The 144,179-nt window shown below is 37.3% G+C and overlaps 1 protein-coding gene across 4 annotated transcripts; it reads left to right on the top strand.

Moving 5' to 3' along the window:
- Positions 1-59,380: 59,380 nt before the first annotated feature.
- Positions 59,381-116,458, top strand: ERCC6L2 (ERCC excision repair 6 like 2). 4 transcript variants are annotated; one of them, XM_086868352.1, is made up of 20 exons: positions 59,444-59,749; positions 62,296-62,438; positions 62,612-62,720; positions 67,047-67,166; positions 68,677-68,870; positions 71,448-71,609; positions 72,778-72,985; positions 74,399-74,539; positions 76,058-76,171; positions 77,606-77,725; positions 83,697-83,768; positions 84,886-85,031; positions 89,815-89,910; positions 91,306-91,405; positions 94,070-94,222; positions 94,885-94,965; positions 95,899-97,084; positions 97,766-97,920; positions 112,124-112,311; positions 113,889-116,458. In XM_086868352.1, exons 2-20 carry the CDS (start codon positions 62,389-62,391, stop codon positions 114,820-114,822), a joined length of 4,329 nt encoding a protein of 1,442 aa, XP_086724478.1. In that variant the 5' UTR covers positions 59,444-59,749; positions 62,296-62,388; the 3' UTR covers positions 114,823-116,458. The 4 variants fall into 4 exon arrangements, with proteins under 4 accessions (XP_086724477.1, XP_023800771.2, XP_086724478.1 ...); XM_086868351.1 differs by having other exon boundaries at positions 59,381-59,749; positions 62,296-62,720; positions 71,448-71,594; XM_023945003.2 differs by having other exon boundaries at positions 59,381-59,749; positions 62,296-62,720.
- Positions 116,459-144,179: the final 27,721 nt, after the last annotated feature.

Here is a 144,179-nt window from a genome sequence, read left to right as displayed (position 1 = left end):
TGCCTTTCCCTGCACTTTGTAAGTGTACAGAGACACAGTAACTCTGTAATTCCTCTCCCTGGCACCTTTTTCCCTTTCCTCTGCATGAAGAAAGCAAAACACTGCAGTGTGAAGCCTGTGAGTTACTTTGGTCCTGAAGTGTTCTCAGGTTCTTATGGACACATAAGGCTGTTTTTACTCCATTTTTATGGGGGAATTTACTGTTCCATATTAGAAGGACCTCCTCCTTTGAAATGGTTAGTTTGTGGGCTTTTAGCAATTAAATAAAAATAATTCTTGAAGGAAAAAAAGAGTTTTAAGCAGCCACAATGTGGACTGTGAACTTGAATGCCAGTTGAACCCAACCCTCAGCAGTATTCGTGTTGCAGTAATAACAGAGAGTAACTAGAAATGTCTCCAAAGGAGAAGGCCCCTAACCCACTTAAAAAAGATGGAAATAGAAACACAACCTTTAATCTCTTTTGGTTTGGTTCAAGAAATTAAGAGCCAATGTTAAAACTTTACAAAACTAGTTCATGAACTGTCCATTCATTGCACCATCTACTAGGAAACCACTTTGACATTTAAAGTTCAAATTCAGACTCAGCTGAGCATTTTCAAGTGGAAAAGGAGAAAATAGGAAAATACGCAAAATGTCTTAAAGCATTTTTTGCCAATTCTTTCTCAGTTATTTCCATATTAAACTTAGATCACAAATTAAGCTGTTTATCCTTACTTGAAACATTGAAAAACAACTTCACAGTGGAAGTGAATGCCACTTGTGCTGTCATTAGTAATAATGCACTCTGAACCTAGACCTTAAGTAACACGTTATTGTTGCATAGGGAAAAAAGGGCTATTTATCCACTTACATACATTGTATACAACTGTAGAGCCAGACTGGTAAAATTCTTGAGAATTTCTGAAAATCCTTTCAAATTTACCACCTATTTTATATGCAATGCAAACACTTCAGCTTGCTTGCGGTTTTGCAGAGGAAATTCAGGTTTCTTTGTTTTTCCATAAACAAGAATTTCTCAAGGGGAAGTGTGTATGATAGCTTTATGAACAGAAGAATACTGATTTTATCCACATAATAATTATTTCTTCTTTCTATCTAGTCCCAATAGAAAACAAAATTAATTTTATTCTTTAAAGAATACAAAAATATTTTTCTGCTGCTCTTCTATTTAAAGAACCTTTACAAAATGCCTGAAAAGGAAAAAGCAAGTGTTTTCTATATGCTTGCTAAGCGTGACATGCTGAGCATTTTTGTTTTTATTAAGTAATATTCATCACTTTTAAAGATGTCAAACACATCATCTATTTTAAACACATAGTTGTGAGTTTACTGCAGCAGGCCATTTATAGCTGTCTTTGTTTAGGTCAGATAGTTTACTAGAAAGTATTACTAGTTACCTATCACAATTGCATTGCTATAGGTTCATCACAGCCTAAGACTACACATGTTTCAATTTTTTATTGATTTGCATTAAAAATACGAAGCGGGGCGCACATTATGTTTGTAGACACAAAATTAGAGAATTGAAACAGTCTTCGAGGCCTCAGAAATCATTGTTCCAGGTCCTTGATTTTACTTTTTCTATTCTAGCATATTCTCCTTTTGGAAAGTCAAATGTTTTTCTTTTATTTTCTTCCCCCCCACCCCCCGCCCTTTTTTTTTTTTGAGGGCCCTTCTCTCTGTATTTTGTGCTTCTTTCTTCAACTAAACTGTTTAAATTAGGAGATATGAGCAGAATAAAATATCTGGGACTTAAATAATCTTTTATAAAGTGTTTTATCTATCTGTATTTTCTGTAGTGTTATAGACTTTTTTGCTTATCATAACAGCATAAAGAATTGCGTCAAATGCAAAGAGGGAAATTTTAAAGACCTTGAGTCTGGATTACATTGCGTCCCTTCAATTTTAATGATGATGCTAGAATAAAAATTGTATTTTCATAGTACCTTAGAGTCATTGTTCAAAGATTCAAAGAATGAAAGAGCCAGGTTGATCTCAGTGTTACACACAGAATTAGTAACAGTGACATGGAAAACATACTGGTTAAACAATTGCTAATAAAGTTACTTGCGCTACTGATACTTCAGTGGAGTTAAGTACAGCTGCAGAGAGTATTCTTGCAGCATAGAAAAAAAAATTGAACTGTTGCTTTTATTTTCATGTTGAATGCAGCAAATAGCTGAAATTCAAGTATTCTTATGAGCTGTTCCTTGCATGTATTAAATGACTGCTCATTTTTGGGCTTTTAAAAAACTCTGTGTTCAAATGAACAAAAGCATCTACCAATTCCTTGTAAATCATGGCAATTTAGCCACTAATGTAATTTCAAAGATTAAGGTAAATTTTACATAAAGAATCTTTACTCTATAGATTATTTGTATGATGGTGGTGTAGGGTAAATATATAATAATTAAATATAACATTTTTGTCTTTATTGTCAGTTATATGAGCCACATAATTATAATAAAAATCCCGATATTCAACTCCTGCCTTCCTTTTATTAATTCAAAAGTTGTTGCAAAGAATAAGGACCTTGTTTTGAAGACATCAAGAAGAATGGATCATGCAAAATCCCTTAAATTATTTCCTATAAAATTCTGTCACCCTTGGCTACTCTGAACAGCCAGACTCATAATATTTTTTTCCCTCAATGAACATATAAAAAAATTGCTTTCTTCTATGGTTAGTACTTTAGAGAGCATGTTATAATTCCCCACGGCAAAGTTTTCATAGTAGGATTACAGCATAAGAAAATTAATGATGAGCAGCAAAGTGTTCCAGGGATGTAGTGCAATTATTTTCATGATAACTCACACCCTCTATTTGCTTTACTTCCTCTGCCTCTCATGTAAATTTTATTTTAACAAAGAACTGCCCAGTCTATCAGTAAAACACGAAGGTTTACAGAAGGACTTTCAAAAGGCTTTCATTTAATTGATGTCCAAACCCTCTCAGTCTGCAAATCAGTAACAAAAGATGTTTTGCCTTCTTTCTGCAAACAGAGCAGATGTCTAAGTAAAATATCACCTCTGGAACAGAAGCAACTGACTTTTATGTTCTCATCACAAAAATGGAAGCTCTACACTGGTGGCCTTTCTTATTTACACCACACACATGGCAATCTTTGACATTCACTTCCTTGAATATAAACAGAAGATACAGCCTCCCTCTCCAGAAGTTAATGAATTGAATGATAAGACCCCTTAATTCAAATGCCTAATGAGCCTATAATACTTCCACAGTTCTGAAAAGTGTGTTAAAACTGATTTTAGCATAAAATAGAAGATTGGTGAAACAGTACCTTTGTGCTTAATATGAGAGGACTTGTTCACATACAGCCTTAAGCCAAATTAGATGCAGCAATTTTAATGCTGACTAAAACTATATTTTCAATTTGATTAAAAGCCAGTTGAAATGACTGGAAAAAAGGGGTAAAAGTTTAGGAACTTATCTACAGGATCCTTTAACACAAACAGGATACCTAGTGAAAGAACATTCACAATATTGAGATTACTTGACATAAACCAGTAGATTGAAAACTTCAGAGAAAAATGCATTCATTAGAACCAGTCAGATGTTTTCAGGTGGGCTGTTTAGTCTTAAGAAAAACCTACAGAACGTGAAATTTTTAAATGTGTGCCAGTCATGGGAAAAAAAAAAAAAAAAGAAAAAAGAATTTCAAGTCATACAGAGCAATACATTGCATTACTAGAGAAAAATGTTCAGGACATTCATCTACAATGCAGAAAACCTGCCTGATTCAGATGGTGGACTTAAACCTTGTCTCCATATGTCTTCTGGGCTAAGCAAATGTTGTGTAAAAATCTCTGCTTTGATTCACTCAATTTTTATGAAAAACACCTAAAATTCCTGTGAAAATGTACGTAATCTTTTTGTCTGACAGTGATGGGAGCATTTTTCTTTTTTTAAATTTTGAAAAAGGGAGAATACAGCTTCTCATTCAATTTGGATATTATCCCCTGCTGAACTATTGGTCCTGAGACTTGCTTAATGTGTAGGAATGACTTAGCATTCAGTTTCCCATAAAATCTAGAGTCCCAAAACATAAAAAAAGGAAGAAAAGAACCTTCTTTAATTTAAGCAAGATTTTAGTTGCTCCTTGTTTTGTTTTGATTTGTTGGGGTTTTTATGTTTATTTGTTTTGTTAATGCAAATTCTGTAAGGTACTTACAGCTTTTAATTTCTTTTCCATTTAATTTTTATGTAAATTTGATCCTTATAGTGTAAGAAACTGCGTATCTTACATGATGATATCTTGATTACCTCCAGAGCAAACAAAAAGTCAAGTTAAACTGTCCAGCCAAAACTGTCAAACCACATTTTGACTCAGATCCTATAAAAACTGGGGACATATGTTGTCAGACACCTGAAAGTTGGTTGACTAAAACTTGGGGAAGTTGCTACTTGGACTTTTTTGTAACTTCTTGAGCCGAGATGGAATCTGCCAAATCTCTGCTTACACAGTCGGTGGTAAAAATCTTCAGCCATTCTTCATGCAGTCAGAATTCAATTATGGATACTTTTGCACCTTATTATTATTATTCTCCAATGGAAACATTTTAGTCTTTGTACCTTTGCATGGTGCCTGCTCTTGAAATTAAAGTTTGATGTAGAATATCAAATTTACTGTTGACAGCGCCTCAGTTTTAGCAAAAGTTAATTTCCAATAAAATCTATAGAATTCCCACAAGATTTTCAGTTTGCTTAACTCCTGTTACAAAGAGAAGAAGTGAATCTGGGTCGTGATAAAATGTGGAAAATATGCTCTGTCCTGTAATAGCTGCAAGAGGGGACTAAGGGAGCAAAATAGTAATTTCTCACTTTGAAATTCATCAGTACTGTATGATGAATTTCGTACTGTTTACTGAACTGCAAAACTGATCATTGGGTAAGATACATTCCCATCATTAGGGAATAAACATCCATCTGTAGAGCCTCTTTGTTCAAAATTCCCAACAATTCCATTCTCTTTTGATAAAGTTGTAAACTACACATTTGTAACTATCTCTAAACAAAAAATGAACCTTATACAGGTGTGAAGCACACTGGATTGGTAAAAAACCAGAAAAATCTGTCTGTATATGTAATCTTTTAGCATGACCAAGAATTAAAAGAGAACTTCATAACACTATCCATTAGCAGGCTAAACATAAAACTTCTGTAAATTCACGCAAATAAAAATGTCATTCATTGGTAACAAAAACTGCCTCACTTGCATTTCTGGCCAGGAAGGCAGGACTGAAATAAGGCAGAGAATGTGGATGAGCATACAGGTATTATTTCATAAGATTGCAGAAATTATCATATTATTATAACTTAAACTCTTCTTGAACTGTGATACCTTCCATGGTGGCATTCCATTTGTAGTAATCAGTTATACCAGCAAAGGATAATAATTTGAGAAAAGCAGCCTTATGCAAAAAAGATGCCAAATTAGAAGGTAAGTATTTAACCTGTGTCACCTGTGCAGTGAGAGGTATTTAGCTGAAGAGTAGAACTATGCATGTTGCAAATCACTTACCATTGTCTCTGATTTGTGAAAAAAATAATCTTAAATAAAGGCTTAAAAATCTATAAGAATTCAATTTAAATTTATCCATCTGTTAGAGTAGTATGTTATGAACAGAAGACCCTAGTAAGGCTGAAGGAATCCATTGCAAAACTGGTCATAAAATATTAATTTTATGGTGGAAATATACTCACAAACTGAATTCCGTTGCTGATTTTTGTTCTTTAATGACGTGGGGGATAAGGAGGTATTGCAGCCTTGATCCTTTAGTGTATGCCTGTCCTCTTGTAAGATCTGACAGAATCCCAAGCTGCTATACAAAAGCAAATTCCATATTTTGAGGCTGATAAAGTGTAAATTCCCTTGCATCTTGTTGAATGATTTCTATTTTTTTTCTTAGATGATTGACACTAAATCATTTTACTGGACAGAAATAGAAATACCATGGCCATACTGGCAAATTCTGTTCCACTGTAAAGAAGTAGCAGAACAGACAAGACTGCCAACTAGCTGAACACATTGATTTTTCTCTGATTTTATGAAGTAGCATACATTACACCTTACAGTCCTTAGAAAACAGTGGGCTGTGCTGGAGAGAAACCCCATGAAACAATGAAAAAGCACTTTATATGTGTAATTTTTCATAGTAGAATATGATTTTAAACTACAAATGAATAATCAAGAATGCAAACATTCTCCAGTCATTGCTTGCTGTCAGTGTACAAGCAGTTCAAATTTCAGAAGGACTGCTGTCTTTTTTCCTGCAATGTTAATAGAATAGAAAATGAAGTTTAACAAACTTGATTATCAGTGATAAGGCAAAAGAAGTTAAACACTTAAATATTTCTGGGTAATTTAGTGCATTGCATTTGATTTTCATAACTGGTAAAGCTTTGCATTTCCCACTAAGCTCATGTGAAGTAGTGTTAGGTGAGCAGTTCTACAAACCAAATTTGTTCTATTGCCAGTTTACAGCTTAAATGTAAAAGGATTTCAAACAGTGGCCACTTAAGAAATTTTTGCTTTTACATGCAAACTACCAAGCAGCCCTTAGCCCATCTGCTTGGGAGCCTCATATTTTATAAACATTTATATTTCAACTCAGTTGGTGTTTCAGAGGACTTATGCTCATTGATTTACTGTACTTAAAAGGCAATGTTTGAGAAATTGAGTTTTTATGTATTTTTATCCATTGCTGTCAATGTTGTGTGAACGGTTCTACAGCTGGCATTATTTATAGAGCTATGTAAACTATGGCTAGACTTTGTTTCCCAAGCAAGTTCTGAAGCAGACATAAGAATTAACTCAAAAAGAAAAAAAAAGAAAAGATGATAAAAACCCCCTCACACACCCAACAACCTCCTCCTTCCTCTTACAGATCACTGTTCTTTTCTGAGTGCCATACATAATTTTTATACTAGTCCTCTGATGCAAGCAGGAATCTCCATAGGAACCAGTTCCACACTACCATTTCCTACAGCCAATACAGATTTTAGGACAAATCTGACCAATTATTCACTATGATATATCAATCACCCTACTACTCATCCAATGACTGAGGCCCTTTAGATGGAAAAGGAAACCAGAGTTCAGTTTCTTTACTGCAGGAAGGGGTTGTGATTTTTCAGTTCATTGGTTTAGTCTTGTTTCTCTCACAAAAGAAGCCCCTTTTTTACGAAAATTGAAACTATAATGCCCTCACTAGTCACCCTAATAAAATATAGATATTCTTATATAGAACCCTGTTCTATATCAAACATATCTCAAATTGTTTTCCATGTGAATAGTTGTTAGTTCCTAAACACATGCACACTCATGGAGATTTTGAAGCAATTTTTACAACCACACAGCTACAATGTGAGAAGTAACAGCTGAGTTTAAAGAACATTTGCACTACACTGCAAGGATGGCTTTCTTTTTGTCACAAATCCCTTACAAATATGTAATGATCCTCTGCTTCGTTTATAAATTATACTGCCCATAATTTCAAAAAAATCCTGAAAACTTAGCCTAAATGAAGACCAATGCCTGAAAAGTAAAAAGCAAAATATCAAAAAATGGAAAAAGTAAAAAACAAAATATCTCAATAACAAGTTTCTTCCCATGTTAATGCTGCAACTTTGCTAAAAGTAATGTCTCTTGTCTTTTTAAATTTGTATTTAGGGACCATCTTACTTGGCTAGGCTTCAGTATTAGCTAAGATGTCAGCAGAAATTTTATGTTTAATCAGAGGTTAATAATTAATTTATGCCATTGGCTTCACAAGTTCTTTGGAACAACAGTAGTGAAAATTTTAAAAATGAAATCATAGTGTATAAGAGTATATGTCAATACAAACACTGTTGGTTTATATTTCAACTTCTCCTGAACTGGGTATCAAAGCAAACAGGAAAGTCATGAGGAATGTTACTGGGAGGAGCAGTGATAGTGTTTCAGTCCTACTGCTGGGATCCCTTGGGTGGGCACATTCATTTAACATTCAAGCCTTAGAAGATCTGTTTTCCCTTCCCTGTTTTCTGCAAGTATCTGGAGCCTACAGCACACATAATCCCTGGCAGCAGGGAGGAAAAGGGACTTGAGTTAGACCACATTTGTCTCTACCTTTTTCCTCTACTTTCCTGAACAGGTACAAGTTCTCAGTGTCAATTGTCATGGGGATAATCCACAAGTAAAACCTGCACCGCAAAGTCACCATAGTCCATTGTGTCAGTTACCTTAAATTGTATTAATGAATTTGATCCTTTAAAAACACACTATTCCTGCTGTGATAACAGCACAATCAGTAGAAGCAGCCTAACTTCTGTTATAATTCTCTATATTCAGTCATCTCCTGACACTGATAAACTAATCACATGAACTGAGTTTTCTCATTCTGGTGTTCACTGCAGACCGCAATTTCTTAACAAAATCTTCAATTAAAAAAACCCAAAACAACAACACTTTTCCAGCATGCAAACAGGGGAAAATAGAAATGAAAAGTACACATCTGAAACCACTAGGTGTTGTATTCCCTGAATAATTGCTCTTGTGCACACTGCCAGGGTTGAGGATCTAGTGGAAAAATAAATGAACGTTTTCTTAAAAACTTTTCAGAAGAGTCCCAAAGTGAATAAACTTGACAGACTACTTTAATTCCACCGCTTACTAATTTCTAGACATGTGATTTTACAGTTTCAAAATATTTCTGATAGTTTTCTTTGTGGCCTATTAAAAAAAATAAAAACATTTTTATGTTAGTAACACTAAAAGAAGGAAAGAATTCTCTCTTTTCAATTTATTTTGAAAGGGCAAGCTAGAACTCTAATTTAAGCTCATATTGAAAGTGTCAGAACAGTATAAATTGTAAAATTTTTTGTGCACTACACAACCATAGTTCATTTAAAACTTGTCTCTTTATTTGGACACATGTTTTTGTAAACCCAGAAAAATAGAAGAACGTGGTAAGTTAATGCTGCCATACAGACATTACAAAAATTTATTTTACAGAAAGAGTTAGATTGTCAAAAATGATTTCATGGCTAAACAGCAAGAAACTGATATTGGCAGTAATTCTATAATATTTAAGTGTGAGCAGCAGCCATCATTTCTTGCCTGGAATTTTAGAAATTATTACCAGGAGCACAAAACTGTATTTATTGTCCTACACTGACTAACTTTCAGGACTATTTGAAACAAAAATTGCAAGAAAGAGAAATGCCAAAAGGAAAACTGGTCCTTAGGAATTTGAGTACAATGACCTCAAGGTATGTTGTATTTTACTCAAGCACAAAGGAATCCTGTGAAGGCTGTATAGCTTTCTGATACATGCCTCTTTTAAAATTATCATGGTTCATGCACCTTTTCTGTACAGATTCACTATTCTTTGCCCAGCTCAGTCAATAATACTGAAAATATTTTGATAAAATAAAATCCATAGATCTGTTGTTGAATCCCTCTTGGAAATACATGCGTTGTAGATGGAAGACAGCACATGGTACTTAAAACCTTGTACTACAGTGCACACTCTTTTTCTGGAGGTTATGGCTGAGCAGTAAATGAGAAGGGGACCTGGATAAATACAGCTGTGTTGAGAGGGAGTGTAGTGATGGAAGGGGTAATACAAGACTGCACCATCTGTGGAGTATCCTCTCTATTACTTTGCTCCTTTAAATTCCACAAAGGTTATTTTAATGGCTGCTGAAATCCAAGATGTGCATTCCTATTGTAGCTCTAGGGCAAATATTTGAAGTTATTTTTATTTCTGCATAGCAGCGAATGGCACCTGTCACATCCAAATGCAGGGAAATAGTGGAGAGCACTCTGACCTGGGTTGTATTCACTGGAGAGAAAGAGTCTCACAGCACTTACCACTGTTCAAGGCAGACAAGTCCTTATCAACAACAGCATTGAACTCTGAAATTATTTCAAATTAGAAAACCCCTTTACTTTGACTAAAAAGCTCTATACATGTCAGAAATAATTAGCAAGGTTTTACCATTAGTTTAATTCTTTCTTGATTGGATTACTAATCCACACTTTAATCTTGTTTTTCTAAAATAAAAATCTGAATCCAGAGTCAGAGAGTACTATGCCTCTAAAGGCGGACATTTTTAACTGAGTAATAGGAACTTGCAAAGAATCTTCTAGAGAATATTTCTGCAATTAAACCACACAAAGTTTTTTATCCCTCCTTGCAAAGAAAATCAAACAACTCATGCTAATAAATCTCTGAAAAGCCAACTTATTCCAGCAGGATTTGCTGCAAAACCTCTAAAGGTACAATGACAACATGCAATTCCTGCCTAGGCCAACCCACCACTTTCTGAGCCTTGATAAGAAAACAGCTTTGCACTGTATCACTGGACAGTTACTCACCACATCGGTTACACATGTGAGGTTTAAAACTATTTTGTGAGTTGCTTTGAATGAAATTTGGGTAGATTTTGATAATTCTGAACTTTTAACCCTTCAGCAAAGCTATTTACAGCCCAGGAAGACCTCAGCTGCAAAAAGAGTCTGTCTAGGGCAGTACTCCACTACAGAGGCTGATAATGTAACTTTGGGACTTTTACAATGCCTTCGTATGTGGTCAGTGGCTTGCAAGAGACCACACACACACAAACAGAGGCTCTCATAATTGTTGAACATTTTCACCACCTGTTCTCAAACCATGTTATCAGATGTGAAGAAACCAGTAAAAAACAGTTTATAAGCTATAAATGGAAGCAGCTACGTCAGAGAGCTGATAAACATTTCACTGCAAGTTATTTGTGTAGCAGACAATAATTTAAATGGCACTAAACTGCTTTAAAGTATCGGTTTCAAGTTACAGGATGTCGCAGTTGCTGTTTTGGGGTAGGAGATATGTGTCTTGGGACGATCAAAGAGGTGATATTTCTTGTTTAACAGAGCATGTCAAAGATAAGGTTATTTTTCCCTTGCCTTCCTGCTGCATCTTTACCCCTGTCTGCTGTTCCAAGTGTGAAAGCTTGGTTTCATTTAGAAAAACAACAGAAGAGTGCCCACCATGTTCAGTCATTTCACAGCCTTCCGAGGTGGTGAGTTAGAATGGAAATGCTGATATCTCAAAATTAATCTTAAAAAAAAAAAAGGTAACCTTAGCCACACTCTTAGTTTAAATAGACTAAATCTGAGTGGAAAACATATTTTATATATGACCCAAGTGATTATAAAGAGGAAACTATATCCAGATCTAAGTACAGCTATGCATTTCCTACATTGTTCTTCAAAGACACTTGCTTTAGAAATTATTAGCAGGTCCTCTGACACTGCTGACTTGTATGAAAATTGCCTTCTATAACTAGATACTTGGTATATGATGTAAATGAAGCATTCATTAGGAATATGTTGAATATGTCGTGAATTTCAGCCTTATTTCCCCTGACTTAAATCCACTCCTATTTGTTGTTTAAGCCCAAAGGCCAGAACTGACTGATTTCCAAGGGAGAAGAGAAATGAAATATTTTCATACCCAGTTTTAAGCTGACCCAGTTAGTTTTGTATGTCTCATTCAAGAAAAATTTGACAGAATTTTAGTTTGTTCTCAGTGACCTTATTCTTGAAATTGTATTCATATGTGCTGGCTACTTTTAGGTTTGGGCATAAATTATCAGGGCTATGAATCCTTGTCTGTAATGGACTTTTATTACTATTATTAAGTATATATTTTAAAAAATAGAGGAAGTCTAGTATGATATATATATGTGTGTGTGTAGGTGTGTTTGTGTGTTATCTCCAAAGCCTTAAATTCACAACTGGTAAAAAGAATGTTGAAAAATTTTTCATAAATTACCTACCTGCTGCATTGATTTTGGAATTTTAGCCCCTCCAAAGTCATATTCCTATATGAGATAAAACTATTCTTACACTGAAATCTTGTAAAATAATTAATTTGTAGATCCACAGCTCTGCAGACATTCCAAGTCAGCTTAAGTTAGCACAGAAAGTATTCCTTACTGTTCTGGATTATCAGTTATAATAATTTATTTTTCATTCACTAAGTAGAACATGAGTATTGGTATTAATTTTTACCAAAGAGTCACTCACTGGTAAAACACTGCAGTCTTTGAACAGTGTACTTATTTAGGATGATTGCTTGGAAATTTAATCAAAAATTAAATTACCAAGTTTTACTCTCAGATCATTATCCTCATGATATAAGAAGTGTTGTGCTATGAAATATTCTGAATCCAGATTTGACAATTTTGGTCAGTTTTGGTGACTACTCTCTTTAAAACAACTGTTGCAGAAAGAGGGGGAAAAAAAAGCGGAGAAGGGTAGCAAAGGAAGAGCACTATAAAAGAATCAGGAAATAAAGGTCATACTGGAAGAGATGAGTAAAAAGGATTCTTCAGTTGGCAAAGTGAGGAATGGGGCAGGATGAAGGTAGGGGAAAAGAATCACAGATGTTGATGACATTGTTACCATAGTGAAGAGATGTGAAGAAGGATTTAATGATACCAGTAAAGGGGACATGCCGCAAAATTATCATACACAGATAAGTAAGAAGAAGTACTGACTTCCTCCACATCTCCAAGTTCTGGAACTTAGAGGCTTGAGCTATAAATGTCTAGAACACTGGGTACTGGAGGCTGGGAAATGCATGGTAGGAGGTGATGCTATTCTCACCATAAATATACCAGATGCTTTTCTAGACTGTCTGTGAGGCTAGGTAGACTTGGATCAAATCCATTGCAGCAATTCTGTACGTTAGATTGTTTTGCAAGGGTGGTAACTGCTTTTCAGTATGGAAAGTTTTTTCGTGCTAATTAGCTGAGGAATGAAAGTTTGAGACTTTGTGCCTGCAGAGATTACAGGAGGCTCTAACTAATTCTCCCAGCTAAAGCTCTTGTGCTATGCTAACCTTTCTAATTTCAGCAGTACTTTCTGTTCAGATGAACTACAGTTTTCCTGGAAAGGATGTATTTTTCCATTAGCAAAACCCCTTTTTAAAACACTGACAAAATAAAACAATGTTTTTGGCAAGATAGGCTCATTTACAAACTTGAAATGAAGTGTGAAAATTGCTGAAAACTGTTACTTTTATTGCAAATATTTCCTGTTTCTAAAAGAACACATTCAGTTGCACCAGACAATGCATTTTGGGGAAACAACCTGAAAATTTCAGAACCTTAAAGGGAGAACTTCAAAAATAATGGTTTGTCAAGTTTTTGTTTTTACTCTAAGGTGGCTCCTACCTGAACTTGAAGTGTTATTCTGTCTTTTTGTATCCACTGTCTCTCCCCTCTTTCTGCTTCTTCCCTTACTGTCATGGTTTAGGAATAGTACTTCCCAATACAGTGTCCCTAGTCTCCTTCTACCAAATGAGACACCCTTGCTCAATCCCTAGATCTCTTCGTGCTCCCCTTCCTTTGGAGGCACAAAGGTGAAAATTACAGGCTGAGATAAGAACAATTTACTGGAAGCAGCAATAGATAAGAACAGCAACAGTAGCAGCAACAATGTTAGTCACAATAACAAAAGGTACAAGACAAAAAAATTATTTACATGCAAAGTGGAACAATACCATAAATCCCTTACTCCCACTGAGATCTCCTTTTTCCCACAGGAGCTAACAGTAGGGTCTGGTCATGCATCCTCTGAGCTACTGTAAAAAATTAACTCTGCCCTGGCTGAAACTAGGGAACTTACTTAGAAGGATATTTTATAGTTTCTCTAATGGATGACTGTGGTCTGAACTGTTTATGTAATTTCATCATGAATTCTATGATTTCCAGAATGCAATGCATCATTATGTTGTTTCTAAGAATCAACAGATTTGGTATTTATTATATCTTTTATTAAACAAGAGGCTTTTTCCATCATACTACCCTAGTCATCTACTTCTCTGTCAAATGCTACGAAGGCAGTTTCTCCTGCTTCCTATTTCCCCTGACTTATTGCAATAACTTTGGATATTCACTATCAAATATTTAAAGTGAATTTATCCTCTGAGGCTTTTGTGAAGCTTGAGAATTCTGCTCCAAGAGCACTCAAGCAAGCAAGAGCTGAACCCACAGATTTCAGTATAACCTGACAAGAATCACAGAGATGGGATCTTGGAAACAGAATGAAGTTTCTGAAGTGTAAGCAAAGTTTTGCGCTTTTTTGTTAAGCAGTCAGGCAGAGTCTTATTTCTCAAACAACTTCGTTTCTCATTAGAATATGCAGTAACAGCTAAAGCAAAGAGAGAAAGCCAAACCCAAGTCCAAACCAGGACAAACATATCTTGGATGCCCAGATTTTTTTATACACAAACCTGGATGCAAATCTGTGTTCTTGAGCATGGAGCTGCAAAAAGAATGGATAACAAACTGAACCTTTATTGATACAATTTGGAAATAGATGGATATCATCAGCTCAAATCCAGGCCAGGTTAGCCACCACTGAAGCTCATTACGTCATGGGAACAACTGTGTATTTAGTTAAAGAGGGTTAATGAGTACAGAAAGTACATTTGCATTAAGCAAAACTACGTGGACATTATTGTGGAGGATGAATACTACGACACAATTCCTCTTTCAGTCCTTCCTAGGATGCAGCTCAGCAAAGTGAAAGCTGGGTGGAAAGACTAGCTTTGCCATCACCTGCAGTGTATCACTTACTAAAAAAGGGAACATCAAGCCCTACTAATTTAAAGAAAGATATAGTTTGGAGATGTACTGGCAGTGTATCCAATCCCTACTCATATCCCACTACTTCCATGCAGATTCCATTCAAGGGGGTACTCCTCTGGGCTCAGTCATAAAGGATACCAATTAATTGAGCAGTGCCTTGTGTATTCCCAGGTACTAATTCTGTTTGGAAAGAATACAGACACCAGGAGCTTCAAATAAAACTAATTATTTTTATGTTTTTCTTTAGATGGCTGGGAACCACCTACAGTCCATCATTGTCAAGACTGAAGTTCTCTGGTCATCTAACGAGGCAGAACCCTGGGTATTACTGCTAATTCATTACTCAGCATGGCTCTCTATGGGCCTTTCAGAAAGGGCATTGCAAACCACTGCTGTAAAAGTACGTGACTGGCTCCACAGGAGGAGTAATGACATTTGCTACATCCTGCCATCTTCTTGCATGGTCTAATCTTGTCTCTAATGTTAATTCTATGTTGGTAATAATTTTAAAAGGCTTGTCTCTCTCTACCATGAGGCAAAAAAAAGTTCCATACACACATCACATGCACACTGAGTACATACCTTTCTATTACCAAAGTCAGGAATTTCAATTTGAGTGATTTTTCTCTTCCTTTTCTAAATTGTTGTGGTGTGTTTTTATTTCAGTAAGTTTGAAGTTTTTTATATACATGGTTTGTTCTGTTCCCCCCTATGTTGTTCACTGCTCCTAAAGTTGCATCCTCCCCAAAGTTGCCCATCAATGTATTCCTGCCCCTTATTCCAGTGTTGTCATTGTAACACTGTCCCTTTATCCAGATCCTTCTCTGTCAGTTTTAATCTGGTACCCACCCTTTAATCTGGAATCTTCCCTGTCAATCATCTGATATTTGATGTTCCATTGGATTATGTAAATTGTTCCATCCCCCCAGGCTTCCCCATTGGTCCTTGCACTATGAACCCCACCTTGAACTCCTCCCCCAAGTCTTCCCTATTGGTTTATGATTTGTATCAGCCCCTTGATCCTCTCCTGTATAAAAGTTGCTGTACACGGTGTTTGGTTGTCTTTTGTCTCTGGATCTTCCAAAAGTAAGCCTTTCTTTGGAAACCACACAGGAGATCCTTCCCCAGTTCCTGCCCCTACCATCGGTGCACAATAGAATTTGTGCCATAGAGCAAGAGCTCTACAGCTGCACCCCAGACTGCACACCTTTCTGGGGTCAGCCCACACCTTGGCATGGTGCTGGGAGCTGGCTGGGTGAAATCCAGCACTGTGTCACTAAATGTGTGTTATTCCAGCAATGGCACACCTACTTACACTGAAATTACATGATGAATACTTTTTTGTAAGACTGGTTATTCCTTTACCTGCAGCAGAGGGCAGAGATGGAGAAAATACATCTTGCCTTTGATAGCCAGAATATAGGTGTGAACAGTTTTTGACATCCACATTGTTCAGCTTATTTTTTCTTCATCTTGAACAGAAGTAGTATCCTATCCACTTACTGCAACCAATTCACCAGAACTACTAAACTTCCCCATTGTTTGTGTGTTTTTTTCTTCTGTCAGGAGACACTCAGACTTGGAGATTAACTCTGAATTCAACCGTTTCCCCAAGTAGGTACTTGCTCTCTGCTCTCCTAGGCTCTGTTTTAAACTTCTGATCACTTTCCAATCATCAGAAGGCTCCATAACCTCTTAAGGCAGGAAACATCATTAATCCCCAGCTCTTCAAGAGCCTGGAAGCTGGGCATGAACCCTAACTTGGAGAGAACCTTGCCATAAGGTTTTCAATTCATTCTGCAGCATCACCACCAAAATATCACTGAAATGAAATGGTAGCATTCTGAAATTTCTCACGTCTGAAAAAACAGTAAAATTTTTGTCTAAAGTGTGATATGGATTTGGTCTAAATTAAATAATGATAAGGGGTAAAATAGTGCAAGACCTCATCCTCAAGAAGTTGTGGCACTGAACTGAGATATGGGAACAAGATTAAAACCCTGATGTTAGAAATAACCCCTGCTTATTAGTAGCAACAAACCCATCTTGAATAAGCAATAGTGCTTTTCCACCTTTGGGAGGTAGGATACTCAGGCTGATGTCACTGGGCCAAGAGTTCTGACACATGGCATCCAGTGATGCTGTGGGCTGCTGAGCTCAGGAAGGGTTCTCTGCTTCAGGCATGGAATCCCTCACATGCTGGAGTTGTATGTGGTCTCTTCAGAAGAGCATTCTGGAAAATAAAAATGATTAATTTTTTGAGAAATTCCTTATTGTTTTCTCTTAGTGCTGACTTTGGTGCATGCAGTCAAAGTCTCAAAACTGCGAGAGAGCAAAGAGGTGGTAGACAGAGAGGTACACGCAGAAAACACAATGAACCTGTTCTCGTCTGTCCACTGGTACTGATTTAAGATTGAATGAGAAGAGGAATACAGGCTACTGCTTTCTTGTGCCTCTCATTTCAGGTAACTCTGGTAAAGCATTTGATCACAAGAGCCAAAAGAAAAATACAATTTTATGAATAAATGTGATTGGGCTCTCACACAAAAGTCCTTGAAATGCTGTGTGACTTTCCCTCTTGCAGTTGATTTTACTTGCCTCATACACTACTGACACAACTGTAGGCTGCTCTCTTTACTTCATTTATCTAGTTAGAGCACACACACACAGAGACACATACATACACATACACACACACACACACACACACAGACAAAGGCATGCTGAGCCTAAGGCCTACAAGGCAGAGTTAATGATGACACGCATCATTATTACATTTGCGTGGTAAAACTGAAATACGCAGAAATATATCCTCCTTGTCTTGAGCCTGGAAATCCACATGTCCTTGGAATATTCTGCAAATTCAGCAAATATATTGTATGTTTATTTCTGATATAAAGCTTGTGCTTTCCATTTCGTTCCATCTCTTTCTTAGTTTTCCATGACATGTTTTCTGATGTCTGCAGAGCTGACTGAACAACAATCATAAAGGTCCTAATCCTAAAGGTTTTTCTGGTTCTGTGGGTGAAGTGCAGATTTTTAGGATGTTTGCCAAGAAAGCCTGTGCAAAGGATTTGTTTTTGCAAGTGTTTGTGTGCATATGCGTGCATGATCCATGTGTGTGGCCTGTGTGAATACCAAGTGCCATTTACCCTTAAGGCTCCCTAAACCACCCTCTGCCTGTGTAGAAAACATCTCCCTGCTGCAACTAAGTAGAATTAAAATAATTTTTTTGCCCATTTTTTCCTTTATGTACACCCAGTCTGTCCCCCTCTTCCATGAACCCCTTTTGCAGTTTTCCTGCATGTTCTGAGTAACAGCTCATGTTATCATATCCCCTCATGTTATCATGCAGATAAGGCAGAGCTTCGAAGGGAGGCTTCTATCTATCACAAGCAAGGCACTGGAATCACATTCATTACTGCTCCTTGTCTTGTAGAGCAACTGCTTTAAACCCCCTCCCTGCTGCACCAAAACTCAAAGAAAGCTGCTTTTCCATGCATGTTCCTACTTCCTGCACTCTTGTTGCTATTCCATCTACATCATCTCCCTCACTTGTGCTATGCTTTTCCAGCACTGAAATGGATTTAAGCCTCTCACTCCTCAGAGGCTTCATGCTTGAACTTCTTGGAGAATGACATAAGAGCTCTGCCTCAAGGGTCATGGAAACACTGTATTTTTCTATCCTATGAAACTGTTGAGTTTCATAGGATAAACGACTGAGAAAGACATGGAATAAACCATACCAAACCAACAGGCACTCTCTTGACATGATTGCTGTAACACTTTGGAAGTGATTTGTTTAGTTACTTTCTTTCTCATGCATGCTTGTTCCTAGGAATCTACTGAGTTCATTTAACTCTCAGTGCAAGCAGTTTTATACCTCACTCTAAAGCCTTAGGTAAATACTCTAATTTTTTCCAATTTAATAAGAATGTTTCTTGCAAACTAAGTTCATTGGCAAAGTAATGATTCCACTTCACTGCTAGTGTACTGAAAATTAGATTTTTCTGTCTTGAAATCTGAGATAATTGCTATTCACTTTATTGTGAGTAGTGAAAAAATCCAAGTCCTGTTTGCAGCATAGCACAGTACTTCATAGTCAAATACTTCCTTTTAGTTTCATTATTTTTTAAAAAAAATGCTGAGTGCTTTATCCCTATTTTTCTGTTCAAGAAACTGTGGCAGAGGGAAGATAAATGACTTTCACAAGGATTTGAGAATCTTGCCCGTCTAATGGCTTTCCACTAGCCTACATTGTTTCCATTTTAGGAAGGCAGATTGCTCAGATTCTTTTATGTTCCCCACCTCAAAGCTGCTTTGAAATGATTAAGCACATGGCCAGGAACCGCAAGTTCTTCCTCCTTCCACAGCTGGGTTCTCGTCACATTATATGACTACATCAAGCTCTGCACACAGCACTTAACATCTGTGAGTGAGGAAAAAAGGATTTGAAAGGGTGTGGATGCACAACTGTCCAGGAAACTGATAGCAGTACTTTCACCTGCAGATACAATATAGAGACCACAGTAAATGATGATGGAATTGCATTAGCACTTTAGGTAGAAACCTAGGTCCTTCCACAGTATGCCTCAATGGATCCCAAATTTCCCTTTTCTCTTTGTTTTTTAACTTAATCATCTACATTTAGATTGGTCTGTGCCTGTCATACTTTCAGACTCATGACACTTAGCACCTTTATTTCCAACAATTGTTTTCCACTTACAAAGATCAAGAAAATTTTATCACAGAGAATCAGTGAAGCATGCCTGTGAGAGGAATGCTTCTTACAAGCATATGAAGAAGCAGGCTGGGACTGAAAGTATTTTTACCTTGCCTTTGGCAAGTCCAATACTGTTTACTGTTTGGGAAATTGTGATTGAAATGCACCCAGGCAATAACTTCCCAGTCATTGATGTAAACAATGTAATAATGAAAATCTAGCCGACGTAGTGGTGCTGTCATCTGAAATTTTATCGCACTTAGCTTCAATTCTACATCTTTTTTTTGTCTGAAAAACTAACAAAAAAACTAACTCAGTATTTTTAAAAGACAAGGTAAACACATCTCTCAGAACCACATTTGTGTATTTGAGCAGAAAAATGTAACCTTGTGCAAAGAAAATGAAAGTATAGAATAATCTCTCAGATTAACCTATAGTCTTTATAATGGGTAGAAGTGGTGCTGATGATTGAGCAGATAAAACTCATCTGTATTTATACTACAGGTTTATAATCATAATGAAAGCTGACCTTTGCTATTTAGCCAAGCAACATGCTACAACTGACAGTGTAGTGTGGGCAGCAGATTTCCCCCTACAGCACACTCTATATTTGTATTATCACCAAACAAACTGAAATGGAAGGGAATACACTGATCCTTGATGGCAACCACTGAATAAGTACTGAGCTATTACCTCAAGGTTATACTGCTCAGCTCTTTGCTCAAAAGACAAAAACAAATAATAGAATGCTTTAGTTAAGCATGCATACTACTTTGTGCAAGAGGTGGGGCACCAGACCAATTTTACTGCTTTCAGTGAGTAATTATAGTCTGTTTCTCTGCTTTCAAATTGTTACTGCATTCCTCCCACCCTTAGCACAAGGCTGTGAAGGATTTAATGTAGTTAAACAGCACCTTCGCTCCACCCTATGGACACCTGATTTCACTGTTGGTGATCCACCCTCTGGTGATATTGATCCAACCAGTGATCCAACCTGTCCATTTCCCCTCCTTGCTGTACTCCTTAGATTTTTTTTACAGCATCAAGCGTACAGAAGGGCTGCATCATGTAGGTAAGGACTGCCACTGAATCACATCTATCAACATTCTTGTATTTAAGCTTTTCTACTTCTGTCATCTTGCCATGCTCCTTTAGTATGTCTGTGTATTCATATGATTTCAGCTGAAAGAGGAAAGTGTCACTCTCTGAGCCAGCACTATGGCACAAGGAGCTTGGTACCTAGCAGGCACACCAGATGCTCTGAATTCCATAGCTAGGAATGAGTCATAGGCATCTGACTTTGGCTTATTCTTATTAAAACTAATTTAAATAAATTCTCAAATTATTTAGCTTTTTTTTTTCTTTTTCCCTCGTAGATGTAAAAAGCCCATACAGGCAGCAAAAGTAGAGAGTAACTACATATGAGCTACATATGAACTATGAATCCATCCTTGATCTAGTTTATTTTCAGATAATACAGATAGAAGTACAGATAGTACAGATAGAAGAAGTTTCCTGTGCTAGAAGTCTTAATTGATTGCTTTTCTAATAGTAGTTAGATGGCACAAGCAAGGAAGAAGAAATCAGCATGATTTCTCAATTGAAAATGACAGGTTACCAAAAAACCAGGAGCATAATTGTCATCCACTATTTTTTTCTGACAGGCAAGATTCTGCTGCCTGGATGTTATAACTGCATAAGCTTTTGCTTCAAGAAGTAGTGAGAAAGTCATTGACTTCCAAATATGTGTGATGGGACTGTCAGCAACTCCGAAGTAGCTCAGGAATTCACGTTGAATTATACACTGTTTCAAACTGCAGGGAGCATAGGATATTTTGTTTTTAAAATGTGGCCAAGGAACTTCAACTGAATTTTTGAAAAGGGACTGTATGGGAAGTTTAGCAACACCCAAATTTAGCCACTTGGTGAAAGGACTGAGTTTCCTAGGGGAACTAAGGGAAAGAGGGTCAGGGGTTCAAAAAAGCACATAGGAAAATGAAATACAAATTTCTTCCGATGCTATCACCTTCTCTACCTACTATTATTTCTACTGCACCTATTCAGAACAGGGAAACTTCTGTGGTTAGGAACATATACCAGTTCTGGCCAGGGTAAAGTTAACTTCATAGGTGCCATTTCTGGGATTTGTGGCTAAAATGTCTGATAAATCACCAGCATTTTGGTTGTTGTGAGCAGTGTTGGAACATTTTTCCCTCTCTGTCCTTCCTCCCAGCAGTCGGTCAAGGGTGGTCAGGGAGTGGGCAGAATCTGGAGAGCTGACCAAAACTAACTAAACCTTAGGTTAGTTCATCTTAGTTTATCTTAGTTTAGTTTACCTTAGCTGCTGACTGGGTTCAAATGACGACAGAATGCACTTTTGTAAATGAAAAATTTAAATCTTACAGCTAGAAGAGGCATTTTATAGGAAGTGCTGGTTTTGGTGTATCTGGAATTGGTCATTGATAAAAGCACTGCTGCACCTACATCACAGAAAAAAATGTATTTATTCTAGTAGACAGCAGCAACATACTTCAGAGAACACTGAATAACCAGAGTTCATGTCATGATTAATTTGTCTTGAATCAGCAGATAACACATTTAATTTGTGTTCTCCTCTAAACTTTTCAGAGAATGATTACTATTCCAAGGGATCTTTACTCCAAGTGTTACTAGCACATCTGATTTGTTGAGGAAAGAACTATCACACCTGGACTCTTACAGTTCACTGCTATTGCTACTAATATTTCAGACTTCTCTTGCTTCTTCTCTATTTTCAACTGAAGAGCTCAGAAACATTGTCAGAACTGGGTTTTTTTCTTCTCCATATGCACTTTCCCACAGGCATGAGCACAAGCACAGCTCATCTGTCGTGTGTTCTTCAAAGCAACCACATCTTAGATATCAGAAAATGGCAGAAGATCTGTAGTTTTTCTAGGTAATTAAAATACTCACCAAAACTTCAAAATAATTCTTAATAATTTTCAAGAAGAATTAATCTCTTCTTCCATACTTTTAATGCTTTATAAATTTTTGCTTGGCTTAACTTTATTTGAAAACAAAAATGGTGACAGATTTTAATACTATAAAACTAGCATTTAGGAAAATATTTTAAAGACATATTGTAACTTCAAAAATAGCAAGCCATTTTTCGCATAAGGTCTAACACAAGTAACTGTTTGGTAGTGTGGTAATTTAGAACAAGCCAACTAATACTTGTAGCTGAATTATTAATGCGAGTTTCAAAACCTGGGAAAAAACAAGTTTAGAATTCTGTTGTCTCTAGTTCTCCAACTGAGAGTCTGTAAAGACAGAGATGCAGAAAGAGACAGATCTGAAAAGAGAACTTACTTCCTCTGTTTGCTTATAAAAATCTTAATATTTTGATTTCCCAGAGTAAAAAGGAACTGCCACTACCAAGAGCAGTATCTTCAGAAAGAAAAGCTTTGTGTTTCTTTGTACCCTTCTTTCCTTTCTCTGAGAACAGACAGATACTCATGGCACAGGAATCTGCTCTCCTTTCTTCATGAATCTTATTCCCATATACCATGTTTGTTAGAGCCCAAGAGGAATTCTCATGGACTATGCCTGGAACAGCACCAGCATCAAAGAAGGTAAAGTAATTGTCTCATTTATTAACATCATACAACATTTAATTTCAAAGAAATCAGGAGGAAATTCATCAAAAGTTTGTATTTCTTACTGCAATTTCTACTTAAGTGACTTAGGAAATTGGCTTATTTTATTTAAATGGATGTCAGATATTGCTAAAAGACAAGAAAAGTCAGCTGTGGGAAAAGTTCCCTCATCCAGCAGGGTACTTGGAAGGCTTATTGTAACTGCTGGCTAACCATGTAGGTAGAGAAAAAGTGAACTGAAAAATGTTTCACCTTCCAGCTTTTCTGAAGACCCTTTCTGGAGGCGCATCTTGCACCTTTAGGTGATTTGTGACATTTCTGCACAGTGGAGGCAAATGCCAAGGTTCTAATGACTAAAAGGACTAGCATCCCTTAGCAGTCAGGACAGTAGTACCCCTAAGAAAAAAAAATCATCATTTAGCACTAGGTTTATATACACGTTATACTTCTGTTGCAAATAAATCTATTAAAACGTTCTAAAACTCGATTAATTCTTGATATTACTAATTACTAACATGGAACATGTTTCTTAGGAAAAGGTTGGTAATATATCTATGCCAGATATGCCTGATTTTCAGTAACAAAGCACACAATTTTTTTTCAATTTTAGAGACAGCAAATTCAGTTATGAAAATTAAAAGAAGCAGAACCTATGAAGAATGTAAAAATTAGCACAGGTGAGCTAAATTCAGTAAACCAGTAGGAAATCTAATTGAAGTGAGAATTCTGGTTCAGCTTTTAGGGGAGCCAGTGGGAGAAGCCTTTGCAAACTAGCAAGCAGACATAGTTGTTTGCATTTAGAACCATCCAGCTTAACTAGCATTAGCTTATACTTAGTCCAAGCCACATTAACTCAGTATTTATTTCTTAATAAGAAAAGCATTCTTTGCAATGTACAAAAGCTGGTAGATGTAAATAACCCAGTTTAATGGATTCATGGAAGAGGACATTTTTTATTTTCCTGGTATATCAGGAATTAAGTTATGTATGATTAACAGAAGAACTGTAAGATGTGGGAAACACTAACTAAATGGGAAAACAGTGAGCTATGCTTAAAGGGAAGGTCCTTGAGTAAAATAAAGCTATTCAGTGGAAAGTAATTCTTCCAGGAGATCAATTCTGAGCATAAACTTCATTATTTGTTTTAGTTGATAAAAACGTCATTAATATGTGTACAGATAAAAGCATTTGCTGTTGCCCTAGAGAGTGGAGGAAGCTGACACTCTCAGAGGAGAACCCACACATGACACAGGAATTAGACAAGTTTGAGGTTGGGAGCCATGGCATGAACTCAAAAATGTAAAGTCATGCATTTAACATCTGTTAATAAGAATTTCCTCTCTCCCAAGAGGTCATCTTCTGGAAGAACAGAAGACCTAGTATCTGTTCCCCAGTAAGGTTTGAAAAGTACTGGCTTTTTTATGAGATGTTCCTGAGTTTATTAATACAAATCAGGTATCACAGTCATTGCAGTTCCCATGAGCCAATGACAAAAAATTGGGATAAGAGAATGGAACAGAGGGGAGAGAACAAGGTGGAAGGAGAGTTTTGAAATAAACGTTTCATGAGCATTTTTGTATCAGTGTGACTTCAGGAAGAAATTGAGCATAGCATGCCTGAGCCTAGCAGACTCTTGTGTGGTATTCCACACGACTTCACGTGTGACTGTATCTCAGCTGTAGCCAGAGGAGACTCAATAGTCTTTCATACACAGACAGACGCAGGCAGTTACACTCCCTGGCTGGCATGCTCACTTTGATGCTAAACAAAAGGTCTCTGTATGAGGTCACCATATAATGAGTCATAGTTCAGTTTTAAATGCATCTTCAATGTTTCCATCCCAGTGCAGAAGAATGCCCCAATTCAGGCCAACACTTTCCAACATCATCACTTGAGGAGAAAAATTATTTTTGTCATCAGTTGTCTCAGCATCACTGTTTCATGGGAAGCAGGCTTCCTGATACATTTGATACTGGCTGTGATGTCAAATGCCTGTCATTGCCCTTGTTAATCTTAATTGGTGATCTCTTCTTTGAGCTTTGTTACATTTCTGCACACTCAGTATTATATGAACGAATCCTATTTTGATTGTCCTTCAAAATTATACTGTTTTGTTTATCAAATGTTTGCTTACTTTGCTTGCAAGTATGTAGAAACTAGGGTGCAAAACAAAAAGCCAGCAAAAGACATGCTGGTTGGTTTCTGCATATATAGGAAGGTGATTTTTCAAGTTGCTCTACATAATTTCAGTCCTTTTGCAGAATGCCAGGTCAACTTTCAGTTCTTCAGACTCATAACATAGTGTGTTTTCACTTATAGATTCTATGTAAACTTGATATCTTGATTTTGAAACTTTCTCAAAACACTGAATTTCTTCTAGTTTTTGGGTTGGAATTTAGGATTTGAACTGCTACATGCCCATCTTAGGTGTGCTAATGTACCATTTTCAAACAGTACAATTAAATGTGAGGGTACATACAGAGTGTTTTAGGATTCCAAAATTATATTTGCTTTAATAAACACCACAGAATACAGATTTTTTTTCCTGAAGATTATAGGAGACTTCCTATGAATCATCCAATTAATGCTGTGAATAAACTGTAATAAACAGAATAAACAGTTTTGTTTTCAGCTGAATATGGTTACATCTATCTCACTGAAATTTACAGGCAAAGCAAAATGGAGGGCTATTTTAAAAGTATTTATCTTTATTTCAACAATTCTTCATCACAATGGGGCTTCAAAAAGTCTTACATTAGAAAACCTCTTTTTCTTGAATAATCCCAGCTCTCTGGTACATCTCAGTTCTGCTTCTGCTCTTTTGTGTGCTTGACTCTGTATATACCTTGTTCAGCAAGTGTACAGGTAGATGCACAGAAACAAGTGATTAAATGTTGTAGTAAGTATTCTACACACTCAAGTACTGTCAGAGTTTTTTTTCTCCTGGAAGTGCTTACTGAATATTTTACATGATGTTGTCTAAACTTGCAGTAGAAGCAAAAGATATTTTCAGGTGTCACAATCCTAGTATCAAATAGATCTTTACAACGACGTTGCTGAAATAATGGACTTGGAAAATACACTCTATTGGGTTCCCAAGTAATGAAACATACAGACAGATTTTCTTGGCAAATTCTAACACTAACATACCAGCACATTAACAAGGTACTTTATAGCAATATATGGACAGCCAGGTTACTGTACAAAATATTTCATTATAGAAACACCAGTAACTTTCAGTATAACCCTCAAGCTCCCTCAGTTCTGAGTGTTTTGCATGCTTTCATTTATTCTCTTCCTTGACTTCCAGAACACGTCTGCATCTTCCCATGGCTTTGATTATCCAAACCCCTTTCTGTGTCTTGTGGGAAGCTCCTGCTGTCTGATGACTGCAGTCTCTTTAGAACTAGATTTTTCTTCTCACAGACCTGCATTTGTACTACAGCTTAGGCCCAGGCACAATGGTAGGGTTTCAAGCCACTCATAAGAGACTACCTCAGAAATGTGTCACCAAATGAGGCAGAATGTGAAATATTCCTTGAGTAAATAACTGGCTAATCTTCAGCCCTGCTCACTCCTCACAAATCAATCAGATCTAGGTGTTCCTCATCTCTGTTTTTTCTGAATTGACAGTTTCTAGCCCGACAGAGCTTTTTCTAATTATGTAATGTTTTATCAACTGGCATCACATCAGAGAAACAAACGTGCCATGGAAAAGGCTGCAATCAGGCTCTTCTGTGGCTGGGATTTTATTAGAAAATGGAGGTAGGGAGCTTTGGAGAATGAATGTCTTTTCCTCCCTTCCCTCCTCTGGCTGGTCAAAGCAGGGAGGCTTCTGACTTCTGTTTTCAATTGAGATTTTATTTTCTTTGACTATTGTTAAAAACAAAAAGATTCTGTGAGGAGAAAACAGCTTTTAAAAGAACGTGTGTGTGGCTTTTACTCCTCTCTAGCTGGTGACACAGCCTACATGATTGTACTTTGAAAATGCTTTTCCTGGGGGGGGAATGGGGAGTCTGAATGTCTCCTGCAGTATAAAAGATTCTCTCCCCATAATCACGGCATCAAAGACAAGGTAACATTTAAGGATTTCAGAGATTTGTAGGGGCAGTTCCTCCTGATGCACTGAAGAATTTAACAAGCATGTTAGATGTACGGCTGATTTCTCTGATCCCACAGTTCTGCAGAGAAAACTCCATTAAGTGTTTCTTTTCCATTTATGAATCTACACCCCTTCATTATCCCTGCCAAGGAAAGCCCAAGAGTTTTAACATTAAGCATAACTGAAAAAAAGTTCAAGGAAAATGTCAGTCAAAAGGTCTATTTAGAAGGGTCTCAGGAACTTCAGTCTTTTCGTTTGGTGATTTAAATATATCTTTATAGAACAAGATGTAGAATTAGACCTCTCTTCAGGACACAGTAACGCCACAGTTGTGGAAACCCCTACACTTTTTCTATTCCTTTTGAGTGTTGTTTTTTTCATAATAGGGGACTTCAGAATCTTTAAACACTGCTGGGATAGAGGAAACAGAGCAACTGGAGCAAAAAAGCCCTGAACTTCCGTGTTTTTGTGTTTATTTCAAGCATGACATGAAACTACAAATAGATCAGATTAATGTCTGTCTGATAGCTGGTTTTCACAGACAGTATTTATTAGTAAACTTCATCCAAAGCCTCTTTTCAAGATATTTCTTATTTTACAAACACAACCAAACAAGCAAGAAATATAGATCAGGCAAAACTGAGTATTTGAAGCACAATTGAAAAATTATGCCAGTGCCAAAACAAATAAAGAAATACAATACCAAAAGCTTTGGTTTTGTTCTGCTAAATTATAACCTTATTTTGAAAGTTAGTGTTTTGTAATTTTTTTGTTTTCTTATTGTAACAAAGCAGAGCATTCACTGGAGATTTAATGCACTTCATAATACTCTCTGGGGATTTTTTTTGAAAGTGGATAGTGAGAGAACAGCTTCTGCTTTTTAAAATAATTTATATTTTTCTTTTAATTCTAAGTATTTTTATAGTATTTTATTTAGCAGACTTTGGTTTTAAAAAAAGTTAAAAGGATTATACACAAGCTTCTATGGCTTCTAACACAGATAGAATTAATTTTTAATTTGAAAAATACATTGAGCCAAAGCCTATATTTACATATGTAAGATATAGTACCAAAAAACTTCAGTGAAGTCAGTGAACTTTCTCTGGTTTTGCAGGTATAACAAGCTAAGCTATACCCATGTATGATATGTTTACAAGGAGTAAACCTCTGAAGTATTAATGTATGTAAGTCCTATAAAGCTTTATCTGGGTATAATGAGTAAATATTAATTTATGGCTAGTGAAGAATTACAAATAGAAATACTCTTCAAAGAAGCTGTTTGTTTTTCCTCTGACATTTGTCCTGATTTATATTTGAGTCTTTATTTTGTAATTCTTGTGTTGAAATCATTATGACAAGTAACATTTTATTTTGACAAAAGTATTTAGAAGGCCTTTCATACATTTTCAAATTCATCTAGGCTGTCTATCATTCAATAAGGTACTGCTTTCCTCAATAAAAATCTCACTTCTAAAAACTGTCATATATCTAATACTACTCCAGTTTTTTGATTACTAATTGATTTCTGCCTAATATTGTGTAAAATCAGCAGCAAAGCATTAATTTCTTAACTGAGGCCATAACACATAAAATTTTTTTCTATATTATGCTATACTTCTATTTAGAAACATAGAGTCACAGAAGGGTTGAGTTGGAAGGGACCTTCAAAGAACATGTAGTTCCAACACCCCTACCATGGGCAGGGACACATTCCACTAGGCCAGGCTGCTCAGAGTCCCATCCAAACTGATGCTGAACATTGACAGGGGTGGAGCACCCACAGGTTCTCTGACCAACCTGTCTCCCCACCCTTACTGTACAGAATTCCTTTCTTATGTCCAATCTAAATATATCCTCTTCAAGTATAAAGCCATTGTCCCTTGTTCTATCACTACAAGTCCTTCATCTTTCCTATAAATGCCCTTTATGTATTGAAAAGCTACAGTAAGGTCTCCCTGGAGCCTTCTTTTCTCCAGGTTGAACAACCCCAAATTCTCTCAGCCTGCTTGCATAGCAGGCATGCTCCATCCCTCTGATAATTTTCCTCTGGACCCACTCCAACCTGTCTATGTCGTCCTTCACCTGGAGACTCTATGGTTGGGGACCTGAATACTGACTGCAGTGCTCCAGGTGGGGTGTGACCAGAGCAGAGCGGAGCAGAGCAGAGCAGGGCAGAGCAGAGCAGAGCAGAACAGAGCAGAGCAGAGCAGAAGAGCAGAATCCCCTCCCTGGCCCTGCTGCCCATGCTGCTTTGGATGTAGCCCAGGATACAATGGGCTTTCTGGACTTCAAGCGCCCATTGCTGGGTCATACGTGATTTTTCATCAACCAATGTCCTCCTAAATTCCTCCCCACAGGGCTGCTGTCAATCCACTCATCCCTCAATCTTTATCAATAGCAGGGCTTGCCTTGGCTCAGGTGCAAGACCTTGCACTTTGCCTTGTGGAACTTCATGAGGTTTACTTTAACACAACCTTCAAGCCTGTCAATGCCCCTCTGCACAGCATCCCTTCACTCACATGCAGCACTGCACCACACAGCTTGCTGTCATTTGTAAACTCGCAGAGAGTGCACTTAATTCCACTGCCTATGTCATAAATAAAGATATTGAGGAGCCAAATAATCACCTCTGAGGGATACCACGTGTTACTGATGTCTATTTGGACGTTATGCCACTGATTGCAACTCTTCAGATGTGACCAGACAGCTCCTTAGCTATCAAGCAGTCCCTTCATCAAACTCAGATCTCTCCAACTAAGTGACAGTGTTGTGTAGCTTTTACAGAGAAGTCAAAATAAAACCCGTGACTTTTCTCTTATCCACCAGTGTACATATTCCATCCTAAAAGGCCACTGGATCAGTCAGGCATGATTTTCCCTATGTGAACCCATGTTGCTTCCCTCTTTCATCCCTTCACCTGTCATCCATATGCCTTGACAAAACTTCCAGGAGGATCTGCTTCATTTTCTGTACCACTGGGTACTGAGGCAAGGATGACTGGCCAGTAGCTCCCAGGGAGGACCTTTCTTCCCTTTTTTTAAATAAATAAGGTGTTTTTCCCAATGTTTTTAAAAAAAGTTTTCCAGTCACTGGGGACTTTGCTTGACTGCCATGACTTTTGACTTTTTACAGGCTGTAAGTATGGCGTGGTTGATAAGACAGTCTTCTAGAGTTACTCTGCTACCTACAATTTACACAGAATTTTAAGGAAATATTGTGGTTCTCTTCTATTTATCAGAAAAACATAAATCCAGAGTTGTCAATGTCAGACTAGAATAATATTTATTCTCCATTTCCATTTAGTATAAACACTTTTATTTATACTTAAAATATTGCATTTCCTTATTTAAATAACTTTGTCTCTTACTAAGTAGATTTTTATCTTTGAACAAAAACCAGTATTTTTGCAACAGTTGGTATCAGAGCTTCACCATCTGTAGTTATTTTCCCTAATCTCTTTCACTTAGGCTTTTTTATTTAAAGGTTAAATGCAGTAGGCAAGATTACATTCTCCTTGTGAGACAGACTCCTGCTGCTATAAAAGCCAAACTTATTTATCACACCTTTCAGGAGAAATTCAGGGAATGAATGATCTGCATCCCATGGTCCTAAAAATCAGTGTGCTTAGAATACCTTTGGGAACAAGGTATAATGCATCATCAAGTTACGACATTACAAAAAAGGAACAAGGATATTTTCAGAAACTAATGCTAGAAACCAGTGTTAGAATTTCTAATCTTCATACTGTAAACTTAATGTGAATATGAACACTTATGTCTACAGCATTATTCCTGTGGGCTTCTAAGTAGCTTGCATGTCAAGGAAATAGTTCTATATTTTGAGGTCACTGTATTTTTAAATGAATGGCATCATTTATTCCTAATTAAAAAAACCTGTATAAATCCATACAGGAGATGTGAGGACCAGGGGCTTCTATCAGAGAAAAATAATGAACCACCAAAAGGATTATCGAGATTTTGATCATTAAGTCCATGCCAGGGATCTTTTGGCCACAGATGTTTCAATTTAGTTAATGAAAGTATTATGACATACTTCCTCCCATATAATGGGATTAGATATTAATTTACGAACACTAAATACGCTAAATTATCAGAAGATGTCCACTTTATAAACAGGAAATCTGTGTGCAGGACAGATCTGCAACAGGGTGAAAAGTTACAGAAAACTCAGTATTAAACAAATTGCTAGAGACATACATGCAATTGCCAGCCACTTCTGTCAGAAATTTACCATGAGTAATGTTGAAGATGGATCAACAGTTCACAGCAATGGTGATGAGAAATATTTTGATGATTGGATTGGAATATATTTGATGTGATTGGAAATATTTTTTTCTAAAAATAGCTTTTTGGATATCCTCACAAAATCCTCATTTGAGGGAGAAGTACAGGCTCACAGGAAGAACTGCTATGCTTGTTTTAATCTGGAAAGACAGAAGAAACTAGTTCACAGTAACTGGACCCACTCAATTTAACTTAGCAGACAGATTAGTGTGAACAGGAAGGCTGAGGACACACAGTTATTCTGAAACAAAGATCAAGAATCACTGAGGTGTCACAAGAATGAAGCAAGGCACTTAGTAGTAAAGCAATTTCTGATTGTTTGTGGTAGACCATGGGCTGAATGGAGAAAAAAATATTACTAAAATTAATGTTTGTCACAGGAGAGTGAGAAAGGAAAGCATTTGTAGCACTGGCAACAGAAATTTTGGCAGGTAAGACAAGCACTGGAGACAAATACATTATAAGATAAAAGCAGGGGCTCAATTCTCCACACTCTTGATACAAGGCAGGATAGCAGATGAAACGCCAAGGGTGATAGGGTCTTGGTCTTTTCTCTAGATTACTCATCTCTATTCCTTGTGTCCCTTGTCTGCATAATGCATTATAATCTGAACCCTGCAACCATACAATAATACATATAAGAATAAAAGCAAATTTAATGGCTCACCTAGATGAAATAATTTTACTGTATTCTTACAGTTGCACTTTAGTAATTATATTTCCTATAGAAATTAAAAAAAAATAATTTCAGAAACTCTATGTATGCAATAAACAAACAACTAGTTCAAAAGAAGTAATTTTTCTAAGTATTATATATGACTTCTTGAGGAAATCAGGTGGATCATTATTGATATTTCCACTTTTTTGATGCATTGTATATATGCACTTCTAAAGTTAAATTCAGACCGCAGGTCTTAGCTAAACATGTAATGTTGTGGGTTAACAGGCCATTAACAGGTTAATGCATAAAGACCATTTCTACAGTTTTTATTATCAAAAACTTACATTGCTCTTCCTAGTTTATTCTTTAGGTTAACACTTAAAATGTCTTATATTTCATTCTGAATTTCTTTAGAATATCAAGATCAAAACATCTCTCTAGTGGTTTCCCATGAAATTCTAGCAAGATTTCCATACACGGATATAATAAATTTTGTTTTAAACCAGTTCACATCTTAGAATACTACTTAAAATTTAATTGAGAAATTTAAAATGTGAGTTCAAATAGTCTGAACAGTTCTCTTGTTAACTGCAGTTTAATGGTGAATGAATAAAACTACAAAACAAAGATCTGAAAATGGGTTTTGGACTAGTTCAACATAGATGGGCGAATTATTGGAAAAAAAAATCAGGTAAGAGACCTTTACCTCTTCTCTGATATTGTAATTCAGATCCTTACCCAAACCTCCCACTACATTCATCCTCACATTCTACCTTTCCCCACAAAGTCAGTGATATAAATTGTTACTGGTCTTAAACTGACTTGTCATATTTGGCATCAGTTTAATTAGTTTTGGCAGATGATTTTTAGTGACTCATGGGAGAGTACTTTTGGTCTCTATACTAACAGATGTAACATTTCCTGTGCTAAAAGCAATGACAACAATGTCACATGGCTATAAAATTGTAGGAATTTGCTACTCCTAGTCCAATAAAAACAACTTGCTTAAAAAAATGGAGTAGATAAGATGGAAAATACACATCAGAAGAAATGTCTGGTTGTAAAAGAATTGATCCTTTGTCACTTGCCTAAACTTTGGGTGGTGAACTAGAACTCTGTATTATACAAGACATTAACTTGGTAGCAACAATTACTTTTTGTGACAAAGATCCCCACTTCATTGCAGAAAGCTGCCTCTTCACATTACACATGTGGAATAAAATGGACATATATATATATATATATATATATATATATATATATATAAGCAACTATCATTTTATTTATCAGCTCTGGTATAATTTGCTAGATGTTCTCTTGTTAATCCTATCATGTAAAAGTGTTCTCTGTGTTAAAGAAAGCCTCTGTAGAGTAATACTAGTAAACCAGAGGATGCTCTGCAACAATTTGTAAATAATGATTTATCCACTTGCATGTCCTTAGTCTCCTGCTCTACTTAGTTTATGCAGCAGAGAAGTCCTCAAAAGATATAATGAGACTAGAAATTAAAACATGGCAGTTTCCTTTAATGATCCTCAACAAGCAAATGGAAGCAGCATGCCATATTCTTGTTCCAGAGAGGGGCCTGGAGGAGGCCACTAGCTTTTTGTTAGACTTTTCTCAAGCTTTCAGGGGAATGTAACTTAATATACCAGTGGCTGTAGAAAGGATTTTTCTGCCACACCACTCACAACGACTGGTTCAAGTAAAGCCCTACCAACAAGGGCATATATTAAGGAAATTTCCTGACCATGCAGGAGGCACTCCGGCAGTCACAGTCCCACCACCACAGACTGTCATTGCTGAGATTGCAGCCCCTCCAGAGCAGGCAGCTCCAGTGACACAACGGGAGCCCCACACGACTCCCTGCACACCCCACTGTCCCACAATCAGACCAGGCTTCCTTACGTGTTTGAGCCCAGGTTTCCCATGGCAAAGTCTCAGATGTCTCATCCCATAAAGCAGTGCACAGTGCAGTAACACAGAAACAGCTCACACTGGTGCCTCCAAGGACAGCCCACAGAAAAGGATCCCCTGGGCCTTTATATTCTCACAGTCCAAGCATGGAAAGTCTCAGCTCTTCCGCGGTATCGGCTCCTGTCCCTCCCTCTATTCCCCCCGCTGGCTGGCGTCACCGGGCTTTAGCTCCACTGTGATGCTGAAGGTCGGCAATGCCAGGCTCCTGCTGTGTGTTTCAGTGTCCATTCACCTGGCTGCTGTCACTCGTCTTCGTGCCCTTTGTTATCCCAAATGTTGGCAGCTCGCCCCGGCCTCTTGTCTGGGCTTCTACCCAGAGGTCAAACTGCATTTACATCTGCATCTTCAGTGGCTTGCAAGCCCGGTTACCTGTATCCTCAACAATACTCATTAGTCATTTAAATTTGCTTTTGTAAACAATCTGAGATTTTTATCTCCCTTTTTAAGACCAGGAAAATCCTGTGAATCTTCCAGAGATTTTCATGTGAACATCTACTGACTGTTCTGAAATGCTTGTCCTACGGAGAACAGACAAAAACCATGTGGCTTGTGTCCAGCTGTATCACACAAATAGCCAGCCCTTCAAGATGTGGCACAGATAGCTGAATGAAGGTAGAAGGGAAAGACTCTTCTGCTGTTATTAAACTGTGCCCTCTAGAGCTAGCTGAAACACCTTTTAGATAAAACATTGATAAAAAATTGTTCAAGGCCAGGTTGGATGGCACTCAGAGCAGTCTGGTTCAGTGGAAGGAATCGCCGCCTGCGGCAGGGGGGATTGGAACCAGGTGATTATTAGGGTCCCTTCCAACCCAAACTGTTCGATGATTTTTTGATCTTCAGTGACTTAATTCCCCAGTGAAATTAACCTGCCACTTTTATCAGAGCTGAACTCAGCAAAACAAAACAGAAGTAAAGGGAATGTATTCATCATTTAGTTGCAACTAAAGGTTCAGATTTAGGCAAGCTACCGCAGGGAGATGTAATTTGCACTTCCAAATATCAGCCACTCCTCCTGTGCCAGAAGGGGCAATTCATCACTGTGGAGGGGTAGTGACTGTGTTTGTGAGAGGTCTGCTGGCAGCAGACTCCAAATCAACACCTCTGTTAGACATCCTAGTCACACCCCTTTTCTGGACAGCCCTACCCACCCATTCGGCTGCTCCTTCGGCAACCTGCGGTAGCTAAGACTCCATACTGATACTATTTGTATTGAACCAGCAGTTTTCCACACATCAGAAAGGGGGAGCATAAAACTCCTCAGCATTAGAAATATGACTTCATGTCACAAATATAAAATCGCGTGAATTAATCCTTTTATTCATACATGTCGGCATAGAAGAGGACGAGAAAGAAGAGGTCTTTCAAGACTGAAATTAAACCTGGAATTGGAATGATCTCAAATGTATTTCTTGAATCGCCTTCTTTTGTGTTTTCATGGTGTTTATCACAGATTCCTTCTTTCTCCTTCCATCCTTTATCATGCAAAAATGAAGTGATTAAAAAAAAGTCTATCTACTATAGATAAGATCACAACCTGTAGTATTTATTCAGGCCTCAATTAACCAAAGTTTTGTATTTCTCAAGTAACATTCCAATATTTTAATAATGTGTTGAATATTTGATAGACTAGTTGTAGCCCCATTTAACTTGTAATGTGGAAAATCTCTTCAAAATTGAATTGGACGTTCAGTCTTAGATATTTTCAAACATGTCTAAGTTTCTTTGGTATGAAATTAAGGTTAACCTTAACTTTCATTTCTTTTGGACAATGCTTAGCACAAAAGGAGCTATTTTGCTAATAAAGAAAGCCTAATGTGACCTTTACATTATCTGTGATAAAAAAAAAAAACCCTCTCATCATAGCAGAAACCAATGTCATATTTAATTTAAATCCTTGCAATTTGAACTGTCGTCAGTGATAAGCTCTCCCTCATCAGCAATAGGGGAATACATGTCCAGTAGTTTGGAACAGTGTAAAAACTTTTCATGCTAATGAAAGCAAGTTGAGTATTGATTTCTGGGTTAAGAATTTTGGTTGTATAAACTGAAGATGACTAAGCATGATTTTGACAGAATAACAATATGTCATGTCAAAAGACTTCAGCCCACTTTGGGAAAATTCAGCTTCTAATAATTTAGTCTCAGTGATAATGCAGATCAGTATAATTGCCTCTCTTTGGAGGCAGATAAACTGAAGGAAGTAAAGATTACATTTTCTGAGAGACATTCTCATCTAAGTTTTTTTTAGGCATATAATTTGGAACTAAGAACCCTTTGTTGATATGAAAAGGAGGGCTTGAGTGCCTCATTTAGTGTTAACAGATATTTAGATCAGTATCTGATAGAATGACTTGAATCTCAAACAATAATTTAGTCTCCATTCACATTATTCCTGTTTGGAATAATGTGAATTTCCTTGGGAATTTGTAGCCAGAATTGAGGAGATTGTTATTTACAAAATTCCTGGTAGTACTAAATAGTTCATGTTGTCTCCAATGGACTTACATGAACATTAATTTCACTACAGTCTTATCACTACTTAGCAGCAAAAACAAAATATAAAACATTTTTTCTTCTCCTTATTAAAAATCTACATCATACTTCTTACAATTAAAGATTAAACTTTTAAAATGCACATACTTCATGTATGCATGGTCATTATAACATTCCTTTCTTCTGTCTTTCATATCCACCCTATAAACAAAGTAAATACTAGCCACAGAAAAAGAATAGCAACTTTAAAAATATGACTTGTATTTTCATTACTGTTTAAAAAGCACGCTAGATTTTATATACAGTACATAATAAGCTTTATTTCTTACCACATCTTAATATTTTTATAGCACATATCTTCTTCATTTTTCATTAGCCATGGTTTATATTTCTGACATTATTAAAACTTGTTCAAGATGGCCAAATGATTTTTGTATAAACACTAAAAATAATCATAAGACATCACACTGGGAGTCTACCACCCAACATGTATCTTATTTTTAGATGTCATTCCCCAAGCATTTACATTTTTTAGATATGCTCTTGGCTTTACTTCCAATGTTAACTACATGACTCAGACTGACTTCCCTGACACTTTTGTATGCAAAGTGAACCAAATTGTCATCCTTGGCTGTGTCAGAGCATAGAATCATACAATGGTTTGAGTTGGAAGGTACCTTAAAGAGAAGATCATGTAGTCCCAACCCCCCTATCACAGACAGGGACACCTTCCACTAGACCAGGTTATTCAGAGCTCCATTCAACCTGGCCTTAAACACTTCCAAGCATGGAGCATTCACAACATTTTCCAGTGCCTCACCTCAACATTTTTTAAATTGCAGCTTAGTTTCAAATGGTGTTTGCTCTCAAAACCTTAGCTCTGCTGTGGAGATAGAAGAGGTTTCTAGCCACTATAACCTTCTTGAAGCATCGAGCACTTAGGGACTGCTGTCCACTCCCCCACCCAGGCAACAGGCACCACTGCCTTGGAGAAAGGCAGAAAAATACAATGGTAGAAAATTCAATCCAGTAACATTACTCACCCATGTAGGTGAAAAACAATTCACATAGTGGCAGGAGATCTGCCACGACGATAAGGATTGCACTGGCAATCTATTATAGCATTATCCACTAGGAATATTACTGAAACACTACACTTAATTATTAAACAGTTAAGAATTACATTGAAAGCTCAGGACAGGTCATCATTCTTGATCAATATAAAGGGTTAATATTTCCATTGTATATTTACTTCTGGGAATTTTCAAAAACTATCTTTGAACTTTCAATTGTTTTTAATAGGTGGGAAAGATTTTAGTGCTAATAGTCACAGAACTTTATTTTGTTCATCTTGTTGGATTATCAAATAAGTAAAAATTATATAATTTTTAAAGGAGTTTTAATGAGTTTGGGAATGTGTATTTGAGCATATGGATGTATATGTAGCATATTCAGGACAGACAAATTTTTCATGGCATATTTCTTTACCCAAGGGTTAAGATGTCTTCTGTGTTTATTACACCTATATAGTGAAAAGAAAAATGAAATCATCATCCTGATGATTCTTCTCATTAAATGTCACTCACCCACAGCTGGGATAGGTATACACAGCACTCTAAAATGTCCATGAAGATTGCAAATGTTTTTTCTGTACACTCAACTCTTGGCAGGTCACTGTGAAAAACTTTTTCTTCTTGACCTGTCAGCTTATACATCAGACCTCTGTATCTCTTACAGGATCATAAAGGTCTGTCCCATCTTGGATACTCTGAGTCCAAAATAGGCATAAACTCCCACACTCTTCCACCAGTTTTAGACACAGACTTGCATTAGACTCTTCAGTGCTGATAGACTCTACAAATGCCTCTATCCTGCCCAGGTCTGGGCAAGCTTAAGTTGTTTTTTTGGCAGCTAAACCAGTAATCATCCCCTATCAACCTTTCCACTGGAAGCATCTTGCTTTGGCACTTGAGCTTTGGCACTCAGCCAATGCTTTTACAACCACAGTAACAGATTAAAACCCCACTTTTTCCTCCCATTCTCAAAGCAAAAAAACTGAAACCAAGCAAAACCAAACTCCAGTGCTAGCCTTCTCCCTCTGAATTTCCAAAGAAGCTCAGCATTGGTTTAAGCTGTTCCAATGTCAATTATGACTTTTTGGGGTATACACCATATGTCTCTTACATAATTCTGAAAAAATCCTGCTAGAGTTGTCTGAAACTTGGAATGCCTAACTCAAGAAAAATAAAAATCAGATACCTTTTTTTCTACAAGAGAAAGATCTTTCTACCAGAGATGAAAATGAAGACCATGTAATCATACATACAAATAATTTCTAAACGTACCTTTAAGCATCTAGATTGCATCTATCATATATATAAATATATTGGAGGAATGTGTGAGAAAGTATAGTATATATGTAGTATATACATGGCATTCCAAATACCATTTTACCAAGGAAATGACAAAGATTATTTGTGGCAGTAATTAGATCAAACAGCTGTCATCCTGGTGTTAGCTGGGATACAGACAGGAATGCTCTAACAGGTAAGAGGGATGGGTTCCAATGCAGCAGTCTGGTAAGATTTTCCTGATATTGTGATTGCTGTTCTAATCCTACCATAAAGCAGAACTAAACCAAAAAAAGTCATCTAGGAAACTGTATCTATATGCCAGACTCTGACAGAATAAATTTTCATACTTAGTTCCACTTCACAGTAAGATACATTTGTCAGCATTTGTCAACACCACTGTGCTGATTTGCCCTAAAAGCTCAAGTTTTACTATCAATGTTTACTATGCAAAGCAGTGCTTCAGGTTGTCAGTACTCCACATCCAATTTAATATCTATGTTGAGGAAAAAAGAGAAAATAAAAACCCACTCCATTGTATAGATATTTTGTTTGCTTATTTTGCTGCTTGATGAAAGACTTAAAATATATTGGCTGTGCCAATATCTCCATTGCAGATCACATGATTATGTCACGGTTGATTCTTAAATTCAGCTGAATGCCTTGTATATTGGTTCTGATCAGTGGACAACTCAGTAATGCAAGAGACAATAGCAGGAAGTACTGAAATTGTAAGAGGAAGATCTGAGAAGTCAGGAACATTACTATTTAACATTTTTGCCAAGTTATCCTACTTCCACACAATACACACATCTTTCAAATAATACAGAACACAGATAGAGGTTTAAATAATAACCCTCTAGTTCTGGTTGGGTGCTTAGTGTATGTAACTGTAAATCATACTACATCACAAAATTGCTCAGACCTAATTACAGAACAGCTTCTTTTTAAGCATCCTGTGAATCCATATTAAGAAAAAAAAAATCCAAACAGACTTTTAGAATTATTGATGTGCTTGGGATATTCTTAGGCAAAGAATGGTTAAAATGCATTTCTCATCAGTACTCATCAGTACTTGGACTATTCCCTATTACAATTCATATTGACATCCTGTGTCTATACTGCAAATATTGTGCCATTGCAGACACCACTTTTCAAATGAGACTGGCACAGTACACTAAGATCAGCTACAATAATTAAAGGACCTATCATTTTTCTTTTCATTTTTGCAAGAATTGTCATGACTACTGTGGCTTTGTGACAGTCAAGAAGATCTCGTTATCTCATAATTCCTGAATAATTTACTCAATTTAATTAGCTGGATGCAATATGGCCTTCTTTCACTATAGCAACAATGTTCTAAGCACAATCCAGGAAAGACAGGCATATGAAATCTGCTTTCTGTGATCTGATGTTCATTCATTGTATTGAATGTATTTCTCAGAAAAATTTTCCATCTTCTGTGTTTGAAATAGAGGTCCTGAAAACTGGTTTGTCAAAATAACCAAAAAAGGATAAAAAGGTTTATCCTTTCTTTTTATCACTTATACGTCCCTCCTGGAAGCAGATTTTGTCTTCAGCCTCCTAAGCTTTCTGTGGTTAACAGTGCCATCTTTGCAACATAAATGTGATCGGATTATGCCACAAATTAATATAATGTAACTAATAAATCAAACTCTTCTCATCCCCATTTTTTTCAGAGTAAAAAATACCACATTTTTTCAAGGAGACTATATTTCAGCATGTTCAGTTATTATTTTAAAAATTATCAAAGTTTGTGGTGACAGTCTGAAATCAGTAAATGTTTTAAATGTGCAAGATCCTCCTGAAAAAGCAGACAGGAATAGAAAATATCAGAAGAACATGCTGAAATGAAAATTATAGCCCTTATAGCCAATAATAAATATATAATAATTATTATAATATTTATATAATATATAATATTATAATAAATATACAATAATTATAATAAAATTATAGCAAATTATAGCAGGGGTTTTATCTAAAGAAATTAAAAAAGGAAACCAGACTTGAGTTATGCAAGTATCAGACTTTTTTCCCCTTGCATTTGCAGGTTGATGGCTTAAAATATGGTTAATATAAAAATAGCTTGCTTTTATTTCTTTATAGACTTATAAGCAGAGTAAGATTGAGGGAACATTCACATCTGAGCAAACTCTCCATCTTTCACTGCATGTACCTTCTGTTCCAGATAAAGCTTTTTTAGCTCCCACTTTTCCTTTCTGCCCATTTTCATGTTTTGTTTATCATCTAGTATCTTTTACAAGACTAATGTGGTATGGATCCATTGACAGATTGCTTTCAAGCCTTTTCTCTTTGTCTCCTGTACTTGGATACTCTCCATGTTAATGCACCGAGGATAGGAAGGCTTTCTTCTTGAACCTAGGCTTGTGCTTCAGCACTCCACCTTACAAGTAAGAATTGTTTATCAAGGAAAAAGAGCACATATTTCAAGCCAAAACTGAGGACTCACTTGACAAGAAGCAGAAAAGAGACATAAGATCAGATGGCAAAATCTAGCTAAACGGGGTGTTGCCATTTCCTCTCACTCGACACCTAGGCTGCCCTCCCAGATGCTGGTGTTAAATATCAAGCAAGCGTAGAGTGATTTCATTTGGCTGGTGAGTTGGATTCTTCTGGAGGTTTTGTGGCACTTGAAAGATGATATGAAAGATGGGTTATTTGATTCAGAAACAAACTTGTCTTGGTTTTGGAAAACAGGTGTCTGCTAGGGAGGGCAGGAGCCTCCCTTGGAATGAAAAATGTAGACCCTCTCCCTCCGAATTCCTATAATTCTGAAATCAAGGGGCTCTCAGGCAGAGATCAGGGGATAGGAATAACAGTTCTTTACTAGTATGTATAACGAGGCAAACAAACAACAATAACTACAGCATTAACAACAAAACAGAACCAGGGACCCCATGACAGCTTTCTCGGCCGAGACGAGAAGGGATGGAGGAGAGGCTTTGCTTCACAAACCCCCTCGGGCAGTCAGTGCCGGTGCTCCTGCAGGGCTCTGAGGAACACCCAGCTGGAACAGCAGGGATGAGCTGAGATCCTGGGCCGGTGGATGAGGTGGATCAGCAGCTCCTGGCACTGCCACACGTCCCGGCAGGACAGGGGGTGTGAGCCCACCAACAAAGAGGGAAGAAGGAGAAGCAGCAGCAGCTCCGTCTGGGTGATGGCAAATTCTCTTCTCTCCACCGCAGCAGCTCTGTGCCCAAAGTGTCCTTATCTGAAGATGAAGAAAGCCCGCCAAACTGTCCCCGCCCTTTTTTTTTCCTGCCCCCCTTCCCCCCCTGGACCCTGCCAAACTCTTTTGTGTTCAAGTATCCTCCAAATACCCACAGTTAGATTTTCCTCGCAACTAATGGGTAAAAATTCCACAGGTAACTAAAGGAACTAGAAGAAGGACACCTAACCCCTAACAAAACTATATGACTGAACTTTAAATCTGAAAACAAATCTTGATTTGTAATTCTTGAATGCACACCTCTATAAACTTCTACAGTCAAGGCAGTACTGTGTATAAATTTCAGGTCTAGAACCTGACAAAGAAACATGCCTGAGATCAGTAGGACATAGCCTTAGGACTTCCAATAACCTTCTTATAAGAATCCTCAGTTACTAAGGAAGCCATAAGGAAGTGGAACAATGCGGATAACAAATGTTATCAATTACCAGACCTTCTCAGGCTGCTTTTAATTTTGTATTTTAATACCACAGATCAGCTTCAAGCCTACTAGTCTAGGACCCATATGCATAGAGATGAGGTTGTTAGACCAAAATACTTTAGGGAACAAAACGTGAGTTGAGACACAAAAAACTACAGCGGCTAGAACTGACTAAAGTGATAGCTAGACTGTGGTAAATTGGATAAATTATTATAGAAATCATTTTAGATTTATCTAGCTAAACAGTGAACAAATTATTCAGTAGATTTTGGGACCAATTATGTGCTAAGTTTTAGAGGGATACTTAGGGATTCTTAGGGATCCCCTAAGGAGGGAACTAATTAATCTTTGGAGCTGAATATGGCCTAGCACATCTTTCTCTGTATTCTGACTTTTGTGGCAGTGCGCTTTTACAGAATACTCACCTTTCAATTCAGTTTATACATAGTGTAAACTTCACAAGATGTGCCCATATGAGATTACTCACATAGTACTGTCCTGATGAAGGCTGTAGCCCTTGTCCCCAGACAAAGCAAGAAGAAGTGTACAGAATACACAGAAGCCACATGCAACCTGCTCATCGGGTTTCAACTGTTGTGTTACCCAGTTTAAATATCCTCTCTTTACACAGCATGCATCCACTGTTGTAGGAACTTAGTCATTAATGCATTTCCTGCAGGTATTCAGATATGAACTGTGGGGCCTTCCTATGAGTTTGAAAGGTACAACTCTGAAATGATAAATGACAATGCCTCAGGCAGCCAGGGGAAGCAAAGGCAGACCGTGTGTTTCATTCATAATTTTCAATAATTTCTGCAACAGAAAAAAAAGAGAGTATTCCTTAATCAAAATACATGGAACTCTAAAGACAGCATCTCAGTTGCATCATAAACCTTCTTTTCAGGGTAGCTTTCAGTTTAGCTGGGAAATCAATTTTTGCAAGTACACAGTAGTAGGACACCACTGGAGGATAAAACTTTAGTATCATTTACATATAAAAGGCTGCATGATTGACAAAATCTGCTTTTCAGGAAGCAAAATTCCATTTTCTTATCATTAAATTGTTTTTGATTCATACTATTGATAATATCTGTCAGAGAAATCTCACTGGTGCTGGACACAAGTGTATGGTCTAAAGAAAAACTGGCTTAACTCATGATGAATGGAATGGAATATAGAAAACAAGGCTTTTCTTCTCAGTACTAGAAGTTTTCCAAAGTCATCATCCTACAAAATAATAACTACGAGATGAATCTCTCCATCAATGATCACTTGGGATTCAGATCTTTTATGATTCACTTCTTGAGGAGCTTATTTTGCAAAGAAAATAATTTCCATATTCCATAATATTTCTGAGTTTAGCTCCATGAGCACAAAACTAATAGGCTAATACACCAATTGGTTCATATATATGAACATATATATGTTCACCAATATGAACATTTTTGTTACTTTTAGTCACAGTGGACACTTTGGCAGGCTACCTCACCAGACAAGGAGAATTTCCATTCTTTGAAGGGTGCCAGATTAATGGATATGGGTCACAAATAGATCATCTTCTGCAGTAAGACAATCATTTACCATAAAATACAGCATAGGGGCTGTAGCCTAACATTACCACCACTATGGACCATTAATTACAGCAGAAATTATTCTCTCTGGTTTTTTGGAGACCCCTTGCCTATATTCTTAATCAGTAAGAATCTCCTTCCCAATCCCATATCTGTCCTCAGCCCTTATGGTTTAGGCAAAATTATGAGTCCCCCCAAATGGACTCCTAGGGCCTCAGGCAGAGGATTTTTCTGCTTGTATTTTGCATATGATAAATAAACCAAAACAGGCTACTTGCTAATAAAAACCAACACTAAGCAAAAGGAGCCTACCTTCATAGACAAAAAGGCTTGGCATGCAGCACTCTGTCAGGCTGCAGTTGTTTGTTTCAGGCCTGAGGAACACCTCATCTCAACCTAGTCTTGAGAATCCACTTGCTAAGTTTTGCAGGTGTGGCTGGTGTAGGACTCTACATGACCAAGAAGTCCCAGTGTATCAGCAAGGATCCTGAAGCAATATATGACAACCTCTTGAACATTAAATAAATGACAAGAACACTTTTAGGACGCATACATCACACAGCCCCCTCATTCTTGGTTTTTGGGTTTTTCTGACTAGTCAGAATGGCTGATAAGAATGCAGTGCTGAAATTTCAAAAGTTATGTTTGAAGTATAATACCCTTTGCAGACAGAAAACATCTTCCATATTCAATCTATTTCTCATGATGAAAATAGAAATGGAAGTCCCAACACGCCACAGTCCTTTTAACTGGATTGTATTCCCCTAGGGCTAGAGCTTTATGTATTTCTTAGATATAAACAAAGGAAAACGCTTCAAGTATTTTAAAAAAGGTGTTTTGGAGGTCAAAAGACCACTACTAAAGAGCAGCCTGTCAGTGTATACTATAAGATTAGACCACTGATTTGTCATGGCCTTTGCTATTGCTCTCAGACCATGTGGAATGGAATACAACTGTCAAATCTTTCAGCCTCCAAACTCCTCCAAACAACAGATATTTCAGAGAAAAGGTATTGTAGGCTCTGCCTAGTATTGAGTGAAGAATTATCCACATCCAAAATCTGCTAATGCAGTTAATTCTGCTAATCTAATGAAATATTTGAAATATTTGAAATATTTTAGTTGCACACATGACAAAGTTTTGCCAGGAATATACTGTCCACTACTCTGGCCATTTCATAGGGGACCTCTGTCCATGGTGCCAGAGCAGGCACTTTCTTACTCCCTATCTGCTACATAAATGGCACAATAGAAGATCCAAATACAAGAATACTTCGTGAAAAAGCATCTGAAGAGTCTGAAAGAGACCGTTTAAGATGTCTCTCCAACTCCCTGGATGACTCCATGAAAAATCAAATTGCAGCAATTCATCCTTTTTCTAAAACAAAGGCCAAAGAATGTTATCCATTTAACCCCACATATGGAGGATGTGGCTTTGGTCCCAAAAATCTACAATACAGCAGATGACAGCAAAGCAAAATGGCAGAAAACATGCAACAAGAGCAGAATGATACAGCAAGAAAGTATTGTTTTCTTCAAATACCCTCTTTGTGTTTTTTTTTCCTTCTGGATTAACCCCCATGCTGAAGAAAGGATTTAAAGAAGAATAAGTTAAATCTATTAGCATTAAATAGTTAGAAAATGAAGCCCAGTAATCTCAGAAGTTTGGAGAGTTTTTTGTATAAAACTCAACCTAGCAGACCAGTACCTTTTAAATTAACCTTTTCTGAAAAATACTCTTGAAAAGACAAGTAAATTTGAAACACAATGTAAGGCATCTAAACAAGAAGCCCATTTGCAAAGATGCCATCCCTTCCTTTTCTGTAAAAGTAATCGAGTCCTTACAAACTGCATTATAGCTCCATCTGTAGGAAGTCTGGACATAAATAATTTTGTGAGTCAGTAAATATGCATTGGTATATCTGTCAGCCTTGTGGCTTCTTGTACCAGAAAGTGATTTCTTGTGTTTGTTTCAGAAGAAAAAGGGGTGAAAAGGAAGGCAAGGTAAAAAAACCCAAACAAACTCTAAAGTAAGATCATAAACTCTGTCTTCATCTAAGTTCACTGAAATGGTTTATATTACTCAAACATTAGAAAAAACCTTTTTGTAAGATACAGGTTTGCAATGTGATTAGAAAACACTTTTCAAAGTTTAGTTCCTGCACCTTAAGCACTTGAACTTTCTTTGAAGTTAGCCCAACTGCAAGAAACTTTGGGAGAGGCACTCAGGCCTGTAAGCTTCATCTTGGTGCTGGGGAAGGTTATGGAGCAGATTTTCTGGAGCACTATCACATGGCACATACAGGACAGCCAGGGTATCAGGCTTAGCCAGCACGGGTTTATGAAAGGCAGGTCCTGCTTGACCAACGTGATCTCCTTCTAAGACAAGGTGGCCCACTTAGTGGATGAGAAGGGCTTTGGGTGTTGTCTGCTTGGACTTCAGTAAAGCCTTCAACAGCATCTCCCTCAGCATTTTCCTGGAGAAACTGGCTGCTCGCAGCTTGGATTGGGGGTGCTGGTTGCTGTGTTAAAAACTTGCTGGATGGCCAGGCCCAGATAGTGGTGGTGGATGGGGACATATCCAGCTGGTGGTCAGTCCCAAGTGGTGTTCACTAAAGGCCCAGTGCTGGGGCCATATGTGTTTAATATCTTTATCGATAATCCGGATAATGGGATCTGATCTTTCAATCAGTTTGCAGATGACACCAAATTGGGTGGGAGTGTTATCTGCTGGAGAGTCAGAAAACTCAGCAGAGGGGTTTGGACAGGCTGGATTGATGGATTAAAGCTCAACAAGGCCACTTGCTGTGTCCTGTCCTCGGTCACAACAACCCCATGCAGGACTATTGGCTTGGGCATAGTGTCTGGGAAGCTACCCAGTGGAAAAGGGTCTGGGGATGCTGAACATGACCCAGCAGTGTGCTCAGGTGACCAAGAAGGCATCAGCAATAGTATGGCCAGCAGGACCAGGGCAGTGATTAGGCCCCTACACTTGGCACTGGCAAGGCTGCACCTTGAATTCTGTGTTGTCCAGTTCTGCGCCCCTTATGACAGGAAGGCCATTGAGGAGCTGGAGTGTGCCTGAAAAATTACTGGAGCTGGTGAAGGGTCTTGAGCACAAGTTGTGATGAACAGTTTAAGGAGCTGGAACTGTTTAGCCTGGAGAAAAGGAGGCCCAGTGTGATTTTGTTGCTCTCTACAGTGACCTAAAAGGAAGATGTAGTGAGATGGGGATCAGTCTCTTCTCCCAGGTAACAAGTGATAAGACAAGAGGAAATGGCCTCAAATTGTGCCAGGGGAATTCTAGACTGGATACGTGATCTAAAATTATATGCAAACTATGTAAAACAATACTCCATTTTTTTTATCCCTGAGATACATTAATTCCAAAACAAAGAGAGTGAAGTCAAGCATGGAACAATGTAGCGTTTTCTGGCTACCCTGAGAAAATGGCCACACCCACTTCAGTTGATGTACAAAGAATGACTTCTGTGTTTACATAAGATCGTTTTCTCGGCATGAACAATGCTGTTTTACTGCAGATCCATATATTTTGTATTTTTGCAGCTAAATGTGGAGGTGAGTTTACTATACCTTTTAGTAGAAAACAACATACTACCAGTAAAAGTTGATCTCAGAATTTGAGTTTAGCAGTGCAGATCTACACTGCCGAAATGAGAAACTAAAAATCATTGGGCACTTTTTTCCTGAATACTATAAGAATTCTTTTTCCTCTGTGGCAAGTATTTGACTCAACCTCCTCATATTTGATTGTTTAGCTGTGAAATGCTTTGCTGTCCTCTGTATATGCTGCAATATGTTACTGATTAGGTAGCAGACATGCCATGACAGAAGTATTGTTACTGTTAAGTAAAGTATTTGAAGAAAATTACTTAGCAACAACTTCACACAGTTTATGGTATATTTGTTCCTGAGATACAGGTTTATCCTGTCACTTGTTTTCCACTAGTATGTTATGACACAGATGTTTCTGTAGCATACTGCAGTTTGTTTTGCATTTGCAATCTACAGTGTCTGACAACAATTTGAAAATGCTTCTAGCATTTTCCCCAATGGCTTGGTTTGCTTCTAATGAGCATCTCAAAGGCATAAGATCTGTTTCCTTTCTGATTGCAATGTGAATAGCACATTAATATCAATCCTGATCCCTGAGAATACTGTAATCTACATTTACCCTGCAGAAAACTCCATCTAGTGAACAAGATCAAAGCAATTGATTTCTCAGATATAATGATTTCTCACAATCTATGAAATGAGATCAGATTGTCAAATGTGACATATTTAACGAATTGTAAGCCAGGAGATTTTTACAGTCTTCTACAGAATGTATCCTTTAAAGACTTCTGATAACAATGAATTCTGGAAGATCCAATGAGACCTGCATGGTGGTTCACAGGATGAACTATTATTCAGCTATGTGCAGTCTATACTTTGGATCTTTTATTGGATATTGGATCATATGTATTGCAGTCTTCCAAGTAATTTGGCAAAGTAGGTATGATTATATTATCTACTAGTCTCCTCTTGTAATTCTCAAATCTTTGAGCCAATTTTAACTGAAAGGAGTCTTTGACAAGTCTTGTCAGAAGTTTTGGATGATTATGCATTCACCCTCTTGCTAAAAACAGGACCAATTTCACATTAGAATTTCAACAGAGAAGCTTGAAGAATTTCAACCTCAAAGTCTAATTTCAGGTTATAAGCTTGGCATTTTGTCCAGTCAAGTTTTAAAAATACTGAAAAAAGTTATTATCCATTTCCTAAAAAAATCTCTTGTTATAATTACATTTCTAAAATGTAATAAAACCTGTCTTCTGGGCAGAGAGGTCAATAAAAGTGTCATTGTCAAAGAGAAGGGACATAGAAGGCAGTTAGTACACATTTTCCTTGATTTCCTCTAGTTAGCTAGTCAGCTCATGGCTGAGTTTTTTATGGCATACAGAGAAATTGGCAAGAAGGAAACTCATGAACACACCAAGGATAAAAAATAAACTTCGTTAACTTCCTGTTTCCAGAATGTATTGAAAAATTAATATACACACGATGGTAAGCAGAATTTTTATTTTTAAACTATTTTTTTCACCTACATAATGTAGTTCCACTTCCTGAACAGAATTTTACATTAGAGCTTTAAAACCCTATATGTAACTAGCCCAGATTAAGAAATCTTATTTGCAAACCTGTTTCAAATAAATGTAAACCACTTAGATGCATTTTAAGCAAAATGCAGTTTGTTTTGGAAGGCTGAAATCCAATTGGCAGGTCTGTTATGTACTACCTAATCCTGAGATTCTTTCACAAGTCAGAGAATGTACTTGATGTAACATAGGTTTTAGAAATGCACAAGAGTAAAAAAGTATCAAACATTAGAGAATTAATATCAGTGTCTCAAATAAGGTTGTAACACTCTTAATTCTGCACATTCCCACAGAAGGGGACTAGAAATACACAGTCAACACTGATGTACTCAGACTTCAATATTCAAAACCTCAATTTATGAGTCAACAACATGGAAGATAAATGGCAAAACATGGCCATTTGTACTATTTATGGTTTTCATTTGAAATAAAAACATTATAAATATAATATATTCTTATAGTAACTAAGTGATTTTAGACTTCTGGGCCTTTTAATGACCCAATGTAATAAGAAAATACATGTTTTATTGGGTGGGTGGATGTCATGTCAGTTGTCTAGCAATGGAAGACAAAAGCCTTTTTTATGGAGTTTTACTTAAACATTTTGTTGCACTTTATCAGATACAGAAACAAAATCTCTCTTATATTATTTTATACAATTTTGTACATTACATCAGAGGCAGCAACAAAGCTGAAAATGTCTGCAAAGCAAACAGGTTAGGCAAAATTTGTTTTCCAGATTTTGTTGCTGTTTAAACTGGTATCTAGCCTCTAAGTATTAAAGAAAAACAGCTTTAAATTATATAAATAAATCTTGGTTTAAAGCTAAAGGCTTACATTTTAAACCATCCTGAGAAATTGGTTATACATAAGCATGGCAACCGTGGTTTCCACACTGCATCAAGCTATATTTAGCAATCTAGTACTATATATTCTTGAAAGGGAGAGTGACATCAAAATCACTAAGCATTTCAGAGTTCCAGTAATACAGACTGATTATTTCTTATTTCAGATGCAGAGGTTTGTTTAACTGACAAATTGAATTTTATTTCCTAGTCAACTGTATCTTTCAATGACCGATCATCATCCAGTCCTGAAATAAATGTTACATGATTAAAGTAGTAAAGGTTAAAACATTTAAAACACATGCTGTAGACCTCAGAAATCAAGTCAAGATGTGTAAGGGTATGAATTATTAGAGGACTTATGAAATCTGCCCTGAACAAATTAATTCATCAGTTTAGCCAAAGGTCTGTCAATGAATTCAAGAGCTTTTCAAAAAATGAAACATCTGTTGCATATTTAAAGGTTCTGTCTATATGTAAATGTGTAAATGTTGTAGATTATTCTTTCCAAGGCGGGATATGCAGTTTAAATAAATGTGTTTGGAAGTTATTTTGTAATTGCTGTAATGTCCTTGAGGATCAGAGGCAATTCATGAAGGGTTCCAGCAGCCTTTGAATTCTCAAGCCTTGGGAGTTATTGAGGCAAATTAGATCTTGAGTGAAGCTGAAAGATATATCCATAAATCTGCATAATGACATAATTGTCAAAACAATCTATTACCCCACAAGAGTTAATAGTAGCTTGCCTTTTATTTTTTTTTAAGGAATCAAGATTACATGGCTTTTTAGGAACGAGGTGAAATTCTTTCTGGATTCTGTTTTCATTCCAAGACAACATTATAACTGGGGGTATCATTTGCTCTACAACTAAGTACTGACTAATTACATTCTGTTTCAAAAATAATTTGAGCATCACTCAGCTAAAAGAATCAGATATTCTGTCTTTGTTGTGAAAGGATGGTAGTGCTCCAAAAATTTGCATTAAGCAAAAGTTTAAGCACTTTTTTCTTTGGTATATTTGTACAAAATTTGTGCTGTAAATGAACACCCCAGATTCTGTAGAAAACTTACTTGATTGTGACAGTTTGTACTAGTTACATAAACTTAATATGCACACAAGTGATATCAATGCAGCCACATACTAATTGAGATTTTTTTAATCTTCCTACATTTTGCCTGAAGTATTCTGAAAAAAACATTTTTTATTCTGAAAAAACCATTTCAGAATAACATGAATGCAACTGAATTCAAATAATTTTCATACCATATAGATGAAATGGAACCCCAACTGCTTGGTTTAGAAGGTGACTTTGCCTCAGTATCCATGGTGACAACTGCTACTCCGTTTATTTTTATGCTCCCGTAGTTGTAGTAGTTGGATGATAAATATCAAAGTAAGTCTAGTAACAAGACATTTTTCTTAAACCAGAACCATTCCCTCGCACCTACACATACAAAACTAGGTTAATATATTCTTTAAGAAAAAGAACATAAAAGACATGCAATGAGTGGCTGGTTCTTGGGAACATTTTGTTCTACTATTTTTTTCCAGTCAATTAAACCTACGACTGCAGATCTGGAGTTTTAGCACATCCATTTTCTGTCAGTAAGTGGACCTCCTTTTTTTAGCCTAGGTAGTTGGTTCATTATACCCAAAGACTCACATGGAGAGAATCAGCCCCCAGGTTCAACCACAACAGACAGATGAATTTGAGAAAAGGCTGGTAAACTGGCAGTAATCTGGAATGTGAGGAGTCCCTAGTGGGCCTGTGTAGAAAGCAAAAGAAATAGAATGCTGTACATTTTAGTATTTTTTTTCTGTTTACATTTGTTAGGTTTGGACATTATGACTTAGCTATTATGGGATGGGGTAAAGTTTGCAATTTTGTGATTTAATTATGTTTTAATTACTGCTACTTCCATTTGAACAGCATTAATTACAAATTAGGAAAGGGTTTTAGTCTGGTTCTGGGCCAGGAACGCACCATATGCATGTACACATATATGTACAGGCCAACAGATTGCTCTGAATAATCCAAATTGCCAGAGATATTACCTATCAAATACCTAGCAACAATTTTAAGTTACAGGTATACATTAAAAGGTATGCATGGGAACTTAATTTTTTATAGAGAATATATTTCTAATAATTCATTTCAATTAAAGTAACTTTCAAGGTACTGGCTTAAAAGTCCTTTGGTGGTTTGGAAATCATATAATGATATTTCTCCTATTTTACTGTCCATTTTATTTATAAGTAAATACTTGAAAAAAATCTACCAGGAGTTTTACTGGTATTATAATCTATTGCCAGTATCACAAAAGGTTTCATACTTTTTTAACACAAGAGTGTTCATTGGACAGGGGCTGAAAATTTGTCTAAATCAAAGATATAGTTTGCAGTGTAGTTATTATCATACTGTGTTATGAAATGTGTTTAAGTTACTGACTTAATACATTTGTTATATTGAGAGCTGATTCAGCAGAAGTAATCTCTGACATACTGGTCCCAGACGTTTGTGGTTTCTGACACCACCAGCAGCCTGATTCCCCTAGTAAAAGAGGTTAACTGACTTCAGAGTTTGAAAAGAATACCCTCAGGGGTACAGAAAAAATACCCCTGCTTTCCACACAAAACCCCAGCATTCATACATGCTTTAGGGGAACTGACTGGTGAATTGTTTGACAAGACCCCAGTTTGGCCTGTCTCTAGTTTACATCTCTAGCATATTTGTACACAGCTATAATATGCCCCTAAAAACTGCCACTTCATCAAGCTACCCTACTTTGCTAGACATATAGACAACACAAAGAGGAAACACAGGAAATAACTTTTAAAAAGTACTGGATTCTACTGACAGTATTAGAATATAATTTTTGTGTTTAAATAGGAGTCCTATTTTCAATGGAGCTCCAGAATTGCTTTCTAATAAGCTTTTTTGTGTGTATTATATGTATGTCTTTGCTCGTTTCCTCAAAAGTATAACACATCAGGTTATGGTTCACACAAATAATGATGTAAACTGCTTAAAACAGGTCAGAGGAAAAAAAGTTTTATGTTTTAGAAAATCACTGTACAGTTTTTCTTTATTTTTGTATCCTCATAGCAGCCTAGCAATTTACAGCTGGCATTCACATTTCCTATATTTTCATTTGGTTAGAGATGTTTTGGCTAGGCTTGACCTGATGATTGAGTCAGATAGCTGTTTATAGGTGCTGCATATTACAGGTTTTATGATTTTAGTTATGGAAGATGCATGTTCAAGTCTCCCACACCAGATCACATTTCCATCTCATTCGCTTAGGAGGCTTTAAATGAAGATTTTCTTATCTCTTGAGGATAACTTGCCATGCCATCATACCCACCCCCCCACTCCCCCATTTAGTCTTTTTTCCTCTCTTTCTGTGTGCACTGCTTCTATATCTTTCCCTTCATGCTTTGCTGTCAATCAGACCTCAAAAAATAGTGAAATTAAAACGGAGGAAGCAAGTACTTTTTATTTTTTCCTCAAGGAAAAAAGAGATTACGGGAACCAAACTCAATTGTAATTAAGCATAAGGCATTTCTGTAGCTACTAGTCCTAATAGAAAGATCTGTTCCCTTTCTTATTTGTAAAGTGAAATGTGCAACACGTAATAAAAGATTCTCTGAAGAACAATTATGCTGATTTCATTTAACCAGACCCAGAGCATAACTGAGACCGGTCCACGAGCCTTTCAAATGTTCACGGATTTTTCTGAAACATTCAAAACTGCTCTATACAAATACCTGCTGCAAATCCAGCGGAGCTGACAAGTCTCATTATCCAGTTCCCACTCCAGGCAATCATGAAATCTGAGTGTTGCTGACATGATCCATTTATATACAATATTTATTTAAGAACAAAACTTTACATTTTCCTCAAGTCACCCTTTAGCCAGACACTCAAAGGAAATGAATCAATACTTCGTAACACTTGTGGAATCAGTCTCTCAGGTTTATTCAAGCTGAGTAACACATCATCTGGCAGAAAAACTTTAAAGGACAACTTTGCAGCAGTTATAAGAATTATATTACCCTAGCTTCTAAGAGTTAGTAAGACTTAGGACTAGCCAGAGTATTTTTGAAGAAGAATGAGTTAACAATACAAGGAATATCTGACTCACTGAGTTAAACTCTCAAGGTGTTATCTATTTTTTATGGGTTGTGCACGTGTTGAAGAGTGCAACATTTCCAAACATCCTTAGCATTTTCAGGCTTTTATTTTACAACTGAGGATACAAAAGAGAGGAATGACTTGAATATATTTAAGCTATTAAGAATAATCAGATATTGTATTAAGATGAGAAATATGCATACAGGTAGGTTAAAAATGGCGCCATATCTTACGGCACTGGGCAACAGGAAAACTGGATTCTATCTAGGCAATCTGCCTGGTGTCTACAGCTCTTAATTTTTAAATAATAGCACAAGCAGTTAGCCAGAACTCAGTTTGACTTACACAATTCATCAAACACTCACTCAGTGACCAAGGAAGGTCTCTGGGAAGGCCCCAGAGAACATCTAGCCCAACTATGCCAACTCCTAGTATGGCCACCTTAAGCAGGCTGCTCAGGCCTGTGTCCAGATGAGTTTTGACTCTCTTCAAGGACATGGATTCTACCTCTCTCAGCAAACTGTGGCAGTGATTGGCCACCCCCACAGGTGAAAAGCTTTTCCTTATCTTTAAATGGAATTTCCTGTTTCAGTTTGCCCCTTGCCCTGGGGACCATTGAGCATCATATGGACCCATCCTTTTAATACCCTCTCATCAAGTGTTTGTGCACAGACAAGATCTCCCAAGACATTTCTCAAGGCTACACAATTCCACCTGCAATCTCTTGAACTTCATGGCCTTGGATTTTCTCCACTATCTTCATGTCTTTCTTCCTGTGGGGAGCCATGAACTGTACACAGCACCTAAGATGTGGTCTAACCTGGGCTGAACAGAGCAGAAGGCACACTTCCCTTGTGCTGCTGAACAATGCTTTTCCTAACATAGCCCAAGACACTGCTGGCCTTTCATGCTGCTGGACGCATGAAAGGTTCTGGTTCATGGACAATTTCATGTCCATGAGGACCCTTAAGCCCCTCTATGCAAAGTCGCTTTCCAACTAGTCAACCTCCAGTCTGTATATAGTGCTCTACAGGGTTATTTGGTGGTGTGGTGTGGTGGTGGTGTGGGACTTTATGAGATTACCACCTACACATTTTACAGCATGTCACTGCCCCTCTTGCATGGGACCACAAGTATTTGTTTTGTTAACCACTCCTCCTGACTGAGTATCATCTCGAAGCTTGCTGAGGATGTACTCTGCCCCACCATCCAAGTCATTAATGGCCAGTTCTAGTCTCAGTATCAAACTTCAAAATAATCCACTAATAATGGGGCTGCATCTGGACTTTGTGTTGCTGATAACACTACTTTAAATCCAGGAGATCAGACTGTTTTCAATCACCTCACTGCTCATTTACCTAGTCCATTTTGCATCAGCCTGTATACTGAGGATGTTACGGAAGAAAACAGTGAAGGCATTGCTGAAATCAAGATAAACAACATATACTGCTTTCCTCTAATCCCTAATCCAGTGAATTCCTGAAGTCTGGGGTCATGATCCTGCTACTTGATTTCCTTTGTTCCCTTCTCTCAAGATCCTGGACTCCAACATCCCATGGTCTCTACAGACTAGGCAAAGCTCCACATACCCTTGCTGCTGTGTGACATAAAAGGCCAAATCTGCTCCCTGCTGTCCTGACCTGTCCTTTCTAAATCCTGCCCACATCTGCCCACTGTGGCATTCAGCTGTGTGAGCTATCCTTCCACATCTTTGTGACCCCAAGGAGGCTGTGGCCCTGCACATGCACACCAGGGCTCTAATGCCTTTTCTTTGTCCTGTATGGATGTGATTCAGAGCACCCAGTCAGGCTCATTTTAATGAAGAACTCTGAGAACTTCTTGAATACTGTTCATGGGTAATGTTTAAAATACTGTGGCAAATAAACTGAAGAGACAAAAGGCTTTACAAAATGTTAATTTGGTGAATATCACATTGTGAAGTTCCTCTTTGTAGCACTTTTAACGTTGTCATGCTTAATTAATACTGATTAATTGAACCACTTCTTCTTTTCCCTAATATAGAATTAAACAACCAACTTTTAAAAGAGTTCTAGGTGCCTGTACTTTCTGTGGGTTTTGGTTAAGCTTTCAAATCAGTCTTGCTTTGTTTTCTGACATACTGATGCGGAGGATGCTGTAAATGTAAGTAAGCTGCCCTTTCTAGATGCACATCAGTTAATTTGTCTCCTCTCTCTATCAAAGAAGAGTGAACAGGAAGGCCACAATGTTACATGTGAAATGCTTTCAGGGATGTAGCACATATTTAAAAAGTGCTTATCCCCATTATGGTATTCACTTTGGTTGTTATCTGAGCCTAACACTTCTCTTACGAAAGCTAAACTAAGTCAGATATGAGCAAGTTCAAATTTTAATATGGAATCTGGATAAATTCAACTTTCCAGTAATGGCAACAGCTTTTCAAAACGAAATCTTTTACAAATCTTTTCGCAAAGAAACATGAGGTCAGACATTTTTGACATCCTAGAAAATTACTTCTAACTTCTGTTAGAAAGACTCCTTAAACAACTTACATATTCCAAAAACTTTTAAAGATACATGACAGAGCTAAATATTCTCTGTCCTTGGGAAACATTTTCATTATGGGCCCAGTCCAAAGAGGGTATTGCATGAAAGAAGTCCAAATCTCAGTGGGACAGCTTGTTTTCTAGCTTCTTCAAAGTGAACATACAGAAACTGCTTGTAGTTCACAAGAGAAACTTTAAAGGCAAAAAGAAAACTACCTGTTGACACACAGCCAACCAACTGTTGCTGTTAAGGGTGCTTTCCTCCCTTCGTTCTCCCTCCTGAATGGAAAAGCTTCAAGAGTGTCCCTAATTGTAACGGAGACTCATCCTAATGACTTCATCAGGATTTTCAGGTGAAATTCTGTTTCCAGCTAAGACACTGAAGTCTAATCACTGACATAAAAGCACAATGGGTACTTGAACTTTTTTGCAGAATTTTTCTGCCTTTTTTTGTCAGAGAAACTGAAGTGCTTAAGAAAGAATTTAATGTTTCTTATTTTTTCTATTGTCAAGTCATAATATCAAATTTGTCACTGTAAAATAGCAGTTCAACCCCGCATCAGAGTCCTTATTAAGCACAAACACTTCTATGCACCTTCAAATGCAACCTTGTAGAATAAACACACATTTATCTTCAAATGATACATTTTAAAAGCTCCCTTAGAATCAGAACCTATATACTTGTTCCTTTTTAGAAGATGCTCTCAGGACTGAGATCCATTAGGTACCTAAGGTCATTTACAGTTTACATGTGTTTCTTCAGTGAGAATTTTAAAATCTGGCATGCTACTCCTTTAAGTTCTGGGATATTTTTGTGGTTGGCATAGTTGTTTTCATGTTCCTTTGGAATGAATGCATGACTACACAGATATTTTAAAAATAACATAACATTATGTTATTTTATGTTACTATATTATGTTCTATTAATGTTTATGGTACTATATTATGATCTATTGCTGAACAAACTCTTGCAAGTTTGTTGCTCTGGTGCTCAATATTCATGTAGTTCATAGTTGCAGCAACTGTGTTAGTCGTTTCATGCTTGCTATTTTTCTATTAGTCTAATTGAATTAGCTAAGCAACCACCTATCTCTCATTAACCTCTTCTAGAACAAAATTCTGGCTAATAGCAGGCAACTTAAAGAAGCAACTTAATGTTGCCTTAATGTTGCTGCACAACTCTATATTACTCTTAAAGCAGATAGGTAGCCTTTTGCATGTTTGCTGCAAGCAGAAACAGCATGGAGACTCATATTACTGCCTTGCTTTGCTTCTGGAAGTACTGTAGGATGCAGTTAACTAATTTTGGCTAGTTAATCTAACTATCCATCTTCCTTGTACAGAATTTTGTGGCATATGCCAAAAGAATCCGGGTTTTTTAACTGCTAATGCTCAATCTCTCCTAAAAATTCACCAAAATTATATAAGTTGAAAGATAATTAAAAGGAACTGAGAAATCATCCCAAATTTGTTGTCTTCTGCATTAAAAATCAAAGCTGTTATAAAAACAGATCTTGCATGGTCATTAAACATCGGCATTTAACTTTCAGAAGTGAAATTAGTATAGCATTATATAATTATATAATGTGAAGGCATTTTGTCGAAGGAATAGCAGGAATCTGGGAAAGCCATATTCTTCATGTTACACTCCATTGCACTGCTACTGAGATGTGAGTCAATCTGGATAGATTTCTTGGTGGGGCCCAATTTTTTTTCAGCAAGAACAGGGTAATTGATACTGACTGCCTTAGTAATCTGGAAAATATAACTGTGTCCAGTTCAGCTCTCCTGAAAGCAGAGCAGTTTTCATGGATGGAGGTAGAATGGCTGAAAAGAAATGTGCCTCTTTTTTTTTCCCTCTTCCCAAATGTCAGATCTTTGGCTCTCAGCACCCATCACCTCCGTGCCGCTGGCTGCTCTGTACTGTGCCAGCTGTGCCTTCCATTGCACCAGCTCTTTGCCCTGCTTCCTCACCTCTCCAATTTTTTTCACAGAGAATAACTTCAGATCTCTTTCCCCCTGCTGCCCAGAATCACAGAACAGGTAAGGTTAGAGGGGACCACAGGGGGTCATCTGAACTTCCCCGTTCAAGCAGGATCATCCTTGAGCACATTCCACAGGATTGTGTCCAGTCAGTTCTTGAGTATCTCCAGTGAAGGAGACCCCACAACCTCTAAATAATCTGTGAATGGTCACCATCAGTTTGTGCCCATTACCTCTTGTCCTATTGCTCAGCAGCACTGAGATGAGCCTGGCTCCATCCTCTGACACCCTCCCTTCACATATTTATACACATGAATATGGTCCCCTCTTAGCCATCTCTTCTCGACATTGAACAGGCCCAACTCCCTCAGCCTGTCTTCACAAGAGAAATGCTCCCAAGGCCCTAATCATCGCCCTAGCCCTGTGCTGGACCCAACCCAGGAGCTCCAAGCCTCTCTTCTCCTGAGGAGCCCAAAACCTGACACAACATTACCGGGCAGAAGTGGCCCAGGCCCGCCGCATAGCTCCCACCGCATCCCGCGCCGCTCTGACAGGAAACCTCGCGATATTTCCCGCCTGCCCGCCGGCGCCTGTAAGCATGGAGAACCATGGCAACGCACTTCTCGCGATACCGACAGGGCCTCTGCCGGTGCCTGTTCCGGGCCGGGCGAGGCCGGTACGCGGCCCCGGCCGCGGTCTCAGCTCTCCTCGGCTGCGGCTCTTCCGGGGCCGGCCGCAGTGCCGAGAGCGGGGACAGCCAAGGGGCCCTTCCCTCAGGCGCCCGGGGGGTTCCCTCGGCGCCCGCCCTAACGTGACCCTCTCGGCGGAGGGGCGGCGGTGGGTCCCCAGCGAGCCGGTGCCGTCGGGCCCCGGTGCCTCTGCCCGCGGGCCCCGTCGGGCTTTGCACAGCCAAAAATTAAAATGTGTGATGATGGTCTCCCAGGTAAGCGACTTCCGTGTGTCTTGCTCTACAATATCCTCGAATTTTGTTGTTACAGTCGTTTATTGGAGTATAAAATAAAAAAACAAAGCAGGAAAACAGAACCTTACACTCATACATTAAGTGGTCAGCCCTCAATAGTTAGAAGGCATTCGACTTAATTTCATAGAGGACTAGTGGTTGAAAAGACCTAGTGCGTGACAGGAGTCCATTACCACCATGATTTAGTACAGTCAGTGTTCACAGTGGCACATTTTTCCCACCTGTAATAAAAGGGGTAAGTACTGGCAAGCATCTTAAATACCAGCTTTCATCATTGGTGGCAAGTGTACTGTACCCATGCTAGGAAGCCATACGAGATAATTTTCTTTGTTTTTAAAGATTTATGCTTCACATAAGTTATGGTTCTAATTCAAAAGCCAAGGGCTTGCTGACTCAGGATAGTTAAAGTAAGTAGTTCATGCTTTGGCTTTAATAGCATTATTTTTTTGCCTTTTGTAGCAGTGGAGTCCATTTTACCATTTTATGTCTTAGCCTTTTTGTCATACTGTTCCCTGCTTCTCCCTAGTTTTGGAGCTTAGCAATACTAGAGCTACCGTTCAGTATAATTTATTCCACTTTGCACCTGAACTCTAGCTGTGATGAGACATATGCAACTCCTTAGCCTCAAGTAAATGCTTTGTTAAAAGCAAAAACTGTCTTAAATCATGGTTTTAACTTGAGAGTCTCTAAACATGTTACATGTCCCTTCACTACTGTAAAAAAAAAAAAAGCAATTACAATGCTATTTTAAAGTTTAATTTGCATATTTAACAGTGTGCTGTACATAGCTGGTTTCGGTTTTTCAATTTTTGTTCCTGTTCTCATGAAATTGCAGAAAGAATGAGGGGCTATTGGGAGAAGTTAATGTACGCATCTTTTTGCATTGAGATGAGAGATGTGTAGTAATGCCATGAAATTTAAAGATTAGTTGTGTAGGATTTGTTGAACGTACAGCCTGTACTTCACCCTTTGCCTCAAAAAGTTACTTTTTTGCATTGAGTCTTTGAGAAGAACTGAGGGAATGGCTGAAGGTCTTCTAAAAGCTTATGTAGCAGGTCACAAGGTATAGGGCTAAACTCCAAATAAGGATGATGGGGGTATTATTAAAGAGATCTGCAAAATGGTGAACTCAATGGAGAGGCTGTGGTTTTTGACCTTGTTAGTGTAAGAACTAGTGGGCCATCAGTTTAGGTCTTTGGATCAAAGTTCATATCAGGCAAAAGTGTGACATGAATCCAGAGCAGATCAACAATATTTTTAGTCAGAAGTCACCAAATTCTAGCAATCTGCATGCATTGAAAAAGGAGTGGAGCTGCTTGGAAGAAAGCAGTCTGCTGGGGTTTGCTAAACAGACGAACCACTTGTGACCCATGAAATCTCTGACTAAAAGAATATTTTAGAGGCCGAAGAATTTCAGAATAGGGGTGTTCTGTAGGCTTGTACAATTTTATTGTTACCTGCACATCAGCTTAGAGCCAATGCTGGCTGCAGAATAATGGGCTTGGCTACAAGGATGCTTTTGTTTTCCCTAAGTGTGTATATTAAATCTATTTAATAAATGAGCTGTGGTTACCATTGATGTAACTAATACATTTTGAATAGTAGTCCTGTAAGCATATGCTTTCGGGTGCTTAGAACCTGGTGAGGAGAACTAGTCTTCTTTCAGTTTTTACACAGTGACATTAAAATGGTGGAGGTGGGGTTTCTTGCCTTCAGAACTTTTTTCCTTACGTGTGAAAAATGTCTGAGTTGATGTCTCCAGGAACATGTACTACCAGTGGTCATAGAATGATGAATACTTGCTCTGGTGCAAGATTCTCTCTGGCTCACTCCTTCCTGTAAAAAAGGTGCCTCTCACGGTAGTTGATAATGACACTCTTGCAACAATCAAAACTTATTCTGGCAAATAGATAAGAAACAATAAAGGTTCTGAAATGAATTAAGTCATCCCTTTGTTTTGGGATGACTTAGAAGAACAAGATTAGAAATTGTTTCTGCAAACTCAGAAGAAAACCCCTTTTTCTCTCAGTTCAGATTTGGAAAACCTTGTGCATGGCCGTTATTTGCAAGGTCTTTTTACTGTAAAGAGGGAAGACCTTTTTTTTTCTAGTGGAGGTATTTTGTTTTGTTTTTCCTTGTCAGGATAATGTGGGGACTTTCTACTTTGATACATACTGCTGTGTTTGTCTGTGTGAAGCCACTGTGTAAACTTAATGCATTGGACTCTGGATATTGCTTTTTTTTCTATACACCTTCTGTTATTTTATAAATAACAAAATAGAAAATAAAAATATTTTATAAAAATATCAAACTATATGTCTAGCTCAGGCTTTGGTTGTAAACAGTAATTGCTATTTTAATTCTAGTGCTAACTTCAATAAAGTGTTTTATACGAAGTTGTATGCATTTTATCACCTAAATTTACATCCATTGTTTTAATACTGGAAAAATGAAATACTTCGTATATCCAGCCAGTTTATCACTATGTGTGTTCGGTTTTTTTATAGACGATTGGCGTATTGGGGAGAAATGCCTTGCTCCTGGTTTTGAAAATGGAAAACTTCATGAAGGAACAATAACTTCTCTTGAAAAGGACAAGAATGGAAAATCATTTGCTGTTGTATCATTCTTGGAGTCTGAAGAAAGGAAAGTACTAATAACAAAACTTTGTAAAGTCAAAGACAGTAGAGGACCCTGGAAAAGCTTAATATTTGATGAGGGTGATCTGGAAAAGCCTTATTTTCCTGACCGAAATCTTCCATCTCCTGCGGTTGCGTTTAAATTGTCTGACAATGGCGATTTTATCCCATATACAATTAACAGATACCTGCGTGATTATCAAAGGGAAGGAGCCCAGTTTTTGTATAGACACTATGCTAACAAAAGAGGGTGTATTCTTGGAGATGATATGGGCCTTGGAAAGACAATACAGGTATTATTTTTGTTTGTTACAGTGGGAGAATATCATATTTTCTGGGATCTCTAAATATTTTTTTAGAAAGCATTGTATTTATGACGTTTAAACATCCCTCTGCAGTTGGAGAGATGGATGGAGCAGGACATGATGTCCAGGACAGCACTCAGAGCCAGGAGCCTGTTGCTGATTTAAGACTTGCTCCTGACAGGCCATAAAACTGGGATTTGGCTCCTTTTAGTATAAGCATGAGTAATTACAATAGTTAAAATGTTAGTGTGTTGAATTTACTTTGAGGGTTGCTACCTGCCCATCATGAAAGCAATTTGCCGTGGAGTGTACAGTGTACACTAAAAGAACTCTTGAGGCTCTTATCTGACTTGTGCTTTTAAAATACCTTTCTCCTGTTTTTCCTGAAAACAAATAGTTTCACTCTTCTGGGAATGCAAAAGAGCCAACCCTTTTACTCCTGTCTCTGGAAATAGTGCTTTGGTATATCACGCAACTTGAATCACTTTCTTAGAAATGCAGCTTGCTTGATGAGAGGACAAAGTGTAACTGGATTTTTTTCCTTACGCTTTGAATCTGTGTGACCTAAATTGCTTACTTTTTGCTTACCTTTTTTTGCTTACTTTTTTTACTCATTTTACTGTAACTAAGGTGTTTTTATGTGTGGAAATTCTCTATGGTCTATCTGATATCAAGTTAGCAGCTTGAGTTCTGTGGGGGATAGTCTGTCCCATTCTCTTCTCTATCGCTCCATGTGTCCAATGCAAGCTCATTCCTTCACTGGCCGTTATTGGTACCTATTGCCCTTCCATTTAGGAGAATGTTGACAGATGCCTTTCAATGCAAAAGGTGTTGTCCTGTACCAAACTTAATAGGAGAGAGTAAACTAAAGTGTCAAAACTCTGCATAGAGAATTTAGAGGTGTATCATGGGTTGGTATATATAGTTGATGATGATCTGTTAACAGATGCTTATTAAAACAAAACTGCATTCATTTGAAGTATGGCCACGTTTCTTGTCCATGGTAGTTGAAGAACTGAGTAGTTATGGAAGACTGTTTTTACTCAGAACTGCAAGTAATCTGATTTCACATAGTAAGAAATACCTCTATCTATCTATCTATCTATCTATCTATCTATCTATCTATCTATCTATCTGTCTATCTATCTGTCTATCTATCTGTCTATCTATCTGTCTATCTATCTGTCTATCTATCTATCTATCTATCTATCTATCTATCGGTGAGAGATAATAGTAAACTTGGGGGGCAGGAACTAAATTTAGTTGTCTTGATTGCATCTTGTATTTTTTGAATCTCAGAGCTGATTCTCTAGGCACATTTATCACACAGTGACAGTATGTTCCTATGAGGAATTCACATCTGATGCCTATTTATTTTAATCTGTGTCAGGTTTTCAGAAGGTAGAGATTTCAAAGAATATCTTACGTGAAGAATATCATATGTTACGAATAACAAGAAGGGATTCTATAAGTACATAGGTCAGAAAAGAAAGGTTGAGGAGACTTATCTGAGGCAGCGAGCAAACTTGTGTTTGACCAGTCTGGTGACCTTATATGATGTAATGATGATAATGGTCAATATGGGAAGATGGACAGATGTCTCTGCTTCTGTTGGGCCTTTGATATGGTTCCATATGACATCCATACCTCCAGACTGGAGATGGGTGGATTTGATGGATGGAGAGTACAATGGATAAGGAGTTGGCTGTCTGGCTGGATACAGCCAGAGAGTTGTGGTCAAGGTCTTGGTGTTGAGGTGGAGACTGGTGATGAGTGATGTCTCTCAGGCTCTGTTTTGGGACCACCACTGCTCTGCAATGTTTGCCTCAATGACACAGACAGTGGGGTCCTGTGCACTCTCAGCGAGTTTGCAAATGACACAAATCTGAGCAGTGCAGTTGACTCAACAGAAGGATGGGATGCCATCCAAAGGGACCTGGACAAGCTTGAGAATTGGGCCCATGAGAACCTTATGAAATTCAACAAGTCCAAGTGCAAGATGCTGCATCTGGGCTGGGACATTCCCAGATATGAACACAAACTGGGAGAAGTTGAAGAGAGCAGCCCTGAGAAGAGGGACTTGGGGGTTCTTGTGGATGAAGAGCTGGACACGAGCCAGCAGTGTATGCTTGCAGCATGTCCAGCAGGTCAAGGGAGGTGATTCTGCCCCTCTGCTCCACTCTTCTGAGACCCCACTTGGAACACGGCATCCAGCTCTGGGGTTCCCAGCACAGGAGGGATGTAGACCTGTGACAGTAGGTCCAGGGGAAGCCACGAGGTATTCTGAGGGGTTGAACACCTCTCCTATGAAGACAGGTGGAGAGATTTGGGGCAGTTCTGCCTGGTGAAGAGAAGACTCTTTGGGGGATGTCATTGCAGCCTTCCAGTAACCTTTGTGTTTAAGGCCAGGTTGGATGAAGGCCTGAGCAATCTGATCTAGTGAATGGAGTTCTTGCCCATTGCAGGGATTGGAACTAGGTGATCTTTAAGGTTCCTTCCAACCCTTATCATTTTGTGATTCTGTGATCTTGTGTATTTTTTATAAAACACAGTGTTTATGTTCAAGTTGAGTATGGGAAAGGCAGTTCAGTGGATATGAAGTGGTAGAATTTGCTTGTTTAGAAAAGGTTAGTACATATGAAAAAAGAAATTTAAACTTCATTGAATAACTGATATAGTCTTAGAAAAAAGTTGTCTTATGCTTGTCAGTTGGCTGAAGCTTACTGTTTCTGAATTAGAGGATGATTCATGAGATAAAAACTTCACTAGAAATCCTTTGAATTTTAATGTTCTTTGTACTTCTGGACTGATTTTTGCTTTAAATGTCCTGACCACATGGTTCTTTCATATCAAACTGAAGTTTAAGTGAAGGCAAATAGAATAATGTTGTTTCTCAGTGTGATTAAAATAATCTAGTTTGCTATCAAGGCATTTTAGTTGCTTCTTGCTTTATCTGGAAGAGCCAAAGATTTCTGATGAGTTGCTGTTTCACTGCCTTTGCTACTCCTAGAAATTTGTGATGCAAATTTTTCCGAGAGTGGAGAATGTGGAAAAGGCATGAAGATTTATTGTTCAGTTGAATTTGATTATAATTCTCATAGGATTAAAAAAAAAAAATAGTAAAAGTCATTACTTAAACAACATGTGCAAACTGGCAGTTCATTTCAATCTCAGTTCATGAGATATTATGTATAAAAATGTTCAGGTTAAGTTTTATTCTACATGCCTTTCTTTCACTCTGTGGCCATACATATGATGGATTTCTTCTCTCTTCTCTCCATCTAACTATTCTTTCCAGGCAGGTGTCTTTTCTGTGCTCTCCTCTCCTGACACGCTCTTTCTCCCCATCATTAGAGGGAGAGAGTTGTTTTTTTGGAAATCAACAGTTGATAGCTTTACCTCTGTCCTGCTATAAGCAGCTGTGTAGCAGCTGCAAAAGGAAGCGGCTGGAGCTGGCTTCTCTGAATAAAAGGGACCTGTTGAGTTTGCAAAAGAAGGGTACCTCTCTGATGATGCATCTGGTCCTTGCTAGTGTTTAGTTCACAGATACCATTTATCCCTAATGGATTTTGGATTTGCATGTTCTGGCCAGATCTTTCTCTGCCTTCTTCCTGTTTTGGATTATGATAGAAGCAGTTTGGAATAGCCTGTGCTGGGATGTTTGTCCTTGCTGTGATGTATTGTAATAAATATGTTCTCATAATCACCTTGAGTGGTTTGAGGCAGATGGGAGAAAATAGCACAACAGAAAAAAAATATTTTGATGTTACCAACAGGACTTTGAAGGAATGGAACACACAAAAAATGACATATTAGTAAAAAAACAAACCTCTAGGATAGGCCTCTTCTTCCTTCCGCAGAAATAACCTTGAGAGGATAGTTAGAGGATATCTGTTCCTTCTGTTTTCGCATCTGAAATTTAAGTACCCTGAATAGGAGGAGAGTTGCAAGACAAGTCTCATCTCTGTTTTTTCCTGGCTCATTCATATTCTGTCTCTTGTGTATTTTTGTGACTATTCCAAATAAAGAATAAAATAGTGAGATAGAGCAATTAATTGCTCCTATCATTACTTCAAGGAATTCTTTGGAATCCAAGGGAGGGAGAGATCCCATTTTAAAACCAGATTTATTTAAAACCAACCAACACCCCCTGTCTGCATCCCACACCAAAATGGTGAAAAAAAAATCTTCCCACACCAAACCAAACCACCTTCTGAAGTCCTGTCCAGGGTTCTGTCCTAAATGTTTATTTTTTGTGGAATTAATTCAATTTCTTACTGTACATAGTCACTGAGAATTGTTTTCTTTCTCAAGGTCATTTCATTTTTGGCTGCAGTGTTGCACAAAAAGGGAACACATGAGGATATTGAAAATAATATGCCGGAATTTTTACTGAGGACAATGAAAAAGAGCTCAGATTGCAACCCCAAGAAGGTACAACTTTTAGTGATACTAGCTTAAGGATGAAAGCTTATGATGAAAGTCAATCCTTAGATATTTTTGGTTGGTTGTTTTTTTGTTCTAGGAGTTTATGTACATTAAGTTTTAAAATTAAAATTAATTTAAAATTAAAATACAGTTGCTGAAGTACATCCTGTAGGATTTCATGCCTTTCCTAGCAGTGTTTTGGAAGTCTTCAGTTTTCTTTTTTTTTTTTTTGTCTAATCTGTTATTACTGTTCATCTGCGCTATCAGAAAACATTTGGAGGTATCTGGGTTAGACTTGTGGCTAGAGTAAAAGCCCATGTCAGTGAGTAGAAAATTAGTGTTGGGTGATATTTTTAAATTAAAAAAAAAGCATATATATCTGTAATAACAGCATATTTAATTATGAGAAATCCATATATTTGGAAAACGTATTTCTAGTTGCCTTATGGTATCCTGTATATTCTTGATTGGCTGTCGTAATGTTGGAAATAAGTCTGCCTGATAATCGAGGTAGTCAAATACAGTGTCAGCAAATAAAATACACTTGTAGAAGTTTTGTGTGAATAAGATAAATATGAAGATCATTTTAATTTTACCCGTTACAGAAACCATGTGGTTTCTGTTTTTCATTGTTATTTTTATTTTGCTGGAATAGTTACAGAATTTGACTGGCGTGATGGGTCATATGACTGTAGCTTTGTGCATAATGGATACATGCTCCTCAGGAAATACAGGCTGAGGGGAAGGGGTAAAGTGATAGCAGTTCATGTGCAAAGAAACAGGAATGCTTCTGACTAAGAATAAGAGGAGAATGTCACTTTGAGGGCATTTAGTGTTGAAACAGGACACAGAGAGTTGTAGACTCCATCCACCCTTATGGGGTTTTGAAGGCCACAATTGGGAAAACCTGGGTCTGAAGTAAGTATTGCCCTTGCTTTGACTGTAAAGTTGTACTGAAAATGTCTCAAGGTCACTTCCTACTTCACTGATTTTATTATCCTGTCATATTAAATGAATTGTAAGAGCTGTCCTAATTTGTTTAACCCTTTTCAGGACTATCTGTTTTCAAGTCACATGGTGACTAGACTTGTGGATTTGAGGAAGCTGCTTACCCTCTTCATCCTTCTATTTTCTCCATTTGTAAAACATTTTATGGTATACAGATGCTATAACAAAGCAAAGTGATAGCATTTCACATCTTACCGCAGTTGTTAGAGTATAATTTGAGTAAGTAGTGCTTTTTAGTATTTAATTTTAGTATTACAGTATTTTTCTGCTGTATGATATACACACTCAGAGTAAACTGATTACTTTTGAATTTATATTAACTTTAGATATTTTCCATACATCCTTTGAAATTACAGAATTAAACAGTCAAACTGCTCAGAGCAGTAAAACGGTCAAGATCTTGACTTCTGTTATTAAGAAATTGCTATGTTGTAGTTTTTCAAATGATACCATAATGTTGAAAATATAGTATGTTTTCAAGTGATTCTATAATATTATTTATTGTCAGACTTTCCTCATAGTGGCCCCTCTTTCAGTGCTGTACAATTGGAAGGATGAATTAGACACATGGGGATACTTTAAGGTCTCTGTCTTACATGGCAGTAAAAAAGACGATGACATGAGTCGCATCAAGCAAGGTAAATGTGAAGTTGCTCTTACAACATATGAGATACTTCGCCTGTATTTGGATGAATTTAACAGGTAATGGCTTTAATGTGTTTTTGTACACACTGAATTTTAACTGTCTAATTGTGTGTTGTTCTTTCAAAGGACTTTTTTTCTGTATATTTACTGTTAAATCCATCGACTCACTGTGGTTCAGAGAAGAATCCCTGAACTATTGAATTTTTCATGTGCTACCGAATTTAACCTGTACAGTTCTGGTAGGTTGACCTTGGCTGGACACCAGGTTTCCACCAAGCCACGCTCAGTCCCCTTCCCAGCTGGACAGGGAAGAGAAATTAAGATAAACAGCTCTTTAGTTGAGATAAGGCAGTTTACTAAAGCAGAAACAGAAATTCAGGCACACAAAGAGGGGGGAAAAAAAGTAGATTTTTCTGCTTCCCATCAGCTAGCAGTGCTGAGCCACTTCCTGGGAAGCAGGGCTTCAGCACTGGAAGGCAAATATTGTAAATATCAAGTGCCCCATTCCTCCCCCTTTCCCTAGCATTTATATCTGAGCTGATACCATATGGGATGAGTTATCCCTTTGGTCAGTTTGGGTCAGTTGGCCAAGTTTTGTCCCCTCCCAGGATTTTATGCATTCCCAATCTACTATGGGGGAAATGTTGAGAGACAGCACTGATACTCTGCCAGCACTGCTCAGCAGTAGCCAAAGCACTGGTGTGTTAACAACACCTTTCCAGCTATCCATGGACCTATGAAAGCTGCAGTGGGAAAATTAATCCATCTCAGCCAGACTCAATAGAACTATCTTTGTAATGATACACTTGGTAGCAGTAAGTGTTTGAATAGTTCCCATAAAACCAGTCTTTGCTGGTAACACAGTTATGAAATGTTTTCTGAAAGACACAGGAACTGCCTGCCTGAAAGCTGATGACAGCTGAAAGATACATAGCAGGTATTTCTGTCTTTTAGTGCAGTGTAAGAACAATCACCTGTAATTTTTAGCAAATGCTCAAAAAGGTATTTTCCTTATTTGCTCTTTTCACTAGCTTGATGAATTTATTGAGCCCTAAAAGCTTTAAGATTTAAACCCACACATTTGTCATCAAATCCTAGAGGTCCTTTTCCTTTATGTTGTCATGGGAGTAAGGGTACAAGTTGTGTCAATGGCTGGTGGTAGCAGCCTGTCCTCAGCAGCTACTCTTAAGTGGATTTGCAGATCTTGGCATTTCAGGTGTTGGGAAGGGCCCGGGCCCCAGAGAGTACTGTAGTTGTCTGGAGATCCATCATCAAAACAATCAGATCTTCATCTCTGTGCTCAGGTCTGAAGTACAGAGAGCAGAGAAATACAGATAGGAGAGTAAGGTAGCTTTGTTATCAGACCCCTAACTATTTGTGTTCCTTCTGAGGAACTCTTCATGCTTGGTCATGGAATAGACTGTGGTCAGGACATACATAGGTGCATGTGTGGAACAGATCTGATGTGTGACATCAGCAAGTACGTTTCTTCAGAATGAAGGTTCACCAAGCTCTTTCTGTGGAGGATGTGACTGGTTGGGCCTTTGATTTCAACACCAGAAGAGATTTTGTGTCTTGCTTTGCTACAGTGATGAATTGGACTCAAAAGCTGCTCTTAAATAATTAGCTATCTGGAATAAGAATACATATGCTCAGTTATGCATGTAAATCAGTATGAGAGATTTAAATGGAAGGAGCTGGCTTATGTTCATAACATCTAACATCTGTTAGACTTTTCTGAAACTACAATTTTTAGCATACTTTGGGAATGTAGGAACTTGAATATGAATGGATGTATTTAGTGGGTAGCAAAAATGCCGCAAGATCAGCCTTCATTAGTGAGCTAAATGCAGCTTGCTCAGGAGATAGGCTTTCTACTAAACATCTCTAAACATGTCTGTTTCAACTTTTTGCAGCATATTAAACTGAATATGGTTGGGTTCTGACATATTCATATATAAAGAGTGAATTCATAAAGTTAGTAAATCTCTTCCTAGGGACTTGAAGATTTTTTATTATTATTATGGTATATAGGTCATTCTACCCTTAAGTTTTATTCTTGAACTTCTTTTGGTCACTGCTTATAGTGATGTTCCTTCTTGTCCCAATCCCAAAATATTAAAATTCTTCTGCTATTGTATAGATATTCTTGACTTCCTTGACATACTTCCTTGTAGACTGAAATGTTTTCAGTTCACTGGCATTGGAAATATTTTGTTGAGAAGATGAAGCATACCTATGTTAAGCATATTTCAGTAGTTTACCTTCAGAGACTTATTTATTTTTTGTAATCCTAATTATGAGTGGAGTTAATTTTAGTGAGATGTGCTAGATTCATTGGTCCACAGACTGAAAGCTGCTTTCTTCGCAGAAAGCATTTGATGCAGGTAACAGTAGCTCATTTATTTGGCAATGTAGTGTAGCCGTTATGTTCAACTATGCTAATTGAATTTACTAAACAAACAATATAAAGAAATGGAGTGGTATAACACAAAAAACCAGGGAAATCAAAAAGTAATAGTGTGTTATAATACAGTCACAGCTATTTGTGTGGCTTACTTCACTTTTTTATGTATGTATGTGGCATGATGGGACAAGTAATGTCAGTTAATGAAATCTTTTTTTGATCTGCAGTATAGAGTGGTCTGCTGTGATAGTGGATGAAGCACACAGAATAAAGAATCCAAAGGCTCAAATAACTCAAACCATGAAGTCACTAAAATGCAGTGTTCGCATAGGTCTTACTGGAACCATTCTTCAAAACAATATGAAGGAACTTTGGTGTGTTATGGACTGGTAAATAAAATATTTTCTTTTGTGGTTTAAAGAACACTCTGTTGTTAACTGTGCAGTGGGGGTAGGGAAAGACTGGATGTGTTATAAAAATACAACAACAAAACACAACCCTCAACCTCAAAATACCTGCTTTTTTGTGAGAATATAACTGTGGTTTTTTTAACACATCTGGGAAGGTAAGCTCGTGGTATTTGAGTTGCTTAATACATTTGGAGTTCATCCCATCTGGTTTCTTTGGGGAATTTGGGAAGAAGTTAAAGTTATTCTTCCTCCACCTCCAATATTACCTTTTTTCCCCCCCCCCCCAAGGACACTTTTTTTCTTCTGTCCTTTGCCCAGTAGGTAGGAAATCATTACGCAACCTTGACCAGCATAGTGCCTTTGCTCTGTCCAGTATGTGCAGGTCATTCTGACCTACTTGAGAGGATGAAAGTAATAATATTTTGCTTTTTTTCCAAAATGTACAAGTGCGTATATTTGAAAAGTAACAGTCTTGTCCAGAAAAAACTTCAGTGCTCAAGGAGAGATGCAACAATTTGTAGATACAAATCTAAACCTCCTGTGAATGCTTTGCAGAGTAAGAACAAAGCAAACATACTTTAAATATAAGGATATACAGAACAGAAATAGCAGGAAGAAAATTTTAAGCTTAGTGTTGCATCTGGTTCATTTAAATTGTGCTGATGTTGTTAGTAAATTATTCCAATGTGTAATGCTACCAACAGTTACTAAATTCTTTTTACTATTAGGCTTCTCCAGATTTTATTTAGTTAATTGTAATATCTGCATATTCTGATTTCATAAAGCCAGAAAAAATTGAAAGCACAACTGCGTCACTTCCAATTTAGGCTCCTCAATACTAGCAGCCTTGTAGTTTAGAGGTTCTGTATACTTGTGATTTCTGTTGTTCTGCTAAGCTTTTGTTTTTCTTGGGATTGTAACCCTTTTCCTAAGGGATATGTCTTAGCATTTGAGTATCACAAAAAACAAATGAAACATGACATGTCTTAAAATAGTATATGTTGCTATTTGTACTTAAAATTTTTATAGTTTCGCTAGTGACTGCTACTTTAAGATTTCTTGCTGTTAGCCAGAAAAAAAACCAAACTTATAGTATATAGCTTCAAATCAGTGTATCAATCCCCCATCCCCTTTTGTTTTTCAATAGGGCTGTACCAGGACTTTTAGGTAGCAGAGTACATTTCAAGAAGAAATTTTCTGATCCAGTGGAGCACGGCCAGAGGCACACTGCAACTAAAAGAGAGCTAGCAACAGGTCGTAAGGCCATGGTGAAGCTAGCAAGAAAAATGTCTGGCTGCTTTTTGAGACGTACCAAAGCACTTATCAGTGATCAGTTGCCAAAAAAGGAAGACAGAGTAAGAGTTTCTTCACATTTCAAATACAATGCTAATGAACGTATCTCTTCTTTTTTGTTTTCTTGTTGTATTTTCTCTCTTGCATCATGTCTGTGGTTTATGGTTTTCTCTTCATCTTATTCACTTAAGAAGAATTCATATCCCTGGAAAAGTACTACTTCAGCACTTGAAGTAGTATGCTTTGTTCACATAATTACTATGATTGCACATTGAAATGGAGTTAATCAAGCATGAAAACACTTGGCTAATCTGACTAGTGGTTTACATATCTGTTTTAGGTATGTTTTTGTCCTTATTTGCCCAGGCCCAAAGCAATGTAGGTAGATTTCTTGAAATTCTATGTAAAACTTCTGAATTTGCTTTTTGACACTTTGTGTATGGAACAGTATGCTATTAACTCCCTCATTTTTGATCCCAAAATGAAAGAATAATCTCAGACAGGCCGATTCTATGATAGGTTTGTAATCCTGTTCATCTGATGCAATTGTAAATATTATGTGAAGTGATAATACTTTATTGATATAGCTAAGAGTTCTGTTAAATCTTCTGAGTAGACAAGTACATAAGCTGGCAGCTGTTTTTATTTTCAAGATTTGGTATTTTTTCTTCATCCTTTGTTTATAATAATGTCATCTAGGCTGTCTTCTGAAGGAAAGATTAACACAAACGTCAGTCGCTTTTCTGAATCTATCAGGTTTTATTCTGTTCATTATCTTGTTAATGTGAGTATATGTTCAAGTTACTGCTGTATTATTATAGCTCAGCATGGTGCTGCTACTTTGTGGATAGCATAGGTTAAGGAATGATCTTGGGATTTCTGTCTCCTGCTGCTTAAGACTAAAGATGTCATGGAGATGCCACCCATGGTCTTTAAGAAGAGGGGTCAGAGTTTTGGCCGTAGCACTGTGTAGATCCTTGCCTTCTCATTGTTTATTCTGTTTGTCCCACTTGCGGTAGTGCCCTGCAGCAGCTAATGCCTGAAAAGGGGAAAAAAAGGGCAAATTAAGCACCTTGAAAAACAGAGAGAAATTTTTAATTAACATTATGCATTTACTTCTCTCACTTTTCCTTTCTCCTCCTATTCCTTCACAAAAGCCATATTTAAGGTAAGGGTTTTGAGCAAAATAACATCAGTTTCTTGTAGAATGATATTGATATTCTTTTTAGAATTTTGGGGTGGTATGAAATAAGTATGCATACATTTTGGCTACAGTTTCATGCTCTCTTGGTGTCAAAATCCACATTTTTTTTCTCTTGTCGGTAGAATAATTTCCTGTAACTATTTGAGCAAGTGTAGTGTTTATTTCTACTTTATTTTCAGTGACCTGTGATTTGTGTTTTTTGATGCAGTGCTTTTTTGACTTTCATTATATGCTGCACATGATAGTGTTTCTTGTATTTTCTCTTTGGCAGATGGTATTTTGTTCCTTAACTGAATTCCAGAAAGCCGTGTACCAGGCTGTGCTAGAGACAGATGATGTAACCTTGGTGTTAAGAGCAGGAGAACCCTGCAGCTGCAATAGTGGCCGGAAAAGGAAGAACTGTTGTTACAAAGTAAGAACTTGTCACTCTTTGGATTTTAGAGTATAGTCTTCTGAATTTCTTGAGAGATTCTCTGCTGATGAAGGGCTGATTGAAATGTTTGCTTAGTTGTAACTCATCTGTTTGGGAAAACCCATCTGGAAACATGGGGAGCTGCATCACCAGCGTGATGGAGTTATGTACTTTGGGGATACTGCAGAACTGCTTTGCATGCCCTGAGCAGGTGATTGTTGCCTATGAAGTAAATTCTGGATCTTTTGTATTATTAAATGCACCTGCGATTTTGTTGATATTGGCAAGGGTACTGCGTTGAGATGTTCAGTATGTGTCAGGTATGCTGCTCCCAGGTGCTTCCCAGGCAGCTTGTGCAGGAGCTGCAAATGGGAGGCACCCTGAACTCAGCAGGTTGCCTGGGCAGTTCTTTCTGTTCTAATTGCAGTTGTGCCTTCCTGTGCCATTGAGCATTCACTTTGCCTTGCTTCATGACGGGAGAATTGTAACAGCACTCACAAAGCACAAGCTGAACTTTGTCTATGAGTAACAGCTTTGCAGATTTCTTCAATCTTCTCTGGACTTCTTTAAAGCTGGATTAGTTTGAATTTGTTTTGCCTACCTCACTCGGTAGACTCAGATTAAGCACAGCTTTTAACATCTTAAACTTTTGAAAGCATATGTCACATGCTTGTTTCTTCCTTTTATGTCTTTGAACTGCTCTGATTCTTGAGTAGTGTTTTGGGGTTTTTTTCCTAATGATGTAGCTTCTTCAGTCTCCTGCATCTTTCTTCATGAGCAATGCGCTTATAATTTTTGTTTAATACTCCATGGATACTAGCCCTCTTTGTAGGCTTTTGTTTCTAGTGATGTTTTGTAGAAAAAAAGAAATGCCAGTGAACTTGATTCACAGAAGTGCAGTAGACAGGCCTGCAGATAGTTGAGTGCTCTTACAGACTGTCTTACTCCAGAGTTAACTGTGAAATTTAGTGACTTGAGAAGCCAAAGGAAAACAAATATCGATCAAGCCAGCCAACCATAACTAGGAACATAGCTGATGAGGTCGTTGCTGTTGCACTGTAGAATGTCTGAAGCTTGAATTACGCTATTTGAGGTGTTTTTAAAGCTTTGTAGGCTTTTGCTAAAGAGAAAAGTAGTTAGCAGTTGAAAGGTAAGAAGTCATTCAAACTGTTCTTGCTTGATTTAATTATTTATAAAGTTACCATCTTCTTGTTTTCTGAAGAGTTCTTTGTTATCTCAGTGTCATGTCTGTAGAAGTTACTATCTGAAATGTTTAGCAAGCAATGAACATAGCTGTAGGGTCTCTTATTGAGAAGACACTTCTGTTAATAGGGTCACAAAACTGCAGGAAAAACAAAACTTAGTTCATTTTTATCGTGCATATGGTATTCATCCCTTGGGGATCAGTTATAGTACTAAGAATTGTTAAGGCATTAAACCTGGTAAGAATAGTATTTATTTGAGATTATTACTTATTTTCAGTAGTATTTGTTTGCATAAACTGGTTTTTTTTTGTAGGTAAATGCACATGGTGAAACAATTAAATCATTGCGCTTCAGTTACCTAATGATCCTACAGAAGGTTGCAAATCATGCTGCACTGCTGCAGATGGACAGCACTAGCAAACTGCAGGTTAGTTTCAGAAGTATCTAAAAAATGGACTTGTGGAAAATGAATGGGTGAAAATTCTTGAATGAAAATTGCTACTGGCCACCTTTTTAAATCTTAACTAACTGCAGTTAAGATATTTTGTGAAATTCCTTTTCCTTTCAGTCATACTGAATGCACACCTTATAAAGATACTAAACAAAACAGCATGCTCATTTATTTGATTCATGTCTGAAAGTAAGGGTTATAAAATACTGAAGAGATTAGGAGGCAGAGTAATTTTTAATGATTTCTAATTCTAAATTTTTGTTACATTTATGAAGAGTGCCTATAAGAGGAATGTCTTTGTGCAAATAAATAATGGGTAATTAGAATAGTTGGTTTTTTTCTCTAGTACTTTATATTAAGAAATGAGTTTGTTTAAATAATGAGAAATACATTTTAGAAGAAATTGCTCAATGAAAGATCATCATCAGTTTATCTGATTGCTATGGCAGGCAACAAGACCGACAAATGGCAATTTAAGAAATGCTTGTTTGTGAGCCTTAAGATCCAGTAATGAGGAAAGGGATTTAGGGATGTTACCACTTTCTCTTAGAATCTACCAAGGAAGAGAAGTGAGAATGTCCTAGCTAATTTTGCAAGTTTATTCTATTAAAGCAATTTTGCTTTTTCAGAAATACTATTTTTAGTGTCCTCTGCATTACACACAGCATACACCGAGACATCTTCAGTGGGCTTTTATTGTGTATGACATATGTAGTTTTTGTTTTAATAACATTTGATATTTAAATTACCTTTGAAATAACAGAGTACCAGTATTTTATGACTTACAGTCTTCTGTATCATCCATAATTATTAATTTTGCCAAAATCTACTCGAGAAATTAATACTTCATAGTGTTTCTTACCTTGAGTATTGAAGGCCCTTACATGGGTTATTCTTAGGTGAGAGATGTGATCTTTTCTTTCTCTCTGGAAAAGTGGATTTAAAGTGTGAAGTCATGTTTAAGTTCAGAGCTAAATTTAGCAGTTGAGCTTTATGGGGCTTTTGAACAGCTTAAGTGCATTTCCTGCACAGTTTTTGTTGTGGAACAGTGTGTAATTCCCCTACTGGCTTGTTACGCCGGAGGGTCAAGAGAAATGTTGGTGCACAACTGTTGGGTAACGCAAACCTCAAGGCAACAGAATTTTTTGAAACTGACAATTCTGGCCACGAGAAGAAATTTTGAATAAGATCCATGATTTCAGATTAAGAATATCTTTTGTTTTTAAATGAAACAAAGCAAAACACACAGGATATCTTTTATCCAGCAGTTTTGTAGTGAACTAAATTAAAAACCACATAACTGTGCTTGAGATAGTTTGGCAGATCATGTTTTGGCCTGTTTAACTCCTTGCATGCCTTAATACAGCTCTAATTTTTAACATCTGTTGAATCTTTCTGCTTTTCTTCCAGGAAGCACATATCAAACGAGTTTGCAGCCAGGTATTTTCCAGTTTTCCAGATTTTGTGCAGTTAAGCAAGGATGCAGCCTTTGAAACAATTTCAGATCCAAAATATAGTGGAAAAATGAAGGTAAACCTCTTTCTTAGAAGAAAAATAAATATTATTCATAGTAATAGATTTGGCCTATATTATATGGTTATAAGAAAATATGCACCTGATAGTTTTGGGCATTTTAATTATTCTGGTTTATGGTTGATCATACAACAGCAGGTATCTCCTGTTGTGGATCAGTATTTATATGGGCAAAGACTGGATAAGACTAATCTGTGATGCTAAAATTTTCTTCACATGGTGCTAAAATTTTCTGAATGTGAAGTGATTTTAACTTTACATGTTTGATGGTGGACATAGAAATGACCCTTATAGTCAACTATTGTTTCATGAAACCATGGATTCCAGTGACAGTCGGCAATATTTGGCAAAGAAAAGGAAGTAAAACAGAATCACTGTGTGCTTAATGGTTTGTGCACAGCCTCAATTTTGTGTGTAGTTTCAATCTCTCGTCTCAATAGGCATGTGTTAGATTTTGGAAAGATTCAAAGGATGATTCAGAGAAGGGCCACAGGACAGGGGTGATTAGAAACTGTGTGTCAGAAGCAGCCAAGTAGGCTGCGACCATCCAGACTCTAAAGAATATCTTAGGATAAACATGAATGAGAGCTAGACAATGAATAGAATGGAGCTGGTGAAGATGTACTTAGTGCTTACGGACTTTTTGAACCCTTTGGACATTTTGAAAATAATAGTAGTCATGCTAAAGATGACCAAAATAAATGTGTCTAGTATGAATCTGAAAAACTCCTCATCTCAGAATCTGTCTTTCTCTGGTTCCAGAGAGGAACAAAAGATGACAAGATGACATACAGTGTAGATGATGATGATGTTTAATATAGATGAAAAGTATGTCTAATATAGATAATTAAAAAGAAAATCACACTAGTTTTAGTAGTGCTCTGGAGCTGAGAGTACCTGAGGAGTTAGAAGTTATGCAGAATTTTGACTCTCTGTAAAACTGGATATTAATATTTTCTTCTTGGGACTGATGGCAGTGGGAGGACTATGTTGCTGTCGCAGGAATGGCTGTTACCACCTTACTTTATTTGTTACCATTTAAGCAACAACTTTCTTTACTGTTGATACTTTTATGTGAAATGCCTGTATATTAACTTTGTTATATACACTTAGTTGTTTTGAGAAGGTGAAATTAATTATTAAATTAGCTACCAGCAAGTTTTTAATATATAGCTTTAAAAACCAAATCCATCATCTTCAGGAGCTGAATAATTGCTTATGAAGCAATTCTGTTACTGATTATTTTACTGTGACATTATTCACATTACTATTTTACATTTTTGTTATTATTCTATTATATTTAATTATTTTTATTTTTCCATTGCATTCTCCTGGGAAAGCTGGCAACCCATGGCTTGGAAGTGTGCACCCCTTGCCAGATTAGAAATTGCTTGGGTAGCTGAGCCCAGAGAGTGATAATGGATGGTGCCATATCCAGTTGACGTCCAGTCACCAGTGGTGTCTCCCACAGTGGTATCTCAGTGTTGAGGCCAGTCCTGTTTAATATCTTTACTGATGATCTGGATGAGGATATCGAGTCCCTCAGTAGGTTGGTACACGTAAAATGGGTGGGATTGTTGGTCTGTTGTTGGTTAGGAAGGCTCTACAGAGGGATCAGTGGGCCGAGACCAATGGTATGAGGTTCAACAAGACCAAATGCTAGGTCCTGTGTTTGGCCACAACAGCCCCCTGCAGTACTACAAGCTGGGCCAGAGTAGCTGGAAAGCTGCCAGGTGAGAAAGAACATGAGGGTGCTGGCTCATGTCCAACAGTGGGTGGACATGAGCCAGCATTTTGCCCAGGTGGCCAAGAAGGCCAGTGGCATCTTGGTGGCTTGTATCAGAAATTTTGCGTCCAGCAGGATCAGGGAAGTGATTCTTCACCTGTGCCTGGCATTAGTGAGGCCATGGCTTGAGTGCTGTATCCAGTTCTGGGCCTCTCTGGGTCAGAAGGACACTAAGATGCTGCTGGAGTGTGTCCAGAGCAGGGCAAAGGAGCTGTTGAAGGGTCTGGAATGTCAGATTTATGAGGAGCAGCTGAGAGAGCTGGGATTGTTTAGCTCGGAGAAAAGGTCTCCTCTGGGCCTCCTTATTACTCTATACAACTACCTGAAATGAGGTTGTGGTAAGATGCTGTCCTGATTCTGGCCAGAGTTAATTTTGTGCAGTAGCTGTGAGGGGATGGTGCCTGAAGTGGTGCAGGTGTGGCCAAGGGGTTATTCTTGCACAACTCAGAAAGCCAAAAGTGTCCTGAAATGCATCAAAGGAGGTGTGGCCAGCAGGGCAAGAGGTTATTTTCCTCCTCTGCTCCACTCTTGCAGTGTACTGTATCCATCTTTCTTAGCACAAGAGGTATATGGACATTTGGAACAAGTCCAGAGGGGGGCCATGAAGATTGTTGTGGATAGAAAACCTCTTTTATGAGGAAAGGCTGAGGGAGTTGAGGTTGCTGAGTCAGGAGAAGACAAGGCACTTGGGTAATCTTACTGCCACCTTTCACTGATGAAGGAAATCTAAAGAAATCTGAAGGGGGATGTTTTACAGTGACAGGACAAGGGATAAAAGCTTCAAACTGAGTAAGTTTATATTGGATAGTAGGAAGAAATTCTTCACTGTGTGGGTAGTGAGGCACTGGAGCAGGTTCCCTGTAGAAACTGTGGATGCCTCATTCCTGGAAGTGTTCAAGACCAGTTAGGATGGGGCTTTGAATCTAGTAGGTGGCATCCCTGCCCATGGTGGCATGATTTGAAACTAAATGATCTTTAGCCCAAACTGTTGTATGATTCAGTGATCTTTGTGCCTGGAAGGAAGATAATGGGTTATATAGCTATCGTGGAAAATAAGCTGGGTTTTGGGTCCGTTAAGTTTAACTGGTTCATACCTTTGTGGTGTGGTGACTTGCTTTTTTGTTTTCTATTCTGAATATGGAAGCTCTTTGTGATGATTTTGCATTTTATACTGTGAAAGCAAAATGACTCAGGAAGTATTAATTTAGAAAGTTGTCTTACCATAAGAATGTAATCAGAGAAGAGCTTGGTTCTAGAGCTTGGAAATGGGTTTATCAATTTTCAGTGTGTTTATTTGGAAATAACTGAGACAAATGATAGTAAAATGTTTTTAATAACCTTGTAGCACTGTACGACTTTGCATTTCCTGTTCTGTAGATAAATTCTAGAAACTAATTGAAATTCTTTTGTAACTTTTATCTGGTAGTGTAGACTGAGTAAGTATTACTTTATCTTTCAATTTAAAATTCAGTACAAACTACACAGAAATTTTGGTACAGGCGATTATTCTTTTGGGATAAGTATAGTTGAAAAGGAATAGTTTGTGGTGTTCTTTAAAAAATTATTCAGGGAAAGGGGCAAGGCCGTGGTTTTGGTTTGTTTGTTTTTTTTAATTAAATTTTTAGCTAAGCAGCTGTTTTGCAGAGTTGAAAAGGTTCCCTCTGCACAATGTATCTGTTCTCCAGCCAAACAGAGATAAAACTCACGGAAACATTCTGTTATGGGACATGAATTGATTCCACCAGTGAAACCAGTTTTGCTTGTATGCAAGAGTTAAAGAGTGGCCTGTATGTGGTGTTTGTGTCCTACCTGTTCCTGTGGCTGCAGTCATCTCTCCGTGTTTTGCAAGCTGTATCATTAACAGCATGCCACCCCAGGTTTTCTGTTCTGAGTTTCGTACTACAACAAGAGCCTGGAAAAAACAGTCCCTACAGTCCAAATGTACAACATGTATAACCATTGATAGTGTACCTGATATGGTGTAATGAGGACACTAATATATCTGTGTTACTGCGGGAGGTGGATAATTCACAGCTTTTTTTGTGAAATTATCCCCTCCTTTTCATTCGTACTGCAGAAAATACAGTTTTCAAGCTTTGCTGACACATTTTATTAACAAGTGAATTTCATGCTTAGGTTTTTAAATAGAAGTAGTTGAATATATGAGATCTGAGTGAAAGGAGTGTCCTGCTTTGTTTGGAAATCACCATTTTTCTGTCATGATGTAAGATAGTGCGGACCTGCAAAGTGTAAGGACAAGTGGTTCATTGCTTCTGAAACACAGTGATTCCAGATTGTCCAAACAGAAATATTGAGGAATGCTTGGAAAAGAAGATGAGCAAAAATAGCTTTACAATCATGCAGTAATCTTCATTCATACTACCTTGTTTGATTATTTCTAGTTTTTTAACTGTACACATTTCCACAGACATCCATTTGAGGAGTTTTGGAATACAGTTCTTAATACAAATCTCTTAGGAATAACTGTTGTATTGATTTAATTATTTTTGCTTGAGATATCATCATTCAGTAGGAAAATGGAAGTCTGTTGGAGCAGTTTGCAGGAAATGGTAACCTCTACCATTAAACATAACCCTGACCCAGGCAGGCCTGGCTTTGAAGGGTTAAAAAACCTGTAGGCTAACTTGAGCATCTCTAGAGAAAAAGATATTCTCAAACCAAGAGGTAAAATTTCATCACTTACAGACTACTCACCATGTGTAGCAATGTGGAGATGTACATTGAAATCTGTGTGGACTCTTGAAAAGAAAATGTGACTTCTCCTGGAGTATAATCAAGTATTTCTGTTTAGGACTAAGAACATACAGGATAATATTCAGGTGCACAAGCTGGAATTTACTTCTCTTTGGTGCAAAAGCATTCATTACTTTTCCCTGTTAGAGTGTTTCTTACTCCCAAATACTTAAATTCCCAATGGGAAATGAAATTGATCCATTTTATTTAAGCAAATTGTGTGGATTTATTTTTTTATTCTCCTATAGGAAATTCACTATTTGACCTGTACTTTAATAACAACAATAGCACAGAAGCTAATTCCTTCTGGTTTAAAAGAATGTCACTTCTCTTTCTTTTCTTAATGTGGCTAAATAAAATGCAAATCTAAGTAGTATGGCTCATGTTAAATTTCCTGTTGTGTATTTTTTTCCCCAGGAAAATAAATCCTAGTTTATATGTTCATATACAACGAAACGAGGCCAAAAAATCTGTCATTTGTAGCTTGTTTTCACTTGTAACAAGCTGGCTAACATTTACTAAGGAGCTCATAGGTGACGTATGATTACCATTTTATGTTTTAGATAATGTCTAGAATTGTGACATTAATACAAACATTCATCATTATTTGATTGTCAAGGATTTATAAGGCTTGTAGTGAAATAGCTCTTGATTAACAGTTTATCAGTTTATCAGTGAACAAATACAATTTCAAAATATTTATTGACCAGTGGGAAAAAGCTACAGTCATGGTACAGAAAATTCCTCTTTTCCCAGTGTGTATAGCTTCTGCACAGTGCTCTGGAGCTGCCACTGCCAGATGTGGACATGCTTCTTTTGAAAATAACAGTATCACTATTATACACAAGGCTCTGGATTATTTGTTTCCCCACCAGAAGAACATTGTGTGTGGGCGGATTACTGGCATTTCAAGGTCTGTGCAGAGTCTGGGAAGCTGGATCCTACTGTAAACAGAGCAACAGATGAGAGTGGGAGCAGGGAGGGGCATACATCTCACTGATTATTTTAAGAAGACAAGTTCCAAGAAACTCTGAACTCAGATGCAGGACAAAAAGTTTAAACAGATCTTGGAGTTTTCAGGATAAATGTGTGCATTTTTTAATGAAGAACTCAGAATCTGAGCTAGTGTATGACATAAGAAACGTTTTGTTGCAGTCTGTGCACTGACACAAATAGTTTCTGAATCTATCTCTTAGTGGTCTGATGACCTTTTCATATTAGGGTTTCCATGTGCACCATTGAAAAATGCAAAGTTCCAGCATCTCCATTACCATTTATTATATTAGTAAGGATTTTAGTTATGGCTCTTTTTGCCTTTGCAAATACTTAAGTACAGTATAGCCTGTTTGGAGGTTGAAAGCATGAGTGTTTGTGAGATGACCTGTAGATAAAAATTTCTTCATTTTTCTGCTTCTGGTTCATTTACAGGTCCTTCAGCAGCTTTTAAATCACTTCCGAAAAAATAAGGATAAAGTTCTTCTTTTCTCCTTTTCTACAAAGGTGAGCTCCATGTGATTTTTATCAGTTAACTGCAGCAGTGAGTTCTGAAGCATGAATCTGAAAGTTGACACCTTGTCAACCACATTTCCTTATTGCTTATACTGTGAGGAGTAATTACGAAGACAGAGTGCTGTACCACAGGCATATTGAAGCCTTATTTTACCTCATGATAAAAATGGTGATAGCAAAAGAAGTTTAACACTCTTCTGCTTTCCCTAGCTGTGTTCAACTGCTATGTCTTAAATTAGAGCACTGTCACAGCTCAGTATGACTGCCATATCATAAAACCTTTGTGTTAGTGCCGAAAGTTAAGTTTCCTCATTCTGCTGGCATTTGATCATCGTCATCAATGAAACTTCAATTCGTGCTACATTAGCTGATTTGAACTTAAAACTATCTAATTGGAGCAAGACATATATGTACATTTTACTTTTAAGGTACTTGCTCCTTGGTTTCCTTATTGGGGAATAACATGTTTCCTGAAATAGCACACTCTATAGTATTGGTGCTTTTTATTTAAGTATTTCTAATCATAGTACTAAAAGCTATTTAAAAAAATAGTAATTTGAGTGGTAGTTCAGGAGTCTTAAATGGTTTCTTTTTTTTGGCTTTAAGAAGGAATGCAAGTTTAACGTTAGGATGCAGTAGTAAAGTTCTCATGTGTCTTAGGCCTATGTTTTATGACATCCAGTACCACCAGACTAGTTACTGCAGTCTCTTTCACTCCATGCTCCTGAACTCTGACTGTGCACTCTGTACTGGCTGTGGGGCTTATTTACTGTATTTCAAGTAATTGAAGCTTGCTAAGGTGGGAGGAAGCTGCTTAAATTAACTGCCTGCTGACTGGGTTGTATTGAGGACAGTTAGAGATGAAACAGGCAGCCAGGGTTGGATGATGGAGTCAGATTTCAACAGACTTTAATCACTTTGAGTGCTGTAGAATCATGACTGAAGAGAATCACGAATGTTGATATCAAAATGGCAAAGATTTACTGTTATTAGCAATGGATGGTGTACTGAAAATATATTTGATAAACATGGCCCCTGTGATCATGTTTAATTAAAAGATGCTATTAAGTACTTCACTTTTTCTTTTTTTCTTCATTTTTCCACTCAGTTGCTAGATGTGCTGGAACAGTACTGCATGGCATCCGGGCTAGATTACCGAAGACTTGATGGAAATACAAAATCAGAAGATAGGATCAGAATAGTGAGGGAGTTCAACAGCATTCAGGAAATTAACATATGTCTTGTATCTACAATGTAAGAAAATTTAACTTGTCATTTGTTTAAATATGTCTGTCTAGTGTAAAATGGTTACTCTGCATTTTTCTTGCTGAGTGTGTAAGGGATTACTTTTTGAGAAAGTGAAAGTAAGTATAGACTTACTGCTTTGGTCTGAAGCTTCTTAAAATATATAGACACCTTCTCCCTTCCCCCTTCCTGCTTCATGAGAATTTCTAAAATCAGAAAGAAGTAGATCTTCTGGATCCTAGTTTTAAATTTCTGGTCGTTGTAGGTTTGAGGAAACAGTTTTAAACACTATTATTATAACATTATTATTATGTCATTATCTACAAAAGGCCTTTAATTTTATTGTAGACAGATTCAGCTTCTTGTGTTCTACTAGTAGAACTAGCAAGTGAGTGTGAACATGAAATGCCATATTGAACTGGAAAATTCTCTCACTATTACTGCACTTTATTAATCATGTCAATTAGCTAGCATGTCTATTTAAAATGTTTCAACAAGGACTTTGATTGTCCTTTTAAAATGTATTTACCTGTCAGATTTGCTTTATGATGGATAACAAATTATTTTGAAGTAGATTATTATGTTCAACTAAAGTTATTGTTACTACAATGACTGTTTATTTGTTTTGTTCATGTTACTTCCACAGTTCATCTTGGATAAGTTTTTTACTGGGCAAGGGCAGAAAAGGAGCAAAGAGAAGTTTTGCTCCTTTTGCCTCCTACCCAGAGGGGAAAATTCAGTGAAACTTGATAAAATATTGTTGAATATACAGTCACTGTAGTTCTTCTTCACTGGAAGGGGGTATGATGGAGTACACACTACCTCTATTTAACTAAAGTCAGATGTCATCTTAAAGGCTGTTGCAGGTGGATGTCAGAGCAGTCTTCAAATACTCTTGTTTAGGAATAGGGTTGTGAAGAGATTTGTGATACTGGTCATGTACATTAGCTTGTTATCTGTCAACTGTGGAATCTGGCCATTGGCTTCTCCAAGACCTCCATGAGTCCATACCCCTTCTCCCTGAAGAGAGAGGGAAATTTCAGAATCTGTAGCATTAGGAAGGACTAATTTTTGCTTCAGTCAGTACTTTAATCATAGCCATGTTAGTTCTCTTTCATTAATTTACATCAAAATAAAAGTGAAGGTCAGCTAAACAGAGAGGACTTTCTCCTGTTTTGAAAGCTTGTGTATAGACACTAGTGAGCCTTATCTGCCTGCTGATGGTGCTGGAGAAAATTCTGGTTTTTGATAGTTTTACTTACCTTACAAAATATGTGAAAGGAACAAACCATAATGGAATTACAGTCAATATAACAAGTGTCTTGTAAGCAAAACAGAGGGTGCCGTTGTTTCCCTAGTTTATTACAGATAACAGGAAGTGATCTCTTTTCCTTGCTTGATTCACAGTAGTGGAAACATCTTTACAGTTGTAATCCTTTGGAAATTAAAAAGTGATTTATCTTCTACTGTACAAGAGATTTAATCTTTCCTCTCACTCAGGTTTCAGGCATATGTACAATAATAATACTCTTTAGAGTACATTCTGTGTTTTTCAATACAGAGTACATTGACTGAATTGGTTCATACTCTTCTATCTGTATCTTCTTGCAAAGTTTCTGATGACTGTTCTGTGTAATCAACTTATATGTGTTCTGAAGGTCTCATTACTCAGAGAGCCAAGTGTTGATTTTCACTGAAAATACTTGTGCAGTCTTTTGGATGTGTAAGTGCATTCTGCATAGGATTAATGCATAGGACTCTGCATAGTAATCTTGAGACTGTCGTTATGTTCACTGGCACAATTAACATGCACCTTATAAAACATAAAGCACCAATCAGAGAATTAGTGTAGCAGTGATGATCCTTTAATCATCTGTTAAATTTACAGTGTTCCTATTTTATATTCCTTTTTTTCCAAAATGTTGTTTCTCCCTGAATTTGCGTATATATATATACCATAGAGTTTTGAGATTTGACCTCAAGTTTTGCAGTTAATATTGGTACCAAGCATAGTCATATGGCTATCCCTAATGCTTTTATTGACAGCTGTGATTAATATAGCTTTATGGATAAATATATTTTATAGGTGTTAAGAGAAAGTGTAATTGATTTCTTCAGAGCTTGTACATTTCATCAAACCATTGGTTCATGAATTTCAGGTTGAACACTAGGGAAAAATAAGTATACCCCTGTTGGAACTTCTAAGTCTCATGAAGTAATACCTGTTTGAGAATACTTCAGTCCTGCACTGGTGTTGGAAAATGCATGATTATTTAGAAGAAGAGAAGAGAAATTTTAGGCATGCTTAGAAACATTAAAATAATTCCTGGAGTTGGTGTAACTCGACAGGAGAATATCAAAGATTTCAATACCAGTGATGCTGCTTAGCCATAAGAAGGGAAACTATATGTACAGCACCAAAGTCAGCACAGTTCTGTCCTGTCTTAGTGTTCGGGAATAAATAAAAGCAGTAAGTATGCCTGCCTTTAAATCAATCTTTCTGGAGTCTCCTGTTCTAGTCTTTCTCTAGACTTATTCTGTCGGAATTGTTAATGAGAATCTATTTCTGCTTCTTAGTTTTCTTTTATGTAAAGAGAAGTGTCTAGAGAAATTTGTAGGTAGTTTTTATCATGAAAGGTTGAATATCCACTTCCATTCTACCTGCAGCATTCTCTATTACTGTCAATTAGTGGACTGCTGTTTGTTACATTTTCCTTTTACAAGGCTTTATTTAGCTTTAATTCTTTCACAGCAATGTTTTGAACAACTTTTAGTGTGCATATGATAACATTCAAAGAACTTTCTGCCACAAAATCTCTCTGAAACAAAGAGCATAGAAACTTCAGAAACCTAGCTTGGTAAACAGAATTATATTAAGCTTTATAGAACCTTTACTAATGTAGTATTGTTCTGTACCTTTTGAAATATTGAGTTGTGCAGTTTTAAGGAAGACGATCTTCTGAAAACTGTTCTTTTTTAAACAAAAGTTTCTTTATTTAAACCATACCATAATAATTTGCATGTACCAAATTCCAGTAATAACTAGCATCTAGTTAAAGTGAAAAGTAAAATGGAGGACATAACTTACAATGCACAAACTACTGCATTTCTTCTGTCTGTGAAGGATATAGGAGCAATTATTTTCTGGTTTGGACTAATTCAATTTTTGGGTCATACCTAAAAACATTGAAAGATAAAATTATTATAAAGCTAGGTATCCTGGTTTTTTAATTTTTATGGACAGCTCATGTTGATTACATCATGACTTACATTTCAGTTGAACTGCAGGGTTGGTTTGGAAAGATGAGAGGCTTACTAAAAATGAGGGGTTTTTTTATTAAAAAGAAACACACTAAATTACAAAAATACCATAATGTATTCTAAAAAAAAAGAACCCAACCCAAATATTGTTGTTCAGTATTTCACAGTTTGAGAATCTGAATCTTCTGGAAACATCCATTAATATTAGCAGGTTTCCATATCCCCTCCCTTTCCAGATAAAATTAACCCAAAGCTAGACCTTACTTAGAAGGAAAAGGCCACACCTGTGTTTATGTTGACATGGATTCCATGAAAACCAAAAAGTGGTGTGACTTCATAAGTTTTTAGTTTCTGTCTCCATTCACTCGTATACCTGAAAACGTTACCTTTTTCGTTGACTTCAAACAAACAAAATTTAAAGTAATCTGTTAAACCAGGTGCTTGTTAAATTAAATGGGATTGACTTTTTCAATTTTGCAGTACCTCTTTCAGAAACATAACACACTTGAAGTTAGTGATGCCTATGCCAATGTGAATAATTGCTTTAATTGTTTACTTAATAATAGTATTTAGCATGTGCTTGTGTAGCAACTTGTCTCTCGTACGATAATTGGTTGAGCCAGTCAAAAAAAAATTTGAGTATTTGCTTGCTTTGCAGCTGGATGAGAAGCAGTGTTTTCCTCACTTTTGCTCTTGTCAAATCATTCATGTCTGCACATGCCAAACTCCAAGTAACTGAGCAGTTTTTTTGGGTTCAGCAGTTAGCTGCCTCAGGTTAGATATATGTTCAGTATCTTCTCTGGCTTGCAGATTTTACCTGAAAACACTCTACAGCTGTTGAGTGTTACAAGATGATGCAGCTGGTGCTCCTGTGACTCCTAACCTCCAGAGCAGACGCATTTCTGCTGTGACTTTTTTCCTTTTAATGACAGATCCAAATGTTGATCACATGCAGCTGTGTGGCCAACTGCTTTTTTAATAGCTGAGTAACTTGCTGTACAAATACACTTGTGTCGGTTGTTAGTGCTTACAGGTATGACTTACCTGAGATTGTGACCATCTTAATGGAAGCTGCATAGCATTGTTGTCAAAAACTGTGTCCTGGGATTAGAGGGAGTAAAATTTCACTTGTAGTTTTTCTGCTTCCATAATGTTAACTGGCATAAAACTGGTTTTGAATTTCATTATAGTATTTGAGGGTGTTGTCTTGTGTAAGACTTAATGGGAATGAAGTAGGGATTTTTACTAGGTAAGTTGATAGCAGTTACTTATGACTCAACTGTTCATATAGTCTGTAACAATCCTAATATATAGATGATAAAACTGCATTTTATGGCAGTGGTTATTTGAGTACTTGGTGGTTATTAGTACAATAGCAAATTTGTACAAAGCTGTACTGTACTGTTTTCAGTATCTTTAATGTGTTTTTTTTTAAGTTGGGGAAGGGTAGTCAAATACGGACCTAATACAGAACTATCTAGTTGCAGGTTTTTTCTATCATATAGTTCTGGTTTTTTATTTTTGTTTTCAGGGCTGGTGGACTGGGTCTTAATTTTGTTGGTGCCAATGTTGTTATACTGTTTGATCCTACATGGAATCCAGCAAATGATCTTCAAGCTATTGACAGGTACACTCTGAAAATACAGAACTTGATCCATGTTGTACTCTTGCATTCATTCTGTAATCCGACTGTTCAACTATAACTTTTCCTCAATTAAGAATTTTTTTACATTGTCTGATTCATCCACAAGACAATAGGAAAAGTCCAACTTAAATTAGCTTTTAGCTCTTTTGGGATTATTTTTAACCCTAAATTTTGCAATTTATTTTCCTTTATTTCTTTTTTGTGGCAGTGAGCCTAAAAAAACACAACAAAAATTCCTTGTAGTTACTATAACTTTTTGCGATCTCTAGAATATGTGTGTGTAGATGACATCTTTCTTGTGTTTTTAATGAAGAATACATTGTAGTTGACCCTAGTTCAAATCATGTTTTGAATTCCAAAACCCTAAAAGACACAGGGCCTCTTTTTGTTCTCTTCTGCTTCACTGTTGTGGAGATTAGTGTCTTTTTAGCACTCACATCTATCTCTGATATTATGGTTTTGGAGTATTTCCAGTAATACAGATTTTTCTTTGAAGGCTTTTTGACTGTAGGATATTTCCCTAGGAATCCAAGGCAGACCTCTTAGTAGCTAAAGTAAAGAATATTAAAAATCTATAAAAAATATTAAAACCATATAAAAGTGTATTAAAAATTCAGTAGATTTATGTACTTTTCATGAGCAGAAATACATTTGTTTCTGTTATCTCATGCAATTATGTAATTCTGTTTTAAGGGGCTTTCTGATTTCTAGGATGTGTTTGGTGCATCTGTTCTAGAGAAATATATCAGAAACATACATTGGGGACTATCAGAAACATGTATTGGGGACTATCTTTGAAGAATCTTTGTAAGATCATGTTACTATGAATTGTTTTAGGCTCCTGTGAGTTTTGTGGAGTATAGTCTATTAGAAGTCTCAGAATTTACCATTTGAATAAAACCGTGCCAGTTCATTAGCTGTTTTTATGATGTTGTATCTTGTAAAGTGATTTATAAAGTTAAGAAAGGACACCTCCAAGTAATCCACGGGTTAATTCCTGTAAAATGGAAATAGGAGAATATTTTGAGAAGAAGTAGATGGAGACATGGAGGGAAAAAAAATGCCAAACAGACCTGAGATAAATAGAGTGGATATGTTTTCTGGAGAGGTAGGAGGCAGTTTTTGTGTTATAAAATGATGAAAAAGTTTTTTTAAACTGGATAGACCTGGGGAGAAATATGAAATACTAAAGGAAAAGGAAAGGAATTGCTGAGTAAAATTTGGAAAAGTAAACAACCCAGTCAACATATGCATGGTTTTGAATAGTCCTGTTTTATTATAATGCTTTTATATATTTAGTTTGCTTATTGTTTATTGCTACCCCTAAGAGCTCTCTTTTCTTAGACTCTTTTTAATGTCCTTGCCATATCCTTGCAGAGCTTATAGAATTGGCCAACACAGAGCTGTTAAAGTGTTTAGATTGATATCCTTGGGAACTGTGGAAGAGATGATGTACTTGCGACAAGTTTATAAACAGGTAAAGCTCACAAACTGTTTAAATGGGGACCTCTTCCTAGAAATTTCAGGGAGTGAAAGCTAATCTAGCCTATAGTAAAATTGTAATTTACTTTGCGTCTATGGTATATGATGTTAGCTTACTAAGCAAAGGTGCATCATTTTAGCAATTGTTAAAAGAATGGAACAGAATTATCTTTGTAGTCAAGTTTTCCTGTAACTACTGACAGTTTAATTATGCAATGTGCATTATTCAGGTTATACAGAGAATTGTTTTTATTTTTAAAGTACAACTGTGATAGTTGTAGTTAGTATCTGCAGCAGTCTGATTCAGGCAGCTTTTTCTCATCAAAGTCTGGAGAAAGTGAAGCAGAAATCTTGTTGATGCTATAGAAGAAAAGCAAGAAGCATTGCAACTTTCCTGATTCTATAAATTATTGTATAAAAGGAGAGGGAATTGTTGTGGGCTCTGATAAGGAGATGAGAAGTGATGCTGCTTACTGAACACTCAGCCTGGGTTACTTGTGCTTTCTAGATTTTTCGACTTGTGTTGATAGGCTTTATCATGGTTATAGCTATGACAGGGCTAATTTTTGCAGTAGCCAGAAGGGGGCATGGCCAGGGCCTGAAAGTTACTCAAATTCCACCACCTGACATTTTTCGAGAACTGGGGCAATGGTCTCCTCTGGGTTGTGTAGCATGGTGGAGGGAGAGGTTGGGGGTTTTCAAGTAGTGACCACTAAATTGGGGAATATCATTCCTAAACCATGACAGGCTTAAGTATCTAAGATAAGAGAAAGAAAAGTGTGGGGTTTGCGGAACACATACCTAGGAACTGTTTCCTGATGATATCGGAATTGAAACAAAAAATAAGCAAACTCAAACATGATCAGCATAAAGCAGGCTACGGAATAGTAGGAAACTAAAAGAAGTATGAACGTGTTTTTCTCAACAAAAGTTTCAAGTTAAGAAATCAGACAATTGATTTTTTCCCATTTCTGACATTGCATGTAAACTTGGAGCAAGGAAGAAAACCATTGGGATACAGTTGTCCTGAAGAATGCATTGCATAGAAAAGATAAAAGTAGGTCACCTCTGTGGGAGAATGATACTATATATTGAAGAAAACGTCATTAGACTTAAGGAATTATCCTAGAAATTTGGAATTTTGTCCATAAAAATGAAAAGTTGTTAATGAGTCTTCAGTGATAAGCACTTGTTAGCTGGGTTATTTACAAGGAGGAAGTTGGAGGCTGAATGAGTGGGAAATGCAGCAGTAAAGGGATTGTCATTATACTTCTAAGATCTGAATAAGTGACAAAATAAGGTTTTAAAGTCATCTGATTTCACAGAGCAATAGTCATAAGATAAATATATCCTCAGGATGATCAAATCTTGATCTGCTGTTATGTAATGAGAGTGGTTTGCATTAAGATACTACTTCTGGGAGTGTAAGAGGGACTTTTCTGTCACTTAAAGTCAGTGTTTTGTAAAATCCAGAAAGCCTTTGAGTTCTGTTTATTTTTGATAAAATTATCTAAATAAGAAAGTGGAAACTTAAGGAAAAATCAAAAGAAGTAGGTGATGGGCTGAACAGGTAATGGGGAAATTTGCAGAGATTCTGTCAGAAGCTCAGAATAAGACCTTTCAGTAGTTGAAATAATAAACTAGAAAGGCAAGTTAAATATAACACATGGTAAGTCCTAAAACAGTATTTGAGGGACAGTGGTCTGAAAACATTAAAGCTAATAGTTTAGTTCTTTAACACATCATGAGCATAAACTGTCCAGCTCTATGAACATTAGTAAGGTTTGAAAGAGTGTTCATTGCAAAGAAACTTCGAAACTTTATTGTTTACATGTACATTCATGGAAAAGCTTAGAGAGGATCCTGTTGTCTTGTGCAAAATACTGTTGAGGATTCCTTTAAACAGCAAGTATCAATAGGTGAAGTCTCAGAAAGTCTCAGGCTAAGAAAATGAGCAATAGCAGATTACAACCAACTCTATTCAATAAAATCCTAAAGAAGGGGAACCTGCTTTGTAGAGATCTTTGGAGATGGTGATCTCTTAGAAAAAGAAGACTTGGATATTGTCTGTTTGGAATTCCAAAAGGCATGTATAAGTATTGAAAGGACATATAAATCTTTTTTTTTTCTTTTTTTCTCCTTCCTCCATCTTTCTTGGTCTTTCTTTCTTCCTCCTTTTTTCCTTTTTTTTTTTTTTTTGACTTTCATTTTTCAAGTCGAATAAGCAGCAATAAACAGAGTAATTATAAGTCTGAGGGCTGGGGTTTTTTTGGCTATACTTGTATTGCTTTCCCTTATCAAGTAAATGTACAGTGCAAAGGAAGGTGAAAAAAATGCTAGTAATTTAGTGTAATGGAAGCTGAGCTGTCAAGATACAGGGGAGTGTAAGTGTTATGTATAGGGGGGCCTGATAATAGGCAACAATGCAGTAGAAGTCTTCGAATATTCTATTTTTTTTTTAATTCAATAAAGCCAAGCAGGTTCATATTATACAAAATCTATTATACCAATATCTGCCTGGGAAATTAAAACAAAATATCCTCTCTTAGGAATTTCTTCTTGTTCCAGCTAAAGCTGTGTATATAATGTGGGTGCCAGGAAATTCTGATGTGTTGTTGTAGCAAACACTTCTGAAATCTTTTGTGTTGCTCTGTTTTAGCAACTTCACTGTGCAGTGATTGGAACGGAAAATGCCAGGCGGTATTTCGAGGCAGTGCAAGGATCAAAGGAACATCAAGGAGAGCTTTTTGGGATTCATAACCTTTTCAAACTTAGGACTCATGGGTCCTGTCTTACCAAAGAGATACTGGAGGTGTGAAGTACTACCCTTTTACTTTTGGATATTAGTTTTAAATTCTTCCTTTCTTGATGAGACTTTTTGGTCATTGTTTCGAATGGAAACAGTATAAAACAGAATGGTGAAACTTAATGAATACTTGTCTGTGCAGTGAAATGAATGAATGAAATGATTAAATGATATAGGTATGCTAATTACTCATTCTGATACAGACCAGATACATTTCTCCAAATCCAAGAATGGAAAAAGCTTGGATTATAATTTTCATAAGTTTCCTATATATTTTTTGTGTAAAAACTACATTACTTATTCTTTGATACTTTCATGAAACTTTGTGCACAGATACCTTTTATTCATCAGTAACGCAGACTGACCTTTTAAGCCAGAATTCTTACCATAAAAATATCTTTTATGATCACATTAACCTCTTTAGAGTACTTTCTGCAATGTCAGTAACTGTTTAAAAAAGATGTTTGCTGCAGCTAGCTTACATTTTCAAATTTACTGCAGCTTTATTCCGTGTTTCTTTTTCTTTCCATCCTTCCCTTTATTCTGTTATTTTTCCTCTGTTAGGGATTTAGTCTGGCCCTTGCTGATTCTATTTTTGGTGCTTCCTGTGCTTGTCTTTGTGTGTAATAAAAATGGTATCTATTTATGTTATGTTTTGATTCCTTCAGAGGGAAGGACAGGTAGAAGCAGGAGTCATGACAGCGACTACATGGCTGAAGGAAGAGAATCGTTCATGCAGCTCAGAAAAGGTAAGATGTCTTTGTGGGCTGTAGACCAGAGCATGACAGGCCCCTAGTTCCCAATATTGCAGTGGCAAATATGGGCAATATGTCATTAGGCTGATAATACTTTTACCCTGTTGTTTATAAGATTTTGTTTAGGGAATTGTGGAAAGGAATACAGATTATTGAAAGCTTCATTTCTGGTTTTGTGGAACTCTAGAAAACCTGGGCTATTGTTGTAGTCAGACAATTGGAGAGTGATTCCTACCAAACTAGTGGTCTATTCAATGCTGTCTTTTTTTTTTTTTTCTTAAGATATGTAATTACATAGTGGTTTCCTTTGCAAAAGGATATTATTTTTTGTTTTCCAGCAAAGGTCAGTTTTAATAGGAGCATTGCATTTGTAGGAATGTTTTTGACTGAACGCCATGTTCAGGTACTTTAGTTTAAAGTTATTGTTAGATTGGATTGCACCAAACGACACTCTGTGAGTAAATGTCAGTATTTAATGTGTGCCCTTACACTGATCTCAGCCTCCTACTGATAATACATGATTATATGGTCATGATCTCACAAACAGCAGCTTTTTAAGCTTATGTTAAATGCTCTTTGGTAAGCAGAATTATATCAGGATTAATGTATTAATTTTAAAATGTCTCTGAGTACAACATTTTGGTATTTACTATTCTGACTTCCATTTACATGCTGTCATAATTCTTATCTCAGTAGTATGCAGTTTTGGAGCTGTGTTCTAGACTTTCATATCTTAGAAATGTTTTAAGATTGCCTGGGCATAATTTTGTTTGATTGCAGTAGACGTTGATGAATTTTAGAGTAGAATGTTAGCCCCCATATATAAGGAAGTTATCCACTGCAGTAAGATTGGAATTAGGCATGTTGCGTATACTATTAAAGTTAAATAATATTGTTGTATTTTCCTTTTTTTGTACTTTCTTGTAGTATGAACAACCAGACTGTCAAGAAGATGGAGATCCCCAGAGGATTCAGGCACAGTTAAAAAGAGAAGAAACTGATTTTTGGGATGATTTTAGTGATGATGATATTCTGGAGAGTTCTGTGAAAAAATGTGACAGAAGGAAGCCATGCAATGAAAATAATTTTGTGGTAACAAAAGGGCAGCTTTCCTTGATGCAGTGTGGATTCTCCAAATTGTTGCAGAAAGAAATTGAAACCACCAAAGAAGGAGATGACAATTTTAAGTCTCATCATTCAAGTTCTGATGATCACACTATAAGAAAAAAAATAAATTGCAAGCATGGTGGTTTTCAGAAATGTCAAACCAATGTGCCTATTTTGGAGCACAAGAAAGCTGTTCTGTCTCCAAATGGAACTGAAAAACAAGATATGCATAGTACAGACTGGCTTGGTTTATCAGGCTCTGAGGAGGAAGGGGACAGAAAAAATGAGGATCAAGGTATTTCAAAGCAATGTGATACAGTCATGGAAACTGAAAGTAGTTCTGAAGCGGATGATGACATCATCTTTCCTACCCAAGTTGAAGTACGCCAGCAACCAGTGCTTACTGAAAAAGTTGAAATACATAGCTCTACATCTGAAAATTGTGAAGAGTTAGCAAAAGAAAAAGCTGGGTTTGTATTTAAGGGAAGCAGTAGACAATTTGGATTCCACAGTACTGAGTCAAATTTCAGCAATGCCATGTCTTTTGAAGACGTCAAGAATGACATTGATTTGAAAGGAGCAAGTGACGTAAGTGATGAGTCTGATGATATTGAACTTTCCCATAATTCTGAATCAAGAAAGCTAAGAACTTCAAAGTGGAAGGAAGGATGCTCCCTTAACCATGAACTAGATAATGACTCCAAATCTTTGCTACAAGCAAAGAAGCACCACGGAAATGGAAGGGAAAGTGATTCTCAAAATATTGATGAATTCTCATCCTCTGAAGACAACTTTCCAGTTGAGAAAATTCATGCCGGGAAGCAAAGCTCTAGGTGTAAACAACAGAGAGTCAGAGTTCAGTTTGGGTCTAAAATGCTGCATCCTTTTCAAGATACCTCTGTTGCACAAATGAAGTCTATTAATTATGCTAAGCATAGAACTTATGCAAGTAAAACTGAATTTCAGCATCAAGAGAAAACAATTGAATCAATGGACAAATATTTAGGTAACTGTTAAGTTAATTTGTTTGATTTTACTGTAACTAAAGTAATAGCGTATGTCTAATTTACCACTGTCAGCAGGTTTTAAGGTCTACTCACTGTACAAGCAGGAACTGTATCTTGTAACCTTTTTTGTTACAAGATACAATAAATGCTCTGCTAAGTTATTATTTCGTAATATTTTTCTGTATCTTTCTCTTTATTAGTCTTACTTTTCTGTCTTAAGGGGTGACAGGCTGCTTTGTAATTCTTGGTTAAAGTCTTACCATCTCTTGAAATATGCTGAGATTGAAGATTTACTAAGAATTCACAAACTAAATATTTGAACTGTAAAATCTTAAGAGTCTTGACAGGGCTTTTAAATAAAATATACAGGAAAAAAAAAGTGGTGTGGGAGTTTTAAACACCATGTAGAAGACTTGATTCTGAAAGACTTAATTTTAACCACTGATGTTGCAGTCATGAAGCCATAGATACTTTGAAACATCTTTGTCCATCTGAATATAACGACCCTGAAATTCACATAGTATTAAATTAGCTGGATAAATTGTAACGATTTTTTCAACTTTAATGTAACTTTTTAAAAACTACATTGTCCTTCAATGCGAATGTATACCTTCAGAATAACCTTTCAGAAGTACCTTTGAAATAACCAACGTCTTTGTATTTTTCTCATAATGTATCAGATGGTGTTCAAGAAGTGGCATATATTCATTCAAATCAGAATGTGGTTGGATCCAGCAAGGCTGAAAATCACTTGAGCCGATGGGCAGTTCGAGACGTATTTGAGTTGAAGCAGTTTTCCCAGCTCCCTGCTAATGTAGCTGTCTGTAGTGCCAAGGTAAAGAGATATTTTTGGAAATGTCATTTTAACTTTTTTTTATCCTCATTTTTCGTCTTAAAAAAGCTCTAAAAAAACTTGTTTTTCTGTTACTGGCCACCATCGATGATAAAAGACACTGAGGATGGGAGGAAGACAACGCTCAGTTGGAAGTGTAATAAATTACAAATTACTTTGGTTTTTTGGGGTGGCTTTTACATTAGCCAGCTTTAAAAGCATTGGGAATTAAACAGCACAGCACCCTCTGTGAGATTTTTCTGTGAGAGAAATGGTAAGATTAAAGATACGGGTTTTTTAAATCAAAATCTGTGTCATGTTTTTCTGATTTGAGCCTTGAAAAATCTTCAGTTTGTCCTGGATCTATTTAACAAAAATCCGGTTGCCACAGTACATTCTGGAGCCACTGTAGCATAGAAATTTGAACATAAATGAGTTTGCAGACCCCACTGGGGAGGTGAACAAATGTGGTTGAGTCAAACTGTCTATGTTTAATGTCATAAACATAGAACTAGAGTTTACTGGGAGTTCTTAGTTGCAGCAACAGATACGTTTAATGCTTTTTGTTATTATTAATTGTTTTTTTGTTAGCATTTGCTAATGTTTTTGTTGGTCCTGTAGCTTGTTTAATTGCATTTGGAATACACACTAATCTGGAAGAAATTCAGGTATAGCTTCCAGATTTTTGTTCTTACTACACGCAGTAGTGTTTTTAATCTGCTCTGATTATCTGGGTAATTGGTTGCGTGCTTTGTAATAAATATTTGCAGTTTCCTAGATAGATTTTTTTAAGATAAACCACAAGCACAGAGTAAGTAATTGATGGATGTGCAGCTTAGTCTGTACAGACACGTTAGCTATCATTGCAGAAATGTAGATATATGACCATGTTGTTCTGGGGTGTTAAACATCTGCAGTGGCTAAAAGAGTTTCTTCCAGTGCCGTTGTTGTACTGTATTTAATTAAGCCATTAGCAGAGTTGCCAGGAATTTTTATACTGGGAAGATCAAACTGGGCGAACCAGTAAAGGTAAGGCCTTTTCAGTTCTAATACATTTGATTAGAATGTCCTTCATTAGCAGAAAATTTGATTTAAAATATTCAAGAGTACAGTAGGAAGGTACTTATTAATTGGCAATGGGTGACAACATTATTAAAACAAAGTAAGAATGAAAGAAAACTTTGAAGAGAGTACTTTGACTGTTTGATCTGTTGATCCTCCTCTGTTTAAAAGTGGTTTGTGGTGTTCATGTAACTTACAGCTTATTATGTAGAGCTGTGTGAATGCAAGTATTGCAAATCAAATTCTGTTAATTAATTTGTCAGTCACTCTTTTAAGGTGTGCACTTTTCACTCGGAAGCAACAGTAGTATCACTTCTCTTAGCTAAGTAGGAAGAAGAACATCAAAAATTATGGAAAAGGCTGCCTCTTTTTTCGTTTCCCCTTACTCATTTACATTAAGGCAGTAGTGTAGAAACAAAATCTAGATGACTGACTATTAAATGTAGCATTTTGAGCTTTTAGTACTCTGCTTAAGAAGAGAATTTGGTGGACAACTTTGAAAGGTTCTCTGCTTAGATTTTTACTGCTACTGTTTTTCTTTCTTCATTACTCTGTATTTCCTTAGAAGACATTTTGTGGAAAAACATGGTCACTGTTGTGCTTCTGGCCATCATGTTTTGCTGGACCTTTTTCACTTAGTTGCCATCAATTGAAGTTAGGACATTCACTGTCTGAGTATCTACTTCTTTTAACATAAACAATGCTACTTAATGAAAATGTTTTTCAGTAGATTAAAGTAGCAATATATATAATATTAAAAATACAGCTGAGTCATTTAAATTTCCATCATTGTTTTAAGTAAATAAAATTACAGTTTTGAATGTTGGAATGTTAACTGGAAACTGATAGTTATTGAAAGGAAAACAAAGTTTTGTCAGAAATTCTGAAGTTTCTTATTGATGTAGATTTCAAATCTCATTGGTCTAATAGTTTCTCAAAACAGTTGTGTAGCTCTGTCTATTGGCTGTGAGTACTAATGATACTAGATCCATAATTAGAAGCTTTTTTAAGGTGTATTTAGATTGAAACTTTATGTGATAGTGTCATGAAGGCACCTGAATAATATTTATGCTCTGATCATATTTATGTCCCTTCTTAAGCGCAGTTAATGAAATTGTTTTATTTCTAAGTAGAAGCAATCAAGAAAGGTTATTTGCATTTCATGGACAGATCTGCTAAGTACAATGTCCTTTGGGGTGTTAATTTTATCTATGCCACTTCTGTCTTCCTGCCTTACAATTTCACTCAGTAAGCACTCTGTAATAATACATTTCTGACTTAATACATTTTTCAAGCAATGACTTGTCTTTCTGTGAAAGGGGTTCAAGAACTTTGAAAAACTAGAAGTATTCTGTTGAATTGGATAAGTTGTAAATTGGGAGGTACAAATTCCTACAAATCTTGGTAGAATTTTTGTTTCATGCTTATATAGAAGTCTGTAATGACAGGGATAATAAGCAATATTATAATAAGCTAAAGTATTCTAAGAATACTGACATGCTGATTTCTCGCTATTGACTAGCCATCTAATCGCATTTTGGGTTCGGTACTTCTCTTGAACTTTTAGAACCTAGGTTAACGTCTTTAGTTTCAGCAGCCAGTTTATGGAAATTATTTGAGTACAAGTAACAGAAAAAGCAAGTTGCTAGAAAGCACTGTAAAACAGTGTCTTCATCCTGGTTGTCTGCTTCTAGTAACTAAAAGTATAAATTAGGTTTGTTAGTGCTTCATTTATTATTGAATCATGGAGACTAATGTAGTTGCTTAAGTTCTAGTAAATGCTTAAAGCTGGAGCAGGCTGCAAAACCTGTAAGGTTTCTTCTTTGAAAATGAGAGAGGTTGCATGGGGAGAAGCAAGTCTTGTTCCTCAAAAGATACCTGAAGGTGTGTAGAACATCCTAAGAACATGAGTTACTAACAAACTTGTATTTAAATTGGTTATAAAAAAGTGTAAGACTTGAACATCTTTTCTTACCTGAGATTTCACCTTGTTGAGTTTAGAAGGCCAGTGTTAGATCTGTGCAGTTTGCACTAGTGTAATTCTTCGTCAAGTCTCTTAACCTTTTAAGCTGTAGGCTTCAATCAAGCTTGTTTTTTATCCAGTAATAAGTATTCAATCTACCCTTAATTTTACCTGACCTAGTATTTGTCCATCCTAGCTTACCTTTTCTCTGAACAGGTAGAACGTATTATTTTAATCTGCTATTGCTCTGTACCTTGAAGATACTTCTTATGAGCAATAGATCTTGCTACTCTTTCTTTTTTCTTCCTTGCTTTGTTCTCCAGGTTCTGTAACAGTCCTGGATTCAGGACTGCAGAGCCCTTTAATCTTCTTTTCCCTGAGCTGATGGGGAGTGCACTTATATTGTCTATATATGGCTTTTAAAGGAATTTTTCAGACTGACTTTAGCTAGAATGTTCACATTTGTAGTACTGAATGCCTGTTTAGTCTGTATTTCCATAAGTACTATATGACTCTGGAAAACACAGTTTGGTAGCGGCAACCAGAATATAAAGTATGCCATCAAGGAATAAAAACAAGACAGCATGATACCTCTCTCACAACTTGGCAGCTGTGAAAGGTGAGATAAAATCCAGAAGTAATAAATGTAACAGTATAAACTATGCACTAACTGTATGAGCAAGAGAATAAACCATAATCTGATTAGTCAAAATAAATCCTGTCCAGCACCTGAATTAAAGGAAGTTTGTGTTTGACAATATTAGTAGCAAACACATGTGGGAAGGTATTTTATCATGTGATCCTTAAGAAAGGAAAACAAATTATGGAATATGTTCCTTTTATCACAGAAGTTCATGGAATTACATAAAAATAGAAGAAGATGCTCTATCTGTTAATTGATTTCAAGCAGCATTCTCAGTGAAGAAAGACATTGCCAAGTTGTTACAGAATGGGTTTTCATAAATAGTCATCTACAGCAGTGGAGATTCATTTATAGTTGATTTTGCAAGCTTGATGAGGGAGGTACTTAAAAGACTAAGATTAACTGGTGTTTCTTGACAGACATGGCATGTCTCTTAAATGTAGAATACTTTGAATAAGAATTATAATAAAAATATTGCAATATCAATAGTTCCTGTATTGAGTGCAGATATCCTTTGTGTGAAGATTATCTGTATTCTAACAATGGCCCACAACTGTCAGTATTGGATTGCTGTAGATTTTGAGAAGAAAATACGTAAGAACTATAGAATACAACCCTAAAAGTTCTTCTAGTTCAAACTCCCTGCAATCGGCAGGGACATTTTCAACTAGATCAGTTCGCTTAGATCCATATCCAACCTGACCTTGAATATTTCCAGGGATGGGGCATAGTGGTGGTTGACCCTGGCTAGGTGCCAGGTGCTCACTCAGTCACTCTATCACTCCCTTTCCCAGTGGGACAGGTGAGAGAATACGATGGAGAGCAACCAGCAAGGTGAGATAAAGCAGTTTTATTACAGCAGAAGTACAAAACAAGCAGAGCTCTGCTCACACAAGAACTAAAGAGCACACATAAATGGTTCCTCTGGAAGGCAAACATTGAAAACTCCGGAGTACCCCCCTCTCCTTGTGTCTCCCTTAGCTTATAAATCTGAGCTGATGTTGTATGGTATGGCTTTGGCTCTTTGGCTTATTTGGGTTAGCTGGCCTGGTTGTGGCCCCTCAAAGGGTCTTGCCCATTCCCATCCCATTTGATAGGGAAAGGAATGTCAGAGGGAAAGTGCTGCTTGGCAGTAACCAAAACACTGGTCTGTTACCATCACACATTCAGCTACCAATGCAAAGCACAGCGCTGTAAGGGCTGTGAACTTTACTTCAGTCAGACCAAACACAGGCATCCACCACCCCTTTGGACAACCAGCTGCAGTGTTTTATGATCATCACTGTAAAAAAACCTTCTTATGTCTTAACTAGATCAAAACCAGGCCCTGCTAAAAAGCCTTTCTCCATCTTTTTTACAGACCCGTGTTAAGTACTAATGGGTCACGGTAAGTTGTCTCCAGAATCTTCTCCAGTTTAAATAACCCCAAGTCTCTCAGCCTTTCCTGATAGGAGAGATGTTCCATCCCTCCAGTAATATTTTGGCCTTCCTTAGCACTAATACCAGAGGGACAGAATCACCTGCCTTGACCTGTGGCCACACTTCTTTTGATGCAGCAAAGAAGAGTATGACAATCTGCCCTCGAAGAGTTGATGTTTCTGAGAGTGATTCTTATGTAGAAGAAACTTACATGTCAGTACTTGGAGGTGTTTAGAGCCATGGTAATCAAAACAAAGCCAGGGATTTCTGTTCCATGCAAAAGTGGTAGACAGCTGTTTCTGAAGAAACAGATATGGAAATATGGAGATACGGAGAAACAGATATGGACATACGGATTACACTGTATGATACGTTAATAGTACATCTCATCTTTCTTTACAGTTAGAAACTTGATTGTCACAGAAAGTAGTCAGGTGTGTCTCTGTGCAGTTTGATATCCCATGCTACTCATAATCTTTGCTAAGAAGTCATGAGTGTTAAAGCATGAGTTTCATTTCTATTTGTGATGCCATGATGCAGGGAGAATTACAGAAGGCTATAGTATTGTAAACATCTTGAGGTAGAAAATGCATGTCATTCAGTGTGGTATGTGGCCACTCCAGTAAAAATTGTTGAGAGCTGTTACATGACAACATAACACACTTGATGTGCTGCTTCACTCAAGGTTATTCACAGGATGGGTTTTCCAATCTACTATATACAAGTGTGAGGGAGGAAGATTATATTGCAAGTTAATCTACTGGAATAAATGACTTGTTTTTTTCTGGGATTTTTTTGTTGGGTTTAGCATGATTTGATGACATGAAACAATCTGTGTTCTACACTTGAGTTGAAATTCAAGTCTTGTGCAAATAGACTTTATGAACATTGTGTTTTCATTAAGCAAATGGAAGATTGCTGGCTCTATTATCACTATATGTTAAGAACATAGATGAAAAGCAAAAAGAACTATCTTGTGTAACCACAGAAAGAATCATATGGAAAAAAAAAGCTTCTTAAAGCAAACATATGAAATGAACTTGTAGACTGTACTTGGTGGACATGCAAAGCCAGACTGTAGCTTTCAGACCAGGCCTACATTTACTTCAGCCTTTCAGAGAGGAAAAAAGTATTGAGTAATTCATGTGATATTTTGCTCAAAATTATTCTGACATTAATTTTGGGGAAAAAATGGAAGTGTTAGCAAACTCTGTAAGGCCTTAGTCATCTACTAAGTATTTTTAGAGGTTTTGATTTTCGTGGTGTTTTTTTTTCCTGCTGGACTCCAGGTTCCAAAGCAGCCTGATTTTCAGTGCAGAAGCTTTTTCCTTCCTTAGGTTTTTTGGTAACTTGCACTGAAACTTTTATTTGTGAAGCTTTTTCTTAGCTACCATAAGAAAGAGAAGCCTCCCAGAGGCAAGATTTAAATATTTTCTTCTAATGTTTCTAGTCCATTCTGAATTAAATGACTGCATTTCTTAATTAATTTCCTAAATAATTTTTGTCTTAATAGGCAAAACCAGCTTATGTTACATTTATGTTATGTTTTGCACAGTATGGAAGTCTGGGATAGTCTTTCTCTAGTTCCTATACAGCTGAATTTATGTAGTGTATCTTCAACAGGAATCTAGGGTGTGGAGGGGGAGCTGTGTGAGCGTGAGGAAGTCTTTAGAGAAGGCTTGGAGGTTTCACAAAAAAGGTGGAAGATGGGAACAGGACATACTACGTAATTTGAAAATCCAATGATGTCCCACGTTAGAATGAATTTGTACTTTTTAATATGTGGAAAAGTATTAGTCACAAGAACTTGTACTATACCTGCTTAATATCTAAAGTTGAGGGTTTTTTTTTTCTGTCAACTGCATGTTTTCAACTTAAGTTTACTTTAAGTTTTACTGAAAAGAAATGTACAAAGACAGCCATTCAATTGAGGATTAATCACTATGGCAACAGAAATGTGGTGACTGAAAAGGGGGAGGATGTATTCTCCCCTCAGCTTCCTGCCAGCTGTCATATTCAACCTCTGCGGCATGAATTCAGGCCAAAATATAGACTGTGACCAGCTCTAAGAAACTTTATCTGTATTTTTATAAATTTGTACAAGAATTGCACTATAAAGGAAGGCTTAATCCCCTGAATTGGATGACAGACATTTGGCACTATTGCCAGTGTTTGACAGAGAAATAACGAGATGCTTTGTAGTAAAACCTGGATTAATGGTAAACCCCTCTTTATGTTATTGCAATGTGGTGTAAATGAGAAAACTAAGCATGCTGTCAGCCTAGGAAGAAACATGCCCTTTGTATCTCCAATGCAGATTTAAGTACTGTTGAAAATACTGTAAATACAAAAGTTGTGTCATTAAGAACTCTGCTTTATCTTATTTGTATTACACTGTCATTTTGTAGATTATTTAAACAAAGACTTTCTATCAAGGAACTCTGATTGCAGTGTGTTTGCACAGCTTTCAGATGCAACAAGTTTAGATAGTTGTTTACAAAGAGTAGGCTTTTGGGAGATAGCATGCCTTTGTCCTCACTCTTCTAGGATGGGAAGTATTCAGCTTTAAAGTAATTTTTCCCAAATGATTTGCCTGTAATACTGCTTTGTTGAGTTTACTGGTTCAGTTTACAATGGAATTAGCCATTCCACTATTATGCTTTTGGCTGTGTTTTCATAATGCAGTGGGTAATATGTGGCATTCTTTTAAGCTTGTAGTGGAGTTTTCATTATGACGTATGTGCATCACCTTTGGTTTTGTTGCTCTTTTGACAAAAGGATGAGAGGATGAAGGAAGATGGGTGCAAGTCCACAGCTTCTGCTGGAACAAGTAATTACCTTAAGCTTTGAGTTCTTGGATAGACTGAGTATCTTCTCTCATTCTCACCAGTGGTAATAACTATTGTTTCAAGGTCAGCTTTTTGGTGAAAAACAATGGCATGTCTTGCAGGAGTTACTTCAGGTAAAGCTTCAAAAGCTTTAGTAAGATTGCTCCTAATGAAAAATTCTTGCTCTGTTACCTGATTGTAGAAGAAACAGACTCAGAAGTAAATGTGAAATAGAAAGGATTCAGTCTGTTCTCAAGTGATATAGTAGTCAATTCTCCAGTACCAAGCAAAAGATTAGAGTTTATGGAAAGTCCTTGTCTCAGTTTGTTTATGCAGTAAAGCTACATGCGACATACATGGGAAAATGCATATTCCACTAAAATTAATGTAATTTTATCAGCTTTAATTTTCCTGGTCTCTTGATGTTGGCAAAATATTTTAGAGAAGTAATTTGGATCCATAATAAATCACAGAATCACTAGGTTGGAAAAGACATTCAAGATTATTGAGTCCAACCCAACCCTAACATCTCAACTAAACCATGGCACTGAGTGACACATCCAATCTTGTTTTAAATATATCCAGGGATGGCGACTCCACCACCTCCCTGGGCAGACCATTCCAGTATTTTATCACTCCTTCCATAAAAAACTTTCTCCTAATATCCAGCCTATATTTCCCTTGGTACAGCTTGAGATGGTGTCCTCTTGTTCTGTCAGTTGCTGCCTGGAGAAAGAGACCAACCCCCACCTGACTGCAAACACCTTTCAGGAAGTTGTAGAGAGGGATGAGGTCACTCCTGAGTCTCCTTTTCTCCAGGCTAAACAATCCCAGGTCCCTCAGCCATTCCCCACAGAACTTGTGTTCCAAGCCCCTCACCAGCCTCGTTGCCTCCTCTGGACGCGCTCAAGCGTCTCAACGTCCTTCCCAAACTGAGGGCCCAGAACTGGACACGGCACTCGAGGTGCCTCACCACACAGCCTCACCAGTGCCCAGTTCAGGGGGAGAATGACCTCCCTGCTCCTGCTGGCCACACCAGTCCTGGTACAGGCCAGGATGCCATTGGCCTTCTTGGCCACCAGGGCACACTGCTGGCTCATGTCCAGCTGGCTGTCCCCAGTACCCCCAGGTCCCTTTCTGCCTGGGCACTGTCCAGCCACAGCGTCCCCAGCCTGTGGGGACTGCAGGGGGTTATTGTGGCCAAAATGTAGCACCTGGCACTTGGACCTATTAAATGTCATCCCATTGGACTCTGCACATCCATCCAACTGTTCCAGGGCTGTGCAGAGCCCTCCTCCCTTCCAACAGATCAACACATGCTCCCAGTGTAGCGTCCTCTGCAAATTTACTAATGGAGGACTCAATTCCCTCATCCATGTTGTTAATAAAAATATTGATCAGAACTGGCCACAGCTCAGACCCCTGAGGGACAGCACTGGTGCCCAGCCCCCAGCTGGATACAGCACCATTCACCACCACTCTCTGGGCCTGGCCATCCAGTTTCAGCTTCAGATTCAGGCTTCTGAAAGACGTTCATTATTCTCTGGTTATTCCAGTTTCTTATCGAATTGCCACAGATATGAGGCAGCTTGAAAAACAAGTATCCCTGAATCTCTCAGAGATTCTTTCTTCTCTACTCATCCTGTTCCCAGCTTCTGGTCACTTACTCTGCCGTACCTTTTCATCTTGCTGTATTTTAAAAAGTGAAACATTGTCCTTTGCCTTGCTTGAATGGACTATAAGAAACGGAAGTTACTGGCTTAAAGTGTTCAGTCATCTCAGTCATGTCTGATGATGCATATACACACACTAGCATTCATTGCTCCAGAGTATAGAGCTGCCTCTTTATGCCTGATACAAGAAGGACAGAAGTTTTGTACTGTCAAAGATAGACAAAAATGGGGTTTGCTAGATGTATATTGTTTTTAAATAACTGCTATAACTAGGCAGCAGGAGACAGATTGCCATACAGAGCTAACAGATCCAAGAGTTGTAGATTAAGTAGAAATTCACAAAGTTGTAGATTGAAGTAGAAATTCCTGCTGTGTTGTAACACCTTAATTTTTGCTTGATGCCTTTGCTTGTTCATTCTTCTTGAAGAGTGTTACCCGTAAAGGGATTGTGTGACACTAAATGTGCACACATGGTCTAGTATTTTTGCTAGACTCTTGATTGCTGCATCCTCTTAGGTAATATATAATTGAAAGAAATCAAAACTCATTGTTGGTATCCAAAACTCAATATATATTTTCAAGAGTAAGAGAACTATATAATGAAAGAAGAAGGGATTGAAACTACATAGCCTAAATGAAAGGTGTCAGTAAATGCTTTCTTTGAGATGTTTTTCAGTTGTAGTAAGAATCCCTGGATTTTCTGAATACTGTAGAAACCATTTTATGCACAACTACTTATCTGTGTTCTTTCCCATTGCAGTGTATGAAAAGATTCCTAAGAGTACGTGTGGTAGATTAGGGGAGAATAAGAGAAGAAAAAAAGGATAAGACAGGAAGAACTGGCTACAATTTTGTGGGTTTTTCCATAGTTCAAACTTTGTAATTTAATTTTATTGTACTTTCAATTAACTTTTTGTTTGCATTTAGTGGGATTTTTCTGGAGTGCAGCTTTTTCTCGTTTAAATTCGTCAATTAAAAACCATTGCCTTCTGCTAAACTACTTGTATGGTCTTTATCTTATGTGTATGCCTTAAAGTGTGTATTTCTTTTGAACTTGCTGTGAAAGTTTTCTTGATATAATGGAAGTGCACAAAGTTTAAGAAAATTTCTTAATAAAGAAATTTTCTTAAAAATTTAAGAAATTGTATTAAAGTCAATACAATTACTGTATTGCATTCAGTAATACAGTCAAAATATTTTATCTTTGGTGTCAATGTAATTATTTTGCTGCATCTCCTACCCTTCTCCGCCAAGTTTGTGAAAACAGAAATGTATAATAGTGTTGAAGATAATTCAGTATAGAAAAACATAATTTTTCAGATGGCCAACAAGTATTGGTCAAGTTTAAATGAAACTTCTCCACTTTGATTTTTGATGATTAGAAATTTGATTATTAGAAATTTTATAAAATGCACTGCAAAGGCCTATTGTGTTCACTGTATTTAAATATTTAGTAAAGACTTTCCTGATTACTGTCATTCTCTCTGTAAATATTTGTAATATACAGCAGACACTGTATGCTATAGCTTACAGTGAAAGATTTTTGTTTCTTTTATTATTCTATCATACAGTATCCAAATAGGACATATTGAATGTGATACAGAGTGTGACATTCAATAATATAAACAGATTAAATGTGCTAGTGTCTGTAGAAGAACAAGAGTCAGAGGCTTCTAGCTGAATCAAGTTTTCTTAATTTCAGTCATGCTTTGTGAGGTTGTCTTATGCATGTGATGAGTGTCATAGATAATTTGTGCAAACATGACCAGCATTATGCAGTCAACATGGCATTTCATGTAGAAGCAAGGAGTGTGGACACGGTAATTTGTCTGTGACAGGGCTTTGAGAAAAATTAAGAAAGCTGTTGAAAATAATTTTTTATTTATATTATTTTATTTTTATTATATTTATAATTTTATTATAAATAAAAATTTATAATTTTTATTATAAAATAAAATTTAATAATTTTATTTTATAAAAATAATGTTATTAAATATTTTATTTTAATTATTATTAAAATTTTTATTTTTATTAATTTTTATATATTATTTATAATTATAGATTTTTATTGTAAATTTTATTTACAGTGATTTAGAGGGCAAATATTGAAAGATAATTGGAAAGATACTGGCCATGAGAGGAATTAATTTAGAAGAGCAATACAGGAAGTCAAATTCAAAAGAAAGCAAAATAGTGCAGAATGTTGACAGTACTGGAATATTGACTGAAGTTTTCATTTTTTTGTAATGCTAGTAGAAAGATAGAATATTTTAATCTCACTTTGTAGATTTTACTTGTACACAGACCCTGTCACCCATTGTATCATTCAGAGTAATAAACATCACATTTGACCTTTAACATGGAGACATCTAAAAAAACCCAAGTGTTTTAGGTTTATTAAAAAAATGTTTATTCTTTAAAAAAATAAGTTCCTGGATTTAGGCACTGGGTGCTGGGCTTTCTAAAGCATTCACCGGTTCAGTGGAGTCCTTTGTTGTGTTTTAGCCTGTGTATCATGTAACCAGTTGCCTTTGCTCTGGGGAGCTGGGAAGTTTTTCAGGAGTAACTTGCAATGGCTGTAGATTTTCACTGGAATTAGCTCCTGTAGTTCTTGCAATAACTTTTTCTACAGTGATTCCTTGAGAAGGCTGACCTAGAACAGAGGCTAGACAGAGTTAAGAATGAAGTAGTTATTTACCGAAAGGCCTTAAAGGACACGCCTTGGGCAGTACAAGCGCCAGGCCAGGGCTACACCCAAGATGGACCTAAAATGATCACAAAAGGGATGACTGGCCATGAGGTCTCACCTTCTTATAAGTTTTGGTTATTCTGCATATCAGGGTTAATTGTGCAATCACAGCTTCAGGTTATGAAGCCCCATCCTTCTTGTTTTCTCTCTTCAGTCCACCACTGGTTATGCTTTTGGGCCTGAAACTTGTAACAATTATCCTTGGTATAAAGCTGGAAAAGGAATTGTTTTGTTTACCTACTCTGTAAAAAGAGCTCACTAACACTTAATATGAGACTCAAAACTATACACCTCGGGAGCACAGAACATGAAAAACATGAAAGCTAAAACTTAAGTCATCAACAGTAACATTTTTTGTCATGAGAAAGAAGCCTCACCTTTAAACAACTCATTTAAGTAGAAGAAGAAATGCTCTTTGAATGTATTTGGTGGTATTTTTGTGTTGTTTTTCTGGGTGGTGCAGTGTACCCAAAATTTTATGCTTCCAGAACTAAGTATGGCTTTTTGTGCATTTATATGCAATTAGCAATACTTCTAACATTAAATGTGGTTTCCTGCAAAGACAAGCAATTTTATTACTTTCAGTGTGTTTACAGCATTTGGCTTTTTTCCAAAGATATTAAAAATCTTCTGTATTTGAACAAATGTATAAACCAAAGTATTACCTGTATTAGATTTGGAATTTTGGTCTTAAAATAATATATAGTATAAAAATAATACAAAGTATTGCCTCTTATACTTTGGTCTTGTTTAATGAGAGATAGATTGATGCACATTGAAGGAGGTTTAACATAACTTTAAGACAGGCATTGACATGGTTAGTCTTGTATTCTATTCAAATGATACTTTCTTGAATTAAATTATATAGGCATGATTTCCTAACAGAGTGAAAAATAGGCTCTTACCATAGTGCGATTGGAATACTATTTTTCATGCAAAAAATCTATAAAAGTAAATTTTTTTTTTAACTATGATTGCTTTCCTCTTTTTCCGAGTAAAATCCTGTATTACCCATGCATATTTAAAAGAAAAAGTAATAAGAAAGTTAACAAATGTATACAGAACCAGCAAGAGAACTGTACAATATTTATGCTGTAGGTAATCTACAATCTACATCTACTAATTAAATTTTTTTTTTTACTAAAATTACACTATTATTGGGAGAATAGGGTTTTTATTTTGCTTGGGGTGGGGTTTCAGTATTGTGTAGAGTAATACATGGTGAAAAATGGTGAAGTAAAATTTTAATCTTTGGAGCTGTGCATTTTCACATTAAAGTGAAAATTTATTCCTGTAAGTTCTGTAATATTAGCATGTCTCTCTGTATGCTAGTTGGAGGTTATTTACCAAAGTAGTGAAGTCAGAACACATGTGAGATCCTAAAGCTCAAGAACATTGTGCACAGTCCATGAAAATAAAGGAAATAGATATGGATCAAGTAGAAGAGCATTGGGAAGAAACAGTGTAGATCTGAAACCAAATTTTGAACGGCACATGATAAGGTGTGAATGCAATTTGTGATTTCATCTCTGAAGCAGTGTTAGTAGGAAGACTGAGGATATCACTAGGTAGCTATGTTTTGGCAAAGGGGAAATTTTTATGAGAATTCGTGAGAATTTCAGAAAAATAACTCGGGTTTAAAGAGGATCATATTTTAGTGCAAGATGTCAGAGAACCAAGACTTCCCTTCAAGTCCCTCGAACTTTGCAACTGAAAAGGGAATCTGCATTTCAGCTCTGAATCCCAGTCCTAGTGTTCAATCAATACCCCGGTAATACTAGTTACAAGGGACAGAATTGGAAGCAGTTGGGTGCATTATTACCTCAGAGGCACAGCTGTTCTAATGATTTCAATGTCTTATTTTACTAGAAAAATTATGAAGTCCCAGAAGACAATATTTCAGAGAAGAAAATCGTTAAGGAAAGGCAAGAAGTGTTGACAAACAGTAAGCAGCATCATCTGTATGTTATACATCCTGTGACCCAGAGAAGCAAAAAAGTACACAGAGTAGGTTCAACCACCTTCTTAATTGGAAAGACACCCAAAGGAATACGCAGGTGAGATTTTTTTGGTGATTTGGAAGTAAAATTTTAACGTTGAAACAAACTTAACTTTCAGTAGTTGCATTTGTCTTTGTTTTGACCCAACTCAGGGAATACTGTTATATTCTATGGCAAGAGTGAAAGTAGTGGGAAACTTTGACTCGCTCTACAATATGAGTACTGTAATTGATTAATAAAATTAATTGAACCTAAAAATCACTTAAACATGTTGATTCAATGGTCATATATTACATAACTGTGTAGAAGTCATCACCATGAGTGTTTGTAGTATGTGCATCATGGGCTACCACAAAACAGTGTTTAAACTGTATAGAGCATTTTATAATGTTATCTTCTAAAAGCCTACTGATTTTGCCCAGATGTCATCACTTTCACTGAATGGTGGTTAAAAAAGCTGGGCTTCATGTTTCTTTTTCAGCGTACTGCTCAATATTTTTCTATATCTCTTTTAAGGCTTCCCCCCCTCCCCTCCTCACCCCTGTTATTTTTGGAGGGATAATAATTTTTTTTCCTTGATTTCCTTTTTCCTAAATTATTGCTATTAATAGTATGAATATTAAACTCTTTTGTTATGTAGATAGAGGTTCAAGAAAAATAGCTTGGTGGTTTGTGGAAATAGAAACTGGAAGGCTGTAGCTAGCTAGGCAAAGGTACAGAATAAGTATTTGGTATATATTTTCAATTCGCCTTGAGACAAGTAAATTACTTTATGAAAGTTGGTATCTAGGTAATGCCTGTAAGCATCCAGAAGTTTTCATATCGTCTAGCTGGCCTCAGTTACCCATGCTGTTATTGTTAAAGTGCCAGTAATTGTCAGGTTTGTTTACTGTTATAGACACGGGAAAATACAAATATTTGTGAGGCAGGTGAAGGGGAACTCTTCATTCTAAAAATGTTCAAAATCATAATTACTTATGAAAAATTTACTGAGGTAATATTTTCAAAGCCAGTGAAGTAACTAAGGCTGTTATTCCAAGATCCTAAAGTCATACCTAATAAAAAGCTTAAACAATTCACTCTTGAGCATTGAGCAGGTTATCTGTTAGCACCTGGCATGCAGTTAGACTTTGTAGTACATGTGGACGTGCCAGAGTGAATGAGGATGATTATATGCCTCAGTTTGTTGTAATTGCAGGGCAGAGTGGGAAGCCAACTGCAGTCACCACACTCAAATAATTGGAGCTAGCCAATCAAGTGGTATTTGAGGCAAACAGGGTTAAATCTTGCTGCCTTTTGGAGCCCTCATACATGAAAAGCTACATGTTTCATATCCTTTCTCCAGCATGAGATTGTAAACCTACCTCTCCAGCCTTCCGGTAAAGTTCCCTGACCTCAGACTAGGGCTAACTCAACCAGAGTGATCTATTTTAATTAGAGCTTGGCTTTTTAGCAGAAAAAAGTATTCTGTAACTCACTGGGTAGGATGGCGTGGACAATGCTTGTCTCCTGTGCATGCATTTATCCAATTTTTGTTTAGCAACTCTTCTTTAAAAGGACTTGGAACTGTATCCTCCCCGTTTCCCCCACCCCCTAGTTAAGGGTAACACATTTTTCCTTCTTGATAATTACAGGAGACAATTTGAGGAAATGGTATCCCACTTTAATGTGAAATCAGTAAAAGACCTTGCAGAACATATTGTAAAAGCTACATCAGAAACCAGGCAGAAGATGTTGAAGGACTTCTATGTTTCCAAGCATCCAGACATGGAATCTTTCTTTTCACTTGAAATACCTACAGAAACTTCACATAACTGTGAGGAAAGAAAATTTGGTACAACACACTCCAGAAAAAGAAAATCCATTGTTAATTTTGGACGATCTAAGTCTAGACCTTCATCAGCTAACAGACTACTTTTGAATGGAACTACAGAAACGCAGACCCAGGAGAGCCATAAAGGAGAAGCAGAACAGCTTCACAAGGACTCCTACTTGCAAGATATGTTTGTTGATGCAAAATATAAACAATCACCCAGTGTTGCTACTCAACATAACCAAAGAAGAAACAGTCAGGCATTCAAGGATTTTATGGCATCTGGCTCATTAAGCAGTAAATCAGAAATAATTGAGGTGCTGCCTGTAAAAAGTTGTGAAGGACAGCAAGACTCAGAAGGAGCACAGCTGCCAAAAAAAAGATCCCTGTCTCAGTCAGAAAATGTAGAGAGAAAAGCTCAGATTTGCAAGAAAAATTCTTTTATGGACTTACTTGGAGATACCTCTATTCTTGATGAAATATTCAGAAATGATGGAAAGGTATCTACAGGATCACCAAGGAGATTCTCTTCAGGACAAGCAGAAAAATCAAAGGGGAGACCAAAAGATTTCTGGGATATGCTGAATGAACAGAATGAGGAGAGCCTGAGAAAGCTCACAGATATAACAGTCATAGAGAAGCTTTGTGAAAGAGTCCCTCATTCCACAGTGACAGGGGAGAGAGAAGTGTGTGAAAGTTCTCTTTGGAAAAGAAATGAAACTTTTTTGTGGAAAAAATACAGTGCAGATGATTGAGATGAACTATTCACTACTAAATCTTGTAATGTAGTAAAATAGAAGTTTTCTATGGAAGTTACACTATAACTATTTTATTTGAACTTTGACAGCATTATGCCACAAAACATGGTAATTCCATGAAATTAAAGGTAAAATGATTAATTCCTATTTATAGTGATACAGAATTACATTTTACAAGTGTGATTATGAATGAAATTACATATGCAGGTTAATATATAGTACATAAGTGCATAGTCATGAATATGTACTATATATTGTAGCCTATAATATATGATGATTTTATATTAAAGATTTTTAGAATTTTCTGATTGCACTTTGCTTTCTTTAATTCTGATTATATTCCTAGGCGCAATAGAAGTACTAAGTAATTTTTTCCCTTTACTTAAATTTGGATGTTGTCAGTCATCCCAACACAATGTAGAGATAACAGGATTTAACAATGATAATGCATATATTTTCTGAGGTGGTAGAGACTGGACGAGTTCCTGAGACAGGGATGATGCCTGTGTCTAGTAGCTTCAGTCTCTGAAGCTGTGGACCTTTGAAATCTTCATAGTATCCTATAAAAGTGAGTTTCTTAGCTTGGTTGATGTAAAGAACCAAGTTTTTTTTATTTGATCTTTCTCATTAAATGATGTGTTAAATTTTATCTCATTACTCTTTCATTTCCCGTTTTTTATTTTTATAGACTTCTGTCATGTTTTTGTCAGGGAATATGCAGCACATCATATGTGCAAGAAATACACAATACAGTGTATATGGAGTAAGGAATTTTAACATCTTGACAAGTTATTATCTTATGTGTGGAATGCTGGATGTAATAAAATTTCCAAATTAAAACTATTCTTCACGGATTGGAAGGGTGCAAGATACTCAGTGTCATATCTCATTTGCCAAGTGGTCTGTCACATTTTTCAGTGCTATAAGATTGAAAGAGCACCTTGTAACACATAACTAGAAGAGAACAGGGCTTCGTGTTGCTCTGGAAATCTTAACCCTAATATTTGATTTTTGTAAGCATTAGTATACAGGTTTACATTGAGTATACTGTATAAATTGTTTTTATGAAGGGTAAATGTTATGAAATTTTAAAACCCTGGACGCTGAACCTGCACAGCAGCAGTCTGTGAATGGTGATAGTTTTTGTGGTCTGAAAGACTACCCACTGGAAAATAAGCTTAAATTTGATCTGGGACAGCTTCTACTTTAGGTCACGGGAAGCTGTGGTAGACTACACTCTGTCTCTCTGGTAACCATTGTGAACATATTAGGAGTGGAAACCACCTAAAATCCTGAGTGTGATATCTGACTTAAATACCTGAAACAGGGAGCTGAGTATCTTGTGTGAATGTTAAGTAATAAAAGCTTTACAGGTAGCTAACATAAGTAAGATTAATGTGTTCCCTAACTTTCTCTTACTCTGAATTTATGCTTTTACTACTTTATTATAGCAAATGATATAATGGTCAGTTGGAACACCTTTTCAACAAAAAGTATGAACTAAGAAAGAAAAGAATCAGCTATGAATCTGTTAGTCATTGATACGTTTGTATTATGTACAGCTAAAGAAAGTCATCTTAAGCCAAGGAATACCGACACCCTTGTTGATGTTAATAAACCTGAGATAAATTCAGGCCTTCTGTTTGTGGCATCAGTATTAACTTTCTGTACAGGGTAGAGTTCTTATGTTTTGAGAGGGAAACTGCTCCTTGGGTAAGAAAGAGAAAGTTTGGTGGAATGAAAGATATGGTCATCAAATACATTAAAAGAGAGTAAGGGAATAACCCCTTTATGTCTGCAGCAAAAACAGGAGTTAAATGGCTTAAGTTGCACCAAAGATAATTGAAGTTAGATAGTAGGGAGGGAAACTCTATAGGGAATTTGTAGGTTGTGTAGTGCTAGTATCTGACATGATCAAGAACAGCAGAGGAAAGAGCCTGCTAAAAGTTGCATAGATTAAACTGTCCTTGTTTTTGGCCAGAAGGAGGGACTGATAACATCCATCTGAGGGCCAGAAGGGGCTAGATAACCTTGTTGACTTCAGCTGGTATTGGGGTACTGAAGGGAAGCTTCACCATAGCACCTTGTTTGTCAGTCATGGTGTGAATCAGTTGGTACTAGAGAGGGCAAAATCTGATTTGGGTAGGTGAGATTTCTATTGATTCGCAAGTATGAAGCTGTCATAATTTTCCCGAAGTAATCAGGAAATGATGTTTCTTGTTTAAGGTGATGGTATGCGTAAGTCAAAACTTCCATAGATGTGCATGTTTTATTCACATCTACCAAATACTGACAGTATATTTGTGGAAGTCTATTTGTTATATGCAATTGAACTGAGTTATGGGAACACGTCTTGAAGTAAGATCTGTGTCACTCTGTAGCTTTCTGCAAATTTAATGTATTTTACAAGGAAATATCACCTAAGCCATAAATATTGCAACTTACAGCCCTAGGGATCTGTCTGTAATATTTTTGTTGTGAAGTTGTCTGTATAATTTTAAAAAATGGATCTGAACAAATTAAAAAATAACTTTACCTGCATTTGGAGACATAATCTTCAAATATTAGAACTGAAGAGATCAATTATATCTTCTTAGAAAACTCTGGTTATCATTTTGTTTGGCTTTAAAAACAAAAACGGTAGTGTGGAGTTCATACTTCTATGTACAGGGTTCCATGCAGGGAGATGTGGACTGCAGGAAAACAGCCTCCTGGCATAAAGAAATAGCTTCATGGTGGTTGTCACCTGATCTGAATGTAAATCATCCAGGAGATGGGGTATCATTATTTTCCCATGGAAATTAGTTGGTGGATTTTACTGCTCTTTATTGCAGCTCCCTTGGTTTTTTCCCTCCTTGATGTTCCTATGAGTCTGGCTGTGGATCCCTGACCTTGCAGGTGGTACCACTATTTTCAGTATTGCCTTCAATGGAAATTCTTTGGAAAAAAAAAAAAAAAAACAGGTTTCCAGTGAAATAGTAAGAAATTTGGCCCTGTCTGTGCTAACAAATGCAGCTATCCCAACAACCACCATCTTACAAGACCTAGTTAAAGACACTGTGTTCTGAGTCTAATTTGCAGTGTAGTTTGGATCATAAGCTGTTTTGCAAACTGGGGCTATACTTAGAACTGCATTTGGCAGTAGCTCTGTGGTACACAGATTTCATATTTGATCTGAGGGAGGGAGACTGAATTATTTCAGGTAATGAGTATGTTTGAGAAAAGTCAGGGTGTGGATGCAAACATTTGTCAACACATTAAGATCATTTGAAAGGATGTATTTACTTAGCTTTAGCAGGTCATGTGAGCCCCAGAAGGCAGACTGATGCCAGTGCCATGGCTTCATCACACTGTTAATGCTGTAAAAACCAGTATTAAAAAGAGGAAAGGGTGATTGGTAATAACATAATCGAAGTATCACAGGATAATTCAGAGGTGAAAATATGTTACTATGTAAGAAAAAGATTACTTAAGTTATTTTCTTAGAAATCTCAATTGCAGAAGGAGGAGAGTATTTTGTTCTTCCAAGGAAGTATTTAACTGCCTTCGCTGCTACATATTTTTCCATTCCTGCAGTATCCTGCATATCTTATTCACTGCATACCTTCCAACTTATGCAACAAATGACATAATACTGTTAGAAATACTCTCCTTGTTTTTGCACATTCCCCAATTCAGTGCATCTTGACTTGGTCCATACTATATAAAAAGAGTAATGACCACTTATATCATGTCAGAATCTACCTTTCTTGAGAGGGTGCCTGAAAAGTAATTGGCTAGGGATGACTAAGGAGATGCAATTTCTGCTGCTGAAATTGGATGTCTAGATTGCAGATGAGAGAGGTAGGCAGTGATTCAGAGCATTTAAGAGGCATGCCTCTTGTCCTGTAGATCATGTGTGGATCATAGCAATGTCCTTGTGAGTCTATATCTTGTGTGATTCTGACAGCTAATTCTGAAAGAGGAAGAAAGTACATGTAAGCAGATGTTTGGAGGGCTTCAGAGTTGTTTGCTTGGCATCCTACCCTTTGTTTAATTGACATCAGAAAGCTGAATTGCCTTTTCAAAGACCAAGTGAAGATTGTGCTCTAAAAGATGTAATTGAATGTAAGAATGATGCATATGCATGATGCTTGAGGACAGATTGTCTCAGTTGTTCTCTGAGTTTGCCAGAGCTGAGAGGATGGAATTGAGTGGTCAGAACATGACCTAGTATCTGTGGCAGCACACAGTATGACTGAATTGAAATGGTACTTTCACAAGTTGGAGCATAAACAGGCCCATTGCACTAAAGCATTATTTTCTGAAAATACACAAAGACAGATATGAAAAATACACAAAGCTTAATTATGTTAAAATTTGCATTGTTCTGTTGTAGCATGTCACAATGTCTGATTTGTATATTTAATAGCAACATTCTCAGTCCCTAACACTGTACCCAATGAAGACAATTACTAATCATTGGGGATAGCTGGGATGCAAAACAAATATCAGCTAACCTCAGAGTGAATCTGTTTTTTTCTTCAACAGAACTGTTTATACTAGAGGGGTTTTATTCCCCTTTTATTTGTATTGAGTTGTTTCCATCATGTGAATGCTTATGTAAACATGATCTCCCATATCATCCTGAAAATCATTCTATGCTACTTGCTTTAAAAACAAATACCATATGTCTGTTTATGTTGTCTGAGGTAACTGCTCACAACTGTCATCAGCACTTGCCTTTCCATGATTCAGACTATAATGGGACTTCTATGATATTTCCTGCTTGTTCTGGTTTATAATTCTTTAGCAAGGAAAACATTCATACTGTGGTCTGATTTGAAATGTAATTTAATTACCTCCGAGAAAGTTGTTTTCTTAAAATGTCTCTTTTGTGCTTTTGTCTCTTGACCTTCACAGCAGACTCAGATTAGCTTGGCTTGGTCCCTCGATATGCATATACTAGAGCATTTGTGTCCAGCTTGGTCCCTTGATATAGTGTAATGAGAGGCATTTGTGCTCTTCTTGCCTCTTTGCCTTCACTGTTCTGTCATGGTTATATATATTGCTGTAATTACAATACACTAATTCTAATTTAAGAGTCTCATACTTGGTGGGAGTATTGAGGAATAACTTTTTATTAGTCAAATGTTGAGGTTCTGTTCTGCTTCTGACAGAATGTCGCTCTGCACTATTTAGAAAAAACAGACAAGGAACATCCTATGTTCTTTGTAATGGACATTTCCTTTACATTACTGTGTGCCCTAGTCATTAGAGGTAGATAACAATATATATTTAATGTACATGTACTTATATACTGTCTTTATATTATATACTATACATATCTATATACGTAAATTAGAATTATATTTTAAATTATCTATACAATATAATCAACTTACAATAATTTGCACAGAATTACAAGAAATGATGATAGTATGCAATAAGTATTTTATGCCTGAAGCAAAAGAAATATTAGGTATTTTACCTTCATATTTGACATACTGCTGTTTGAACCTTGGGAACATAGAACAATTTAGTGGTTTAGAATTTTGTGGTTCTGTCAAATTGTTGTAATTGGGTAACTTTGCATCTGATAGTCTGTGTCAAACTCATAAATCTTAGCAGATGAGAAAGAAATCAGTGAAAAACTGTAACTTCAGAAATACCTGAATTCAGTGTCATTCATCTCTCTTGATTCTTTTCAAACTGCACAGAGGAGAATGTGCAGTCTCTTATTTTGTTAGACTGTTCAGTCTAGGAAAATGTGCCTGGACTAAATGGTGGTATTTCTCTTGAAACATTTCTGGATATACATGTTAAGGAATTATCTTCGTAAATTCCATTTCACTAAAAGAAATAGAAGCAGTAGGAAACCATTTAAAAGTGAAAGTTTGACTTACTATTGCTTGTGCAATGAAAAAGTTAAAATAGGAATTTAATATTCAATAATTAAATAATCCTCTTTAGTAATGAGAAAAGCTACTTAAAGTGGTGGGAGTCTTCTTAATGTTTTCGTTTACCCTTTGGTTCAAACATTCTATGTATTAATGTTCATGTGTGCCACTGAAACAAATAACCTAACTAGTGACTGAAAAAACCAAAGACATGGAACTTTTTTGCACCTGGAGACCCTGATGCCCAGCATCAAAACTGCCACCCTTACCCCAAGAAAGGTAAAGGTTTAGGCCTTTTTGTAAAGTTTACTTTGTATGATTAGGTATTTAGGCTGTGGTGGTAAATTGAGCATGGTTACAGTTTTTCATCTCATACAAGAAGTCTTTGCTTCTACCATGAGAAGAGATATTTGTGACCTGATAGTCTTGAGGATGATGTCTCTGAAAATAAAAAATCCTGGTAAGAAAACAATTTAAGAAATTTTAAGGGAGTTTTAAAAATAGAACAAGACACTTGTACTTTCCTCACCATCAAAATCCCAGCATTTTAGAAGATACTGTGTTTAAGAACAAGAGTGAGCAATAAAATCTTCTGTAACTGAGTTGCTATACTTCAAGCATGCCACTTTTTAAGCAAAAGTTTATCTTTTATTGTTTTATTCCTTCAGGGATGAGAAGTGAGTGTTTTCAAAACCTCTGGGAAGCATCATTTAGTCTGTTCTTCCTGGCAACAGAGAACTTTCATTTTTAACTTTGCAGGATTACAGCATAACAGATTAGAAGTCTGTGATCTGTGTCAGCCTTCATCTTCTGGTTTTGTACAGGCTGCGAACTGGGAACTAACTGGAAAATACTATAGCTACCAAGTAACTTGGTATGGATGCACTGAAATGGTAGCCCACTGTGCAGCTGTGCTTCACAGCTGCAGAGGCTGCAGCTGATCTGTGGTGCAACTTGGGATTTTTTCATCCTTGGATTTGTACTCAGAAAGTCAGAGGGGAAAAACTATAAAGGGAAAGAAATAAAGGGATCTCTTTAGAAATGTGTTAATCTGCAGATAAGGAGGGTGATGTCTCACAGAAAAGTTGGTATTGCTAAGCATACAGTAGAAGACTATGACAGAATGCATGAGCAGTTGTAATGCTGTCATTTTCTAGCTTTTGGGAGTTTTTATAACTTTATTATTTCTAGTGCAGTTCTGAAAAGGCGATTTTTGAAAACTTTCAAATAAAACTCTAAAGAGAAGAGTATTCCTTCACTCAGAAGTGATTGATTCCCATGTGAATCATTATGAAAATTTGGATTGACAATTCCAATTAGTTGACCAATTGGAGTTGTTAATAGCACTAGATTACAGTCTCTTTTGTAGACTAGCCAGTCAGGGGAAGAAAGGATATAGTTGTTAGTAGATGTCACAGAAACTGGTTGGAAACAGAAGAGTGCAGGCATCTGTGAAGTCTTGGTTCTATTCTACAGTCTGGAGACAGTGTTTGTGTACTTAGCACAATGGGTCATTATGCTCTGCCAATGTTGCATCTGTATCTTGGAAGTCTGTTCTGCTTTCTGTTTCTTTCTTGTTAGCCTAAGCTCTTCAGCTTGTTTCCAAGCTAATGAGCTTCCTCAGTGTCCTGCATGGGCACCATCAGTGAGTACTGATGGAACAACAATGAGGATCTCTCAGCTCTCAGTTCTGGTGCCTCAGCAGCTTCTGGGGGCCAGTACCGTAAATTGCATGAAAAGACCCAAAAAGCTCTATAAATACTTTTATAATCATGGAGTCACTCAGTTCATCTGTGAGAAGGGACATGTATGTAGTCTGGTGATGAAGGAGGTGTATGAGGCAAGGCAGTAATTTGTTTTAGTAGAATGTACAGAAAATAATGTTGCTTCTCTCTAGGAGATTTGTATGGAGTGTGGGTAAGCCCCAGTATTTAGAACCTGGCCAAAGTTTGTCAGGTTTTCAGAAGGCTATTACTGGACATGATACTTGCAGTAAGTTAACCCCTCTTGCCAACCACAGAATCTCTCCCCAGACAAGCAAACAAAACAGATTTGCAGTGAAATGGCTATAGAAAAAACTTGAGGGAAAGTGAGACTGATTCCCTTTTGTCCCCTCTTCAGAACAGCTGTTTAAGTTGAAACTTCTGAGAAAAATTCAGCCTGATGGAGACACGAAGCAGGAAGAATTTCAGCTTGAGCACTTAGAGTTTGACAAATTTATGGACAACTGAATTAGGGTCTTGTAACAGAGAGTGTTGTGCAAACTTTATTGGTGGGAGTATCACCAGTATGTATGATATGAATATAGATGTACATTTGTATGCATAAGCAGATAGTATCAATGGCTCAGTTGTGTGATGATATTACTGATCAAGTACAGGTACAAAGCAAATGGAAGAGGCACAGGACTCAGTCTGTAAGTACCTTTGCTTGTCCATTTTAAGCTTTGCAGGGGCAGTTGAATTGTAATGCAGAACTCCTTACCTGTTGAAGACAATAAAGCTGTTTCTTTTAGTCCAGCATAAAGGAAATATTGGAGGAGATTTGAGCAGAAGTCCACCAGGCTACCTCATTGTTCAGAGATTCAGATTCAGATTGCTCATCATTAAGTGTACTCATTTGCTAAGGTTGTGAAGCATTAAGCTTAGGAGGGGGTATTGAAACTATGGAGTAACAGCTGTGGAAAGGTTTGCCCTTTGCCTCTTCCATGTGTACTTTGTTCTCAACAGCCATGCAGTATAGTTCCTCTGCTTAGGAGAGGAAAGAGTGAGTTTTTAATATGCAATAAACTTATCTTCCTGATTTATTTATTTATTTTTATAATTGTAATGGAAAACAATATTTGCAACACTCAGTGATTTTAGTTTAACTAAACAAGAATTAACATTAGTCTCTAGGAAAATTGTGGGAAGGACTTCTCATCTCCCTATAATGTAAAAATAGCTTTAATATGTTTGCATCAGCAGTTTCTCCTCTTGAAAGTATTTAGATGGCGCAGGCTTTTTGCTATTTTTCTTTGGTATGGTATGCACATACTGTAGCAATCCATTTTTTTCATCAGTGTGTTACTAATAATGAGCCACCTAAGCTCTAAAAATCTCCCTCTGCTCTTAGCTGTAAAAGAATGCTTAAAGGATTTAGGGATGTCAGTCATCATCTGGTTTTTTAGCAGGGGTGTGTGTGTGTATGCACAGGGACAAGGGGAAGAGAGCCCAAGCTGGAGTTCAGAAATTACACTGTGTGTGGTCTGAGGTTATTTCTCATTTCATGAAATGCACGCTTCATTCCTGGCTCAGACGAACTTGCACGTCACTGAATAAGTCCCTTATCCAGTTTCCAAAACACTGAAGAGATTTGAAAGAGCTCTGTGGGTGGACTGCTACTATCAGCAAAAGCAAATAAGCCAGCCTATTTAGTTAAGCATTTTTTAATACTTAAGCAGAATAACCGACAGTTGTGACCAGCCAAAAGAAGGGAAGGGAGGAAAAAAAACTGCACAAGTTTAAGCAGTCATACATTAATTAACATTAAAGGCATCATTATAGTTCCTGGTTTGTGAAGGTGCTGCCTGATCAGTCCAGGAAGAGCACTAGGGAATGACTAAATGAACTGCCCTGTGCTGCTTATAGGCCCCTGTGGTCTGCTGGTCACAGTTTATTCAGCAATTCACCTTCCTTTAATCAAAAGTGGTGTAAAATTATTATAATAAGCCCCAGAAAGATTAATCCAAAGAATCCTTGTATCAAGCCGGTTCACAATTTAAAATAAGTAAAAAGCTCTACTCTGGAATATTACAAATGTCCAGCAGCAAAGCATTATTGTAGAAAATTCTTGTTCTGTGATAAATCTCAGTATTCAAAATAAATGACAGTTCATTTCATAGCAGAAAAGAAATACAACAAACAAACAAAATATTACTATTCATTCAATTTGAAATTATTTGAGTAGAATGTGATTGAGTACTCCAAATCATGTTTTCAATCCAGTATTGAGCTATCTCTAATCTTGATACATTGACTCTAAATGCGTAATGTAGCTAGCTCTGTGATTGCAAGATGCGTGTATTTAAAGATTAACTTTATTACAGCTCTGAACTAAATCAGGAGAAAATAATCTCTTTTAAAGTGAATCTCAGACAGAAATCTTTTATCCTGAGAGATCAGGATCTGTGAAAGCCTAGGCAAGGCAAAGTGTAGTAATTTGATGAAAGCATCCTGTGACAGATACATTGCCTTGCCCTGGGTAGCACAGCCTGGGTCCACACTTCTAAGAGGTCCAGCAGAGTGCAGGGCTAAATGCCTTTTCCCAGTTTGTGATGTTCCTGCTTCCTTGTGACTTGAGAGAAGAGATCATCAGGTTCTAGACAGGGGGTTTTGCTGAAACCTTTGCAACCTAGAAAGCAACTTCAAATACTTTTCACTTCCCAGTACCAACATTAAATTAGGTGTCAAGGGTCTCATGTTCTGAGCAAACAGTAGAGAAGTCTTGCCCAGAGGCAGTTGAGTCATAAGGAAAAAGCAAGAGATATTTGATGGTTTTGTTTCCTTCATGGTGTTAGCAACTCCTGCTTGCCTAGGGTGGGCCAAAGACAGATGAAAGCCATATTGTGTGTTGTCTTTTCAGGAAGCATGGATCTGGAAAGAACTGGTGACTGTGCAGCTCTTGTCTGTGTTCACAGGCCACTGCCACAGGTTGTCTCCATCACATCTTCAGTGTGGGAAAGAGGGGACAGGCTCACCATTCCTTTTGATAGCATATCTGCATTTGCGCCTCATTTCCCTCTCCCCACTGGGGAGGTGAGGTACAAGGCAGGCATGCTGTATGTGCAAAAACTCTGTGATGGATCCAGGTTGACATAGACCTTAGCTGTGAAACTCTTCTTCCTTTCTTAGATTGTGTAATGTGTGATCTGCCTGCAGGAGATTTCCTGCTGTGCTGCTTGACAGATCTGCTGAACAGTAGGCACCAGAGGGAGTTGTGACGTGGAGCATATTCAAGGATAAATGGCGTGGAAATCCCTAAAGCATGTGCAATCACTCTTTGGACAGGTTAGACAAGATAGACCCTGAAAAGATAAATTTGCTAGGGCATCCGTAATGAAAGTTAAGGGTAAACAAATCTGGACAGTGAAACAAGTTAGCTGATGGGAAAAGGTGGGATTTGAAGAAATTTTTAGGGTGTACTAGGGATCTATCACAAAAGGTTCAGAGAGATTTAAATAATAGAATACTAATTCACTGCAAGTCATTTAGTGTTTTCCCTGCCCTTGGATAACAGCAATTGATGCTGAATATTTTTGCATTTTCACCAGCCCCAGAGCTGAAATCTGCTGTATGGTTGTTTATTTAGTCTGACTAGTTCTGGACAAGATGTTAGACTTGAGTGCCTTAAAGCGCACCAGTGAGTCCAGCTGCTGAGTATAGGGCTTTTCTCAGCAGTTGTCTGCATTAGCTTCTGGCTACTAAGACAAAGCTGTACTGCCAGACTTCCACAACACTGTCCAGAAAAGGCTTTCCCAGAGTTGGACGAGCCTAGGAAATAAACCCACCAAACCCAAAACCCGCTTAGAGAAATCAATGCCGGTTCCAAATACCACAGTATTTTTAAAGAGCTTCTGCTTGTGAAGCTAGCAATCAGAAAAACCTCTGTCTGGAAAAGAGCTCTGAACCAACTCCTATTATAGGAGGTGACGCCGAGTTCTTGATGGTAAATGACCACATTACACTATGGGGCCTGTGGGTGTCAGAGAAAAGATGCATGTGAGAAAAGTCACCAGCTGAAAGCATGGATATGTTTTGAACACTGGAGGTAGTTTAGTAGCCTGAGCCTGTTTCTGATTAAAATAAGAGTCCTTCAGATGAATGGAATGTAAACCACATACCAATTATTGGAATCCCATAAAGGAAACTCCCTTTCCGTCTGTCTATTCATCCATCCGCCCACCCACAAAAGTACAGGGTCTCAGAAATATCCCTCAGCAGAAATGATGGAAAAATTCAGTGCTTGCTTCCTTTTTCCTTACCTCCCAGGTGCTGGATGACAGCTAAAGAGATGAAATTGCAGTGAAGCCACTTAAACAGTTATCAAAGAAATGGACCTGCTAATTAAAAGGATAGTATTTCCTGGCACAAGAGAAAACACACAGAGTCAAGTCTTGAGGCTTTCCTCAAGCAAACTTCTGTGGGAATGTGACTGTGTGAGGGCTGCAGGAACAAGCCTTTGGAGTAAAACCCACTCAAAGTGAAAGCATTAGATCAGTGCACTCATTAGAACAAAGTACTAAGGCATGCATATACCTGTTTCATTTGGCAAATCTCTCACTCCTTTGTGTTCCTGGTGCACTTTTCATTGAGGCTTTTCCATGTAATTGATTGCAGTAATTAATCTCTTACTTTGCTTACTTCTGTGAGGCAAAAGGCGTTTCTCCCAGGTCAGCTTTGCATTTTGAGTGTTACAGTATCTGTTTTACAGATGGTAAAACTAAGACAGAAAGTTCAGAATCAGCAAATCAGTGCTGGAGTGTGTCAGAGTCCCATTCCTGTCTCTGACCACAATAAACACTGCTTCTCCTAAGTATGCTCTAATCTCAAACACACTGCTTTCCTATACAAGTGAAGGCAACAGATCTGTTTTCATGAGCACTCTAACATCCCTGACACCATACTAAGGAGTCTGTACCTGTGGTAGAGGTAATGCTATGAAATGTTTTTTACATTGCCACTGTGTTGCAGGACAGTTCAGTCTCATTGCAAAAGGCAGCCTTTGGACAGCTGGAAGAAGTTTTAAATATTATAGTTTGGGCAAGATTTGGGTCTACAGTAGTGTTATGGTCTAGTTCATGGTAATTGTTTTTGATACTCTGCTGGCCTCTAGAGGGATAATTTATACAGGCTGAAGCAGTAACCAAAGGATTTTAAGCAATACCGCCTGCTCTTCAATCTTCTTGCCAGGTAGTTCTTTGCTATTTGGCAAGGCCTTTAAGTAATGAGGCTTTGTAGCTCTTTGGAAACACTTTCTTTTTTTAACCTCCATGATTTTTCTTCTCTCTGGGCAATACATGTAAGGTATGTTTCTTTTGCTTGAATAAATAAGGGTAGAAGATCCTGGTAATAAACACCACTCAAACACTGAAGTGAGAAGCTCTGAGGAAAATGTGCCAAAGGGGCAAGTGAGAGAGAGAGATGCAGAAAAGCTAAGTCAGCATTTTGTGCATAGCATTTAGCCATAATTTAAAAGCTCTTAAATGCTAAGAATTCTTCTCATGAATCCTGTCATATTTACTGAAAATGACTGCGTTGTAAAAAACAATAACATCTTTACTTTGAAATTCCCAAAAGCCAAAAGGCTTTTTCTGCTTTCTTCTTTACTCACTGTAAGGATTTTGTGTATTCTCCAACTCATTCCCAGACTCTATCTTCAGGTTTTCAGAATATGTGTATTAAATCAGAAAAAAAAAGGTGAAAATTTACTGCAGAGAGCAGATAATGGTCTGTAAACAGTAACTGCCTTCAGGAAATGTTGACGTTAAGCACATATATTCTTAATGCTTGAAGTTTACCTCTCTGTAACTTCAGAGTATTACAGGCATCTTGGTACATCTATGTGAAGGCCTGAGTTATTGTTTCAAAGTCATTTATGCCCCTTATCCAACTGCTTGGGTCCTCAGCTCTATCTTGGCCCTTTGCCTTCATTAACTATGGCCACTCTCACCCAGCTGAAGTGTTTCTTGTCTCTTCAGAATGTTCCCATTACCAGCTTATTGGCAGTTGTCCTCTTGGAGTGAGGTTGGCTTGCTGGACCCCAATGTAAAGTAATTTTTAACCTATCTCTGCCTAGTGATATTATAATTGAAGAATATGTTTCTATTAACTTTTTTACTTTTCTCTTTGAGATGAATATCAGAAATTTTCAGTGTAGGGAGGAACCTTGTCTAGAGATCATCCTGATGTCAAATGCTATTTTAATGTTTAGGCTAACATATGTGTTGACCAGTTTCCCTCACAAAGTCTTTTGTACTATTAAAACATGTATGAAAAATATTGGCAGCAAAATGTCAAGTAAGGTCTTTGTGGCCTTACTCTGGTAGGATACGCATCTATCATGGGATTTACTTCTTGGCATATTCTAATAAAATACTGAAGGAAGCAAAATGCAGTAATAACTAAGATCTGTGGCTGTAATCTACGACAAAACTAATTTTACCTTCCAGTGTTGTGTGGAAAAACCAAAGATTCTACATCAGCGTACCTGTCTTCTCTAGAAAAATTTCCTCTCCTTCCTTCCCTGTGTTGTTGTTCTGCAGCTACACCATCAAAGTTCAACAAACTGAGTTACTGATCAAAATTTATATGTACTCTTCAATGTGTACAGGAAGCTAATACATCAAAAAGAGTGCAGTGTACTGGAGTGACAGGTAAGCATTGGGTGGAAAGTTTTAAAATTACCTGAATAAATACTGATCCTTGCAGTATGCCACTTGAGAAACCAAACAAGTTAGTCATGAATCTGATCTTCATGTGGCTTTGTATTTAGTAAGAAATACTGTTGGACTTTATGGTGAATCTGTGTAGTTTTCATCTGCTATTAGCAAAACCGTGTTTCCAAATGGAGAGCAAATGGAACAAAGGAAATTCTGTCTGTTTGACCCAATTAAGAATGTTAAGAGCTGTGCAGAGCTGCAGAGTTTCAGTGTTGTTTTGCAGCCTTTGTTAGTGTGTGGTATATGAAAGGAGGCAACCAAAAAGCAGTGATTGGCTGATGTGGCCCTAAAATGTATACTAGAAATTACTGGATTAGTGGCGATGGTAACTACAGGCAGGGAACTTCAACAGTGACATATCATCTGAGCAGCAAATAACTGGGGGTTAAAGAGAAAGCACAAAGACTACATTCAGAAACTCTGTCCTTTTGTTGTGAGGAACAGCCTCAAATGCAAATGCTTGTTGGTTTGAACAAACCTTGGAGAAACTGCTGGAAATTTAAACATACTGGAAAAATACACAGGTCAATGTGAGCCGTTCAGGAATAAAATGCCAGGGCATTCTGGATTCATCAGATTACAGATAACAACACAAAACTGGCTGAAAATGTTGCAGTTCTGCAGCTGCTGTGTGACACAACAATAATCAGCATATTAAATGACAGTTAAAACAGAGCTGGATATAACCTCCATGCTTCCTCCAGCTTCACAGCTAGACTGCCACAGATGACCTCGAGGGATGAATATGCAAAAAATCTAGATGCTATGAGCAACTTAGAGGAAATCCCTCTCTTGGGTGTTATTACAATAAAGTTCTCATGTAGTTGTAAAAAGCTGACACTAAAACTGTCTTGTGAAGTACAGGAGTGTTGAGTTCTTTGGCAGAGAGCAGAAAAAGAATATTCATCTGATCTGCAGAAGGACAGAATATCCAGGCAGCTTACAATGAAACCTATATTATGTGCTGAATCTCACCACCTTCCTTCACTCAAGCTTTGGTCTGAATTACTCATTATACTCTTGAATTTGGAGGCTGTAGCAGGCGTGTAGTATTAGTGAATAAGGCCAAAGTGCCTGAGGATACAGAAAAAAGAAGGGGAAAATTAATTCTTGCCTAAATAAAAATGGGGCTTCAGTTTCATTTGTGTCAGTGTTGGATCAAAACTTCTGGGAAGTCTGAGAAGTCCATTGTAGGTTTATGGATTAAATTCACATGGATTAAATTCATACCATGTGCAGGAAGGTCCTTCCACTCCTTTCATTTCAGTCTTCCACATCAGCAAAATGTCACAGTGCTTGACAGAGGAACTTAGCGGCTATTAAGGGCTTCTGGGTAGGAAATTATTTTCTTGTATTGCAAATAACCGATTTCTAAACCTTGCTGTAGGAGTACATGCGAAGGTCTTACGGGAATGACAGAAAAAAATATGATCATTTATGGTACCAGCTATTAAGACAGTAATTTCAAGCTATCAGTCAAGTTACAAGTGTTGGTTGTTTGCCAGTGGAAAAAGGAAGTAGTAGTGGTGACAAGGAGCTGGCAGTAGTTATTTTGTGTCATAGTCTGATAGGATGGGGTGAAATCTAATACAGTCTCACAATGTCTAAACAGTTGTGGCAAAAGGATTGACTCATAAAACGGAATGACTGCTCATAGCATTCTTTAGTTGAAAACAAGTTAGAGTACTTACTTTGTTTTTTTCAGGTGGCTGTTGCCATGAGTCCTGGGTCTTCCATTCCTAAAGTAGTATCAGGTTCTTGGGAAGCTGCTGAATCAGAGCTCTCTGAAAGATGTAACTAGATACTCTTATACAGCTATGAAGGGAAAATGTCCCTGTAACTTTTTAGTATTTTATTCTTATAGATTCGTAAGAGTTTAAAACCAGAAGGGACCATTAGCTTCTTTCACAACCATTGAATTACATTTGCTCTGCGTTAGGTCATTAAGCATACTACAGTACAGGTGTGTTGAACAGCCTTCACTGTGCTTTATACAGAGTATAAATACATGTTCTGTATGAAGGTTAGCCAGAGCAGTATGTACATAAGTAGCCTTCAGATGTTCATTATAATCAGCAAATCTTAGTATTTGAAATCCAAACCAAGATTTCCACATTATTTTGCTGAATCAAGAACACAAAATAACGTGTAGGGCCATTCCATCAGCCATTCTTATTCATCAGGCTACAGTGTTAAAACCAAAAAAACTGGCTTCCAGTAAACCAGTAAACTTTGAGTTGTTTGTTTGTTTTGTTTTTGGAAAACAGGAGTGCAGGAATCAATGAAAGCTTTGTATTTTCCAGACTCTGTACCATTGTCTTGCTTGGGTTTGAAATTGCTGAATAGAATTTCCAATGAGAACTCTAAAATGGAGTGCACTTTTCATGACTGTATACTTTTTCCTCAGTGAGATTTTATAATTTTTTAAGAAAGGGAAGAAACTTGTTGGAATATTAGGAGAAAACTGCTACTTTCTAGTTTGCATTGGAGACTTTTTCTGGCAACCATCTGAGTGGGCCAGTTCAGCATACTCAATGCAATAAGACAAGGGGGCTGGAGTCATTAGTGGAATACTTTGTTATCTGGAGGGGATTTTTTTTGCCCTCATTGTGGAGGAAACTGGAAGATTTTTACTGACTCAGGGAAAGTCAGATGATAAAATTCTGTGACTGGCAATTGAATTCTCTCTTAACACCTTTAATGTGCATCATACTGTCAATAATTTAGCAGCTTATTGCTCTCTGCAGAACTGCAGAATACTCACAAGAACTGTGAAAGCCAATGGAAGGGTCATCTGGAATATGTAAAATTCTTGCTAATTCCAAAAAGGTGAAAAAAAAAATCTAGGAACCTCACTTCAAACACGCCAAAGAGATGATCCACTTGGACATTAATCTGCTGTGCTTCAATTTCCATCTCTTAGAGTAGTCCCTCACTTCATAGGTTTGGTGTAAATGCAGTCTGTGAAGCACTCAAGTATTACAATGAGAAGGAAAACAGACATGGAAGAAACTCAGCACTTCTGTTTTCAGAGTTGACTCTGAATTATGCAGAAGACACAGGCTGAACACTGGGAATGGGACACAGTGATGACTAGCAGCCCAGTCTGTCAGCCCTTCCTATATCCTAAGGCACATACACAAGTGACCCCATGTTATGGTATTCTTCATTTTAAAGAGCTTAATCTGTGACTTCATTGTGGATTTTTAGTCCTACATGTGTGCGCCCCACACACAAAATAATGTGTCCCTAATAGTTTTTCTTTTCATCATCCCTATAATCCTAACCCTAATTGGAATTTCCTAAAATATTCCTTATATTTCTATACTTCTCTTTTACTAGAAAACTGCTTGTGGGTTGTTTTTTTGGGTTTTTTTGGTGTTTTTTTACATAATAGCATCTTTTATGTCTAAAACAGAGAAATAAGTATTTCTTTGTCCACAACATACCCACCCTCCCTCCAGAATCAGAAAGAAAATCTAGGTCTTTGCATCCCGTAAGATTGTCCTGTCCTTACCTGCTCTGGTTCTCAGTTCTGTAAGAGGTCATTTATGGAAAAAGGCTTTTCACCCAGAGAGTGGTTGGGCACTGAAATGGGCTCCCCAGAGAAGTGGTCACCAGCCTGAAAGAGCTCCAATGTTTGTCACTGACATGCTAATGGTGTGACACTTGTGGATGGTCCTCTGCAGGGCCAGGAGTTGGATTCAATGATCCTTGTGGGTGGGTCCCTTCCAACACAGCTCATTCTTTGATTCTGTGATCCAAGTGACAATTATTTGGCATCTGCATCCTTACTTCCTTCACTATCCTTCTACCTGAGGATGTCCTCTCTGGTTTTTCAGTGCAGAGATTTCTCTGATGGTATTAGTAATTCACAAAAATTGCCTCATACAAAGGACAGAAAATTCTTTTTCCAATCCAGTGTGACTTGCATTCTCATCTTTTTGTGTAGGTGATACGTAAATTTGCCTTGTGTCTCAATTTATGTCTATCAAATACTACAGGTCTTTGTCTTCTATCAGTAAATGAAACTTCATAAAATTTTAATAGCTATCTTTCAGTATATTTCTTAGTTCGAAGACACTGTTATGATCTTACTGGAATTTCCTTCTTGAAGCTTTATCTATGAAAATTGTAATTACATATTATCATCACTGCAAAAAATAAAAGGCTATCTAGATACAGTATACATTTATAGTAACTGTAGGGACACGGCTGATAGATCACACTTCTGGATGTAAGCCTCAGGGTGTGAGATCCTCTTCCAAACGTGCTGCTGTCACAGCCCAAGTCAGTAGAACATTTCTCATTGATTCCATAGAAAATAGATTAATTTGTATTGAAGCCAACAAATACCTAGCTCATGTATGTGCCATATTTGACATTCTTTGTTTTGTACCTGTTCTTTATCTAGTTTATACAAACCAAATACAGTATCCTTGGGTGAAACATTAGACCAGGGCACTGCTGGGTTCTTCAGGATTTGCAGCTTCCAGATGTTTTTACACAACTGTTCGAAACTGAGATGTTGAATGTATGGCTTTCATTTTGTTTTCCTACATTATGCTCTATTGCTCCTTTGTCTCCATTCCTTTGTGTGGTATTTGAGATGGTTTAAGGTAAGGGTGTATATTGGCTATCCGTTTTTATTGGAGCTCTGGATCCAATCAGTGCTGCTAGTCATTGAATGAACTTCTCCATTTACTGTTTTTTTATAAGCTTCTTTACACTGTCTGAGTAGTTGTGTCTTTCTTTGGCAAAAATATTTGACACTGCTAGATTGAATGAAACAGAAATTTTCAAATTAATTTGTGAACTCTGCTAATGAAAAGAAGTAATGTGAAAAAATAAATCACTGCTTTGAAGAGACCTCTATGTTGTGTCTCATAAAAGAGCCTTCAGATGTTCTTTAGTACAAACTGTACTTATTTTTATTACTCTTCCTAATATCTAATAATGAAACCTTGTATTTATGTGCATCATCTTCAAAGTGCTTTGAAAACATTTGTTATCTGAACATCTGCAGGATGGGATGTTCATCTGCTACACAAAATAATCTTAAATGAGTGCAGCACAACTTTACCACGTGCCAGATTTTGCGAGGATGATTTTGCTTCAACTTTATCTACCATTTGCCCAAAGGTTTATAGCATCTTTTAGACATTCTTGACTGTAGATTCAAACATACTATAACAAAATAATACATTTCTCTATGACACAAAAATTGAATTTGTTTCTTTTGTGTCTGGAGTTTTGTAATATGTGCTACTTGGTTGCCTTAATCTCAGAATCCTGTGAAATTCTAATGCAACACAAACGTTGCATTAGATGTTAGATGTTCCATTCCATCTGAGTTTATTTACCATGCTCTTCCTTCACTATGACAAATTAGCATTTTTACTGTTTGTTTAATTGTTCCATCACACTCCAGTTACAAGAATTTAATGTGCTTCCTGTTGTGTGACCTGGTCAAATTCATGTCTTCCACAAGAGTCAGACTTTGCCTGTATGGTGTTGAAGGGGAGTTTCAAGCAAGATAAGTGAGCCCAACTAGTTGCCTTAGTTGTAAAATGCTCCCACCCCGGACCATAACTTCGGTGCCTACAGCTGCAGTGGAAATGTTTACTAACAGGGATGCTCCCTGCTGCCATTTGTCATTAGCCTGTGATTATCACCTCCCAGCCCTAGAGACAGAAGGGTAACAGAGTGCTCCTTGATTCCCTGCCAGCAGAGCTGGCTATAACCTAGCAGTGACTTAGGGTGATTTTCTGTGACTTAGAGCTAATAGGAGAGTATTGTCAAGAAGCAAAGCAGCTCAAGAACTCCATAGCCTTCTCCACAGCATCTCACAGCATAGATCCCTGTACAGCAGTGGAGCTCAGGAGTAGCCTTCTGTATCAATGAGATCAAACTGCTAAAAAAAAAATAATAAAAAAACAATTAATTGAATTGGTAATCAAGTGAACACTTGCTCTTGGACTTTGTATTCATTGGGATCTCATGTTAATCTTTTATGAGTGTGAGTCTAGTTTGTTCAGTGAAACAAAACAAAAAAAAGGCCCTCTGAAACATCTATTCTACACAGACTTTTCAAAAAATAATATAATAATTCATCAAACAGAAATTTGGAGCTGAGCTTTCATCTTCTGCTCCTAAACAGTCATTTAGGGCCTATTTGCCCTGCTTGAACCCGTTTCACTTTTTTTTTTTCACTTTGATCCTTTGGTAGTTGAGATTGGGAAATGACAGATGAATACGTTTTATGGGAAGGTTTAAAGGAAGGAGTTCATGTGGAGCATGTTATCAATCATGTCCTGTAAATATGATTACAGCATTTACACTGCATCACATCAAAAGACAAATGTTTTGTGACGTCTCCACCATCATAAACTTTAAGGAAGCCTTTTTAAATTGTAGCGATCCCTCTCTGAAACTGGATGCTTGCTGTCAGCAGTGAAAGCAATAGCACTGTGATCTGAAAAAACTGGTAGCAGGGGGTGGATATGCCAAGCTGCTGGCCAGTGCTGTGGCTACCTAGGGAAGAAGCAGAGATTTGCTATCATCTGCTCCAGCTGCAGGGAAGAAGTTGGCATCTGTCCACCTGTGCTTGAAATGGAATCAATATGGGTGTATTGCTACAGCATCTGTAGAGCCATCTGTCTTTAACCACTGCCCCTCCATTATCCTAGTGGGGCTAATTTTTATTAATCTCCTTGGGTGTTTTGTTTACAGAATTTTATTTAGTTTTACTTGAACTTTACAATTATTGCAGTGGTTTTTTTGGTTTTGGTTTTTTTTTTTTTTTTGTATTTGTATCAGAACAGGGCAAAAGTAAGTTTTTTCACATTGTTCTTGGGGACATGGGTGTGAACAGAAAGACTGTATCTGAATTTTTTACTTGTTATTGAGACAAATTTAAGTGCAACTATTTCCAGTTTTTATCTATTTAAATTTACAATAACTATTTACATTTTTATCTAGTATCACTATTACCCATTGTGTGCACCTGGCCAGTAGTTTTTATGCAAGAAAAACATCCAGACTTTGAGGAACACAAGGACTGATCATGATTTATTCTTCCTTTATTAGCTACTCATCAACTCCCCTGTCAAGGATTCTGGGTAATGTAGTCCACAAGGACTCTCCTTGGGATAAATGGTTCTAGATGGTTAATGTTGGTGCTGCAAGAGATTACTTGACAAAGAGCCCTAGGCACAGGAATCTAATACAATACAATTACTCTCCAAAGAGTGGGCTGTGGGCCCATGCTGTCTGCAGAGGCTGTTTCTCAAAAAGAGAGCCTGTGAGACCCTACACAGCAGGACTTGTGAGCATGGGGAGGTAGAACAAGGACATACACTGGAAAAGAAGTTTAGCCTCTGGGTGCGGGGATCTGGGATGTAGGAACAATGGGAACAAAAATGGTTGGTAACCGAGATTTCTGTTCTAAAGGAAATTCCAATGGTTTCAGACAAAGCTTATTCCAAAACAGAATAAAATGCTAACATATTCCCATTAAACAAAAGTCTTACAGGGTTTGATTGCTGTGGTAACATTTTAAAAATTGTTTCAATATTAGTGTTGTAGTTCTATGGAACTTTGCAAATTAAATTAGCCTATAATGTTCATTGTATGTAACTATTTAGCATTTTCTGTGTGCATATTACAGTGCTGCATAAACTTTATCACAGTCTGAGCAGAAAAGTGGAGAAATAAAAGTTGTGTATTTCACACACTTCCTGATGAATTTGTGGAAACCAACCCATTCCCATAAAGCTTTCTCATACTGAAAAACTGGATATTTTTAACTCATCTAAGTGGGGACATCAGCAGTTATGCTCCAGTTGTGACCTAATGGAAGCAGTTCTTTTGCCACCATCTATAGGAGGTCAAGAGCTGTTCTGATAGCCTCATCTACCACTGTTGCGCTAAGTCCAGATACTCAAGTCTGTAGATCAGGATTTAGCATATTGGCAGGTTTTTAGTAGTATTAGTAGTATGAATTTCTTCATTTCAGTTTGCAAAACCAAAGTGATGAGTTCTAGGCAGTTTCTGTGGTACTGTTGGCTGATCAGACATCTGCTTCAGCACTTCATCACATCAGGGAACGGTGGTCTTTTCTGTTCTGCCTGTTCCTCTGTACAGTCAGTATTAGACTTGTAGGTAGCACCAACATTATCGCAGGTGAAACTAAGTTACTGTAACTGTTAAATTTTGGAAAATCTCTGGAATAGCAATTTAGTTGTCTGTGATCAATTTTCAAATTTTGTTGTACAATTCATGATGAGAATTTCCTATAAAGCATAGTACTTTCTTGATTTGCTCAGGGGCACCTTGGTGCATCTCTTTGGGAGCCAGCACCTAGACCCAGCAATTAGAAAACTATAAGAGTTCTGTGGAAACTCGTATTTGTGGGGCCATGATGCTTTGGTCTCCTGACTTCTAGCAAATTAGGTATTTTGCACTCCTAGCAGTCAGTAGTGAGAGATGAATGCATTTGTCCTAACCTTTGGTTAGAACTAAACAGAAAGGACAGAGATAAACAATTGAAATGGCTTTTACCATAGTCCCTGTATCAAACTGAGATAATAAATCAGGACAAGAGTGGTTTTATCAACCACATGTTGATGAAGAAAAGGGAAAGTGGCCTGGATCTGCAATCAAGGCTCATGTTTGTGCTGGTGATTGCAAATGTGATATCTTTTTTTGAAGGGGTATATGCTGAAAGAGGCGGTGATCTCCCACTAGCAGTCACAAGGTATTGAAATCCATGCATCTGAAAAAATTGTCCAATGTGTCTCTCTTCATAGAAGTAAACTGTTTGCATTTGTATGTATCCACCAATAGGAATAGAACCCTTTACATGCGTATTTCAGCCTTGGACATTTAATCAAGTCAGCAGGAGCAATAGCTATGCCTTGCCATCAGGTTGTCCCCCATACTACAAGCACACCTGACCCACCATACATACTGACAGCAGGGAACCGCTGTCCTTCTGGGAGGTAGAAGCCATGCTGGGGAGCTTTGACCTAGCTGACAGCCTATGAAATGCAGTCCAACACAAGAGGTGAAGACCTCTCTGTTGACAAAATGTATCAACTGCCAGAGCACTTTACACAATGTCTTATCATGTGTCCTGCTCCATGTCTGTCCAGCACCTCTGAGATGCATCAGGCCACCTGAAGCTCAGACTGGTCTGTACACTTCTGGCAACTTTCTATCTCTCTCATCACTCAGCTACTCATCATGTTGCCAATGACCAAGAAAATGAGGCTAAAGCTGAGGTAGAGATAATAGCACAAGAGACTTTTGCCAAAGGTTCAGCAACTTTAGCTGCTAGTAGATACACAGGGCATTTTGTAGCTTGAGAATTCACCTAGATTTGTCACTGCTTCACTGTAGTCAGGAACAATGGCTGAAGTAAGGTATCATTCCAGTTCCTTGGGTTATAGCATTTTTTTTTGTTTAAACCCTCTTTTGCTTTCATTTGTCACCATATGAGAAATTCAGCTGCTCAAATATGGATGTCTGGAGTAATTTCAGGTGGTATGGAGAGCCATGCCTTACCATCAGCTGTGGTCTTGGAGGGCTACAGAACTCCCACAAGCACTTTATGAGGGTTTCAGGTGTCCACAGTAGCCTCCTGCCTCAATGCAACTGCAGTTGGTGCTGCAGTTGGTCAATGTCTCCCATGAGGTACCTTAGTTATAACACTGCTGTGTTATGGAGTAATAGCTCTGGCTTTTTACCAGTTCCAAACTACTAAGAAGAGGAAACTGATGTGTTTTTGCACAGGATGGAAAGACCAACAAAGTTGTATAGTTCCTTGTGCTTTTAGATGATATTTTGAGAATAAATTGCTATGTGAAACTACTTCACATGGAGTTTGTTCAGCCTTGAGCTCCAAGTATTTATTGTTCACCTTTCTGAGGTCCAGAGTGCCTAATCCCACTGCAAACTTCACCTGCTGCCTCACTGGAAGCCCACTCTACTCATTAGAAACAGGGCCCATGGAAGTAGCAGCCCTCTGTAGATCCATTGAGCTCTACAGGGCTAGGTCCTAGCCTACAGCACACCCACACTGCCCAGTGCTATCAGCCCTTATCTTCTGCTAGCCAGAAATTGCCATGAATCACATTTGGAAGGCTGCCACCAACTGGGTTCCTGTGTATGGTCAACATGCTGTTGACTCTCTCCATACTTTCTGTGAAATCGGCTCTGTGCCATGGTCATGACTCCTCTCAGTGCTTGGCACAGGCTCTCCCAGTGGGGAGTGTTGCAGTCCACAACCTCAGGATCTTGCCCAGGGAAGCTGCAGGGTTCTGGGGATCAGCATGGAGCACCAGCGAGACAGGCCTCTGTTCATGAAACCATTTATTCAGCATGGGAACAAACTCAGATCTGGAACAGAGAGCTCCCAACAGAGGCACAGCAGGGGTTTTTGAGGGACAGAACTCTCAAGGGTCCCCACCTTTGAGAGTGGAGTTCAGGGTCAGGGACCAGTAGAAGCACAGCAAGGGAGAAACCCCCAGGGACTCAAACCCAATCAGAATACCTGGGCCGCCCTTCACAAGGGGTTTGGGGTGGGACAGTGCTTATCTAAAAAGTAACTTTTTGCCTCCCCAGGGCAGGTCACAACAGGGGAACACAAAGCAAAACAAAGTCCTCAGCCACCCTGTCTGAGCTTTTTAACTTTGTTTCTATGCCAGAAGCTGTCATTTGTAAATTCAGCGTCCTTCTGTAAGTCTACTTAGAAGAATAATCTATTAGCAATCCAAACATAAGCAAGTCCAGATCAAACTTTCGAAACTCAGCAAGAGAACTTAACAGTAAGCATGTAAATGAAGACCTCCAGAGAAGTGTTTTCCCCTTTGGGAATTAAAACTCTCCTGCACCTGAAAGGAGACCTTTACTTCACTTTCTTTCTCTAGTCCCTTCATACCCATCACTTCAGATAATGTTTATCCTTTTCTCACCAAACTTACCTTGAAATGTTGTCCTCTTCCATACCTTCCGTTTGTCATGCCTGATTTAGACCTAAATTCTTTAGAACAGGGGAAATAGCTGTATTTTTAAAATATCCAGTAAATTTATGGTGCTGTATAATTTATGATTGTAAGTGCAGGACATATTTCAGTTTGACATTCCAACTTATATTTTCAAAGCCATAAATAAAGTATTTATGAGCAAGATCTTGAACATTTTATTTTTAGCATGTTATACTTGAATGCTTAATTCAAGGATGGATAAATATTGAAGTTTTGTGGACAGAACATAGTCCTTACTTTCTTCTTCAGGCAATATTGAGGGCCAGTGCCCCCTTCATTGCCAGGAAAGGGATATTATACTCTCCTTATGAGGATCCAGTGTACTATGTGTCACCAGGAAGAGTAAGCAATGATGGCTCCAGCTAAAAATGGTTTGGAAGGGACAAACAATGATCCCCTTTCAAAAGCACTTGTGAGCTAAGCTGATATACAGAAATGTTATTTTGATATAGCACAGGGTGAGTATAAATGTACATTTCTTAAGAAAATATTTGAGTGCAGCTGTTGCTCTCTTGTCCCATATGGTTATGCTTTTCAGCATGGTTTGAACTTGAAGCACTTTCCGTTTATACAAAAAAATGAATCCTTAATAAAATCTTTTTTTCAAAAAATATTCAATTCCTCTTGCAATTCACAAGTGAGTCTCTGCTTCTGATATTTTTCTAATCAGTTAATCTCTTGTTCTCAATTCCCTTGCCCCCTTTCTCTGTTCTATATGCATTTTATACCCATAGCTCTGAAATCTTCCTAGCTCATTTGAGAGTGTGGAAAGGTTAGACTGCCTTGCTGTTGCTCTAGAGGATCTTAAGTTACTTGCTATGACAGTGTGTAAAGTCTCAGAGACCAGGTGTTCAGCCTCTTTGTTACAGACTTAAACCCATCCTCTCTGTTAATGTGCTCACTGACAGAGTTTCCTGCTGCTTTTGCCTCTGTGAGACTGTCCGAAGCACAGTCCTGGGTTGAGGATGGACATTGAGGTTATGTATCACATCATTATTAAAAGGAAAGGTCCCTTTAAAGATGGGAATATGTTTGTGCCAGGTTCTCTGGGCCACCTGGTGAGGTACCTGAGGTTGTACACTGGGAGCTCAGCTGACTTCTGCACTGATGCTAGAAGCACAGCTATGGACAGGTCATCTTCTTCTGGAGGTGATGTCCTGCAGGGCAGGTTAAACAGACACCCTTTCCTGCAGCCAGGCAGGTGGAGACAAAAATGTGCTGAGCCTTCTGGAAAGACAGGTAGACTTTAGGTCTCACTGTCACAGCCATTGACGAGAATGTTTGTTTATCAAATGTCATTTGAGCATCACATTATTTTCATCAAAGTAATAAAAATAAAAGCAGTCTGTCTTTCCATATGTAACCTATTACTAGGTGAACCATAAAGACACATTCTTGTTTTACATCTACTTATCTTGTGAATTTTTCAAGGGAGATGAGAACATAACAATCTATTAATCTGTTTCATGTTACTGAGAAAATGAAATGGCTGTGATACATGGCTGATAAATGAAAATATATTCTGAATTGGCCAATTTCTGCTGTGTAAGCAGTACATCCATGCTGAAGTTAGTTACTAGATTCTGTTGTCCCCTGAACATCCTGCATGAATTGTCTGTGGTGGTTTAATAAACCCAAATTAGTACATATGTAGCCTGTCACCATCCACTACTCTTAACCTTTGCATTCCAGGTATGACCTTGAGAGCTGGTGACATTTGGAGTCTAATTACATTTCTCCTTTACAGCACTTTAGCATAACATGGCTGGCTAATGCAAACTACCAGGGGGTTTTGTTTGGAGCTTTGTTTTGGTTTGAGTTTCCTGTTGTTGTTTGTTTGAGGGGATTGTTTTTTTGTTTGTTTGGGGGTTTTGGTTATTCTTCTTTTCCTTTTGCCAGTGTCCTCTGCACAGATTAACACTGGTTAATTCTGCATTGCATGTGAATTAATACACCACGTTTTCACCTATAGCTTCTATTTCTTGCTTGACAGAGCTAGGAGATGGCATTTGGTACCCAGTTTGAAAGCCACCTTGAGAAGCAGGGAAGCGAAATAAATGCTTAATATCAGCAAAAAATATGATGTTGCTTAGAATGAGTAGTTAGGGAGTACTTAAGACTAATATTGCTGAGGACTAGACAACAGCAGTGTAAGGAACAAATCAAGGGTTTTGCCAAAAATCAAATTGTAATGGATCAAGCCTCCTAAGTTTGTGAAACTGCCATAAATCAGTTTGAAATTATATGAAAATGAAAATAATATTATTTTTCTTTCTCTTTCTTTAAGGTTTGTGACCGCACCTCAGTTTTCAAAGTCTTATTTAAGTAGTCCAGGCGCAAGTCATCTTACCTGATTCAGCAACTTAACTTCTCAAAGATTTAAGAAAGAGTTTCCATATATCCCGAGGATCTGGATGCATCAACAACTCTAAAAAGATAAAAAAGCAAGCTTTAAAATACTTAAAAATAGATCAGTAATTCAATTGATTTAATAAAAACTATGCAGTCTTTACATAATTATCTTAAAGAAAGGACAAAGTTTCTGTTCTTATCAGTCTTTATGTGTGTTCCAGCACCTCCTGTAATCACGGGAACAACAGGAGAATGAGTTCCCTCAACCTCAGAAGAGCTTTCAATAAAATCTTCAACAAGGAAGATGAGGAGGCCAGAGCACAGCCAGGGAAGCTGCAGAACATGAGGAAATACAGGGCACTTAGGGTAATTTCTGTGTATGTTTTTCCTATTCCTATTCATCCTACAACTGATTCACAGATGGTGATCAGCTAGAGAAGTGAGCTCTTGTTTCAAATCTGGGACCATTTAGAACTTGAATTTTCACCATGTTTTATTCAGAGGGAGACTATATGTTTAAGAGATTTAATATTAACTTGCCTTCAAATACCAAGTACAAAACAAAATGCAAAATACATCTCCAACTGAAAAACTCTATCATTTAAGGCTGAAATGAGTGTAAGCTAGATTTAAGATGCAACAATGAAGGGTCAGAAACAATGTATGACTGAAAAATAATACAAAATAGATATGGATGTGAATCTCCATTATTCAATTCTGCATGATAAAGGTCCATGACAGGGTTTTGTCCTAGAAATTCCACTCTCACTGATTAACGGCAGACCTCTGTGCGTACTTTAAGCTCCCAATGGTCCCTTTAGCTTCCTTGGGACTAAGCAGGAGTTTCTTCATATGTTTCAGGACTTTCCTGAGTTTACACTGAGTCAGGCTGTAACCTGCCACTGTTAGACAGACTAAGACCCCACTGACCACAGTCTAACCACTGCTCAGTCTGTAGATGACCAGTTTCTGTCCCTCTTGCCTCTGTGCAAGTTTTTTGCTTGACTAGCTGGCAGGACAAATAATGGCCAGACTGTCCAGGCTGTTTCAGATGAAGCTTCTCACACATACTCCAGTCCCATCTAAGTGGACAATTTTCTTCCCAGCAATTGTCATGAGAGGCAGCTCATTAAACTGATGCTTAGTGCCTGATCTTGAAAATTCTAAATTTCTGAAATCCAAATCACAGCAAACCTGTGGTAAAATCCTGTGGATATATCAAAATTTCCATATGAGCTAGGACTACTCAATCATGGTCTATAGACCACCAGAATGTTCTTTAGCTTTCCAAACACCATGGTCCAATATTTCACCAGTGTTATCTTCCTGCTGATCCTAATTTTGATCAGTGATTACATATACCTTCAAAACTGTTTAAAAAAATCTCAGAGTTGCTTCAAAGTCAATGGAAGTCAAAGGCATTCAGTTCCTTGATGTTGAGCATAGAAAGGTGTGTAAGTGAAGACTTGCCCAATGTTGCCATCACTTTGCTCTCTGTAAGTGCCTGTACAGAGACACCAGGGCTGGGTGACCACAAACCAGTTTTGTTCAAAAAGTCTTTACACAGAGTGCTGGCAGAACCAAGAAGCATAGGCA

Source organism: Cyanistes caeruleus, chromosome Z, assembly GCF_971803275.1.
Source record: "Cyanistes caeruleus chromosome Z, bCyaCae1.hap1.1, whole genome shotgun sequence".
NCBI classification, from domain to species: Eukaryota; Metazoa; Chordata; class Aves; order Passeriformes; family Paridae; genus Cyanistes; species Cyanistes caeruleus.
Note: the sequence above shows the minus strand (reverse complement) of the source record. Positions and strands in the feature narration are given on the sequence as shown.

Bases quoted from the DNA above. Each gene is read 5' to 3' on its own strand.
- ERCC6L2 (XM_023945003.2), top strand. From the start codon at position 59,728: ATGTGTGATGATGGTCTCCCAG. The intron at 74,540-76,057 runs GTAAGAACTTGT...TTTTTTTTGTAG, and splicing joins GGAAGAACTGTTGTTACAAA to GTAAATGCACATGGTGAAAC. The intron at 94,223-94,884 runs GTGTGAAGTACT...TGATTCCTTCAG, and splicing joins TTACCAAAGAGATACTGGAG to AGGGAAGGACAGGTAGAAGC.